This window comes from Punica granatum, chromosome 1 (assembly GCF_007655135.1).
Source record: "Punica granatum isolate Tunisia-2019 chromosome 1, ASM765513v2, whole genome shotgun sequence".
Lineage (NCBI taxonomy): Eukaryota > Viridiplantae > Streptophyta > Magnoliopsida > Myrtales > Lythraceae > Punica > Punica granatum.
Genome location: NC_045127.1, coordinates 50348432 through 50467461, shown reverse-complemented (window position 1 = coordinate 50467461; position 119030 = coordinate 50348432). Strand labels below are relative to the sequence as shown.

The 119030-nt window shown below is 38.6% G+C and overlaps 14 protein-coding genes, 2 long non-coding RNA genes and 1 other non-coding gene across 24 annotated transcripts; 8 read left to right on the top strand and 9 right to left on the bottom strand.

Annotated features, from left to right (window-relative positions):
- Positions 1–1048: 1048 nt before the first annotated feature.
- LOC116187522 (protein HLB1) lies at positions 1049–7883 on the top strand. Its single transcript, XM_031516268.1, has 14 exons — positions 1049–1529; positions 2270–2395; positions 2821–2890; positions 3434–3547; positions 3893–3976; positions 4290–4340; positions 4527–4556; positions 4688–4750; positions 4880–4945; positions 5325–5453; positions 6345–6380; positions 6499–6618; positions 7227–7415; positions 7618–7883. Exons 1-14 carry the CDS (start codon positions 1189–1191, stop codon positions 7726–7728), a joined length of 1530 nt encoding a protein of 509 aa, XP_031372128.1. The 5' UTR covers positions 1049–1188; the 3' UTR covers positions 7729–7883.
- LOC116187533 lies at positions 7752–9908 on the bottom strand. 2 transcript variants are annotated; one of them, XR_004152088.1, is made up of 3 exons: positions 9376–9908; positions 8390–9276; positions 7752–8278 (listed from the first exon to the last, which is right to left on the bottom strand). It is a non-coding gene; the product is annotated as an uncharacterized LOC116187533 (long non-coding RNA). The 2 variants fall into 2 exon arrangements; XR_004152087.1 differs by having other exon boundaries at positions 7752–9276; positions 9376–9906.
- A 1171-nt stretch (positions 9909–11079) lies between these two features.
- On the bottom strand, positions 11080–14541 carry LOC116215173 (metal-nicotianamine transporter YSL1-like). Its single transcript, XM_031550785.1, has 6 exons — positions 13932–14541; positions 13305–13477; positions 13111–13205; positions 12887–13024; positions 12354–12543; positions 11080–12251 (listed from the first exon to the last, which is right to left on the bottom strand). Exons 1-6 carry the CDS (start codon positions 14278–14280, stop codon positions 11208–11210), a joined length of 1989 nt encoding a protein of 662 aa, XP_031406645.1. The 5' UTR covers positions 14281–14541; the 3' UTR covers positions 11080–11207.
- LOC116215183 lies at positions 14227–15130 on the top strand. Its single transcript, XR_004158425.1, has 2 exons — positions 14227–14368; positions 14535–15130. It is a non-coding gene; the product is annotated as an uncharacterized LOC116215183 (long non-coding RNA).
- Positions 15131–23229: 8099 nt separating this feature from the next.
- LOC116214753 (serine/threonine-protein kinase BLUS1) lies at positions 23230–31595 on the top strand. Of its 3 annotated transcripts, XR_004158332.1 has the most exons (21): positions 23231–23591; positions 24190–24444; positions 24554–24678; positions 24783–24827; positions 25443–25524; positions 25601–25669; positions 25886–26122; positions 26914–26982; positions 27102–27173; positions 27342–27652; positions 28321–28457; positions 28562–28656; positions 28726–28761; positions 28846–28905; positions 29312–29413; positions 29504–29552; positions 29673–29728; positions 30229–30293; positions 30400–30451; positions 30645–30907; positions 31208–31595. XR_004158332.1 is itself a non-coding variant. In XM_031550201.1 (20 exons), the coding sequence occupies exons 1-20, from the start codon at positions 23418–23420 to the stop codon at positions 30711–30713; spliced, it is 2160 nt and encodes a 719-aa protein (XP_031406061.1). In that variant the 5' UTR covers positions 23231–23417; the 3' UTR covers positions 30714–31186. The 3 variants fall into 3 exon arrangements, 2 of the variants coding, with proteins under 2 accessions (XP_031406072.1, XP_031406061.1); XM_031550201.1 differs by lacking the exon at positions 31208–31595 and having other exon boundaries at positions 30645–31186; XM_031550212.1 differs by lacking the exons at positions 28726–28761; positions 31208–31595 and having other exon boundaries at positions 23230–23591; positions 30645–31186.
- Positions 31596–32574: 979 nt separating this feature from the next.
- On the top strand, positions 32575–35185 carry LOC116192720. The gene is made up of 6 exons (XM_031521339.1): positions 32575–32846; positions 32946–33152; positions 33510–33589; positions 34376–34451; positions 34554–34658; positions 34735–35185. The coding sequence occupies exons 1-6, from the start codon at positions 32727–32729 to the stop codon at positions 34882–34884; spliced, it is 738 nt and encodes a 245-aa protein (XP_031377199.1). The 5' UTR covers positions 32575–32726; the 3' UTR covers positions 34885–35185.
- A 4199-nt stretch (positions 35186–39384) lies between these two features.
- On the bottom strand, positions 39385–39469 carry TRNAM-CAU. Its single transcript is given in 2 exon segments — positions 39385–39420; positions 39432–39469. It is a non-coding gene; the product is annotated as a tRNA-Met (tRNA).
- Positions 39470–39544: 75 nt separating this feature from the next.
- LOC116207471 (UPF0160 protein) lies at positions 39545–42661 on the top strand. Its single transcript, XM_031540464.1, has 7 exons — positions 39545–39873; positions 40235–40381; positions 40506–40604; positions 40924–41115; positions 41280–41399; positions 41708–41779; positions 42174–42661. The coding sequence occupies exons 1-7, from the start codon at positions 39580–39582 to the stop codon at positions 42396–42398; spliced, it is 1149 nt and encodes a 382-aa protein (XP_031396324.1). The 5' UTR covers positions 39545–39579; the 3' UTR covers positions 42399–42661.
- Positions 42662–42847: 186 nt separating this feature from the next.
- LOC116207551 (2-keto-3-deoxy-L-rhamnonate aldolase) lies at positions 42848–44193 on the top strand. The gene is given in 2 exon segments (XM_031540585.1): positions 42848–43289; positions 43292–44193. Coding segments are annotated over 2 exon segments (1083 nt in total). The 5' UTR covers positions 42848–42925; the 3' UTR covers positions 44011–44193.
- A 195-nt stretch (positions 44194–44388) lies between these two features.
- On the bottom strand, positions 44389–49286 carry LOC116207394 (N6-adenosine-methyltransferase MT-A70-like). Its single transcript, XM_031540348.1, has 7 exons — positions 48011–49286; positions 47375–47473; positions 46780–46863; positions 46332–46681; positions 45663–45879; positions 45355–45434; positions 44389–45020 (listed from the first exon to the last, which is right to left on the bottom strand). Exons 1-7 carry the CDS (start codon positions 49166–49168, stop codon positions 44741–44743), a joined length of 2268 nt encoding a protein of 755 aa, XP_031396208.1. The 5' UTR covers positions 49169–49286; the 3' UTR covers positions 44389–44740.
- An 851-nt stretch (positions 49287–50137) lies between these two features.
- On the bottom strand, positions 50138–55241 carry LOC116215398 (oligopeptide transporter 7). The gene is made up of 7 exons (XM_031551101.1): positions 54999–55241; positions 54395–54906; positions 53997–54094; positions 51780–52349; positions 51431–51686; positions 51073–51255; positions 50138–50990 (listed from the first exon to the last, which is right to left on the bottom strand). Exons 1-7 carry the CDS (start codon positions 55033–55035, stop codon positions 50379–50381), a joined length of 2268 nt encoding a protein of 755 aa, XP_031406961.1. The 5' UTR covers positions 55036–55241; the 3' UTR covers positions 50138–50378.
- Positions 55242–63757: 8516 nt separating this feature from the next.
- On the bottom strand, positions 63758–67763 carry LOC116202285 (plant UBX domain-containing protein 10). Its single transcript, XM_031533790.1, has 4 exons — positions 66740–67763; positions 64777–64947; positions 64441–64644; positions 63758–64332 (listed from the first exon to the last, which is right to left on the bottom strand). Exons 1-4 carry the CDS (start codon positions 67544–67546, stop codon positions 64102–64104), a joined length of 1413 nt encoding a protein of 470 aa, XP_031389650.1. The 5' UTR covers positions 67547–67763; the 3' UTR covers positions 63758–64101.
- Positions 67764–67951: 188 nt separating this feature from the next.
- Positions 67952–71342, bottom strand: LOC116202294 (zinc finger HIT domain-containing protein 2). 4 transcript variants are annotated; one of them, XM_031533819.1, is made up of 6 exons: positions 71143–71342; positions 70411–70691; positions 70020–70092; positions 69622–69776; positions 69207–69251; positions 67952–69020 (listed from the first exon to the last, which is right to left on the bottom strand). In XM_031533819.1, the coding sequence occupies exons 2-6, from the start codon at positions 70412–70414 to the stop codon at positions 68140–68142; spliced, it is 1158 nt and encodes a 385-aa protein (XP_031389679.1). In that variant the 5' UTR covers positions 70415–70691; positions 71143–71342; the 3' UTR covers positions 67952–68139. The 4 variants fall into 4 exon arrangements, with proteins under 4 accessions (XP_031389679.1, XP_031389671.1, XP_031389661.1 ...); XM_031533811.1 differs by having other exon boundaries at positions 69622–69784; positions 71107–71341; XM_031533801.1 differs by having other exon boundaries at positions 69622–69784; positions 71143–71341.
- A 1688-nt stretch (positions 71343–73030) lies between these two features.
- On the bottom strand, positions 73031–77108 carry LOC116192572 (transcription factor EMB1444-like). Its single transcript, XM_031521155.1, has 10 exons — positions 76742–77108; positions 76442–76534; positions 76247–76316; positions 76121–76162; positions 75915–75974; positions 74485–75717; positions 74288–74389; positions 74022–74186; positions 73779–73904; positions 73031–73664 (listed from the first exon to the last, which is right to left on the bottom strand). Exons 1-10 carry the CDS (start codon positions 76843–76845, stop codon positions 73479–73481), a joined length of 2181 nt encoding a protein of 726 aa, XP_031377015.1. The 5' UTR covers positions 76846–77108; the 3' UTR covers positions 73031–73478.
- A 17448-nt stretch (positions 77109–94556) lies between these two features.
- Positions 94557–97163, top strand: LOC116192865 (BTB/POZ domain-containing protein At3g05675). 2 transcript variants are annotated; one of them, XM_031521551.1, is made up of 2 exons: positions 94557–94793; positions 95586–97163. In XM_031521551.1, the coding sequence occupies exon 2, from the start codon at positions 95792–95794 to the stop codon at positions 96665–96667; it is 876 nt and encodes a 291-aa protein (XP_031377411.1). In that variant the 5' UTR covers positions 94557–94793; positions 95586–95791; the 3' UTR covers positions 96668–97163. The 2 variants fall into 2 exon arrangements, with proteins under 2 accessions (XP_031377411.1, XP_031377410.1); XM_031521550.1 differs by having other exon boundaries at positions 94558–94793; positions 95590–97163.
- Positions 97164–100538: 3375 nt separating this feature from the next.
- Positions 100539–103672, top strand: LOC116192709 (ORM1-like protein 2). Its single transcript, XM_031521320.1, has 3 exons — positions 100539–100918; positions 101948–102096; positions 103242–103672. The coding sequence occupies exons 1-3, from the start codon at positions 100742–100744 to the stop codon at positions 103378–103380; spliced, it is 465 nt and encodes a 154-aa protein (XP_031377180.1). The 5' UTR covers positions 100539–100741; the 3' UTR covers positions 103381–103672.
- A 6567-nt stretch (positions 103673–110239) lies between these two features.
- Positions 110240–112214, bottom strand: LOC116192842 (dof zinc finger protein DOF4.6-like). Its single transcript, XM_031521513.1, has 2 exons — positions 111999–112214; positions 110240–111474 (listed from the first exon to the last, which is right to left on the bottom strand). The coding sequence occupies exons 1-2, from the start codon at positions 112020–112022 to the stop codon at positions 110548–110550; spliced, it is 951 nt and encodes a 316-aa protein (XP_031377373.1). The 5' UTR covers positions 112023–112214; the 3' UTR covers positions 110240–110547.
- Positions 112215–119030: the final 6816 nt, after the last annotated feature.

The following is a 119030-nucleotide window of genomic DNA, read 5'->3' as shown; positions in this document are numbered from 1 at the left end:
ATGACACTTAATGATAGCTGAGAGGCAATTTGTGATAAGTTGTTAGTTATCATAAAATATACTTAAGTTATTACTAATTACACTGAGATTATTACACCTAATGATAGGTTATCACTCAAAGTGATAACCTTAGTGTAATTAGCAATAACTTAGATATATTTTGTGATAAATTGCTAAATTATCACAAATTACTACTTAGTTATCATTATATGTCATAATCTCCATATATTTTGTGATAAATAGTGAAGTTATCACATAATACATTGAAGTTAATATTAATTAAACTGAGGTTATCACACTTAGTGGTAAGTTATCACCGAAGATGATAACTTCAATATATTTTGTAATAACTAGTGAAGTTTTTACAGAATATATTGAAGTTATTACTAATTAAATTGATGTTATTACACTAAGTGATAAGTTACATTGAAAATGATAACTTCAATATATTTTGTGATAACTTGCTTGATTATCAAAAAAATTATTGGGGTTACGATATCTAATTATAATTAAGAAGTAATTTGGGATAACTTGTTAGTTACAATAAAATAAACTTAAGTTATCACTAATTATAGTGTGTTTATTACTTTTAGGGATAACTTATCATTGGTTGTGATAACCTAAGTATAACGAGTGATAATCTCAGTATATTTTCTCATAACTTATCTAGTTATCACAAAATATACTATGATTATGATACCTAATGATAACTTAGGTATAATTTATGATAACTTGATAAGTTACCACAAAATACACTAAGATTATCACTACTTGTACAAAGGTTATCACCCCCTGTAACGAGTTATCACAAATTTGACGTTAGTTATCATATATAGTGATAACATGTTCATAATTTGTGATAACTCCACAATATTATTATAGTATTTGCTTATTTAATAATTAATACCGTTTACTATTTTTTTATTTTTTATCATTAAATATATTAATAATTTTTTCTTTCATAATTTTTTTTTTATATTTTCCAACTTATTATTAATAAGAAAGAAAAAATAAATAAAAAGATTGAGCGGGGGTTTTACGGTTGAAACCGGCAAAACCGGCTCCACTCACTCTCTCCTTCCGGGACCCGTCCAGGCCCTTTGGTCAGTCTCTGACTCTGAACATTCTCCATTAACAGATCTCTATCTCCCTCTCTCTCCCCCGTCGGTGGATCGGAGCTTGCCCGCAATGTCGACGCCACCGGATGAACCCGAATTGCAGAACGGAGTCGAGCACGAACCCGAGACGGAACCGAAACCGGAGCCAGTACCTGAGCATGAACGCCAACCAGAACCGACGCCGGCGCCTGAGGAGGAACCAGCCGCGACGGCCGATGCAGATCCCGCGCCGGGAGAAGTAGAATCGAATCTTCCACCTGAGATCCAATCCGGTGAACCAGAGAACCCTCCCCCGGCTGAAGAACCTGCGCGTCCTCAGCTTAAGAAGGACGAGGGCAGCCGAACGTTCACGATGAGAGAATTGCTGAACGGGTTGAAGACTGACGAGAACGAAGCGAGTTCTCCCTACAGGTTAGTGCTTTCATCTGCATCGAAGTTCTGGTTTCGAAATTTCTGCTGAGCTGATTAGTGGAGGTGGTATTAGTTCCCAATAGAGTTGATCGAGCCGTGCTGAAGCTGATCGAATGCTGATAGATTTTAGTCAAATCACATTGAAATCTGATTCCTTTTTGAAGGAGATGTTAATTGCTAGGGGTTTAAAGGGTTCTGGATGTTAAATTGAGCTGATTTAATGCTGTCGTCTGATCATCTTTGGGATGGGAACTTCCAATGCGGTTTCTCTTCCAAGAGAGGTTACTGAATTTCGACTCAATCAAAATTCGGCAACTTTTCCTCTATATGTAGAAACCTTTTCAGATAAGACCCCGATGAAGCAAATTTGAGCGAGAGCCAAGGTATTTGTTGATTATGTATCTTTTAGCGATGGAATTAAAAATGCATTACGGGATGCTGCTGTTTTTACTCTCCATTGATCATTTCCAATTCTGCATACATCACTCTCAGTTCTTCATTAGATGCTATGTAAGCAGTCATTCGCCCCAGGTTATCTGCTGAGAACTTTTCTGTCTTACATCTCATACGTAATGGTTGAGTAGATTTATCAATTTTCATTAACTCGAACTATTGATGTGGAGGATTTATGAAGTTTATGACTATCTGCTGGTTATATCTTAGAAATGCATGATTTAATTCAATACTTCTGTCTAGTTACAGTAACAAATTAAACTATACTGATGTAAAACTTGTTTCAGTCAAGAGAGCACACCACAGCACACAGCAGAGCAGGACATTGCTGCTATGGAATTGATTGATAGTGTGACTGGTGTTGATGAGGAGGGTAGATCCCGGCAACGAATTCTTACGTATGCTGCTAGGAGGTACCATTGTCTTTATCAAAGATCCATTTCTTTTGCTTGTATTAGAGATGCATCATCACGGATGAATCGTAGGTGAACTGGCTTAAACTTGTGTTTATTGGTATCCAAAAAAGAAAAAGAAAGGAAAAAAAAATTGTATTTGTGGGTAGCAGTTTATTTACTGTAATTTGTACAGTGCTTCATGATCATGAATTTTTGCCCATCCTCCTGTACAGATTTAAGTCAATTCTCTCTCTCTCTCTCTCTCTCTCTCTCTCTCTCTCTCTCTCTCTCTCTTCTGGAAACTGAAGTTTATAGCATTGCTACATAATAAAAATTTAGACTTTCCTTAATAATATTATTCCTTTGTTCCCTGAGTTCCATTCGAAGCTTAGATTTTTCTTCCCAGAATTTAATGAACTAGCTATTCCTCATGGTGTTTGTAGGTATGCTAGTGCGATTGCAAGAAATCCTGGGGATTATGATGCTCTATATAATTGGGCATTGGTTCTTCAGGTCTGGAATTCTGTTGCTTGTTTCAGCATTATCGGAGATTTCTGATCGACTTTTCTTAGTTTGCATAATAAAGAGTTAAAGTATGGACTGGTTACTTGTTATCCATAGGCATCTCTAGATTCTATGGCAGCATTTATTAAGTACGATATGATTTGGTGAATTATTAGTTTATGTACAAGTACAATATAAAACTCATGTTTTTGTTTTTTCTTTTGGTCATCTTGAAGCTTTCGATTGAACGAATAAAAGGAATTTCTGCCTTGTTTTAGGTTTGACTCAATCCCACTACTAAAAGTACATCCCTGGCCAATTGAACTTTGTTATTTCTGTGTTCTCTCACCAAGGCCCTTCTTTTTATTTATCATAATGCTAGAAAACCTTTTCCTGCTTGGCACATGAAAATCCTGACTTGCTAGAATTTTTAGCAAATGATACTGAATAAATGGTACTGTTGCAAATAATTTGCTGCTTACCCCACAACTATAATTGTTCCTTTGTCAGTTTCATCGTTAATAATACTTTGTCCAAAACTTTGGCATGCAGGAAAGTGCAGATAATGTTAATCCAGATTCTACGTCACCTTCTAAAGATGCTTTGCTTGAGGAGGCCTGTAAAAAATATGATGAGGCTACTCATCTCTGCCCAACGCTTCATGATGTACGTAAACTCGCTTATCTGCTAAATAAAGAGTTGATTGTCATGGGATGCGAGTGCAGTTATATGTTAACTAGATAGGGCGCTCGCATATGGAAGCTTGCGGTAAATCCATGCTAGATAAAACCATCAAACTAAAATAGGGATTCTGTACATTCCTTGATAAAACCTCCCAGCGTAATCTGCATAATCTGTGTATTAGTCGACCAGTGGAAGAAGTAAATTATAATATATTTAGCATTGCCCCTAAAACAGTACTTAAGGCATGGACCTGTATACTTGCTATGTCTTGGTTTTTGTATGAATATGTCTTGCATATAATAACAATATGATAATATAATCCAACAGGCTTTCTACAATTGGGCAATAGCTATTTCTGATAGGGCGAAAATGCGTGGCCGAACAAAGGAGGCTGAAGAGTTCTGGAAACAGGTTAGTATGTCATCACAATAAGTTTTGGCACAATGGTTAGACTTGAAATGTGCTGGGAGAATCAACTATGTTTGTAAATTTATCATCTATATCTGCAGTTGCTGCAATGTCTTCATAACAACTGCATACTTCTTGTTGCTTTATATGATTTACGTTGCTTTCTCTGTTTTTATACTTCAGAAGCCTCCTGTGATCCTAAAAAATGAACCTTGCCTTGACAATGGTTGGCTCTTTTCGTTGTACAAGGATGCATTTTAGAATATAACCTGAATTTGAATGGAATATTTTCTTATTTATTAATCTTGTTTGACAGGCAACGAAGAACTATGAAAAAGCTGTGCGACTTAACTGGAACAGTCCTCAGGTATGACCTCAGTGGTTGCATACCAAACATATAGCTTGAAATCTAGCTCAGTACTTCATCTATGAGTTTCCACTCCCACAGTTTTATTGCCTTTTGACTATGACGATACCTCTGTTTTCATTTTATACCCTTCTAAGAAGCAAGTCTGTAACAGTCTGATAAGCCCTTAGTGCAAAATGTTTGCAGGCACTGAACAACTGGGGACTTGCGCTACAGGTAACATGGGTTTAGTGTAGTGAATGTAATGATGTTTATCCGTGGAAACTTTTTTGCTAATATAATTCATTATTTGATTTGGAAGTATGACAGTTCCATTTTCTTACTTAGTTGTTTTATATGTTCTGTAGGAACTTAGTGCTATTGTTCCGGCACGAGAGAAACAAACAATTGTAAAAACTGCAATTAGTAAGGTACCACAGTTTTTCATGAAAACATGCTGAGCCAATGTTCTGTCACAACTTTGTATAAGTCGGTATATCTTTCCTCCACATACTCCCTATCATATCTATTGTTATTATACCTTAATCTGTCCAATGCAGTTCCGTGCAGCTATACAGTTGCAATTTGATTTCCACAGGGCCATCTACAACCTTGGGACTGTCCTGGTAAGTTGATTTATAATTCAATTCAGTTTGGTCTAGTAGTATTTACAACATATATTTTTAAAATATTCATAGTTTTCGGAACTAGACTGGGACATCAAAATACTATGGATTCATGGTTTGGTTCAACTAAGGTTCAACAGGAAAAAGGGCTGATTATACACAAGGAATTTTTTTAGAATCAACGCGAGCTGTTTGATTCAATTGGTCATTTCTTGTTTCTAGGACTGGAAAGGTCCAGTTCTTAGTTGATTTAATTCAGCCATCCGGGTCCTGTGCGGTTATAAAAACCATGAACACATGATAAGTTTCATACGATGACATGTTATATCTTGATTTGTACATGTTCTGTTTCCATCTATTAACTCCTTTCATCACACAGTATGGCTTAGCAGAGGATACGCTAAGAACTGGGGGATCAACTGGCGCAAAAGAGGTCTCTCCGAATGAGCTGTACAGCCAATCTGCTATCTACATTGCAGCTGCTCATGCTCTGAAGCCAAGTTACTCGGTATCCAGTTTTATTTCTATACAGTTATTTTGCTACTCTCATATAAGTTGTTCGTTGGATCTTGTGCGGTAATCAGATCCCTAAACAATTTATTCATTCTGGTTTAGTTTAGATGAGAGCCCTTTGTGATGTGATATCCTTAAACTTAATCAGTTCAGTAAGATTTTGTTGTTTCAAATGGGAAAGGAAAATCACGGAGATGTTTTAGAACCCTCCACAGGTCTATGAAGAAGCTTGAATTATTAAATATTAGTATGATCGAAGCTATAGAGTCATCATTTGCTGGCACTTAGTCATTTATGTTCTACTGAAAGTTCTTCTATTTGATACTGTTAAAACGAGAAATTCTATTTAAAAATGTCTCTTTTACTTGACGCGTCATTTTCTTGAATTGATTTATTGGACTAGATTGGTTAATAGGATTTATGGTATAGAGCTGATGATCTGCATCTTAGAAGTAGTTCTAGTGCCCATGCTTCTATAATATAAGATTATTTTCACATATTATCTTAGCAAATGCATTTTGTTTGCCATAAAACTGCTGGCATCATAATTTTAAGCTTGACTAGCTTTTTAATTCTATTTCTAAAATCTAGAGCACTTCTCGAGAATTTTTTGGCCCTCCCTATATTTACCAATGCATTTGCTTCTTAGTTCTTAATTCTGCTTCTGCTGCCCAGTAAATACCTGTCATATTTCTGTTCACAGGTTTAAAGCAGTGCTTTCTTAGTTCTTGAAAAGCTTGACTAGCTTTTTAATTCTATTTCTAAAATCTAGAGCACTTCTCAAGAACTTTTTGGCCCTCCCTATTATTTACCGATGCATTTGCTTTATTAGTTCGTATGTCTGCTTCTGCTGGCCAGTAAATCCCTGTCATATTTCTGTTCACAGGTTTACAGCAGTGCCCTGAGACTCGTAAGATCCATGGTAAGTTATATCTTTGGAATTCTTAGATTTAGAATGCCTCCATCTTCTTAATATACACTTGCCTATGTGGTCTTATCATTGTCCGCTTGGAAGATCATTTGTGGCAATATTGCTGCAGCTGCCACTACCCTATCTCAAGGTTGGATATCTAACTGCACCTCCAGTGGGAACTCCAGTTGCCCCGCATAATGATTGGAAAAGGTCGCAGTTCATCTTAAATCATGAAGGTCTACAGCAGGTATGTTGCACATACATGTGCACATCACACACATTACTGGTGACAGATGATTTTGAAAATTGACGGGTAAATGCCTGAAATATGGCTTTGAATGCTTCTGGGAGACAGAAACTTTCAACTTTTCCATGAACTTCTAGCAAAAACTAAAAACAGATGGCAAAAGAAAATAAATTTGGATTACAAAACATCCACCGCAGTCCAATCCTGTCTTTCACTATACTTTCTTTGCATGTCAAAATGAGTCAAATGAAAAACTGGAAATTCTACTGAGAGTTTCTTGATAATTGGAAGATTTTCTGAGAATAAGAGTGACCATGCACCTCTACATATTGCACTCACAAATGAAAAAGGGGAAATGTTTTGTTCACCAAGTGGATTGATCTCAAGGTAAGCTCACTTTCTGAATCCCATATATACACATGCCTATGTGGACGGTGTTGCAACTCATTAGTTAAATATATCACGTGAGCTTCTTACTTAACCAGGTTTAGCAGTAATCCTTTACATTGATCAATGGCAACATTCTGTCTGGCGTGCAATGCCGCTGCAATTTGTCTAAATCGGTCCACTGATTTCTGACTGGTGGTTTCGCTGGCCTTTCTCATCAGCTCAGCACAGGTGACGAAAGGCAGATTCCGCTGAGCCTTTCTAGCAGATCAGGAGATATGGTCAACTCTGATGGAAGAATTGTTAAAGTCAACATTCCTGATATTGTGTCAGTATCAATAAGCGCTGATCTGACTTTACCACCCGGCCCTGCCCTCTGCATTGACACAATTTACGGGCCAGTATTCTTGGTAAGCATTTCTGGATTTTTTTTCAGCTTTTTGTTTATTTTGCATTGAACAATTTTGGATCATATCCTTTTCTGTAGTGTACTAAACTTTGACATTCATGTCGGTCTGTTGTGAAACCCTATCTGTCTTTTAGGAGCTTAGGTTCTGAAAGTCCGATGCTATTAAAGAGCACGTTTTCATAACTAGCTTATTAATGTTTCAGATTGCTGACTCCTGGGAGTCGTTAGACGGGTGGCTGGATGCAATTCGTCTGGTTTATACTATCTACGCACGAGGGAAGAGCGACGTACTGGCAGGCATCATAACAGGGTGATTCTTTTTTCTTTTTTTTTGTTCTTTTTTCTTTTTCTGTTTGTTCCCGGCTATTGTTGGCCGGTGTATCACAGTTGATGTCTGTATTAAGGAGTTGGACAGTTTTATAAGCATTTTGGTATCTTGAGTTAATTCAAATTTTGATCTCGCACAACAGCCTGCTATTCGATAAGTGCGTTTGTTGTTTTATCGATGATTTTTTTCTTTCTTTATCGAGTATAGTGTTGTTCCTTTTCCTTTCTAATGGAAACGTATGCAGACCTAGGAAGGCAAAAATTTCATACAAATTGGAGACTGAAGCAGGGAGGATCCACAGCCCCTCTCTGTAGATCAACCCAGATGCAACCGCAGGGGCCATCAGCTCTTGCCTTCTAGGGTTAATCTCGAGAACATCTCATTCTGTCTCTTATCATCGACATGCTTGCTTGCTGTGCCGAAATTCCGGTTTTTGACTCTGCTGTGGTCCTGGGAATGTTCATCGCAGTGACCGATAATATCTTCTCGAAATTGTAGAGCCCATCCCCAAAGATGAGAGCCACCAATATAAATGCCTGCAATGAACACCAAGAATGGAAATTAGGGCTTCAACTGTGGGTTTTGCCGACGACATCACGGACGGTAATTAGTATACTTATTTGATGATTCGGATCGGTCAATAAGACCTTGTAGCCATACAGGCTCCTCATGCTGCTTTCTTCCAAGTCGTCAAGGAACTAGTCTCCCTTCATCCAAACGGTTGATGATCGAGGGGCCACATTAGTCCATAGGGGAGCACAGAACCGAGGAGCAGTGATAAGTTCACCAGGTGGGAACAGATCATTACTGCATACTCCCACAAATGTCTTGCTGAAGTCAAAGTAGAATCTGCGAATTTCTAGTCGCAAAAATTGTCAAGAACAGGTTGAAGGGCGCAATGTTCGTCATAATTGATACGTTGTTCTGCATTAGTCGATAACCAATCGATGGCATCACGCTAGAGACATAAGGGTTTCATTGCACCTAATATTGGCTAAATCCATGGGTGCAACCGGTGGACTCACACAATAACTACCATAGTATGCGATAAAAACTGCAGAGACATGTATTGTTTTTGTTTTCCATTCGACCCGAATAGAAAATAATAGATCAGTCGGATATGCTGATGATACCGATGTGGATACTACAGTCCGAGGGGGCAGAACATGAACTTCTAATGCAGAATCAGAAAAGGAAAGATGGGAGAAGGTACGTTTGCTTCCAAGCTTGCAAACCGAAAGTAAGGAAGTGGGCGAACCCGGAACCTTCATTTCCGGTATAGAACCACTGGAAGAATCCCTACAGGGAACTGAACGAGAATAGCTTCATGAATTCTCGGACCTGCTTCCTGAGGAAACACTGGAGTGTACCGTTAAGTACCCGCCAGGAAAGTGTGGCTAATCGAGTTCGTTGCGATTGTGAATGATGATGTTTAGTACCGTCCCATCTTGTCTACCTGCGAGTGGAAACCATTGATGAGCACTGCAGAGGCCAAGCCGCTCGGGTAAGTCAGTTTGAGGTCGACTATCATTATCTGCAAGCACCCAAAAAAGCCAATTCCATCAGTGAACTTTCAATAAATGCCAAGCATCGAAAGAAGTTGAATCCATCGATCTATTTCTAATTAGTTTACCGTTTTGAGAGGAATTAATACGTAGAGACCGACAAAGCAGACAATATAGAGGAAACCAGTCATCCAACCAAATCCTGGCTCCTTATTAATCGCCTCAGGTTAGTTCCCTTCTGTGCCCACTCCTGCTAGCTCGTACGTCTTTCGTGGTTCAATCCCAGTAGATACGATGCGAACTCACCTGCTTAAGAGTGAGACTGTCGAGCCCAGCAACTCAGCCAGAAGAAGATATATCTGGCGAGTCCGTTGGGAGAGCTTGCCTAGTCTTGTCTTTTCATGGATGGAACCGGCCGATTTTATGTTGCATTCATTATTAGTTTCCTGTAATGTTCGTTTTGCTAAGCTTTGCTGTATCTCCACGTTTAAGTTCTTCCATCTAATGACCTGAAACCTTGTACCATTTCAAAAGCCGAATTATGCAACCGAACTCGTCGTCTTGCCATCCTTTCTACTTTCTTGAAGACTAAAGACAGAACATGAGGATTAGAAGAACGTGGAATCCAAGTACAACGTCAATCCCATTGAAACGAAAGGCAAAGCAAGATGTCTGAGATTATTGTCTTAATTTCCAGCGGGGCATTCCCGGGATTAGCTAAAGCAGAAACTACGAGAAGATCATCGCTTTCAATCCAAATCTTCGCCCAACCTTCGTTCACGGCTAATGAGACCACAAGTAGTACCGCCTGGGCTTCGGCTTGCAAGGGTGTCGATGTAGAGATTGAAGCGCACCAAGAGCGAGATATATTTAAAGATATACATAGATTTGTAGATTTACTGGACCACAGTCATTATTTTCTTTTTTAACTTTCTTTAAAAAAGTTTTTTTAAATTTTTTTTATTTTTCAATATTTTTAAAACAAATATCTCGATACTCCAATAAAAATTAATCATATTCAATATGTTAGTTTAATTTTGCGTTTCACTCTAAAAATAAGGACATTTCTAATGCTATAAATTAAAAGAGACCACTTACATTAGTTTTTATCGATCCGTACTGATTTTTGGTGAGTCAATATTTTTTATTCTTATACGAGGTAAATTTGAGTTTTATGACGGTAGAAAATGCATGATCGAGATTTATGGACGTTGCTCGAAGTTAGGTTAATTGGACCTAGAGTTGTTAAAGTCAACATTCCCGATATCCTGTCAGTATCAATAAGCGCTGATCTGACTTCACCGCCAGGGCCTGCTCTCTGCATCGTCACAATTCACAGGCCAGTGTTCTTGGTAACTACTGCCTGGCTTTTTTTCAGCTTTTTGCAGAGAACAGTTTTGGATCACATTCTTTTTTTTCTAGTCTGTACTGTAGTGTACTAAACTTCCACATTCAAGTCGGTCTATTGTGAAACCCTATTCATTTGTAGGAGCTTAGGTTCCAAAAGTCTGATGCTCTCAGTAAGCATGTTTTCATGTACATATTAAAATTCCAGATTGCTGACTCCTGGGAGTCGTTAGACGGGTGGCTTGATGCGATTCGTTTGGTTTATACGGTCTACGCACGAGGGAAGAGCGGCGTACTGGCAGGCATCATAACGGGTTTTGTTTTTTCTTTTTCCGTTTGTTCCCGGCTATTCTGTTGGCCGGTGTATCACGGTTGATGTCTGTTTTGAGGGGACGGACAGTTTTATAGGCATTTTGGTGTTTGCACTAAGACTGGTATATCAAAAGCTTGTTTAATGCCATAATGTTACCTTCAGTCAATTCGAATTTTGATCTCACAACACAGCTTGCTCTTTGATAACTGCAGATTCTACTGTTTCATCGATGCTTGTTTTTCTTACAGATCGAGTATAGTATTTGTTCTCTTTTCCTTTCTAATGGAAGCGTATGAAGAACTAGGAACGTAAAAATTTCATACAAATCGGAGGCCGAATTTTGGCCAAAGCAAGAACAGAAGCAGGGAGGATCCACAGACCCTCTCCGCAGATCAACCCGGACGCAACCGCAGGGACCATCAGCTCAGCCTTTTTAGGGTTAATCTTGTTCCAGACGAAGACAATCAAGCTCCCCAAGCACATGTCAACGGTGAAGTAAGCCCCCACAAGGAAAGGTGGGGCCATGGCCATGGGAAGGGGCATCCACTTGCCGATCTTTTCGGGTGAGAGATCCCTGATGAGGTTCACCAGAACTGCAAACCCGAAGAACCCGTAGCAAAGCTGGAGGCAGTGGTTTGGCAGGGCAGAGAAGCCCTCGACTCCTAGAATGGCCATGTTTCGGTAGATCAGAGCATAGGGTGCCTTGAACTCCCCGTTGGGATTTCCCACATCGAATGCCTTGTAGAAGAGGAAGAAGCTGAGGGGCGCTGTGAGGCACCCAATGGCGGTCCCAATGACCTGGCTGAGGAACATGGCTCGCGGGGATGTGAGTGTGCAGTGGGCCGTCTTGAAGTCCTGCATAAGGATGCAGGCCACGGAGACCACCGACTTTATGAGCCCACAGCCTGCCAGTCCTGCCACGAGCCCGTTCTGCTTCCCGGATAGGGCTGCCAGGATGAACAGGGCGACCTTCCCATAATTGTAGGCCATGTTCATGTCGGTGAGGCCAGCTCCGTAGGCATTACAGAAGGCAAGCGATGGAGCAAGGACGTAGGCAACAAGAACAAAGTACCATTTGAGCTGGGGGAACATGGTCGGGATCACGATGATGGAGATCACGGAGCATATGATGTACCCGAGGATCCCTATCCATATCGGGATGTTCTCTCTCAAGAACACGTCATTCTGTCTCTGATCATTGACATGCTTGCTCCCATCTTCCTCGCCTGTCTTGCCGAGGTTCCGGTTCTTGACTCTGCTGTGGACGTTCATCAGAGTGACTATTAGTATCTTCGTGAAATTGTAGAGCCCATCCCCAAGGATGAGAGCCACCGATATGAATGCCTGCAATGAACACCATGATTGGAAATTAGGGCTTGGACTACGGGTTTCTCGACAACAACACGGACGGTAATTAGTATATCTATTCGTGTCTATTGGTATGACCTTGTAGCCATACAAGCTCCTCATGTTACTTTCTTCCAAGCTGTCAGGGAACCAATCTCCCCTCAGGCGGTTGATAAGGGGCCACATTATTCCATAGGAGACCACAGAACCGAGGAGCAGTGATAAGTTCACCAGGTGGGAACAGATCATTCCGGCTCCCACATATGTCATGCTGAAGTCGAAGTAGAATCTGCGAATTTAGTCACAAAAATTATCAAGAACAGGTTTAGGGGACGATGTTCGACATAACCGATACTTAGTTCTGCATTAATCTATAACCGCCTTGGCATTGGGCGAGAGCCATGATAGTAGGGCTTTGGAGCACCTAATAATGGCTATCCATGGTGCAACAGGTGGACCCGCCTTATAAATGCCATAGTATGTGATAAAAACTGCCGAGAGACGCGTTGTTTTCGTTTTTTTATGCGATAAGAAGAGAAAATAATTGATTCGGTCGGATATGCGAATGGTCTGAGGAGGCAGAACATGAACTTCTAATGCAGAATCAGAAATGGAAAGGTGGGAGATCGTACGTTTGCTTCCAAGCTTGCAACCCGAAAGTAGGGAACTGGGCGAACCCGCAGTGGTCTCCTTTCCCGGTATAGAACCACTGGAAGAATCCCCACAAGAAGCTGAACGAAAAGAGCTTCATGAATCCTCGGACCTGCTTTCTGAGGAAACACCAGCATGTCCCGTTAATTGTAGGCCGGGAAATGTGTGAATCGAGTTTCTTGTGATTATGAATGATGTATAGTACCGTGCCATCTTGTCTCCCTGCGAATGGAAGCCATTGATGAGCACTGCAGTGGCCAGTCCGCTTGGGTAAGTCAGCTTGAGGTCGACTATCATTATCTGCGAGAATCAAAACGGCAATTTCATGGTGAATTTTCAAATAATGCAATCATAAAAATGTTGAAATCTAATGTATGAATCTATTTATAATTACTTCACCTTTCTGAGGGGAATTAATACGAAGAGACCCACAAAGCAGACAACAAAGAGGAAGCCAGTCATCCAACCAAATCCTGGTTCCTTAATTGCCTCAGGCGAGTTGCCTTCTGTGCCAACTCCGGATAGCTCGTACGTGTACCTGTTCAATCCCAATAGGTACGATGCAAACCCACCTGCTCGGAAGAAAAGTACAATTTCTCACGTAAAAAACGAGACTTCCAATCCTGGCAACTCCGCCAGAAGAAGATGCATCTGGCATACATGTCACGTAGAGCTTCCATAGATTGATGTTTTTACGGATGGAATCGGTTTTATGTTACATCCATTAGTTCCTATAAAGTTATTTTACAAAGCTTCTGCAATATCATACTAAGTTCTTCCATCCTATGACCCTCAACCTCCAGCTTATTGCAGAATCTTAGAGCTATCAACGGTGCAACCAAACTCGTCGTTTTACCGAACTCTCTGTTTTCTTGAAGAAAAAAGATAGAATACCGGAGTCGGTTTTAGTAATTAAACAGAACACTTTTTTTTCCAAATTTAAGATAAGAGCCATTAAATTGGACTTATAAAGGAAAGAAGTAGCTTAGTACCAAGAAAACGGGGCATCTTTCTAATAAACATTACCTCCAACGGCTATGCTGTAACATGCCACGGCGCACGTCTGAATCATCGTATTCTCCTGTCGGGTGAACGGTTTTGTTACAAAACCACTCTTCTGGAGCATCTTTGTCCACGTCCTAATGAATATAAATGCCAGAAGAGCTGCCGAGACGTTGAGGTTTGGGACGAGCCCTGTTGTGAGGTTGAGCTTCATCGCGATTATGCTGTAAATAGTCCCGATCAGGATGCTCACTACAACTCCTCGGAGCGTGAGCTGCTTTGTCCAAGGTTGCATTCTCACTGGTCCGACCAGGTCCTCCTCGGGCAGTGATTCTTCTCGGACAATCTCTCTCTTTTCCTTCGGTTCTTCCATGCTCGAGATTATAAGCCCCGAAAAGAAAACGGGAAAAAGAGAGGGAACTCTCAGATGTGGGAAGACACAGTTTGTGAGGATTGCTGTGGTTCGTATTTATATCGCGTCGGGTGTTTCCTCGAAGAATTCCCGATGGTTAAAACATACAGTATCCAAAAAATCTATCAGTTCATTGTTGTTTAGCCTTACGTGCCCTATCAATCCTACATTATGCGGGCCACGCTTTTATATTCGGCAGTTTGGTTCTCCTTCAGGCACTCCAATCGGAATAAGACTCATTCTAAAGCCGCTCGTGCTGTCGATGATGAAGAAAACTGGACTGCTGGAATTAATCTGTGCATCTGGCTGCAACTGCAGAGATATCAGGGGCTATTCAAATCCGGTCTGGTGGTCGACAATATTTACCTCTTCTTAAATTATACACTACAACATTGAAGCGCGAATAAAGTTAAATGTAAAGACCATACGTCTCATTATATTTCGGAATCGGTTTAAAAATTTATCATGCCTTGACATGTTCTCCTCACTTTTTTCCGTGCCAACTGGTGTAGATATTTATGGACTGCCCAACTTATTGTTGGACTAATCGGTTTCGAAATTGCCTCGCGCATATTTGAAAAGTAAAAAGTGGAAATGCAGTTCGATTTGGGGAGTGTGGCCGTTCAAGACCATTAGATTTGTTCTTTTGTTCTTTCCCTTTTGCTAATTTTTCAAATGTCGGGCAGTGGAGGGCGTCCCCATCGAATGTGATTGGGATTGATGCGATGCTTCATACATTTTTCTACCGGACAATGTCGGCATCCGTTCATGTGTATCTCGACTGATATATTTCACCAAAGAGATTTTAATCTGATGAAGTGCTTCTCAGTTTCGTGTTCGAGCAGAGCGAGCAAGTATTCTATGCTTTGGTTTCCGTGTCTCGCGTATAATTAATCAGAGAAATAACGCTTAGTAATTCATCATTATCTTCGCATTAATACATCTGTTGAACATTATTCTTGTTAAGGATTCTACGGATCCTACATATAAAAAAAAATATAATATCAAAAAAGAAGAAACAGTGAGTTTATAAGAGGATCGAATATCTTTATCTAATAGCATCATTAATAGGTCGAGTAAAAATTCTTTCCGGTATGGGATATATTTTTACTTCTCAACATTTGTCATCACGTGTAACGTGAAGAACTGCTCTCAATAATGGGTCTGGCATAGTGTGAGCGCACGTGAGCAAGCGAAAGTGCTACCTACTCTAATATCATATTGAATTTCTGTTAAACATGGAACTTAGGGCTTGAAACTATTAAATAGTGTACCTAAATCTCATATAAATTCAATTCTTTCCCTTGATTTGTCCGATGTGTAATACATTTTTACTCCTCGACAGCGTTATCATATAGTACAACAGATCTCATGAAGACGAATGATGTATTCCTCTAATTAATTGGAGGTGATTTAGTCCATCACCTTTCTTTTTCTTTTTCTTTTTTTGGTTCCCTCAAAAATTAAGAGGATTTTATCATGAAATCTGCTTATTCCGTTTTTTTTTCTTTTTTCCATCTACTAATCATTATATATGGATAACATGAAATGATCTTATGTAAGGTCCATCCGAAGTAACAAAGACACACTTGGAATGCACAATTCATGGTGCATGGGAAAGTTAAAAACACCCTAATCAGTTCATTGACATTATTCAATCTATGCTAGAAAAAAAAAAGATATTTATTCAATCTATCATGTAAAGAAAATGGTTGTGTCACACATCAAGAAGCACCGGCCTGAAGTGATTATACAAACTTGCGTTGAACATAAAAAGCCTTCCATATACGATTGATAGATCCTGGTCTCAACCTGACACTTTACGAGTCACGGTCATATGACAGGGATCACGATTCCAATGATCTCTACCTAGAGCATAACTTTCATGGTCTCTACGAGAAGACAAAACCAAAGGTCAAATCAAAATTGAAGTACCATCAATGATAATGGGTGGTCGTGTCGACTGGAGCCTTATCCCTAATTTGGGATCAAAACTCTCTTTTGATTTCTCATCCGTTGATTGGTCAGAGAGAGGTTCGGTTCTTCCATCAGGCCGAGAGTTCACATACTGATTAGAAAGCAAATAGATGACGAAAAGATGTCGAGCCTTACTTATTCACTTTGAATGAATAATAATTAATTAAAATATTTACAAATTAAAATTTATGAGGTCGTCGCGAGGTCAATTTTTTAATTTTAAATATTTTAATTAGATATTATACAATCAAATGACATAGTAATATATACTCATCGAATATTGTCAATGGAACACTTTGAGCCGTAGGAATTGCGGGACAATCATTTATTCCTCAATGGCAGCTTTTTTTTTTTTTTTTGCTTTTCTTTTCTGAATGGTAACAGTCATCAGCCGTGAGATCTGACCACATAGAGATTCCGTTCTCATACATAGTGATTATTGTTTTCTTTCTATTTTCTGGTGGATGATATGTGTACTAGGATTGATCTTTGCTTGTGCTAGTGCTTTTGCACTCCCACTAAATTGTGAGCGGAAAATAATCATCTGCAGTGGCACCATGTGATTGCTCCCTATTGGATTCGCAATCCAATATTCAAAACGGGACCGCATATGAAACACACCCCGTATCGGTCCTTGGATGTTCGGCTGGTGAAATATATAATCACTAATTTCAAAAGTTGACTTTCGGTTTGGAAGAGAATTAAAATGAAGCAGTTTTTACGCCATATAACCAATTATTTATGAATTTATCATATGTTTTTTTCTGTCAAATATATTTCGTGATTTACATTTTGCTCGAAATCTATCCCGATATTATCTTATCTGTCAATGAAACGTTAGCAGTCTCCAAATCAATTCCATGATCTAAATTTTTTTTTCTAAATCTATCATATGGTTTTAATTATTTCCTTAAAATTATCTCATGATTTTAATTTTTTTTCAAATTTATCCCGGATAAAAGGGGTCGCAGTGACAAAACTGTTAAACGTTGACAAAGATATAACGGCGGGATAGATTTTGAGTAAAATGTAAATCGTGTGATATATCTGATAAAAAAAGTATAGAATAAATTTGATAAAACGCGTAAATCATGGATTATACAAGTAAAAATCCCTAAAATGAAAGAGAGCCACTGAGAGGTTCCATTCAACATTTCAAAACCAGCTAGGGTGGGCTATTGATTAGAGACCACCTCTCTTTATTGCTATCCTTTTTACTCTACTAGTCCCATAAATACGCCGTTGATTCTTTTGGAATCTAGGGAATGATTGGCTCATGGAGAGTTTAATTAGAACCCGCAAGAGACATTCTTCCATAGTTATATATATATTTATGTATATATCTGTCATCAATCGATCCCCTCCCAACTCCGAGTTGTCATTACGAGAGAGAGAGAGGGGGGCCTGCTATACCACGTGATTTGATTTTGGACAACCCTGCCCCATCATGATTCCGAATTAGGAAAACGATAAAGCCATTTGATGATCAAATTGCGGGACGCTTTGTTAAACTGATATATATATATATATATACACACACACAGATATAAATGGTATGGATATATGGACAACTTACCTTAGCAGAAAGAAGAAAACACTGGCAAGGGACAAAATACAAGCCAAAAAATTCCAACGTAATAATCGAAGATGACAAAATAAAAAGATGGGGGAGTCATTATTAGAAAATTATCATGATAGTCTCAATTTAATGCTTCTAATATGAGTTAAATTATATATGGTATAAGCAATTTTGGCCATAGAAAGTGAAATAAAAGGATTTTCAAGTCTTATAAATTAGAAAAGAGAAGATATATATAATAAAGAAGGATGTTTCTGTACAATTTGAGAGATTATTTAGAGCTCTATAGTTTTATTATTATTATTATTGAAAGATAATTATTTAGATCTCTAGTTGTTTTTCGGAACCTCCAAATTATTGCATGAAAAGTTACCTTCCATGTCATAGCGTGTAATTATGATTCAAAAGGAAGAAGATGAGAGAAGTTATTGTGTGATCCTACCTTGTCACATGACGCGAGGAAGCACCAATTAAATGCATGAAACTAAGAATTTAGTGTTAATCACTCGGATAATTATCATAATTATTCTTCATTAAAGTATTTTTATTGATTATTCCTCACTACATCATTTGAAGTAAGATCATCTAAAATTTTCTTACTAGACGAATTAAATTGCCAGACATTTTCTTTCTGTTATTCATAAATTTAATATATCCAAATTAAATTCAAGTTCAAGCCATTTCAGCCCACTAAATAAAGTAATAAAATTCTTTCCAATCTTGGATTTGCTCTATTCGTTAAAATCGAATCCAAGACTTCAATTAAAGAGAAAATATGTCAATCACTTGAACTAACTCACATATTGATTGATGTTCTTACTTAGTATACGCATTTAGGTGCAACTGGCACTTGGATTCTTTTTTTTTCCCCTCGAAGCAACTTGTACTTAGATAAATTAGAAGCATTATTGGGGTAGGCAAAAATCTATGATCATGACCTAAAGATTGCTTCTATATAGAGCCCCATGAATGGCCTAATTCTACCTTCTCTCCATACATGACTTCTCAAAACATTTATTTATGTATGACATATCCTAATGTTCAAAAGTTCAGTTAATCCTGACTTATTCAATTCAAGTTGAGTCAATGCATTAGGGAACAAAGTTATCTCGGCGTGAAGTTTTTTCATTCACAAGATTTTTCAAAAAATTTACTGGCTTAGAAGATCATTGGGGTCGCAACGGGTTGTAGCACTAGGGTAAAACCTACCCTCCTTATATTAAGATATTTATCATCATGTTGGTGACACTGTGACCGCCTAGCGATAATCGAATGGAGGCGAATTTGAAACATTTATTTATTTATATAAGGTAGGAGCATTGACGGAGATAATGATGTGTGTGTGTGTGTGTATGTATATATATATATATATATATATATATATTATTTTTAGATTCTTTGCTGTCTTTTCCAGCTAGCCCCTTCATTTGCTAAGTCGGGGAGGGCCAATTTCATTTTGAGACGGAGACATTCCAGGTGGGAAAAGAAGGATAATATCTACACCACTGTTTACATCGTTAAGTACTATATATGCCAGAAAAAAGGAGTTTGATGCAATAATATCATCTCTAATTAGAGATTAAAAAGTGTCGGATTTGAATTTGATTCTCACTTGTGGGATTTTCATGTTCTTTTCTTTTCCTTTCCTAATCTATCCCCTGAAGCCTCATTTGTTACCAAGAAAAAAAAATTACTGTATATGTTCAGCAAGTTGCTTCTAAAAGCACATCAACTAGGTGATGCGGACTCGTGTATTATACATTAGGAATGGCACAGTTTGCTTCTCTATATGGAGTCTTGGTTTTAGACTTTTTAGGCGATTGTAAGAACCAATCAATGTAAATAGGAAAGATGTGATACATATAAAGTGCTTGATCTACTTATTAGAAGAAACTTACTGATACACAAGCCCTTGTCGAATTGCCAAACTATATGAAATGAGTTGGAAAATTGTTTTGAGTATCTTATTTTAAAGCGTAGATATTTTTTCTCCGATTATAAAGAATGCTCATGAATATGAGAAGGTATATTATGTGCAACGAATATACCACATGGCATTGTAATATTTCTAAAATTCTATTTTTATTAATAATAGATTTTTTGTGATATTTCTAAAATTCAATAAATATTGAAGAATTCTTATTAACTTGTAATATTATTACATGGTATACCCCATTACATGTAAGATTTCCCATGAATCTAATACAAGAATTTTAAAAGCTAATAAAGAATATGGGAATTTTATCGGCGGGAAATGAGCTCAAAACTTCTTCATTTTCAGGTAATCACTACTCTACGCTCTCCTTTTCACCACTAAGCTCTCTTTCTTGGTTTGAGACGTTTATTAATTTCTTTTCTTGGCAAGATTCTTATTAGTGTCAATGATTTGGTTGCCTACATACTTCTATATATATATATATATATATATATATAACTCTCAAAAGCATATGCCAAAAGTTAGCACGCTTGTGCTTCTTTGATGTCTTTGCGTAGCTGAAAATCAGTTACAAACTCGATGGATTACCTACACTATACATGCTCTTGTTATTTATAGAAAGTGAAAATATTTTACTTTAGCCGGTAAAGGGATTACATGTCTGACTCTCTTGTAAAAGTCTAGCTAGAGGCTAATAAATGTCGGTTCAAGCGGTTCGACGCTTATTTCCTTTAAGTAAGATCTCGAGTTTGAATATAAATGAAAAAAGTTCTTAATTATGAGAGTTTTTTACCACTTAATGAGACCATCCGATTCGAATTAAATTAGTTAGGGGGCAATTCATGATACACACCGATAAAAATTTAGCTAAGAACAGTAGGCGACTTTGAGCAACTTTATCCAACATGCATGCACATTGAACCCTTGAAAAAGGGCAGCTAGCAATAGTGGGAGAAGAGTTATGAATATATAAATACCATGAGGTCAACCGCTGTGGTTTGATTGGGTTGTTTAGTGCCTCACTTTCCTTTTGATAGGGGCTTCGAATTCAAGTTGTAAATATAGATAGAAAAAATTCACATATGAAAAGCTTCATAATTTACCGCTCTATAGATCTATTTAGTTTGACCCTACATCAGTGGAGACATATCGAATTTCCAAACACTAACTAACAAGTGCACACTTAAAAAAAAAAAAAAGGAAAAAGACCATCGGGTCGTATATATAAAATAATTATTCCAAAGATCTTCCACTACATCATGCCACAAAGTGCTCTTTGACAGCACAAAATGGACAGGTCTATCTGCCTAAAGTTTGTGATAAAAGTGCATGTCCTTTCTGACGAAGATATCCTCATTTCACTATACTACATTAATTTAACTACTTGAAAGAATATATCATCAAACATCTCGTTTAAATTTGTCCAAAAAAAACGAAATTTATGAATTTGTTGGCTTGCAATATTATTTTGACAGCCAGATAGCGTCGGGGACAGTCTTTCACCACAGGGATCGAAATGCTGCAAACTAGACGCAAAATCTCTAGTAAGATTGAGGGATCTAAATGACAGTTTACTTAAAAAGGAAAAGGGGAAAAAAAAAAGGGACAGGGATGACACAGAGAGAGGGATTAGAAATGTGGCTTAAAAACATTGAAAAATGGTTCGGTTCAAGTGTGTTGAACCGTTAAGGACTCCGAAATCATTGATTCCACTCGGAAAGCATATCTTATTTCTCGAGATCCAATAGTTTTAAAGGGACATCGAATGGTTCAACACTTGAACTCTAAAATTTCCTAAGAAAAATGATTCTAAACTTTTTTATCTGACTGCCAATTATGGATCGTAAATTCATAATTTCCTCTACGAAACGGGGGTGCTCATAGAAGGTTGATCAGCAAGTAAGACTATATTAATGCATAATTTCGTGTTTTTAATTTACACAAGTTTTCTTATTCACAATTAAGTTGGTAGTAATACTCGATGGTAGTACATCTAAGCAAGAAACAATTAATCGTTCAAAAGGATTGCCCTCGTGCAAGACTGGACTTTCATTGGGCCAGATTTATCAATGGGCTTTAACCATAAAGATATACCATTGGGCCTGACCATTCCTTCATTGTCAGTATTGGGCCGGTTTCACCGATGCACAGCTAAGAATTTCAGGCCCAGAGTGGCACTTCCGTTCTTCCTCACGCAAGACGAGACATCGAAATCGGATCGATTCCGGCTGTACCCTGTCACGTCGCAAGTCTGTGACTGATGTTTGTGAGGTTTTTGTCCCTCTCCCATCTGGAAAAATAGTTTGGTGATCGCTAGACAACGAAAGTGAGAGATGCGATATCGATCAATCGCGACAACGAGAAGGGGTGTGGAGGTGAGAACATGATTAGAGGGGTCCAAAAGTATAGAGCAAAGACAGAGAGCAAATCACATGCTTCAACAGTCGAGGGGTCTAATCATGCTATTGCATTGATAAGGCAAACCAACCTAGAGTTCCATAAACAATGTCAAGTGTTCCTTAATACTTATTGGATGTATATATCCGCACTACATTGGTCTTCATACGGTCGATATCTGTACTTCTTTTAATCAGCATAGTCCGTGAAAGTGGTGCATAACCTCACACGTCGATTCCGACATCACGTGTTGATTCAGGATCCACCTGCGCGATTAGTAAGTTCCGTCTATAATAGACAAATGAGATTGATAGGCGGTCAACTTTTTTTTGACGGTTGGATACTTATTATTAGAAGCTTTGAAGATATAGTCCACTAAAATCTGCTGACTGGTTAAACACTTGTTTCAAGTTCCAAGTTATGAATATACCTAAAAAAATCTCATTTGCCGGAATAGATGACGATTACTATGACTATTCCTTTGGAAAATTTACCAAAGCTGAAAATGATTTATTTGATATTATGAATTATGGATTACTCGTCATGTCATGACTTGGCTGATCGACTGCATAAGATTATTAAGAATTTAAGCATATTCTCTTTGCAAGAACTTGAGGTTAATATGTAGGGTTATTCTAAAAGCTTAACTTTATTTTTCATGAAATTCTTTGACGAACATGACTTCATGTTCTGAAAAATTAATCTTATTATATGACAATTTAATTTACCGTTTTACGGTTATTATTCAATACTCTGTCCAATTTTAATATCTTATCTTATCTTATTTTTTCGTTATTTCAGAAAATTTTTATCTGAGTGATTCAAAACCTACCAAAGATTAATCGCATCTCAGGCTAACTAAACCGATTCTTACAATGTCCCAAGAACCGTTGGCGACTGCGGGGCCCGTCCGCCACCGTACAATGCCTCATCCACGTGTCAAGATCCCAAACACAGACAACATCGGACACGTCAGCACCCTCACCTGCCTCTCCTCTCTCTCTCTTCCTCACCGAGCCAAACAGGCTTCTCTCTCTCTCGCCCTTTCTGTATCGCTTCCAATGGCAGTCAACGGATCCATTTCACTAACCCCAAAATAACTCCATCCCCCCACCCGACTCCCGCAGTCTTATCGCAGTCTCCGCTGCTTCGTCCCCTCCAGCTGCTCGCCCTGATCGGCGGACTCCGGGTTTGCTGCTTAGGGTTGTTATGGGAAGGATGGGAGGCAGTACGAAGACTTACTCCGCAAATCCCGGCGATTACAAGCTCCTGGAGGAGGTCGGGTATGGCGCCAGCGCCACCGTGTACAGAGCGATTTATATCCCTTTCAATGAAGTTGTTGCCGTCAAGTGCTTGGATCTCGATCGCTGCAACAGCCATCTGGTGAGTGCCCCACATGGTTTTCTGCTATGGTTTGATGTTCTGGAGCTGCTTTCAAGTAGGGCTGAGCTTTCTTTGTTTGGGGCTGGTGGGGTTTAGCTAGCTTGAGAATCTACCTTTGAGTGGTTGCAGGCTTTAATTTAGATGTTTCTTGTCCGTACAGCTATGGTCCGGTTATTTCGGGTTTGATTTCTTTTCATGAATTCACACATCTGTAGTTTGACTCGTGAGGACTGAGCTTGTGTTGTCCAGCTAAAATCGGGTACTTATAAATTTATGGGATTTTAGATTTTATATCGGATAGTGGGAGATGTTCTTGGAGTTTGGAGGGTGAACTCTTAAACAATGTCTCCGGCAGACGATTTTCTTTGCCTTTTCGGTGTTTGGTGATTCAATTTTAGAAGGATGCCAACTCTTCCTTCAAATTAAGTAAAACTATTGTTGTCCTGAATTTCCATTTCTTATTATGGTGTCTTTGAAATTTTTATACTTGATGAGGATATAAAGAAAAGGGGATCTTTTCTATGCATAAATAAATAGTTTTCATAAAATTCCGTTCATGCAGTAATTGTTTTTTGGTATTTGTCCCAATATATTGCAGGATGATATTCGTAGGGAGGCTCAAACAATGTCTCTAATAGATCATCCAAATGTTATAAGGGCATACTGCTCATTTGTGGTTGATCACAATTTATGGGTCATCATGCCATTTATGGCAGAGGGTTCTTGTTTACACCTTATGAAGATTGCGTACCCTGATGGGTTTGAGGAGCCTGCAATTTGTTCAATTCTTAAAGAAACTCTGAAGGCTCTAGAATATCTTCACCGGCAAGGGCATATTCATCGAGATGTCAAGGTTAGTTGTATATAAATTGAATATCGTTGAAGATGTTGGTAAGCTTCAATATATATCTTAAATCTCAGTGTACAAAAGTGACTTAGAGGTTTAACTTCTGAATTTGCAGGCTGGAAACATACTGCTTGATAGTAATGGGGTGGTAAAGCTGGCTGATTTTGGTGTTTCAGCCTGCATGTTTGATACGGGAGACCGCCAACGGTCTAGAAATACCTTTGTTGGTACTCCCTGCTGGTAGGCTATTCTTTTACTAGGCCTAAGTTTGTAAATTGTTCTGGACATGTTTTATCCCTTGTAATGTGCTTTTATAATTTATTATTTCTATGTACACATTGAAGGATGGCACCAGAGGTTTTGCAGCCTGGAAGTGGATATAATTCCAAGTGAGTTCTTTTTTAAGGGAAAAAAGAGATTTTTATTATTGTTTAGGCATAAGTATTATTTTCAGCAGGATGCAGTTTGTAGAATGATATATTTCTTCCTTGATGAGTAAAATTTTCTTCTTTTTTTATATGAAGTTTATTACACGTGCTTGTTGACTTTTTATGAGCTTGGCCTAATGTCTTGGCCTTTTAGGTGTTATTTTGTCCCTTCAGCCAAACATTTATTTCCCACCAAAACTGCCATCCTGTGCATAGAGTATGTAAAGTTTTTGTGGTACCCCAGGATGACACCTTTTGTGATCAATGAATGATGCTTTAGTGAAGTTAGATTTTATTGTCTACTCCACTTGGTTTTTCGTGACATGCGTCTTATGATGGTTGGGTATCATGTGGCAGTAATAAACTGGTGACAAACATGCTTTTGTTAGATTTTTGGTTGATTACTTTGAATGGTCCTTTTCTAAACTTAATTTTTTTTTATACTATTAATTTTAAGTATTTCAGCTGCCAACCTCATTTGGTCCAAAATTGCCAAGGGTCCCTTAATTGTAGAATTTAATTGGCTAGATTCGCCTTGCCTCTTATTTGATTACTTATTGCATTATGCCACTGCAGAGCTGATATTTGGTCGTTTGGTATTACGGCGCTGGAATTAGCACATGGTCATGCACCCTTTTCTAAATACCCCCCTATGAAGGTATGTGTGGCTGTGCATTTATATGAATGAAGAGTGTGGAGCGGTTTCTAACATGTGAATGTTTTGCTGCTTATAGGTTCTCCTGATGACCATACAAAATGCACCTCCTGGACTTGATTATGATCGAGACAAAAAGTTCTCAAAGGTATCGGTACTTCTTTCTGGCTGCTGCAGTTAAGGCACTGCAGCCTGCAATTTCTCTGGTTCCCTTATAGTTTAGAGTTCCTGTAATTAGAGTTCCTGTAATTTTACTCCATCTTGTATCCCATATCATCAAAGCTAGAAAATAATTGATGTTGCGATTGTATGTTTGATTGCGTTGAAGAAATATTCTAATTGGAGGTTTTCCAGTTGTCATCAGCTTTTCAAAGAAATGATAGCCATGTGCCTTGTGAAAGATCAGGCGAAGAGGCCAACTGTTGAGAAGTTGTTAAAACACTCCTTTTTCAAGAATGCGAAACCTCCAGAGCTTTCTGTGAAGAAATTATTTACCGACCTACCACCACTCTGGCAACGTGTGAAAGCCATCCAGCTTAAGGATGCTGCGCAGTTGGCCCTAAAGAAAATGCCATCTGCAGAGGAGGAAGCATTATCCCAGGTTGGAGCTTTACATGATTTTTATTCTTTTCTTGAAAAACTGTAGTCCCTTTACACCTTGAGTGTCAACATTTTTTGTCTTCCACAGTTTAAATTTATAGTCCTTTTACATTCTAGAAATCTAGATTGGTAGTTTCATTGAGAAAACAAAAAATTGATATTCTGAGAACCTTCCAATACATGAGCAAATCTGTTGCTTTTTATAGCTTCTGATCCCTGTTGCATCCCTGCAATGGATCTTTATGCATGCACATGAAGCTTATATTTGCCGATATCTTTGCTTGCAATCATAGGTTACCAGTTACCAACCTTGATGTAACATACTGCCCACTGATTCATCTTTTTTAGATAAATAAATAGGTGATGCACATCTATTGTCACTATACTATGATGCTGCTGGCCCAGGGTCCAAGAGATACTGTAATCTTTGCTGGTGAGGATTTTGAAAGATCAATAAGAAAAGAATAATCTTTTTGTAGGACATGACTTAGGCTTCCAACTGTAAATTTCTGATTTTAAACCAACTATGTGGTATGAGGTTATAACCAATTTTTCTTTATGTACTGAAAACATTTCCAGCACACTTCCTGTAGTATATCCTTTATCAGATTAAATAAGTCAGGTGTTGAATTGCTTGGCTAATTTATGAGTACCTATTATTTTTATTGAAATGTTAAAACAGTGATCAATAACATTATGCTGCAAGGTACTAGCCTCAAATTCTGAACATTTGTAACTCTACAATTCTAAGCGTAAATTTGACTGCTGTGCTCTTTGTACTACCTCTTTCAGAGTGAGTACCAGAGGGGAGTCAGTGCCTGGAATTTCGATATTGAGGATCTAAAAGCCCAAGCATTACTGGTATGCTTTGTTTCCTGTGACCCTCCACCTCTCTCCTGCTGTTAATAATTAGTCTTTTGATAGGATGTCTTAAATTGAATTCATTTGCTTCTTTCTTGCTTTGACCTCAAATTGGTTAGCTAAGAGATGATGATGATATTCAAGAGGGAAAGGAAGAAGATGAGTCCAACAAGGCATCTATCAGCAATAAGGTCATCGGATTCTCTATTCCTTCTATATTTATCCTAGAGAAATGTTTAATGCTGTAATGATGAAGCTAGGTATTGCCAGATTTTGTTTCTTGAAATTCTTGTCCTTAGCTTACATCTTGAAAACATCCCAAGTAAATTAGTTGATAAGTTATGTATCTAATTAAGCAGGATGCAGATCAATCAAGCACAGGTGATGATGACATACGTCCAGCTGAAAGCCAAGGCAATATAAGTGTAGATGAATTTCCTTCTTCTGGGAGCTCAAATAGGAAAGGAAAAATTCCAGAAAGTGAAATGGTGGAGTTCAGTGGCCAAGAAAAACTTAGTCGGAAAAAGAATGGTATAAGCAATGATATTGTGCCACCAGTACTAGAAAAAGACAGGCAACCCAAATTTAAACCTCAAACAACAAGTCGTCGCCAAAGTCAGAGTGGCCCACTCACGCCAAATGCTGTGCTCGGTCATTCACCATCTGAAAGGTAGTGAGCCTCTGATAGTTCCCACATACATTTATTAATATTATTTTACTAGGTGGCTGTATAAAGATGCAGAGCAATGCAATGATCTTATTATCATGTGCTTATTACCCTTATATGCATTATCTTGGTCTAAGATTTATGATAAGTATCTTTTATAATGAATCATCTAGATAAAGTTGCCTAGTGGCCATTTCTAGATATTATGCAGAGCTTGATTATGCTTTCAAGCATTTTGCTTGAGAGGATGGCGCCATCCTGTTCATGTTTTTAAAGGCTTTGTCATGGTCACCTTTAAGTCTCTATGGGCTGGCTCTGAGATTGTCCCTGATCTTTTACATTCCTTTTGGTTTTGGGTTGCCTATGGACCATGAGATATCAACTATCATTCCAAAACTGATTTTTGGTATGTTGAATATAAACCAAATGCCGATATAATTTTCCCCAGTTAAAAATTTACCCGATGAATGCCTGATAGCAATTTGTTTTTATTTAGACTTGCAGTTGTAACTTTAGAGCTATCACTTATAATTGTTTTTCTGTTCATGGGCACTCTCCAGAAGTATGAGTGGAAGTAAGATAAAAACCTTTTGTGCATTTTCATTTGCAGAATGTCTCCTTTTATTATTAAATATGAAAGATTTTCAACTGCTGTTATTCAATTTTCTCAGGGGGGAGATCGAAAATATGCCAACAAATGAAAAACTAAAATGTGACGCGCGGAGAGCACCAAGCTTTAGTGGTCCTTTGATGCTTCCAAATAGGGCTTCTGCAAATAGTTTATCTGCTCCTATAAAATCTTCTGGAGGTAATTGTGTTATGCTGATATGCCTCTTCAATTTTGCATTGATTGTGACTCACAACAAGCTTATTTTGATATGTCATCTGTGATCTACTTCTCACTTGTAATAGGATTTAGAGATTGCCTGGATGAAAAGTCAAAAACCAACCTGGTTCAGATCAAAGGGCGATTTTCCGTAACATCTGAAAATTTAGATCTTGTAAAGGTATTGCTTTATTGCAACAGTCCACTTACGAATTTTATCACTCTTTCTGATCGACTGTATGTGTCTTAGGATATCCCATTAAATTCAGTTCCACGGCATTCCCAGGTACTTGAGAAGTAATGATTAATTTATATCAACTTTCTATCTAGGAAAGTTTTCTAACTTGTCCATTTGTCCTGTCTTTTGCAGGGATCGCCTTTGAGAAAGTCCGCTAGTGTAGGGGAATGGGTATTCGAACCCAAGCAAATGGTTCGTTGACTCCTGTTCTTTTAGCTTGAACTATAGAAACTAGTCTATGTAACACAAAACTGCACTGTGACCTCAAGTGTTTGAGAATTTAATAAAGAAGTGCCTTTCACCACGAGACAAAGAGCTAAAATAAATGGCCTTATTTCTTAACTTAATCATCTTTAATTGGGTTTCATATACACCTATACTACATTTTTATGCTGTAGACTTGAAGCGTGGCATGTCCAGACTTTGAATACTCAGTCACTACGTCAAAGCAATGTCACACTATTTTGTTCGATTTCCATGTGAATGTGATTTTTTTGGGCTTAGAATATTCATATTTAATGGTTCACCACTGCACTGTTTGATTAGTCTACTTCTCTATCCTATAACAATGATAAAGACTACTTTCTCTCTTTAACAGCCTGCGAACCCCCCTATAAAGGAGTACAGCAATGCCAGTTTGCCTTCATCTGCTATAATGCCTCACCTTCAGAACCTTTTCCAGCAAACATCACTTCAGCAGGTACTTGGAACCTGCAAAGCAGCTTGTAAACGACTTCATTTGGAGCTGAAAGGTTCTCATAATTGCTTGGCATTGTGTTTTCCATGACAGGAACTAATTGCAACTCTGTTGAATAACTTGCAAACGAATGATGCAGATGGTGAGTGAACTTACTTTCTGCCTTCGATGTAAAGTGAACTCATATCATTTTCTTTTCTGCAGTTGGTTTCGTGACAACTATTGAACAAGTTGCTAAAATAATCGATGATTCTCGTTTCAGGCAGTCAAAATGGAAAATTACCGCCTCTGCCTCGCACTTTAGAGAACAATGGAATTGTATGTATATTTTCTCAGTCCCACCCTCTGCCCATTCCTTGTTTCATTACGAAGGACCAGTTTTGTTATGGGCAATCATACATGTTGATGTCACGGCTCTTCTTTGGGGCCAGTTATATATTGTTGATTTCACAGCTCTTTTTTTACCCAAAGAAATTTAATCCCATGTTTCATTTTGATATTCCTGACCTTCATGGATTTTTAGAAACGGTTAATTACTGCATGATTTTTTTTCTTTTTTAATGTTTCCATCAAAGGGAATTTTGCTGTGGTTTCAATCTTCCTTATCTCTTTCTTTCACTAAGGTTGATTCAAATGACTAAATATCACAACTATCCTTTGAGGAGAATACCCGAGGATGTCAAATGAAATTTTATGGGGGTCATATAATGTTGAATTATTTTTTATTGTAAGGGATGTAAGTTAGATCTCAGTTAATGAAGAGGTACTTGTAAAGTGAATAAATATCTATGACACGTAATATGGTGCTCATTCAACAGGCCGACTCAGCAGCTTCTCAGAGGGAGCGGTTACTGCTGATCAAAGTCTCTGAACTTCAAGCAAGGTCGGTCATCAGCATTATGGATCTGCTAGTCGATATGTCGAAACCTTCATAGCAGCAATAAAAATTGTCATTCTACTGATTCCCTCTCACCTTGGTATATTTACAGGATGATGAATTTGACGTATGAATTGAATGCAGAAAAATTGAAATACATGCAGGTCAGTTACTTTAGATTCTACCTCATCAGCTGTTACTTTGATTGTTTCTTGGAAATAAACTCTCATTTCCATTACCTGCTGCTCCCACGTACAATTGTACGTCTCCCTATTGACCTCACCTTATTTCTGGAATCAAATGAAATAAAATTGAATTTTGATGCTCTGCACTAATAAGAACCCGGAAATGTCACAGTTGCAACAACAGCTCAATACACTATCACGCCAGGAGGAAGACGGAGAACCAAGGGAAGGGGACGCTTGAAGAAGCTGATTATTTGTGTTGAGTGGATCCTGAAATTGGCAGCAATAGCGGATTCATCCTGCAGGAAGCACTCCTCTCAACGTTAAATTGTAGAAGGTCATTGGCTGATGAGTTTAGAAGACGAAGAAAAATGGAAGCCGTAGTATTCAGATTGTCAATATCACTTCTGCAACTACTCGGTTCTCGACCTGCAGGTATGAATAATATAAGCCACAGATCACATGTATATGCGGATATAAAAGCACCATTTATCTTATTCGATGAGCAAATGGAGCGCGTCTGCAGCATTTTTTTTTTCTTTTCCTCTTCATAGTAGCATTGCGAATGAAGCGCCAAATCTTGGCGTAATTATGTATTTTGTATAAATTATGTCTTTTCTTTTTGTGCTTCGCAATTCCTTAGATGTTTCTTCCAGATGCAATGTAAGAGTACATTTTATATTTGGGTGTAGAATGTAAAATGTTGTTCCTGCATCTTCCTTTTGATTCGTGCAGATCGTGACGTATTCCCTGTTCGGGTTTACTGAACATCTAAGCAAATCGCAAGAATCATTGCTGGTCGGGTCTTCTGGATAACATACGGGATAATCTGAGCTGTCTGTCTTTGATCGAAAAATGAAGGTTGAAGGCCGAGAATAGCAACGACTTCTGCGTCCAATGCCACCATGGAGGCACAGATCGATATGTGATTTTCAAATTAGTAAATCACGGCAATCCGTATGGATGCATTTATGGCTACAGACTATTCGAATTGCGTTTAGATTATAAACTAATAATAGAGAAAATCAAACTCTGTGTGAGGGAATACAATTACTTTTGATGTAATTACACTTTAGACCTTTCTGAAGTAAGTCTTACACGAAAGAAAAACTTGCCATAGGAAGGACTATATCGACTTCCAAATGAAGATTACCTTTTATTATTATTAAGTATAAGATTCAAAAAGTTTTAATAATGTATTATGTTGGTCTAAAAATTGTTTTTTGTTACTTGATGGTATAAAATGTTTTAAAGTTGTAACATGATAATACAAACCGTTATCTCACCATTGACGCCGTCAAACGAAGCTGACGTGGCCCAAACGTGGCCAACACGTGGCTCTGATATGTTTTTAGGAGTTGGTGGAACATTACATGATGGTTCAAACTCTTTTGAAGTTGTCACTTAATGGTCCAAAATATTTTACAAATGTAACATAATGGTATAAAATGTTTCTTTAATTAACTTAAAGGTCCATCCATGTTAATGGCGAGATGACGACATCAATGGCAAGATAACGGTTTGTACTATCATGTTACAACTTTGAAACATTTTGTACCATCAAGTAGCAAAAAAAAAAATTTTGAACCAACCTAATACATTATTAAAACTTTTTGGACCACCAGTATAATTTACCCTATTATTAATGAATAAATGAAGATTACTCTTTTTTGTAAATACAAATAGTGTGTTTGGTTTTAGAGTTGAGTTGAGTTAAGTTCTGATTTTAATTGGGTTGTAATGATTGTATTATTGAATTATGAAAAAAAAATGTGAAAAAGTAATGAATAGCTGAAAGAATTTAGTATTAAAAATTGAATTGAGTATAATAGAGTTGTATGTGAGTTTATGTATGAGGCTCACATTTTTAATTTTGAAGAGTTGATTTTTGTTGTGTAATGAATAAAGTTAAAGTTAGAGTTAAAATTTTAAAATTTAATTGTGAAATCAAACTGAACGTGATGATGACATTTTCGTAATATTAAGAAAAAGAGAGAATTAAAAAAAAATACATATACTAAAAGGATTTTTTTTTCTGAATTAAAATTAAAACAAAATGGAAATGGAAAAATAGGCGCCAACCGGGGGTCGCTGTCACCGTCGACGCTGCCTCACTCATAGTCTCAGACAGGCTGCCGTCACCTTTCCCAAGACTTGAGCAGCTCGAGAACGAGATAGGGAGGCAGCTCATCTTCCGATTTCCACCTTCAGGTCGCCGGCGAATGTTCGGAGGTCTGGTCTCTTTGACGCGGCGATGATCTCTCTCACTTGCGCTCAACTCTCCTCGTCCTCGCTCAGGCCTCCGCTCCCCCGCTTCACCCTTTCCCTCCCCGACCTCAAACCCTTGCGGGCCCGCCCCAGAATCCCTAACAAGGTGCCACACCATGCGACTCCCCCTTCTCCCTCGATTGGCTCTCTTTCGATTTGTATTCGAGCTCCCCGACCTCAAACCCTTTTCGTGCTTTGGTTGCAGAGGAGGGTCAGGAATGGGGGGCCGTGCAGGGCGGAGCTCTCTCACGACGCGCCATTTGCTGCTGCCATCGGTGCGTGCATGCTCAGCTCCGTGATCCTCCCGGTCGCTACTAGCTCAGAGGAGGATGGTGACGCGGCAATGGACTCGACCGATGCAAGGTTCGCGGTGATGGGGATCATTAGTTTCATCCCTTACTTCAATTGGCTGGTCAGTCTCATAAAAACACGATATTGACCTCCTTAGACTTCGCCACTCACTCAACAATGCCGAAATTTAATGTACTTGTCGTCCGAGATTGATTTTTTGGTAATTTGCATACTGTATTCTCATCGACCGCTAAAATTTGTAGATGAAAGGTACCAAATGCATTATACTGCGGAGTTGAAGAGGTGGAAGTATTGGTTTTTTAGGAGATTCAGAATTTCACAGTTGCATTCTGCCATTATTTGATCTGATCCGTGTGGATTTTAGGTTCTTAAGTAAATTTGCTATTGATGAATTCGGTAGAAAGTTATATTAGTTTTTGGCTTGTCATGAAGTGACTGTTGCATTTATTTTTTGTAGAGTTGGGTGTTTGCATGGCTTGACACGGGGAGACGACGATATGCAGTTTATGCACTTGTTTATCTCGCTCCATATATAAGGTCCGATTCTCGAATGCCTGATTTCTGCATATTGAATTTGTCCGTTCATTCTGTTTTTAATATGTGTGGATTCTATTGAAATCACTATAGAAGACTTATCCTATAGACTGATCCAGGATCACATTCATACCGGGTCTTGTACAACAATGCCATAGGGATCTCTTGTTCCCCCAGCTTTTCAGGCGTGCTTCCTTTTGCGCGGGAGTTATACTGAATTTGGGTATTCCATTATGCATACGAGAGAATCTTATAACTGGAAAACTCCATGCTTGATTTTTCATCTCTATATAAGTGTGAATAATTCCTTTCCTGCAGGTAGCTGAAAGTGCAGAAATAGTTGCCACTGTTTAAAAATAACTCACATTTTCTGGCTGTGCTGAAATTTCTTTTAATAGACACCTGTACTGAAATTTCACTTACATTATTAAAAGCTTGAAACACTTCAAGCAAGTTTAGGGGCTCTGCTGTGTTATTTTTCTATACATCTAATGTTTCACAAGTTAGATCGCCAGTGCAGCCGCTTTTAGTTTCCCTGGGCCAAAAACAAAATTTGTCCAGCCAAGAGTCTTCTCTATCGTTTCTTTACCTTATGCATACTTCATGAAATTGATACCAGGTGGTAAACCACTGTACTGGAGTTTCTGAATAAACATTGATGTTATTCCTGTCATTTCGGTTGTTTATTGATTACGTGTTCCAGACGATACCCTACATAATATAGATTCAAAATTTTGATTCTATGCTCGAGTATTCATTGATGCCCTGCCCCGTGTGATCTGATGACAGGTCAAACTTGTCTCTGTCTCCTGAAGAGAGCTGGTTGCCCATCGCCAGTATAGTCTTTTGCATCATTCATGTTCAGGTAAGAACTCTACAAGGATTTAGTCCTGATGAAGTTCAACTACAGACAGAAAAGATAGTCTGTCTTCAAATGAACTTATTTCGATGCCCCATACCTCTGCAGCTAGAGGCGAGCATAAGAAATGGGGATGTTCAAGGCTTCCAATTATTTAGTGAGGCTGCAAGAAAGAGAGATACCCATTCCAAAGGCCATCGAGAACTATCGGAGGTATGACCTGCTTGTCTTCTGTGAAAATCCATAATGTGAAATTGTCTGTTTCTTTTTACTTCATGGACGATTACAGGAAGAGAGACAACGCATGAACCTTCCATCTGCTGATAAGAGGTCCACGAATGAGATCCGACAGCGGGATATTCCTAGGAAGCCAGTGCGGGATCAGGAAAGTTTAAGAGAGGATTGGGATGATGATGATGATCACAGAAGGGAGCCATAGAGATATGGTTTGGCTGGGATAGTAAAAGATCATGGTTAAACGAAAATTGAAATTTTGAGTCGCTCTTTTCGATCGGTGTCTCGTAAACATATGATGTACTGGAGCTCTCAAGGAGATGATGAAATTTTTTATCTTCTATGGACTGCTGCTGAAGATGCTGCTGCAAGAGTTATATGGGAGACAAGGATTTTGCTTTTTCCGTTTACGGCTTTACGCACCCTAAGGAACATGATTGTCAATGCTTCCCCTTTGCTTAAAAGCATAGCATCTAAATGATTTAAAAGGTTTGGACTGTTGGCAATCTTCCTTGGTTTTGAGATTAGCTAGCATCCGAGAGTCGGGAAGGATAAGTGTGCATTACTTTCCGAGGGCAAGATTAGCTGTCTGGATCAATTGTTGATGATCGAAATACGGATGTGAACAGAGATTGATGTTAGACAGCTTATTCGTCATAATTGTTGAAACCGAGTGCATTGCTGGACCGACGATAGATCAGTAGATCCGTCATAGATTTTTAATAATATCGTGAGTTCATTTTATGCGCGAAGTTCTCTCCTTTTTTGTTTTTGTCCTGACGAGATTGAGAGATTCGATTTAGCATGAAATCAGTCTGATTTAGCATGTTGGGCCAGATATAACAAATCGGTAATGAAAATCGATGGAGGATCTAATATGATAATTATTCTGATATTATCTCCTAATAAATAATATATTCCGTTATAATTTATTAAATATTTTTATCAATATCTCTAACTATATATTTGATAAGTAGAGTTACTTATTATTTGTAATTAAATATGCTATAAATATAAATAAATATTCCAATCTCCCAGCAGAAAGATTTCGTATCCTACTATAAATGCCTATGCTAAATTTACGAGTTCAAACTCTCGTAAATGCAACGTGGTCTACTCGCAAGCAAGCGATCACGCCACATCAAACGTTGTAATTGGAGGGAAATGTGCATGTTTACTCAAATGCAAGCGATCACGCCACATCGAACGTTGCTTCTTTCTCACGCACTATAAATGCCTATGCTAAATTTACGAGTTCAAACTCTCGTAAATGCAACGTGGTCTACTCGCAAGCAAGCGATCATGCCACATCAAACGTTGTAATTGGAGGGAAATGTGCATGTTTACTCAAATGCAAGCGATCACGCCACATCGAACGTTGCTTCTTTCTCACGCACGCGCAAACGAGGCTGTGATAAAATCAAGGGGAGGATGGCCGCAGGAAGTAAAAGACGCGTACTTAGGGGGAGGAAGGATGATGGAAGAAGAATCCAAAGAATGTATGAGGAAGACTATGGAGAATATAAAGATAGAAGAATTCAAGAAGAATAAGAACAATATGAAGAAGATTTGCTGCGTGCCTCTATCCCTAATATATTATTCTAAGCCTTTATTTAATTTTTGCCTGATTGGCTTCTTGCGTAAAAAGAAATTATTAGACTTTTTTTTTTCAACACTAGTCAAAAGGCCACCTACGTAGCACGCGGTATGTATTTCTATGAGTGGTCAATCTCAATAACTGAAAGAGAACGAACATATAATTTTACTAAATTAAATGCAATGAAGTTTTGATGCTAAAATACGTCTAAGCGAATGCATTGTCGCAATACAAACAAGTATTTATATATATATATATATATATATATATAAAACACACACATATAAAAAGAAATTATTAGACTTTTTTTTTTCAACGCTAGTCAAGAGAGCACCTGCGTTGCACGTGGTATGTATTTATATGAGAAGTCAATATCTAAACTGGAAGAGAATGAATATATAATTTTACTAAATTAAATGCAATGAAGTTTTGAGGCTAAAATACGTCTAAGCAAATGCATAGTCGCAATACTAACAAGTATTATATATATAAACACACACACATATATATAGCGTTCTGCGATGTTATATTTCACAACAAAATACTTCGAATATAAGCAATTATTTCATGGAAAAGATTACTCTTCTTCAAGAAACCCGGGATAGCCATGATCTAATATATAAGTTGGAATAAAAATGTAGCCAGATAATCTACCTAAAATAAAAATATAGCCAGATACCTAATGGAGCATATAAAGGACCGAGATTATTCTTGGTGGAAAGATAAGTATCTTATTACCTTGCAGAAGTCTCCATGCATGCAAAACACTTTAGATACCAAGTATCTTCAGATAATCACGATATAGTTTCCATCATGTCAAAGTAATTGAGGACATATCCACCGAAAAAAACAGTAACTGAGGACATAGCAGAAGTCCATAGACAAACTTACTTCAGAAGCACAATGTCTTTAAATAGGACTTCTTTCCACAATTGCATACTGATATTCGGCAAAGAAGATATGGCTGCACGATTTTTCTTAGCAGCACATAATTGATATTCCTTTGAAATAATCATCTCCTATCACATACGTTAGTCGTCGGTTCACACTTAGCCTATTCGAATATTAAGACAATTAACAAAGAAGACTAATAAGGATCCGGATACTCAATTTTTTTCACGATATCCGGACCTTATCCTATAAGGGACAAGTTTTAATATTTTGGAACTGGACCCTACTCTGTTGAGTCATAAAACCGGAACCTATCCGGAACTTGTATTATACCATAGATTTCGGGTATTTTGTTGGAATCTGTAAAAAAAAATTTTTTGTCTCGCTAACTAAAACCGAAAATGTCTCATTCATAATCAGTAATTATACAAAATAGAATGTCGACATAGATTTAGATTTCTTTTTTAAAGTAGTGAACTATATTTTTTAAATATATGAATATCTGAATATAACTATATATATATATAATGAGAAAAATTATTATCCGAGATCTAGATATCGATTGCAAGAATCAGAACTGAAATCGATTTTCACTGGTTCCTTATTTTAATACCCGGATCCTATCTTATTGTTGATGAGTAAAAATGGGATAAATCCCACATCGGAAAAGAAAAAAAATATCCATGGGTTTATATGAGACTTGGGTACCACCACTTATCAGCTTGAGCTTTTAAGTGGATATGGGCCTGAGCCCGTATAAGCCTAATGGAAATTTAATATGGTATTAGAGCCCAGGTTACGCGTAGCGCGCCCACGCGCGTGTGCGCACCCACACCGCGTCAGGCCCAATATGTCCGAGTGCAGCCAAAGTGTGCGCCTCGTGTTAGTCCTCCCTTGCCCGAGCACGGAAGAAGAGCTCGGCTCGAGGTCAATTGTTGAGGGCGGGTGTTTAAGGGCACGTGACAACGTGTAGGCAGAAATAGACCACACGTTACACGTGAGGGCGGACCTACCCTAAGAAGTAGGTTCCAATCGGTTCCGATTATACTGGATATCCGTGCACACCTATAAAAGCTATATTAAGTTGTCAATGAAAGCAGAGACCTGTTAGGCCTAAAATTCTATCCTCCCATAAGCTGGTAACATTTTCGCTTCAGTTGTGCCCATGCCATAACGTTGAGCCCATTCAATATAGAAGAATCTCATTATAGAGAAAGTGAGTGTAGTGCAGTGGCTAACACTCTCACCTGATAATCTAGAGGTTTTAAGTTCGATTATCATCAGTGGGACTACCCATGCCCGTTTATTTAGATTTAATTTCAATTTATTTATATTAGACCATTAACCTCCTATTGTAATTGAAAAAAAAAAAAATTCTCACTCCGTGCATTTTTATCAAAGTGAATGTGCCTCACCAGTTTTTATCCTGTCTTAAGTCAAACTCCAAATTCCACTTTTCCCGATCCGAACAATAAGAGAAGAGAGGCCCCCAACAATATGCTAATCATAATGCTAGCAAGATATTTTCTTAATCAAACGCCATGAGCTTAATTTATATGTTCAATAATCTCTCTTTGACTTAGCAGCTTGTTGTAATCTCCATGAACTATTATCCTGAGGACTAAGAAATTTAGAGAATTTGATTTTCAATATGATATATCAGGATCCAAGCCACAATAAGAACCCGTATAAAGCAAAGAGAAGCCACACATATATTCCTAAGAGTCTAAACTTTACTCTAGAATTTCCAGTTATTAATACCAAAATCAACCTCCTTTTTTTCTTTGGATGGGAATCACCCTCCCTTTTTTCGATAATAAAGGAGCACATACGCCTAGTACAAGAAAATAAAATAAAGCTAAATAAAGGGCACATGAGTCTCACTGGTGATGATCGAATCCATGACCTTTTGGTTCCGACCGACGCCTTGATGATGTACATTCCAAAAATAAATATACATATAATGATGTACTATTGGTTGCAACTGAGCATACATCAATCTTTGAACTCTATCAAGTGATAGAAAAATCGGACGTCAAACATGATAAATTAATGAATCACCCACATATTAACACACCGGAACAAAGAGATTTCATGATCGATTTTCGTCAGTTTATTGCCATTTATTTTCCAAAAATGTAAAATAACGTATAATAATACTAGCATTTATTTTCCAAAAATGTAAAATAACGTATAGTAATGAAAGAAGAAAAAGTTTGGGGTGAGAGAGGCTCGAACTCTCGACCTCAGGATAACTCAGAAGCTATGAGACCTACGCGCTAGCCAACTGCGCCACCACCCCGCTGTTTTTTTCTTCTTCTGTTAAACTATAAACCAAACTAGAACTATTAACCATATATAAAAAAGAATTAGAGCTCTGTGATTTGAGAGTGATTTGGTTTGAAGGGCGGCATGTTAGCAGGGTGCAGAGGCCTTTGGAAGCACAAGCAGCCTCTGTCCCTGTCGTTCAGCTTCGACCTCTCCAATCTTCCTCCTCGTCGTCTCCATCCCATGGCGTCCTCCAGCCCTAGCCCAAGGGTTTCTTCTCCTCCTTACTCCACCGGCTCCCCCAACCACGTCCCTGCTCTGAAGCGCGTGGGCACCCACAATGGGAGCTTCCACTGCGACGAGGCCCTCGGCTGCTTCATGATTCGCCTCTCCTCCAAGTTCTCCGGCGCCGAAATCGTCCGCACCCGCGACCCCCAGGTCAATCCCCCATCTCCTATCTACTCTCCCTGGTCTTCTTCTATCATTCAGCTGTTCAGGACATATGGAAACGGAGGTTTTAGTGGGGTTTTAACTATTTGATCTATGTATGTCGGCCAAAGTTGTTTCCTTTTCGTTGTAGAGCAACAGGCCACTTGGCTTTGTTCTTGTGGCTGATTTATTTAGCTCTAAAAGGAAAAATTATATTATTCAATATGCCTTTGCACTTGAATGTCGTAATTACACCCAAAAGCATCCCTGAACTCTCTTTTGCATCTTTATATATGGACGGGACCACTGATGTTTTGAGTGATAAGTGTGTAATCCGGACGGGGTCTTTTGTTTTGGTTTGAGGTTTCAGGTCTTGGAAGGCCTTGATGCTGTGCTTGATGTTGGGGGCGTATATGACCCATCCCGGGATCGGTACGATCATCACCAGAAAGGGTTCGAGGAGGTGTTTGGTCATGGTTTTTCTACCAAGCTCAGCAGTGCTGGGTTGGTTTACAAGGTAATTCTTTTTGGATATGTTAATCCTTGTCTGTTTGGATCTAGTTTCTCTTTCTGTAGTTCCCAGCGCGGTTGAGTTTCAAGGCACTTACTTTTTTGTTATATGTCTGATTTTCCATCTCTAGCATTTTGGGAAGGAAATTATCGCAAAGGAGCTTCAAGTTGATGAGGAACATCCGGACGTGCACCGCCTATACTTGGCCCTCTACAAAAGCTTCATGGAGGTATATTATTTGCATTTGCTTCTTAGTTATTTGTATGCACATGTCTTATTTCTGCAAATTTTGTTTTGCACAATGATCTTGGCTTTGTTAACTGCTTGCATTTTGTGAAATATTTTCTGATTGAATATCATGTTTGGTTCATGGCATGAAAGTTTGGGAGCAGTGTTCTGTAAGATTACTATATCATGTCCACTTGCTAGTTGATATCGTTTGACCTTGGCCTAAATGCCTCTGGTTATAGAATGTGTGCAGGCTTTTGCCTTGAGATGCATGTTTTACCATTTAATCAACTCTTGGCACATTTGATGAACTGTATTAGGCAATCGATGCCATCGACAATGGAATCAATCAGTATGACACAGATCAGCCGCCAAGATATGTTAACAACACTCATCTGTCTTCGAGAGTCGGAAGACTAAATCTGGACTGGACAGAGCCTGACCAGTCTCCTGAGAAAGAAAATGAAGCATTTCAAAGAGCAATGGCCCTCGCTGGCACAGAATTTCTGGATGTAAGGTTCACGCAAGTATTTGTTGTTAGAGAATGAGATAATTTTTTTCTTAACTGAACAACATTAGTCTGCTTTCCAAAAGTTTCATGACCAATAAGATTTGTTGGTTTTTCGTATGCAATATTCATACTAATATCAGCATTCTTTATATGTTTAATTTCCAGAGTGTCCGATTTCATGTAAGGTCATGGTTACCAGCGAGGTCAATTGTGATGGAGTGTCTTGGAGCTAGATATGATGCTGATCCGAGAGGAGAGATTATGGTGCTAAACAGATTTTGTCCTGTGAGTAGCCAAGATTTTTGTCTCTAAGTTTCTCCACTCATCACCTCACCTATTGTTGGTATTATCCAACAATAGGAAGGAGGCTGGTCAATATAAAAAACAATAGGAAGGACTGATATTTGTCTCTTGTGGATACTCGATATTTATTTATTTTAAAGGAGAAAAAAAGGTGACTGGAAATCTTTGGTCAACTTGAACGAAGAATTACCATAATTTGGTGCAAACGTTTTTGGACTCATCAATTGATTTAATTGGGTAAACGTCAACCTTTTCTGGTGTTCTGAGTTGGGCTTTTATTTTGCAAACAGTGGAAGCTTCACCTATTTGAGCTTGAGGAGGAGATGAAAATTGATCCTCTAATCAAATACGTTCTCTATCAGGTGATCTGTCTGGTCCTTATGTATTATGTAGCTATATTTTAACCTGTAAATTACCCTAGCTTATAGGGAATAGGGAGAACTATCTTGTCAATTGTGCCGCTGCTGCATTAATCTGAATTGGTGCTTCTGAACAATGTCATATACAAATTACAGGCATGGCATGCCATGTGCTTGAAAATTGAGCTTCACCCCTCTATGTTAAAATTCTCGTCAAGTTTTTGATATGTACTTTGAGTTTTCAATCAAATGGAATAGTTTAGATATGACTCAACGGAGTGATCATATTGTTATTTGATGATATGATGATTGTGATTTTATTCGTCTAAATAATAGCTCATACACTTTTGGCCTTTGGGGAAGATCCTCATATATGGTATGATCTCAAACATCGCAGGACGACAGGAGCAAAAGTTGGCGGATCCAGGCAGTCGGAGTGTCTCCGGATAGGTTTGAAAGCAGGAAGGCTCTCCCGGCTCAGTGGAGGGGATTGAGGGACCACGATCTCTCTAAAGAGACGGGGATTCCTGGATGTGTATTCGTGCACATGAGCGGATTCATCGGGGGCAACCAAACCTTCGAGGGTGCTCTAGCGATGGCTCGGGGCGCTCTGAAGCTCTAAGCACAAGACGAGACAGTTACTTCAATTGGTTTTTTATCAGTAAAACGGAATAAATTCTTCATTGAGAGAGGATTTAAGCTGAACATTGCCTAGTACTTACTGCTCGGTTGGTTCCTCATTTAGGAGAGAAAAAGATGTACTCTAATTATTTCACTTCTGCAATTCGACGCTCATAGATTATATTATTGGGAACAATTTGTGCAAGAATCATCTTTATTTCACGAACAGATTTTCTATAGCTAAGCTGCTATCCGTTCTTTCGATCACGATCCTGTATGAATTTTACAGTATAGTCAATCTGTGTTTCATTTTTCCTGATGAAAAAAATATATATATATAGATGTCCTGCCTAATTCCGGCCCAAAGGTACACGTTTCGGACCGGACATAGACCGGTAAATCGGTCGGAATCTGTCAAATCCGCACGTGGCTTTCACTCACTCGCCCATCTCTCTCTCTCTCTCTCTCTCTCTATCGCCCTTTTCAACTCGATACTGTCCCGCCTACTGAGCTCCGTGAACCCTGAAAATGGCCGCCTCCGCCGTCTCCTCCATCGCCGCCCAAAATTCATCCCTCTCGACCCTCAAAAAGCCAAAGCCCTTCCCCTCCATCCCTCCCAAATCCTGCATCGTCCGATCTTCTTTCAAACCCATAACCACTCACAGTCATGGCCCACCCTTCAAGAACCTGGCCCCACTCCGATCCTCCTCCTCCGCCGACCCCTCCGACCTCTCTCCTGTCGTGGCCACCTCAGCCACCAACGCATCCCTCAAGTCCCGCCTCCAGAACGGCGAGACCCTGTACGGTATCTTCCTCCTCTCCTTCTCCCCCACGATCGCCGAGATCGCGGGCCTCGCGGGCTACGACTTCGCCGTCGTCGACATGGAGCACGGCCCGGCGGCATATCCGACGCCCTCCACTGCCTCCGTGCGCTCGGCGCCACTCGCACCCCCGCCATCCTCCGCCTCCCGGACAGCTGCCCGACCTGGGCCAAGAAAGCCCTAGATCTCGGCCCGCAGGGAATCATGTTCCCGATGATCGAGTCAGCGAAGTCAGCCAGGAAGGCCGTGTCCTACTGCCGGTTCCCGCCGCAGGGCATCCGCGGGTCAGCCCACACGGTGGTCCGGGCATCGGATTACGGGATCGACGACGGGTACCTGACCAATTACGGGGAGGAGCTTCTGATCATGTGCCAGGTTGAGAGCGAGGAGGGGGTGAAGAAGGTGGAGGAGATCGCGGCTGTCGACGGGGTCGACTGCATTCAGATGGGGCCGTTGGATCTGAGCGCGAGCTTGGGGTACCTGTGGGACCCGGGGAACAAGAAGGTGAGGCAGATGATGAGGGAGGCGGAGAAGGGAGTGCTAGGCTCGATGAAGAAAGACGGCGGCGGGGCATATTTGGCAGGGTTCGCAATGCCGTTCGACCCGCCGGAGGAGCTGGGACACCGTGGATACCACATGGTGTCGGGGGCAGTGGACGTGGGTATGTTCAGGAGCGCTGCGGTGGAGGATGTGCGGCGGTTCAAGTTGAGCCTGGTGGCCGGGAGCAGCGACGACGAGGAGGGAGAGCGGCGGAGGGATGCGGATGGTGATGAGAAGTACTGGAGCGAATGACCCGAGTGGAATTTTGATTTTGATTTTTCTTATTTTAATTTCCTTTGCAATTTTATGTTTCTCATCACCTGTAAATTATGTTTTTTGAGTTATCCAAGCTCTTATCGAGCAAAAAAAGGAGCTATCCTAGCTCTTAAGATTAATAAGAGCAGTTCAATTATAAATCAGGGCAATGTGACTAAATGCTACTACGATTCGGCATTACAAGACATCGAGCCACTTGATTGAGATATTCACTGCTTGTTTAAGGCGAATGACCAACCGAAAGTTCGTCGGTTTGCTCCATCACTGGTGGAGCATGTGATATGAGAACTAGTCCACAGTTTTGCAGCTCTATCGGGGAAAGGTCGATGAACAAAATACAGAGAGTCAAGATGATGGAACTCGAAAAAACAGACACCTGACTTCGACAACTCCATAATGTTTACCTCTAAGACCTCAGATTACAAAATTCTTTCCCTTTTTGCCGTGGAAAAATGTGGGAAATTTCTCCTATGTGCAAACGGCATGAAGATAAATACACCGCCAAACCATCATCGGCATGAAAAATCAAATACACTGGCTGAAATAAAATGAAAAAAATGGAACGGATGGTACTATCCTCGAACTCGATGGCTGGGGAGGAAAGCAGAGACTTGGCGCATGTGAAAAGTCCAGGAGGCTGTCAAGAGAACTTCCATATCGAAACAGTCAGCAGCTTATCTTTAAAAAAAAAATGTTACGTTGTTCTTCACCCGACAATATCAATATCTGCAGCCCCTGGCTTCTCTGCAGAGGCATATGCACCTCCTGATACTGCAGGCTCGGGAATCTGCGCAGACGTGGACTTCGCTTCAGGCCCCGCATATGGGCTCCTCATTTGAGTAGACCTTGGGTCAATTTCCATTGCTGAAGCCCTAGGAGGAGATGGAGGCTGCACCTCCACATCAGGATAAGCTGCCTTGAAACGTGCTCGGAGTCCCTCATCCACTAACCTCACTCCATTCAGCTGATTCCCAAGGGATATCCATCTGGCATTGTTTAAATAATTGTATAAGTATAGAATGAAGCCACCAATGTCTTGGAACAAGAACAGGCAGATGATTCTAAGTGAGATGCAACTGAATCCAAGTCAAACATGAAAGCCTATTGTCCATGTAATAACGGCCCAAACGTTATAATATTAAAAGTTTCATGCGAGGAAAAACTAACTACTAGCTTATTGTCATCATAATTATAACTCCTTATTGTCATGAGTCTGCATGCGTGTGCCTCCTAGAGCCACACAGGCTCAGTCAGTTTCACTTTCATTGTAGCGAAACCCAAACAATGAACAACCCAACCCTACAAGTGAGAGAAGAGTACCCAGCGTGAGTGTTGTGCATACGAGCAAATAACTCCAACTTTCTTGTCCTTGGACTTATTCTCTCGAGCAAAGGGTACATCTGCCAGACAATAACTGTGTTAATGGAAGACCCCAACTGAAAAGTAAAAACTGCAAATATTTCCAACCACTCTGTGGAAGTACATCAGAAAGGACAGAATGGCAATGAACAGTCAAGTAAATTAGCACTGCAGCTAGAAATTATATAGTCTAACTCAATGCAGCAAAAAACATGATTAGAATAAAGCATACTCAATCATAGAAGAACTAATGAACGCATTCCACTGACCTCATCTGGTTTACGGCTAGTCTCTCGAACCTCGGCAACAATGACATCAGTATCTATGTTTCTATTAACTTCGGGATTCCCCTTAATTCCGACAAGACAGTGCTCCTTACTATGGTTGAGCCAGTGCCCTGTTCGTCCTGTTCTGATTATCCGCTGAAGTTGATTTGTCTTCACCCAAATGATTTCCTCAACGCGCTTATATCCCCAGAGTTCCAAACTGTGAGGCATGCGGGATTCTATCAGGAAACAGCTAAACTGAAAAAGTTTGGCTATTCTAACATGATAAGTTCATTTCTTTAAGGAGAGGGTGGGGTGGGGGATGGGGTTGAAGAAGCTTTCCAGGGGTGAAGTAGTATAAAAATGCCTAATTTTAACCAAGCAAGCTTTCCAAGCGTTTCAGTGAATGTATGCACTCTTATACGATCGCATACAAATATTATCATTCTAATATACTTTTGACCAATTTGGACTATTTAACAGCCAAATCATAACCACAGACATTGTATACGAAAGCTTTTAACATGAAATCCAAGATTTGGCTAAGGTTGTACTAGAAAATCATATATTGCAAGCTGTTATTTTAAGTATTTGTGCGGAAATTATCCAAAAAACCAAACCCCTGAGAACATTAAAACTTCTTTCAGAATAATGAAAGATAAGCAGAAATACCATTCACGTCCAAGCTCCATTGCACGTCCTGTGACCCAGAGAAAAATTAGGCCATCTGTTTGCAGTGCAGGAACATTGAGATTGCGCATCTCATCATCTGACATTGTTCCATAAGGCAACTCCATGTGAATGTCCCATGGGGGATCTGCCATTATAACTCCAAACTGCCCTATGATGTCCATTCTAAATGATCGAATATCACAATTTATCCATTGCGGTTCACCAAGTTCAACCTCTGAGCAGTATTCCGCACGTTGTGGCTTTAACGGCTTTGGAGGTGGTGCAGTTCCCATCATCATTGGTGGCACATCTGGCGTTGGGTCAAGTTCGTAGTGAACATACTTACAGGTCTATATGTGAGGAGATTTATATCAGTCAAGGAACAAAATTATTAATGTTCATTACAAATTAAAGAGTTAAAGGGAAAAAAAAATGATATGAGAAATACCTTCATGTGTCGACAAGTATCAAGGAAAGAACAATCCCCTAAATTGATGTCAGTATGAGGAGCAATTATTCGCCGAAAATGAACCTGAAAAGAAGAAAAGCTAGTAGTATAAGTTAAAAACATTTGGATATGTGAAGTATAGTGGATCAACCAAAGGGGAGAAGGCCAAGTCAAAGTTTCTACTGAAGATGGTTTTCTGTTAAAATAAACTGCCATGTTCATAAATTATAATAGTATTCAATTAAGTCAAAGTAAGGATCAGTTCATATTTGCCCAGAAGACTAGTTTTCTTCCAGAATTAAATCTTATCCTGCCGGAAAAAAAAAAGAAAAAGAAAAAGAAAATCTTCCAAAATCATAAAGCAAGAGGATGTTTTGTACATTTCGTATCATTTGTACGTATGTAGCAGTTGGAAGGGCAACAACCAAATGGGAGTCCATTTGCCTACTTCAGAGCTAATCGGATTTTGAAATAACAAAGGCATCAATGGGATGAGTTAACAAAAAACGTAGAACCCTATAGAATCTATACGAATATAGCCAAAAATACATACATATATATATATATATATATATATATATATATTTCTACTGACCTTCTCACAAGCCATGAAAGAACCAGATTGACGCCTACAATCTTCTTTTGTCAGAGCTGAGCAGTACTCCTTTAATTGAGATCCGCCTTTAGTTTTGAACTGCAGAAGTGCAAAACAAGTGAATCAGATCTTCGTGACACAAGAAAAAAACAAACAGCAGAAAGAAAACCTTCCTCTCCTACCGCCACAGTGATCCACATGAACCAAATCAAAACTATTTTCATTTCCACCGATTAATATTTTGTGGTTTTGAGGATGAAACTGATCCATCGGCTAAGAACACAAACAGTACATGTGTCATAAAGAAAGGTAAACATTCTCAAGTGATTCCACTTTTTTTCAACTATAAGAGATATATATATAAAATAGTTGATCAGAAAACACATAAAAGCTATCAGATGAGATGCTTTCATCCAAGCCGATCACATTTATTCTATGAACTGATAGCAAACTCTACCCAATTAACCAAGGTCTACCAATACTATAGCCAGAGGATTGTATCCAGCAGGCGAACATAAAATATCACAAAAAACAGCAGGAAAGACCAAAACAAATTCATCCAGTCCATGATATGAAATTCTAAGATAAAAGTTTCATTACTTGCATTCACAAAAAGCCATTTGAATTCTGATATACCTTAGCAGCCACAGCAGTTTCCTTTGCAGTGGGCCTGTGAATTAAATCCAGAAGCTCTTCCCCAGTCTTCGATTTCTGCATCTCCATAAACGACTTCTTGTTCAACAAAGCCTCAAGATCCTTCAGCTCATCCTCCTCCGACTTCTGCTTCTGGGGCATCACATTCGAGCCACCCCCTGGTGAGTTTGGTCCCAGTGGAGGCCTATGGAATGGAGAAGGGACACCCACTCCTCTCGGTGGCATCCCCATCATACCCATTACCCCTCTAGGCCCACCTCTTGGCCCCATCATTGGCCCACCTCCCTGATACATCCACATGTCAGAAATAGGTCTCGGGACAGCCCCGGGTCCTCCCATTCCGAATATCCCATTCACGTCAACCCCACCAGTACTACTGCTATTCACCGCCAGCAAAGCCTGATTTTGACTCGAATTCCCATCACCGGAGCCCGACTCCTGCTGCCTTTGGGAGCTTTCAGGCAGTTCCTTCAAAAGCCGAGTTCGATCAATGCCCAGGACCATGACTCGGGACTTCCCGCTCACCACAAACTCCTCCAATTCAACCCCACCGTTATCCTCGGCCATCGATCGAAGGGCCATCTCCACAGCCAGGATCGCCCCGGACTCCCCACCAACCTCCCTCAGAGCTGCCTTCTCTGCAGCGGTTGCATTCTGGTCGTTCTCCAACTTCCGAAGCACAGTCGAGGAGTCAATTGCCGTGAAAGGAACGCGCTCCAACAGGCAGACTGCCACCATGGACCTCACTACGGATAAGGGGCTATCGGTCTCGTCGAGCAAAAACTTATGGCTATCGGATTGGGGAATCAAACTGGGAGAAGACTTCGAAGTGTATGATTTAGGGATTGTGGGGGCACTATGAGGGCTCAGTTGGCGAGGGTTAGAATCAGAGTGCTTATGGGGGACAGGGTTAGGGTTTGGTAGAGGGGGGGTGGGAGTGAAAGGGCGGTTGTTGAAGGTGGAGATTACCTGGAGGGAGAGATCGACGGAGGACACGGCATCGGGGACGAGGGATTGGAGAGAGGCGAGGAGTTGGAGCTGAGTGCTGCGATGGGACTCCATGCGAGACTCGAGCTGAGCTCGCATGGACTTGATTGCCGAGATTGTGATGTCTTCTCTGCCATCCGACTGAGCCTCCATTGCTCCGACACGGCGGAACTGCTCAGGTCTCGGTTCGTTGAATTGACAATGAAGGAGGAGGAGGAATAGGGGCTTTTGTGGGGTTTAAGGTTTCTCTGTCTGGAACCCAGATTTGGGATGAGGGCTTCAAACGATCAACTGCAACGACAACCTTGGTCTTTTCCATAATTGCATAAAAGTCCAGTGTTTGACCTCAATTAAACTTTCATCCCCATGTTTAAATTTTTATAAATAAATGCATGTCATTCTAAATTTTTGCTAAAATGATTTGTGTTAATCCTCAGCTAATTTTTGTCATATTCTCAATATCTTTGCACCATGGAATCATGAATTTTTTTTAAATATTGTGAAAATTGCTCGTACCTATAAAAATTAGTTTACAAGATACCGCTTTATGCGACAACGAAAATAATCAATTACTGACATATAAGATTTAGGAAAATGAATATGAAAGTAGCATACCTTAAAAAAAAATTTCACAAAGATTTACGTAATAGAAGGTGACCCCCGAATACTTTTTTTTTCCCGGTGAAAACCTTCCTCGAATATGTAAATATCCACAATTTATAGATAAGAGTAGATAAAAACGAATAACATATGAGAATCTTATTTTAGCAAAATTTTGAATCATAATTTTTTTTTTTGACAGTTGAATTGAAACACTATATAAGTTTTTTTTATAGGTAAAATTATAGAAGATTTTTATTTTGTTGAAAATATTGCTGACTCTTTTTGCAATTATTTCAAACTCGGCCGCAAGCATATTTAAGGGAAATTGAGTTTGGACCCTTTGATATCGCATAAAAATTATATTTCCTCCCTAAAGTTTCTCCACTTTTCAGTTTGTACCCTCGGTTGGGGTTCCATTTTTGCGTTTTTCACTGGGATTAATTCTTTGGTTCTGGTCCCGAATCCTCAAGGTTCCTGGACACTGCCAACAGGATGTTATCGACTATGCGACCATGCTTCTATTCGTAAACCTTGGATGATTTATGAGCATAAATCCTTTGACATGGTGGCAGAAAGTTCACACATGTAACAATTTTGGGACCAAACATATCCATCATCCTAGAAAAGAGCTAAAAGAAAATACATTATGCCTCTCGTCAATTTCATATGTACAAATATTGTGAGAGGAAATTGAATCTATCCTGAGAAAATGAATATGATCTTCCATCTTTTTGCCTTCTTTCTTGATATGCCTCCTATTCTATGTGAAAACAGGGCATCCTTCAACCGCCACTCCTTTGGCTGTAGGGCAAGTAGCCAAGGAGCAGCCATCAAGGTCATTCCCCCACCAATCAAAGTCCACACCTTCCAATCCCAGGCAGAGGTATATGAGCACCCCCATGAAGGCAAGCCCCGCGTCGAGGGCTCCCGAGAGAACGTAGTTGTATCGTTTCCATAGCTCCGGCTTGTATCGATACATCACGAACCCCGAAAAGAACCCCACTATGATCCAGGTCGTGTAGTTCACAGCGGTCGCAGGGGGCATCATCCCTGTGGCCCCAATCAGGACCGGCATGTTGATGAGGCCGATCCACTCTTGGTTGGGCCAAGCCTTGTGGGCCAGCCAGACCAGGAGCGGGGCGATTGCTCCCCCTAGGAAGAACCAGTTGATGGCCTCGTACGTGCCCTCGTCCCCAAAGATCCTGCGGGGCCCTATCAGCCCCCAGATCACGGATGCATCGTAGAAGACTGTGTCGGCCGGGCACGTCCACGGGCTGTCTGATGAGGTCGTCTCGCAGATGTCGGGGATCGTCTCCATAAGCCACCAAGCAGTGCCCAGGTACACGAACCCAGCTATGAGAGTCCCCACCACCTAAGGCACATCTAAAACAGTTCAGCACTTATGAAGACTTCAGAATTCTCGGATCAATTCGATTTGGGCCCTTGATAATTACCTGTGCCATGAACATAGTTCTAGGAGGAATTTTCATGTAATGGCCAAGCTTGAAGTCTTGCAAGAAGGTGATAGCCTGCGTCATGCTAATGTACCCGTACACCTTGAAGCACATGTTCGCTACAGGATATCCCGGATAGAGGTACCCGATGATGTACTCCGTGATGATGTTTAGACCTGGTGTCTGTCATTACACGAACAAGCAGCTCCAAACATCATATAACATGATGGAAGATCACTTTGTTCTCCTATGACAGTACTAAAGGAGATGCGATATGGTCAGGGAATCGTGCAAAGGAAATTAACAAAAGGCATACCAGGAATTGCTTAATTTCGAGTGTTTATGAAAATTACATTACCTGGTTGGTGATGGCGGTGATGATGCCGATTGGGAGAGTGAAGAAAATGGCGATGGTGCAGGCGAGGATGACACCCCACCAGGGAAGTTGAAGCTGACTGTTGTAGTACTGGCAGGAGAATATGGTGGCCGCTATGTTGACGACGAGGATCAGCCAAAACCACCACTCCGGCACTTGCTTGTACCTCCTCATTAGCCTCGTATGTATGTCCGCCGTCTTCTCAGTGAAGCTCGCCTTGCTCTGCTCCCATATTTCTCTGCATTTAGTATCATTTGATTAGTTTTCTTACATATATAGTAATGCAGATGATAGCCATGCTAAAAGAATTTTGTGCAGTCACATTACATACCGTCCATGGAAGAGGAGAACATGGACGACGGTGGCAGTCAGAGAGGCAAAGCCGACCCCGTAGGTCATGGCGAAGAAGGTGCTGAGATAGAGTGGCCCTTCCTTCTCATAAGCCACCACGTCCAGGGTGAAGTCGGAAGTGACGATCTTGGATATGTTGTACTCTTGTCCTGAGGCAGTGAACAGATCGTCGGAGAAGATGGGGAAGGTCTTGGCCTTGTAGACATTGAGCCAGTAGAAGATTGGGGTGAGGATGTACATGACAAGGACGAAGCCCGCTGCGACATTGGCAGTGGCAAACCAGGGGCTGGCCAGAGGGCTGCCGAGGTAGGCTGAGATGGTGGACCAGTCGATGCCCACCACTGCTATGCCGAGGCCATATAGGCCAGAGCCGAGCTGTTGGGCCAGGACAGACTTAGAGAAGATCCAACATATCCAGGAGAGCGAGGTCAGCATCTCGAAGAGGTATCCCGGGAAGACGTAGTATGCAAAGCTACATGTTAATGCGATCAGAAAGAACTGGGTGCGCGTCACCCCGCCCTTGGGCCGTTCCTCCTTTTCGTGCAGCGCCCTGTCATGCCATCGAATTATTTCGATCAACCTTTCGAGATTGTACCATAGACCTTTCCGATTTCTAACAATGTCAGTACGCCACGGGCGGAAGTGGATTTATGTTGCATGGCCTACTGTCATGTTGCTAAACGGAAAAGGCAGGCAGGCTCTTTGAAATTCGTTGGTGGCCTCTTGAGCCCAATAACGTATATACGGAGTCAAATTTTATGCAAGTAGTACATGGTAAGAATAAAGGATAACCGTCTAGACTACGAATACGACCCGTTAACACAAGTTAATTATCTATCAATAATGTGGAGGAACTAGTTACGGCAACATCAAATCTTATGATGAACTAGAAAGTATTAACACACAGGAAGTCTACTCTTCTTCATTTTCGGTAGTTATTATTGTCAAAGAATTGCATTTATTTTCTTTTTTTTTTCTTCCCAAAAATAGAAGAAATTTTTTTATATGTAACGGTAATACCATGTTGCAGTATCACAAACTAATAAGGGTTTGTCATTTTGATTTTTAGTATGTAAATAAAAATAGAAAAAAATTATTATAAATAAAAATAATTTATTATTAATAAAAATAATATTTTTATGTGTCTTGCGACATCATTTATATAGTACCACCATGGTATATAACACCTTTCTCCAAAAGTAGGCAAGCCAAGCTCTTTTGACTATTGGTTTAGGCAGCCGTCCGATTAGTGATCATACGTCCCCAATTAAAGAAGTATCAATTTGGGCAATTAATCATTGTGTCACAGTCTCCTTTCTAATCATATAATTCGTTCCCATTCATGCATTGAAATTCAGAGAAGAATCGTTTTCGCACAAGAACATTTTTGTTCAGCTTATACACACACACACACACAAATTAGGCTTGGAAGATGGAAATCCCTAAATACCCTCAAATCTCTTTTTCTTTTCTGAAATAAGAATACCCTCAAATCTCGGATCTCTATTTTTCAATTATTTTCCCTCTTTATAAAAAAAATGAGTTTCCTTTTTAAGAAAATAAAAAATAAAGAGATAAAAAATTCTCACTAACAAAGATTGAAACTAATATCTCTTTCCTTCACTTCCCAAGTCGGAGTGAATTAGTTCAACACAACGCATTTGTGTTTTGCATGCTCCCTACATAGATACTCATGATTTGGGTGGTGGTTTGGTTCACTTCTTTTCCTTCTTCTTTTTTTTGTATATTTTGTTTTTGGTCTGTCGATAATAATATTAATGTGTCAACTTGAGCCGAAAACTTCCGAGCATGACAGCTCGAAGAGGACACAGATCCAACAACTGGTCCCTTCTGATGAAAACATCAGCTCCAACTGTCCTAATTACTGAAAACAAATGCATTCATAAATTTTCTCATACATCTTTATCAGGACAAGAAGAAATTATGAAATTCCTCACAAGATTCACCAGCAAACGTTGCAAGATTCACGCCCAATTATATTAATCAAGCTCTCGCCTGTCCCTCTTTAATTTTCCTTTTATATAATTTTAGCCGTCACTAAGCTTCCTTTAAATGTTTGAACGTGCTAAATCTCATGACAACTACACGCTTCTTGTATCACTTATCAAACTTGATGATTACTTACCCCGAAAAGTGCGTAAAAATTTCGATAAGATGAAGATGGAGATTAATATACCTGAAAAGTGAAACCTGAACGAGGTTCGCCGGCCACCACATAGCTGCCGGCTCCACCAGGTACCTTCTGAATATACCTGCCCATCCGAACCCCAGCACCTACCATTCAAACCCCCATACATATTGATCAAAACCTTCGCAACTAACCGGCATCAACGAGTTTAATTCAGCTTCGTGGGTAGAGACTAATGAGAAAAATCACAATATAAAATTAAGCTTCAACAAATAGATGCATATTAGTCTATAATTAAGCAGTCGCTCCCGAACCATAAAAATGTTGCAAGAAAGATGAAGAAAATCATTTCCAAAGCGAATGCTTTCTAAAGGAATTCTTCAATGAAAGAGCTAGTGATGATTAATTAGGTGGAAGGTAGCCAGGTTTCATTAATTAACAATAACCTGAGTGGTGATGACGACAATCAAGGAGACGAAGAAGGTGATGTGCTTCTTGTAGAAGACCTTGACGACCGTCACGACGTGAATGGCGTAGACGGTGCCCGCGCCGGAGTTGGCAAATATGGTGATGAGGACGTGCTCCTTCACGTTGAAGGGCCCTGGGTTGAGGGTGAACTCCCAGCGGGTCCCTTTGAAGAAGACCCGGTCTGTGATGTGCGCAGCCATGAGCCGACCCAGTGGCACCACCGCAATCTGGGCCGATATGGCCGTTATAGTCATCGGCTCCGTCCGGTACCAGAAGAACTGGTTCAGGAACGACAGCACCACGCACGACACCGTCCCCAGCACCCACATCCGAAACGTCAGCACGGGCAGAGTGGGGTCGTCCGTCGTAGGCACCGTCAGCGCCACTTGCCTCACAGGCGAGTTCTCCTCCTCCTCCTCCTCTGGTAGCTCGGTGACCTCCGACGAGCCGGGGTTGGTGTTCTCTGTTCTCTCATGTTCCCTGCTGCTCACTGCAAGGAAACATCCATTAACACGAGAGGATTACGACTAACGAGCAATAATGTGAATGCTAATGGAGTGAAGGGCAGTTCCGGCTGCTTACAGAGAGGAGCTCGGATCTCTTCCGATGATTCCGCCATTGCTCAGGGTCCTCTCCTCCTACGGCGAAGATAGAAGGAAGCTGAGGATTCTTCTTTATCTATTTCAATACAGAATCTGGCCCAGAAAGCAAAACATTGAAATGATTCTCCTTTCTTTTTTTAGTTTTTGCTTTTTATTTTTAATAATAAGGGGAAAATGTGGAGAGGGAGAGTGAGTTGAGTTGTAGTTTTGACTGTTGTACCGTAAGTAGGGAGATTCTTGAGGTTTGGTTTGCTCGCCTTAAAGATATTTAGGGCAATTACACATGCCCGTCTATTGACTTAGAAATCGTAAATTCGATACGTAATGAGACTATATGTATCACTTTATTAGTTATTTATGATTTTTTTCATCGTAACCTTATTTGTAATCGAAAAAAAGATATCTCTCTTTGATAAAGGGGTCCTAGTATAGTGGCACATAGCGCTACCTGAAATAAAGAGATACTAAGTTCGATTCTTACTAATGAGAAAAATATAACCCTTTAATTTCATTTTATTTCTTTGTATTAGGTTGATGTATCTCCTTATTAAAAAAAATGGTATCTCTCTTTCTTAATTTATTATTGTTTGATGGGTTGTTGAGCACAGGAAGCTGATCCCACGTGCGTTGACCCTTTTGTTCTTCTTTTTTTTTTTTTTTGGTGTTCCATGTATTCGAAAATCCAATTGACATGGGTAAAGTTATCTCGATTAAAGATTTTATTTATTAATAAGATTCGAACTCGAAATTTTATTTAAAAAAAATAAGTGTTGAACCGTTTAAATCAACTCATCTTTTGTTCTAATCTTTGCTTAGCGTCAGAAGTTAGCTTGGCCACTGCACATAATTTTATAGTACTTACTATAAATTCAACAAATCGTGTAACTGTGAGCCGTTATCAATGCGATTGAGATTTTGGATTATTAGCCAAGGGAAGTTATGGATACAAATTACGTTATGTGCGCTGATGGAATCGAATATGATTCCGAGCTTCTTCCGAATATCTTCGGGACCGGAATCACCACGAAATAGCAAGGAAGGGGATGCTGATATGTAGCTGGGGGGAGTAACGGTGAGGGAGGATGGCATCAACGAACTCCCATGAGATTGGATTGGTTTGCCTTTTTGGATCTGTCTAACTTTACAGGTTTCACCGGTTGGTCAAGAGTCTATTCAACGAACCTTCTGTTCCAATTATTCATTAGCCAAAAACAAGCAGTACCTCTGCCATGCTCATTTCATACTTTTATCTTTTATATTTTTGTCCATGAATATTTTTGATACGCTTGATAGCATTTGAGAATGAGTCGATCTCGATTCGCATTATTTTCCGGACGGAAACTGGCTGATTCAATATATATAGCAGAAAAACTGATTTTTCCATGTGTAAGCTAAGGATCTCCCCTTATACCGTACTATTCGAATAGCATATATCAAAATTTTGTGAAAATTAGAAGAGTACGTTGATTCTTATGTTAGTCCATGTCCATGAACCCATTTTTCTTTTTTCTTTTTTTTTTTAATTGCTCCCAGGAAATGCTGAATTTGGCAGCCAAATACAACGAGGTGTGCAAGAGAAGACGAGCTGCCTCCCGAGAACTACATTTTATGATTCTTATATCTAAATGTGCATTGGATTGGACATCTCCCGAAGGCCAAGGGGGAAACAGTCGGCACGTCCAAAGTTAGATTGAATATCATTTCATTCTGCAATTGATTTACGTATGTTATCTATAGTTCCGGACTGAAAGCACTCAGCAAAATGAAGTTATCGGTAATCTTGCATGATCATCGGGGTGATCGGTGCTCCAGAGCTTACATCAGCTATAGTAATTCTCTTTCAAAATTATATGTTTTGCCTACCATATGAACAAATGGTTGATCATATTTCTGATACGATTTTCACAACATCGGCTCCGTTTTCAAGTTGGCACTGCAGTCCTACCGGTCATAAATCGTCGCATTCTCTCTAAGAAAGCTCTTACTCAACAATGGACCATCCGATTTGTGCCCAATGAATGAACCTCAACTGCTAGCTACACACAAGCACGTGCATCATGGCTCATTACAGACAATTGAAAGGAGGCTGAGTGCGACGACAGAAAGCGACTGATAGAAAGCAATGACTAATTCAGTTACCCAATTGTCATACCATCTTCAATGTCTCATAAACACGAGATCCGAATCATCCATTTGGATTTAGCAACTGAATTATTTTTAAATATCAAAGGGGGCATGTAATGCGATGCAAAAGCCATGCAGTCAAGGGAAGAGAACATCCATATCGATGGTGTACCATCAAATTGTTCCTAAGTCCTGATCATCGTATTAAAAAACACGCAAGCAAGCAGGCTGCTTCATCACGAGCTTCAGGGTTGGCCTATTGATTTTCTTCTCAGCTCCACGAAGAGGCATGCCTGAAGGTGAAACCCGCTTTCAACGATAGGGACAGCTTAACCAACACATACACGACGCGAGGAAAGCTCGATACAAGGTTGTAGTTCCCTATTCCCAAGCATCCCGAGAACTGTGTTCATCACCTCCCAATTTTTGATACTGGTATCTAATTGTGCATTGAACATATCTCGAAGGCCACCGAGTTAGGAAATTGGTCAGCACATACTTCTACCTGAATCAATAATTATAGTATGAGAATCTGAATCCAATTGCAATTGTTAGAATACCCACTTAATCATTAGTTATAGCTTAATCAATAATTATAGGATCCGGTTCAATAATTATAACATCCGGGTCAATAATTATGACATCCGGGCTTGATTTTCGTCTCCATAGGGAATGTACACCTACATGGGTCTGAGTATCATGAGTGTATCAAAATTCACGACCTAATTTTCTCACGTAAATTTGAAAAGGAATTTAACATTAAATATTTACCAGTGAAGTTCAGAAATCGAATAAGCAAAACAACTCAACAAAGATAGTAATTTAATGTGAATACCTCTTTAACATGACTAGTATCTCTGATGAGATATGCATTAATCCAAGGCTCGAAGAATTTGGTAATATCTTGGTAAGTAAAAGCCCTCGATGGTTGGAGTGCAGCTGGCAAGAATAATTTAGTGAAGCCTTTATTTTGTGCGTCAAGGTTCATAAAGTTGCTGAAGATGTTAATAACCTGTGATAAAATCTATACAGTTTTATTAATTAAGCTGCATGATTAAAAAAAATCAATAGAAAAACGGGAGTTTACATACCGAGTCTGCCACCCCTCCGAGTATCCGATTGCATGTTATCGACGGTAACATGCAGGTTATGTTTTTTCGAATCCACAAACAATTTTATCTTGTGTATACGTGTATAAATCCAAACATATTTTTCTTTTGGCCCTCAAAATTATTTACATTTCACTTTTATCCTAATCCTTTTTTGTTCTGAATTATTTTCATTTTCAACGATACAAATTTTATAAACTTTGATCTTACTATCTAAATTTTGATAAACCTATTAATGTGCAATATTTGTAAGAATAACAAAATTTTGGAAATAGAAAAGAAAAGAAAACAACTTGTCCACAACCATTGAGGCTCTCAATGGTCTAGAGTGAGGGTGTTTGTTGGCTAGACTCCACTCCCAAGATCGATATTCAAAACTGCTACATTTGATACAAAGAGATCATGTCTACAATCTAACAATATTTTTGTGATAAATTTATGAAATGGGCCTACACCGTAGGGAGCTTGCCTCATGTTGACGACTACAGTTGTCATTTGAAGTCCTCGGTCTTAGGGGGTTGATTGCCCCTCTACCCCGCCCTAAGTCCCCATCCCTCTGCACTCGCATCCCCTATTACTTTTAGCTAGTGGCCCCATGATGCGTCGAAGTGGTGCCCCATCCCGTTCTCACTCCTTGTTGATGTTTCTTTTTTTTTAATTAACTTTTCAAAATATTTATTATTCATGAATTTTATATGAAAATCTTGTTACATGGTACCACTCCAATGAAATTACAAACAACTATTTTCACGATTTACAAGCTTGGATGGTAGATGATTACCAACAAAGTCTCCATCCACCATAAAGAGAATTACAAGCTTGGATGGTAGAGGTTATTGATCATCTTGAACATATGTAGTAGCTAGGGGTAATTACACTGGTGGTCCAAAAAGTTTCACTAATGTATTAAGTTGGTCCAAAAAGTTTTTTTTGCTACTTGAGGTACAAAATGTTTCAAAGTTGTAACATGATAGTACAAACCGTTATCTCACCATTGATGTCGTCATCTTGCCATTGACATGGGTGGACCTTTAAGTTAATTAAAGAAATATTTTGAACCATTATGTTACATCTGTAAAACATTTTGGACCATTAAGTGACAAATTCAAAAGAGTTTGAATTATCATGTAACGTTCTACCAACTCCTAAAAACATATCAGAGCCACATGTCGACCACGTTTCTGCCACGTCAGCTTCGCTTGACGGTGTCAATGGTGAGATAACGGTTTGTACTATCATGTTACACTTTTGAAACATTTTGTACCATCAAGTAGCAAAAAAAACTTTTTGGACCAACTTGATACATTAGTGAAACTTTTTGGACCACCAGTGTAATTACTCCTAGTAGCTATATAATGTTAAGGGTAGGGCCTCGTCTACTAAAAATAACCCCACCGTAGATAACCTAAATCTTAATGGTCATTGACCATCTCAAACATATATAGTAGCTACAAGATTCTTTTAAATTTTTCCTATTTTCAATCATATTTGACCAAAAAATTATTATTCTTTATTTTTCATGTTGACATTAAACAAAAAGATTAATTAGGACGAAATTGAAAAATAAATAAAGATTAAGGACCAAAAGAATATTTTCTTATGAGGCCAACATGATTCACAGGGTGGATTATGAAATTTTCTATTAAGAATGGGGTGTAGTATCTATTTCGGTCAAATATGGGGTGGACTGTCATTAAGGAAAACCTCAAGGGATGATAGTGTATTTTACCCAAGAATAAAAGAAAAAGTTACAGGTTCCAACTGTAGTATAATTCAGGTTTCAGTTAAGTTTCAATTCCAAGTCCCAACAGGGTAGCGTCCGATTCTAAAATCTTGAATTTGTCTCTTACAATGTAGGGTTCGGGTCCAGTGAAATAAAAGGATACCCAGACCTGCACACTCTTAACCATCAGGCCATAGTGGTCAAGTAATTGCGATTTTACATATAACATTGAGGGTGGGAGAAATTTTGCATTGTTACTTAAAATTTTCTTTCTGAGTTTGTTAATATTATATTTTCCTGATCTTGATAGATCTCAAGTGCATATTTACTTACCTAATTTCGTTAATTAAAAGTCTTTTTTTCTTTGGTTAAAATAGCAAATTGGAAAAAAAAATCATAACTATTTACGTAATTAAAAAATGAAACGCAATTTTAAGAGAATGTTGCATGTTTCCCTTTCCGATATTTTTTTCAATTTTTTTAAATTATGGTAAGTTAAAAACTGATTATATTCGTAGAACGACATGCAAGGGCGCATCGATGAGAAGCAAAAGCCTAGTAGTAAGCTATCAAGAAAGTTATTATACCACCGTACCACACATAGCAAGGTTTCTAACCCGTTTGATTTCGCAATCTGATTTTAAAAATTTAATTCTAACTTTAAGTCTACACACTACACAACAAAAATCAATAACATAATTATTACTTTTTCATTTTTCTTCAATTTTTTTAACAATTCAATTCAATTTTTAATAATAAATTCTTCCAACTATTCGTTACTTTTTCCACAATTCAACAATACAATCATTACTTTTTTTAACTATTCATTACTTTTTTATACTTTTTTTCATAATTCAACATCATAATAATTACAAACCAATTAAAATCAAAACTCAACTCAACTTAACTCTAAAACTGAACACATTATAAGCTTTCCTTTTGTATTTTTATCACAAAGTCTTTGATAGAGATAAGAGAATTTAGAAAGTCAGAAAATGTACTGAGATAAAGAAGTAGTCTTTTTAATCAGAAATAGAGTAGCGCACGTTTTCACCTGATAACCAAAATGTTTCAGATTTGATATTCGGAGGGAATGATACCCATGGCCATTTATTAGCCATTATGATTGTTATTTCATTATATTAGGCTATGAGCTTTCCTTATAACTGTAAAATAAGTATTTTTAGCACTTTGAAATGCAAATATTACAATAAATATTGATTGATTAACAATCATCACATTTCATACATATTCAATGAAGAAGAGAAGCAACACCAAGGGGTTTGGCCAACCCGATCCCAGGTTCGAAACCCCTTGGAGTCACCAGAGCGTCTTAGGTATGATTATTCGCTCTTTGCGCTGCCGGGGGTTCGTGAAGCACCGAGAATTAATCGGGCAAAGTCCGAAAAACCCGAGTCAGGGGGGAAAAAAAAAGAAAAAGATGAAGAGACTCTCGCTCGAGCAATTTCTTCCCTATACTATGCCATCAATTGAATTAAGAGTCATGACGATCGATGTTATCTTAACATACCTTAGATAATAATTATTTTGAGTCCAGTACAAAATTGAGAACACTCGAGCGCACTTTATTAGTAATATAATGTTTGAGATTACTAGCTAGCTTCAAGTTCCAAACGGAATACAAACCGGCGTAGCTTCACCGAACCTCCACATCTGAATGCGAAAACTCATCCAATCCCGCATGCAACCACATGGAAATCGGACTAAGATCAGACATTTGATCGATCAAGAAGTGACATGCCAATGAAAATTAGTAAATCCGCTGCTGGGTTATGTCATAATTACAACAAAGTAATTTATTAGCAATTAATTAATCAATTTTAGTTGCTAAAAAAAGTCGCTTTTAACGACTAAAATATCTTCCAATCATACATATATTTAGTTGCCGTGAACTTAAACTATTGAGTTGTGGCAACTAATGTGCAATTAAGTTTTTTTTAGTTGTTATAGGCTATAGCAACTACATATTACCTATTAGTAAAGTGAAAAATGTAGTTGTGAAAGAATTCATTTAGCAACTAATAAACTCTTTAGAAACTACAATTTTAGTTGTTAAAGAACGAAATATAGTGGTTAAAGTTTATACCAACTAAAATAATTAGTTGTATTTTAGTTGTAATAACGTAGTAGCTAGAGGAATAATAATCATGCCACATTCTGCAATATGGCAGCATGGAAATTGGAGTAATCACGCTCAGATATCTCATCGATCAAGAAGTGACCTGAAGCCAATGAAAATTAGCAATGCGCTGCTGGGATATGTCGTCATAAATCCATCTCATCATAATAATTCATTCATCGCTACTAGACATGGGCCCGGTGTCATCATACAATAGTTAATCTCAGTCGTCCGGTTCTGATCAATCATTAAATTAGTTAGATGAAATCAATTAATTCTAGGTAATCAGCAGTGCAACAAGAAAAGGTTGTGGATGGGTGGATTTTCCAGCATGGCGTGTTCGACTCATGTAGTCATACGGATAAAGGGGGGTCTCCTCGGCTCACCGGAGGCGGGAGTTGCGGCCGGTGTAGGTGTAGGAGACGCTTTCTCAGTTTTGACCCTCACAGATGACTCCGACCCTCCATTGTTCCCGGCCATGATCAGGCTAGAACCAAACTAATTTAGACAGGATTTACCTGTAAGTCTGCTCTGTCCTATCCTGCCGTAGAACTGAGTTGTCGGGGTTTCGTAATTGACAATGGGAGAAGTTTTTTTACATTGTTACTTAAAGAAGTCTCTTCTTGATTTTTTGTTAATGTATAAATTGGTGATCTTGGGAAATCTCGAGGGCATATTTATTTACAGAATTTCATTTGTTGAAAGATTTTTTTTCTTTGAACTAGCAAATTGGAAAAATAAAACCATATCTATATTCACGAGGTTGAAAGATGGAACGACATATTAAAGAGGATCCTGCATTTTTACTCGCCGAAAATTTTTCATCGATTATATTATGGGGTAAATTATCGATAATCATGCATGAGGGGCGATCGGTGCTCCTGAGCTTACAGTGGCCATGGCCCGCTCCTTTCCAAATCATACGTTCTGGCCACCATATGAACAAATTCGGAAGCTCTTATTCAAACAAATGAACCATCAGATTTGTGCCAAACGAAAGAACCTCAAGTGCTGCCTGCTGGCTTAACACTGAGTAGGGATGATCGGTTTCGAGTACCTTATATTTTTCACAATACCCTGACCCTACCCTGTAAGAGACAAGTTCCAAGATTTTAAAATCGAACCCTACCCTATTGAATCCTGGAACCGGAACCTGTATTATATCACAAGTTTAGGTACCCTGTTGGAATCTGCAAATTTTTTTCTCTAGCTAAATATAATCAAAAATTTCACATACATAATCAGTAATCACGCCAAATAGAATATCAACAAAGATTTAAATTAATCCACACAAAAAAAATGTATTATCAATCTATCGATAAAATTAAACATCCATAATACGATTTCACATAACAAAGTGCTTCTGTTCTGATTCATTAGAAAAGACAATAACTTTACTCATTTCTCTTTTTTTTTATAAATAATCAGTTCCGAATACCCTGTAGGCAGGAATCAAAATCAAAACCGATTTTCACCGATTCTTGATTTTAATACTCGAAACCTGCTTTATTTTCAATACGAACTACCCGGATCCTACTCTGACGGGTAGGTTCCGACCGGTTCCGGATAAACTCGGTACCCGTGCACACCCCTAACACTGAGCACGAACCCAATGACTCACTACCGACAATCAAAAAGGAGGCTGAGAGCAACGACAGAAAGCGACTGACTAATCCATTTGCCCAATTGTCATACAATCTTCAATCTATCCTAAACATGATATCTGAATCATTCTTTTGGATTTAACAACTGAATTATTATCAACCAAGGGAGGAATGTAATGTGATGATGCACCGAGCCATGTAGTCAAAGGAATAGAACATCCACACAGAGTGTGAGCTAGAGATCTATATCGTTGGTGTACCGCCACATTGTTCCTGAATCCTGATCGTCAGCATCAAAAAGGACGAGCAAGCAGAAGTACTATATTCCATTTCCCAACTGTTTCATCACGAGCTTCATCAACAGCCTACTGATTTTCTTCTCCTCACGAGTTCAGCTCCACGAAGAGGCTTGCCTGAGGGTGCAATCCTGCCTCTTTCAGTGATAGAGACAACTTTTCCGAACCATACACGACTCGGGGAAAGTTTGACACGAGGCTGTAGTTCCCTATTTCCAAGCATCCCAGAGAATCAACGTAGTCATACAGCACTTGGATAGTCGTGTTGCTGTGGAATCTCCTCTCTTTGCGTTCTCCTGTCGGGAAGCGCACCAAAACCTAACCCACAAGAACAAAAATTGATTAGTCTAAAAACAAAGGCAAAGACACCAAAAGACGGTAGAAGGAAATAAATGTTTCCTTCTTGAAGGATAAGTAGGAAATTACTCTAGTAACGTCGGGGCCCTTTTCAGGTTCAGCGCCAACAGATGAGGCTTTCTCCTCCCTTAGTTTTGCTAGAGCAGCTGCTCTCTCTGCTGCTTCCCGCTCTGCTCTCAGACGAGCCTCTTCTTCTTCTTTACGTTTCCTTTCAGCTTCAGCAGCCTCCCTCTCTAGCCGCTCCTGCTCCTCTTTTCTCTGGCGCTCCCTAGCCTGATAGGATGGAGAAACAACATTAATTAATAAAAAAAGGCGAATGCATACTGTGAAAAATGTATAAAGAACGAAGCACACAGATCAAACAAGAACGATTGCTGACGCATGAGATGGTCTCCCAATTATTACCTGATCAGCTTCAAGAGCTGCTCTGTAAGCAGCATCTTGCTCCTCTCTCAATCGCATATTATTTCTTCTCTCTTCTGCATCAAGTCTTGCTGCAACAAGAACAGGGGCACTTTCTTCGAGCACTCTCTGGAGTACCATGAGCATTTCCTCCGGTGTTTTTGGGCCCTCAACCTGTATTAGATTATAAGGATGCATCTGTGAGTACACATGCCACAAGCATGTACATGCATGCAAAATGATAGTCATAGAATGACATGCAAGGGTGCATCAATGAGAACAAAAAGCCTAGAAGTGAGCTATAAAGAAAGTTATACCATATACCACACATCGCAAGGTTTCTAAGCTTTCCTTTTGTATTCATCAACAAAGTCTTAGATAGAGATTTTATAAAGTTAGAAAACGTACTGAGATAAACAAGTAGTTTTAGCACTTAGAAATCCAGATATTACAATAGATACTGATTGATTACAATCATCACATAAGAAGCTCAAGCAGGTTATACCCTATACTATGGCCATCAACTGAATTTTGATTCATGAGAGGTCCTCTTGTACATGCAATTCAATAGGAAATCGTGTCTTAGACAACGATTATTTTAAGTCCAATACTAAATTGAGAAAACTCAAGTACTACTAACCTCAACTACAATACAGACAAGTCCAAACGGAAAGTAAATACCTACTATAAACCCAGTGATCAACACTGGCTTTCTGCATCCATATACGAAAGATATGCTTGGGGGAGGAGATTCACCTCTTACACTAATAGAAAATAACCATCTAGAGCCAAACATTATCAGGATATGAATAATACCTCTTAACCTGATATAAGGTAACCATCTACAGCTAGGGTAAGTTATCCTGATCAAACCCACCTCCTAACCTAATAGAATGTAATCATCTAGAGATAAGTAAGTTATCAGGATCAGCCATTAAACTTAACAGAAGAGGGAATTACGCAACAAGGCGCTGGTTACGCTGCAATAGAATAATCTAAAGCAAGCCACGTGTATATAAATGGAACATTATCAACTAACTCTCCGCCATAATTATATCCAAACATGTAAGAGATCACTAACACTCATGTCAGACATTAATATCACTAAGTAAATTGGCCCAGCCTATAAATGCAAGAAAAGCTTATCCATCATTCTTCTCTATAATTAATGAAACAACGTTCAAGGGTTTAATGACAAAAAGAAAAATGGCAGTAATTATAGAATAATTTGCAAGGTACTCCCTTTATCTTTTCGGTAATCAAATTGTCCTCGAGGACCAAAGTTTGCAGAATCCTAGTCCACATTTCAAGGAAACGGGTGCCACACATAGGAAGAACCGAATCAACCTCCAAGTCCTTGTCATAACCAACTCGAATGATATTGCATGAGAAAATCAGCAAGCAATGCTCACCTCAAATTTCTTAACCAAATTCCCTATTCGACCAAATATTAACGGTGCGTTTGGTTTCAGAGTTAAAGTAACTTTGATTTTGATTGTGGAAAAGGACAAATATTGTGTAGTGTGTTGAGTTAAAGTTAAAATTTTTGACTTGAAAAATGTGTATTTTTGTTGTGTTGTGTGTTGAGTTAAAGTTAAAGTTAAAATTTTTTATTTTACTCTGAAAACAAAAGGCCATAAAAATCTTGTTCATCCTGAGAGTTGACCTCACGGTGTGTGCATGTCCATCTTAAGACACTCCTCACGCCGTAAGTACATGAGGGACACAATCAAGACCCCTTCAATCCTCAACCTCATGTAATAACCATTCACCAACTTAAGTACAATCTTACCCTCCACTACTTCCCCTATAGCAAGCAATATATCAGTGTTCAGCTACAAGTCCTACAGAGTTGCCATACAGGTGCCGTCCATAGCTAGCTTCAATCTACACATTTCTATGAGCATATATCAAACTGCGATCTCCAATAGAATGCAAGACAAATAGAGGGAAGACGAATAATGACCTGCTGAAGCAATGCGATCCGCTGGTTAGTTGCAGCCATAACTACTGCACAGAATGGAAATCTTGAAGCCTTCAAGCTATTGCTCATCTTAAACCCTTCGCTAGCCCTGATGCTCCCTCCCCAAGCCACAAAGTTCTCGTTCACAAAAGCCGCCAAGACATCGTTACAGAGCGTCCTCTCACAGAACACAGGCGTGTCAGGGTGGTCAGGCGAGTGCAAGTATACGAACAGCAACTTGTAGGTGTTCCTCGACCTCTGAAGAGCATCCATGAAACCCTCGGAGACGAAATTCGGCCTGGTAGGACATGAGCCATACTCCCTCTCGAATGCAGCCACAAAGTCCATTGCCTCCGATGCGGCGGCCGAGACAGAGACTAATCTGGCGGAGGAGTCGTCCGACCGACCCGTACGGGACCCAATCCCTATCATCCCGAGGGAGTACGACAGAACGCCGCCAGCAACCCACATCCCGAGCCCGATCGCTCCAGAAACTAACCCTAGGCCGCCGGAGATGACTGAAATAGGCAAGGTGATCAGCTTCCACGTCAAGCTCGGCCCCGGGGCGACGGCACCAGCGGTCAACAGAGGCTCCTCGACTCGGCGAGAGCCAGAGCTTGAGGGTCCGGAATCAAGCGGCGGCTCGGTAGGCGAAGCGGGGGAACTATCAGAGGGATTGGTGGCGGTGAAGGACGCGACCGCGAGCTCCAGATCCCAGCCATGCGCTTGTAGGATCTCGGTGCAAAGGTCAAGATCGTCAACGCCGGTGATCGCTTGGAAGTAGGCTACCTTATCAGCAACATCAACCATGTCTGTATGGACACGAAATCGACCAACGGAGATGATTGGCGACGAACGGAGAGCTTCCTTCTCCTTCTTCTTCGTCTTCAACCTCTCGCTCGGCCTCCCCCAGTGACTGGAATGTTCTCTCAACGACTGTCGAATGGCCGAGGGAGGTTTGCTTTGTCTGTTGATTATCGCTCAGAAAATGATACTATGCAGGAGATGGGCAGCATCGCGCGGTGAAATGTCGAGAATGCCACTCCCTATTTAATGAGAGAGACAGCAACTCAGTCGTTTTCGCCCTTGCGCGCCCCGTCTCAATTTATTCACCACCAAAAGAAAGAAATAGAAATCTAAGTAGATATCATGGGAAGGCAGACTTGGATTCGAACCGACACCGGGAGCAACGGTATTATACTAAACAGAGAGTGCTGTGAAGAACGCGATAGACGTGTTACGGGACCTCACAGCATTATCAAACTTTATATGATTAGACATCGGGCTAAACATAGTGTCCAATACATTCATGTGTTAGCCAAAATTTAATTACATGGTTATACTGTTCTGACGCCTTCCGCAGTTTCAGTCTTTTCCTAGAAGGCCAAAAAGGAGCATATATGTCACTGAATCTCCTCTATCAAAACCTTCCCCGTCCCCTCGGGTTTCTCTGCCGACTTTGCGTACCTCTTACTCTCTCCATGGGCCACAGCGATGTCCTTCTCAGCCCTGACGAGGGCCGCCAAGGAAGACCAAACTTCATCCGGCTGTTCATGGGCCCAACACATCATAAAATAGACTTTCCTCCGAGCAAGCTTGAGTTGGCTCTTGATTTCCGCCCTTCTCGGCATTCTCCCCTTCTCCAATCTCATCTCCTTTTCTGCGCCCTGAAGAAGCCTCTGAAGATCGCAGAGCAAGCAGATCAAAGCATCTGTCCCAAGGGAGAGTATGCTCACTGTATCATCCACAAGGGCTATCCCAAATCGCAAGCCTCCAGCGTGCTTATAAGCAGGAGAACAGGTCTGCTCGAGGCAATGGGATAAGGCTTCAAGGACAGTCTCGGGCTGCCCTCCATGGCCCAAAACCAAGGAGATGCTCAGCACCACCATTGATGACCCTATGGGGTCTGACCTCCAATCACCGTTGTAGAGACGAAGGGTGAAGCAGTAACTATATATGATGTCGACCAAATGAACAGGTAGGAGAGGGGAGGGCTCTGTTGAGCTAAGCTTTCTGATTGGGGGTAATGGAGCTTCAGGTCCGGGAGGAATTTCATTTGAGCTGCTACTCTCTTCACCATCTTCGAGCGATTGCGACGATGATTCTTCATTAATTGGTTGGACCAGCTGATTTCCTTCTTGGCCAAGACGGATTTTCCTTGCAGAAGGTTTAAACCACCACGGATCCCATGGCTCAATCATCTTGCTCAGCTCTCCCGAAGCCAAGGCTCGTTGGAAACGCTTCCTCTCTTCAGCAGATAGATCATCGAAACTAATTTGGTCGCCTGCAAAGTATGTCAAGCAAATGTATAAGCTGCAATACGAACCATCCGACCTTTGATTGCCACCAATAAAAAGAAAAGATGCTCATTCATAAGTACAATCTCAAAATACATTCAGGTATGCAGATGCATAATCACATCATCAATGAATAAAAAGAAAAGATGCCATTATCCTGAAGCTCATTATACCTGACAGAATCTTCCGAATAGTCTCCTCAGACAACGAATCTACACCTGAAATCAAAATGAGATATGCAAGTTAGATGACGGCTCTCTGCAGATCAAAATAGATAAACTTCCACTTTATTACTTATTTAGGTCCACAAAGATCAGTATTAAGCAATTGCCTCTTTTCCCAATCAGAATATCAATCAAAGTGTATCTGACATTCATTCATTTGTATAAAGAATAAACGTGAAATCATTACTAGCTCTTTAGCTTTCTTTCAGCTCAAAGCCGAACAGTGTGGCTCGAGCTAACATCTAAAAATTCTAAAAGAAGCATATTTCTGGACTAACGGACAGGCAAACAATCAATCAATAGCAACCTGACAGATCAATGTTAAAGCCCGTTATCAACCAAAGCAGAAGAAATAAGTACATACCATCCTCATCCATGGAATCTTCCTCTTCCTCTTCCTCTTCTGAATGGAGCCTTTTAAGTATATCCAACATTTTCCTTTTAGTCTTGTCATGAGGCTGGACATGCTGCAGCTCCTCGACTACATTTTCTCGCATAAAGGATTCTGTACATCGAACACTGTGCGACTGTCAAATGAACAGGCCAAATTAACACCTTGACATACTAACTGAATCATAGTCAGGCAAGCTAGTTAGAAACATTAATCAACATAATTGTCCAACTAGAACTTTCTTGTCTTGTATTGTATTTCTTACATAACATAGCTGATATTCGTTTCACAGTATTAACAGCATCGTGCAACTACATAAAAGAAAATGCTTCTGGTACCGGCAGACAGTCTCAGTGATATTTCGAGCCTACCTTATAGCACTGGAGTGAGCAGTAGCGAGAGTTACAACGAGGGCAAGTGTACTGGGAGAACTGCTTCTGGCACCTGAAAAAAATCGCAGTTGAACACTTCAGAAAGGGGACTTTCAGATAAAATCTGCCGGAAAATAAGACCTACGCTTCAAATAAATTGCTACCATAACCAAGCAAGGAAGACCAATTCAATTAACATCACCAGAATACTTATCCCTATCAAGTCTGCAATACAAGTCCATGAACGAAAATGGCCAAGAGCAATTAAACCACCAAAAAGAGTTATAAGTATTTCCATCAAACGCTAATCATTTTGGCTCAGAATATAAGTTCAGAGAACAGTTCACAATCCCACAAACACTCATGGAGCCAGGATTAGATAAAACCATACACATGGCAGATTGTGCGGGAGGCAGGATCCAGTGGAGCAGGATCGGAAGACCGATCGGATGTGAGGACTGGGTCCGCCATTACTCAAAGTAGGTCGCTCCACTTGCTTTGGACAAGGGAGAAGCCAAAATTCAGAGAACTCTCAATTTCGATACCAGTACCAAGAAAACTTCCAGCTGCAGAGGGAATAATCATGAGAATGATGAATGCATCAAACAATATTCATGTTCCTTGTGGCAGAAGAGATTCATCAAAATTCCGAAATCATGGAAGCAGTGAGACCTGCAAAGATTAACAGTACAAGAATCAAAACCTCGGAAACCGGGAAAATATAACCGGTAATTAGGAAGACGGATATAATTGAGCCAAGTCCAGCCCAAATATAGGCAAGCTCGAACCCGACTCAGTTTTACAGTTTGGAGCTCGAGCGAGTTTAAATATCTGAACTCGAGCTCGAGTTTTTGCTTTTTAATACGAGATAACTCGAGCTCAAGTGGACTTGTGATGAACCTTATACCCAGAATGTATTTCCCCCCATACACCAAAATAGAAGCAACCTCACTCGCCCAATCCCCATTTCCATTAACACCATAGCCCCTCACTGGCCCAATCCCAATCTTCATTGTTTGATTTCATGAAATGTAACCACATAATCAAAAGCAAAAGAATATAGCAATCTATAGCAGCGGCCACTAACATTTCATAGAGAGAAGCGCCTATCAGCAACACCTACCGTTCGGGAACGGAAGCACGGGTTTCAGTGACGGCACTTGGTATAACGAGCTTGGACGAGCTACGGCTACGAACCGACGGGCTCAGCCGGCGGAGGGACGGGAGGGAGAGCTGCGGCGGCGAGTTGACGAGGGACAATGGGTGCAAGGCGAGAAGAGGACCCCAGAGCGTTCTATATCGTTCTTTCGGCTGACAATGGAGGTTGGAGGAAAGTGTTCTGTTTTATTTTGGAAAAAGATCATTTTAGTCCTCAATCTTTATTTGTTTTCCATTTTAACTTTAAACGTTTATATGAGCTGCAATTGATCCTTAATCTTTCTAATAGGGTCATTTATAGTCTTACGGTCAACTTTCCCTCAAATTCTTTTTCGTCCAAAAATCATATTTTAAATTAAAAAATTATTTAAAAATGAAAAATTTTAAAAAAAAAAACTCCAAGATATTGAACTGGAATGGAATGGAAGGTGGCGACCTCAGTGGTTCTCGGAGATCCCACCATGTAACGGTGACTATTGACAATACACAACCGCGAATTAAAAAAAACAATTGATCGAGAAAAGGGTGACTCTTATTGTATCGTCTTGATCGTGCATTGCATTTGATGAGGAATAGCCCAGGAGACCAAGGTCTGCGACTAGTCCAAGGAATCTAACTGCACACGGCTCTGAATCTCCTACTTTGTAAACCAAAAAAAAAAAAAACCAAGGAAGGGGGAGGAGAGGTAAAGGGGCGGTGGGGCCTCGCCGATGGCTATCATTAGCCTAGCAGGGTCACCGACGACCACTCACTAAGATCGTCAGCAATCACTAAAGTCGTCAACAATCCCGATTGGGTTTAATACTGGCGAGTCCCACTTCTATCTTCCCTCTTTTCTCATTCTGTTCTTTTCAGAAATCAACTCATGGAAAGTTTGAGGATAAATTTCAACTCAAAGAAAATGTAGGACAAAGACGGAAAAAGAAGGTTGGGCTAAGACCTGATATTTTTCTTTTATTTTCTCTTAAATATATGCATAAAGATAATAAATGGGCTGAGAGAGGCCATCAGAATAGTATAATCAGTTATATCGGGCCGATATAATCATATGGGCTTGGGGCCAGTAAATGTATTTTATCTAGAATTAGCATAAAACTTGATTAAGCTCACTACTACTGCTCTGGCAAGCTCAAACTCGACTCACTGATCGAGAAGCTTGACAGGACCGAGTCGAATTCGAGTTTTCATCAGGTCGGCTTCCAGTAGCTTGCGAGTGGGCTGGCTCAGCAATACCCCAATTCATAGTTCAGATTACTCGGATGTCTTTCCTTTATTGTACACATGTGGAGTAATACCATGTTTCCTATGCTGCATCACATATGACATTAAGTATTATATGCAGCAGTGGTGGCGGTGGTGCTGCTGCTTTATGGATCAAATTAGGTCATGAATGGACAGCTCCTATCTCAGCTGCTTATAAAATTAGGGAAAAAACATTTAACATTGATTGATTGATTAAGTTAATGACTAAATGCTGATCTTCATCTGGGTTGGAATAGCACTTATCTCCTCCCCAAGATCAGCTCTGATCTGAAAGGCCAACTAAATTATCATAATGTAGCTTTCGTATACTTCGTTTTTATATTTTATCGCTGTCTCTTGCAATCGATATATCCATCTTTTATGCAGTAAGTCTTGTTATTTGTCAAGCACATTGTACCTACGCACACTTCTACTAATGAGGATTCTTTCCGAATGAAAATAGTGAGGCGGAAGAAAGAGTAGACTGTGAAAATCTTGAACATAATAAAGATGGGCGAACGGGGAGATTGACCTAGCATTGTTCGGGTTCTTGGACAAATCTAGTGTGAATCAACAACACATAATTCTCGATCATGGAACAGAAGCAAAAATTGAGACGAAGATGAACAAATCTATATCATTACATATATATATGTGTGTCACTTGCACAGCAAAACCGAAAAGCCGAGGCACGAGTCAAGATAAGAAGTTAGTCTACAACTAAGGGTGACTACAATCAGCTTCAAGGGGTATGAACAAGTTATGGCACAAACCGACCAGGCAAATGAATCTCAGACCAAAAAAAGAACACACTAACACATCTTCAATTTCGTTCTAGCACACTAGAAAAAAATCTAAACATGAACCTCTCTCTTTTTTTTGATGAATAAAGTCGCTCTATCCGGAATAAGGTATAGATTCCGAGCCCAAGATTGAAACTCTGCAGGTAAAACTTTGGCCTACTTGTGGTTTTCCTTTGTATGTCCAGACACGATAGGAAATCTGCATTCCTCTAAGAACTGGCTTGGTGTGACGATCAAGGTATTTCTCATATTCTGCTCAACGAGCCTTTGCTAGCTGATAGGGAGAGGCAACAGTCTGCTTGTAGCTGTTGCAAGGAAGAACTGCACCATCCATGAGGTGATTCTTTGGAGGATTGGCAAAATCAGGCCCCCTGGGAGCTGTTTGCTGTAGAAGCTGAACGAGGGACCAGAATACGTCCATCCTCGTAACGTGCCTTGTTGCCTGTAAAATAGTTTTGTTCTTTAGTTTTACTTGTTTTACTAAAGGAAAGAGAAACAGAAAATAGAGTTGTTCTAATCGGAGCCTTAACATCTACACCGACAAATATATCATTACCTCGACAATGAAGTGGGACCATATCTTGTTGTCTCGAACTTCCATCACTCCCTTCAATATGTTGAGGCCAAATCCGCGAACTATGTCTGCTATCTCAAGAAACAATCCCCTTTCTTCACAAAGCATCTGTTCACAATATATCAAGAAATTTATTAGCAAGACCAATAATAGATGGATACACACAGGGGAGGATTGACTGGCCACATCATAAGCAGAGTTATGGATTTGCGACCGAGGACATACCTCGATTAGCATTTGTCCAGGTGGGCTAAGGTCCTCAACTATGATCGGGCAAACCATGGACTGACTGCCCACTTCGAAGGCCCAAGTCGTGCCTCCACTACTTCCCGCTTCTCCGCCCCTTCTGCTCTCATCTTTCAAGACCACTCCATTCTCATGGGCAACGAGCTGCATAGTATAAGCCAAAAGGCGACAATATTAGTTTGAGAATTATGGACCAAATTAAATGGGCAGTCGGGTTGGTCCCACTACTGAGAGGGAGGACGCACCTTTGGCTCATCAGATCGCTTGAGCTTGTCTGCATATTTCGTCACGTTTTGCAAGAACAGCATGTGCTTAATGGTCCGATCCAACAAAGCATCGATGCTACACTGTAATATCAAAGTAAACATCTATCATTAGAAAACATATTGATATGACATCAACTTAGGTAGTTATTCACTGTCTTAGAGGATTTGTGAAGTACTTTTGCACCGTTGGGTATGATCCCTCGAAGCTCTTTGAGGCGGTCTTGGATCTGTTGACGGTCTTTAGGCCTTGGCCTTGTGCTCTCCCCAGGCCTAGCCCTCTTTCTGCTTGGCTTTGCTGGTTCTTCGGCTCTCTTCGGTGCACAAGTTGGAGCACCTCCAGCATTGATGCTATAGCTATCGTCGATCCACAAGCCTACCTGTGATTTATGTGCCAAATTGCTTGGACCATTCAACAGCAATCCTTCGGCACCTTTTCTTCTTGAGGCGGACAGAGGATCCTTAAAGCTCGATTTGGTGATGGTGCTGCCAATACCTTCCAAGAGCTCTTCAATCCCCAATTCTGAGAATAGCCCTTTCCGGGGCTCACTTGTGGAGGGAAATCCCGACATAGTGTTACAAGGAGCTTGGTTACTGCTGTTAAGTACGTCCCAACAGTTTCCATCCAATACGCAACCCAGATCCACACCAAAGCTATTGAAGAGTTCTCTTTCCATACTGTGAACATTACTCGCGTTATAATTACCTGAATTGACCAATATGGACTGTTCAATGCTGTTATCAAAACAGCCTCCAGTCCCTGCAATGCCGTGCTCAGGCGAACCGGCAAACCACTGTGAAAGATCGTCGATCAAGCACGAACTAGAAACATCAGCTGTGGGATCAGTCAAGTTAAACTCATCAAAAGATCTTTTCAAGTTGGTCGAAGCTTTTGGGAGTTGAACTTCAGCATCACCAAATGGCTGAAGATGATTGATCCCGAAATTACCCGCACCAGCGTTCAGTTTCACGCAATATGCATTAGATGAATCGGGGGCCAAAATGCTGGATGACATCGGAGGCTCGAGCGAGGTTGAGACTGAACCATCACTGCTCCAAGAACTAATGCACGAGCCCTCGGTGAAAGAGCTCTTTGCTCGGGGCACTGTAGGTATGCTTGCGAAGAGGTGAGATAAATCCTCTTCATTCTCAACTGTCAGCGACTGGACCGGGTTTGTAGTGGAGCAGCTGCTCCTTATGAGTTTTTCAAGGCCAATTCCGGAGTTGATGGGTCTGAGATTCATATTACAGGAAGTCCCATGGGAGAGTAACGAAGCAAACAGTGAGTTTATATCACTGGCTTCACTATTTGATGACGAAGGAACATTCCCCGCTCGAAAAATTCCATCGGCGTTGTCCATCTCATGAAACAATTTCTTAGTTTCATCCACAAACTCGGCACTCTCCATTATCTGTAATAGTACAGGCTAATCAATTACAAAGGAGGCCAACTATGCACAAATTCAGGTTTCTCAGACTTTTTTTGTTTAATATACTAATGAAACATTTATGCACGCAAGATCAAAAGATATGAATCTCGAAGACAGAATCAGGGACCTTCATCTCTAAAAAAAGAGGGGAAGGTTATCTAATTCCGCTCGAAACTAACCTTTTTCGTGGCTCCGAACTGCACCACACCATGGTGTTCAATAGGGATCACTAATAGTGTCTGCAGATCAAAACCAGTGTATGCATTAATCTACCGTCCGACCACGATAAAAACTCAGGACAGAAAAATTAGAACAAAGAAATATCAGAAAACTCGGCATTTTATAGGACAGAGCTTTCTTCACATAAGAAAAGACGAAAACCCACCTCAACTCCAGCCGAGAGCTGTTGAAGGACCTCCGAGTCAGCCTGAACAGGGAAAAGTTTCCGAATCATCAGCGCAACGAAACACAATTCATCTATAAGCAAACAAACTGAGGATTCGAGCTTTACTTCCTGACTTTCTCGGGCGCCCGCAAACATCCACCGGTGCTTTCCGGTGATAGCAGCTTGGCCTATAGCTCTGCACAGCACAGTGAACAGAAGATGAGTGAAAACGACAAAGATTTTGCAAAGAAGGACAGAGATTCTACGAAAAAGTTCAAAAATTGGAAAGGCTTAAATCGAGACGAGTGAACTGCTGCATACCCTTCCCCGAGCAAGTGGACCTGCAGGAGCATGTTTCCCATGACTTGCCCCATTTGGTCTTCTTCATAGAACGCATCTTCCATCGTCAACAACCTGATAACACCCAAGTTCCATAATTTCCAGTCAGTTCAGACCCATCAAGAACTCGTGTGCTTTCCAAGAAACATCAGCTGACAAGCAGAAGACAGAGGGGTTCGTCTGTCCGCCTAAAAACATGTCTTTCTCAGTGGAAAACACATGCCGGCCAGAGAAGTGTTTTTGTACGTTTTCTCGAGCATGCATAGATGTTTCTGAACTTACATGGAGTTTCGAGGATCAAATCGCCACAGGACACCATAAGACCACCCATTGTCACTGCACAGCCTCCGAAGCGCCGCCTTAGCCTTCCCTTCAGCTTCCCCCATTTCTTCTTCTTCTTCTTCTTCTTCTTCTTCTTCTTCTTCAGGAGGAAGAGCAAACCATTCAACTGTCTCGGTGTTCTGCTCTGTCTTCTTCCTTCCTTCTCTTTGGGCCGTGTCTGTGTTTATATGGGGGTGTATGTAGAGGAGGGTTTATCGGGGCTGTTTGTCTGGAGGTCAAGACAACGGCATATATCTAGGGAAGACTCCAAGCTTCAAGGTTAACACTGAGATGCGAATGCGATCCGCCATTAAACTGACCTTATATCTTTGTCCCTTCCCTTCGCCTCCCCTGCCCCCCTGCAACCCACCTTGTCCTGTCTTTCCCGGCGACCGGTTCCGTCATACGCTCTTTCACTGGCTACAACCGGTCACCTCATCTCCCGCTTGATTTTCTCTATATATCACGAGAAATTCATAACTCAAAGTCGTGACTCGTGAGCGGATATGAATTACGTTATAGTCGTCCATATTTTTTAGCATAATACTAATAATTATTTTTTAGGAAAAAAAGTGGTGCTTATCAAATATTAGATAAATTGCAATTGTGAGTTCTAATACCGCGCTTGGGAAAAACACAAACATTCCTTTCCCATCATATTTGATAAATACAGTAGATCTAGCATAAGCGCAACACAATATAATTAAACTTCTGACATTTAAAGTGACAGACCCACTCAACTTCAAATGTTCAATTCTTAACATGTTTGTGAACACCAAACCTGCTTAGAGCACTCTTCTAAAGAGCTTGAATAACTGGGCAGGTAAAGAACATATATCGAGATTCAAGTTCTAAACTATAGAATTCGCATCCTGGAGCTGCTGTTGTTAGCCCCCATCCCAATAGTCTCTCTTTTATAGCATTGTTTCCTCCATTCTATAGCAGATTACAAATTTTGTACAGTTTAGAGTCCAATCTATTCCGAATATAGAGTCTAAGCTTATATTCTCTTTCGTTGCTAAGAGTCTCAAATTTTAATCTTGATGTAAATAGTTTTATTTAATGGTTCTCTTTAGATAAATGTACTATGTACATTCTCTCTTTGGTTAATAGAATCCATTACTTATCCAAAAAAAAAAAAACCGCGCTTGGGATGCTTGGAATAGTATGATTGAGCCATAGCCCTTATTGTATTTCTAGAGAAATTCTAACATGACTTTGAGTTATGATGATATCAATTCAACTATTTAATATTTCAATTCAAGTGTCTAGTAATTTTACTATTTGTAATGAATTATATCAAATACTAGACACTTGAATTAAAGTACTAAACTCTTAAACTGAAAAGTAAAAGTAGTACTAAAAGTACTATACACTTAAATTGAAAGAACTAATATGTGTTATCGTTACTCAAAGTTATGCTAGGAAAAGCTCGTGTTTCTAATATCTCAATTTGGACCTTGACAAATCTCTGCCCCAAGGTCCACTCTATTAGATAGATTAATTATTTTAGCACAGTCCCGTTGCTTTTTTATGGTGTTCGAGAGAGACGATTGGTTATAAGTTACTATCTTATTTTTATTTTAATTCATAAAACTATATATATGAGGACGAAAGTATTTTATCTAATAGTTGTAGTTCCAAAAAATTACAAAACGATGAACATGTTTAGTGCAGTAGAATGAAATAATTGTGCGAATTCCATGACATTGTTACACATATGTCGATGCCAAATTGGATATATGAGATATTGTGTTTATTCCCATGAAATTGCCCATTAATATATAGGTGAGTTGAAAACAAATGAGTATGTTGATTGTTTCCAATCTTATCTAGTAGGCAGTGAAGGTGGTAGATTTATTGAATGATGTAATTTTTTCCAATACAATTTATACATGTAATTATTGCCGAATTACGTACAGATATATATGATTATGATTCGATATTATTGTGCTGATCTATGAAATTATATTTTATGGCTATTTAATGTTGAGTAAAAATAAATTCAGAACATACGTACGATTTGCAATCGATTCAATTTAATGGATGATCAAAGAAAACCATAAAGTATTCAGCACACCTTCTGGTCCCATTCATTTTTCTTTTAGGCAATATCACGAAGTATCCTTATCCTAGCTATTGGCTAAAATTAATCCCAATTTGAGCATTGACTTGTCTTAGCCATGGCATATGGTGTAGTCTCATTGATTTAGTTACGTAAACAAAGAGCACATAAAACCAAAATGTGAGTGGTTCGAATTGAAGCTAAATTTTTATATTTTGTGAGAAATTGCAAAGAGAATGCATAGGGGAGAAGGGTCACCATCCGAGGGGCCAAAGCACTCAGTAATCTCACGTCCCTTTCAATAGCCACCCCACAAGATTTTATGGGCATTCGATTAGTTAATATCATATATATGAAAAAAGAAAATTCTCATTATTTTGCTTCCCAGAGCCTTTCGAAATTTTTAACCAACAAAAAAAAAACTTTCAGAATAATTTAATCTCTATTTTGCCAGTCTCATATCGATAATATCCCTAGAAAACAATTAAAAGATTTTATTACTAATATGAGTTGGTTTAAACAATTCAATACTTGTTCCCTCTTATAAAATGTCTTGGATTCGAATCTGGTGAGCTGAGAGAATCCATTATTGGGGAGAATTTTACCTCTTGATAGGCCGATCCACAGATGAACGAAATTAATCGGAATCTATTGAGTTTCTGAGTATCATGTTACGCACCCAAAAAAACAAAATAGATCTTGTTAATAGATAAAGTTAGTATAATCTATTGAAAAATGGAAAGGAAAAAAAAAAGAAAAAAAGAAAAAAGAAAAGGAAAGAAGATTAAGAAAAAGAGGTTGGCCTCGAGACCCAAGTCAAGCCTCCGACCGGCCACTCGATGAACCCTAGCCCAATCTATACATATAATGGAGGCTGCGCAAGTTAGCAAAATAACAATATATAATGAGAGGGGCGGTGAAGCTTTTCCGACTCCGATGACGACTAAAGCTATTCTTCTGCATGATATGATCTATCCTAATTTTCTATATGGAATAGTTTAGTTCTCTCGTAGGGCAGACCAACATCCGGTCGAGATCTGAACCCGGCTGGACTTAAACCGAGAGGTCTAGACCTCCTTCATTTGCTGTGCTTATAGCTTGGGTTTGACAGTAGAAAGTCCATAAAGTCATCTGCAGTATCGCGGAGCCTCGGAGAGCTGTGTACATGTTCGAGGCATATCGGAGGTTTGCAATTCTTAGTTGCAGCAGTACTGGGTTCTGTGCCCGAACAATATTGTGAATGAGTCATAACCTCGCTATCTTAGGCAGCCGAAGTTGCCAATAAGTATGTGCATTGTGACAGCATCATGTTAATTGGACAAACACAAACAATGGCATGATGAGGATCGATATAGTAATAATATATTTAAGACTTTTTCGGAATTGGACCCCCCCTCAAGATTCAATAGTACATGTAAGCTATTCGTGGCTTGTCAAAAATATATGTACATTAATATAGGAAAGGATTGTACATGACAATAACAGTTATTTCAAAGGGTTTATGAATGTGGAAAATAAGTCATCCCATCGATGATGGGTATTCCATTTGGTCAATCCATATGATAGGTCAAGAAGGGACAAATTAAACGATCGATTAAATTAGATAGATTAATTTCTACTCAAGATTGGATTAGTTTGAACTGTTTTAAGTCAATCTCAAATATTAAACTTTTAATTGGAACCATCTTCAGAAAAAAAGAATTGAGAAACATCATGAATTTTCGAACGTCCAAAAAGACAAATTATTAGAAATTTTCCGGCATAATGCGTGTATTAACCGTTCCATATATTTCCATTTAAAGTGAAAAATGCACATGGATAATTAAACAAGGTGTTCCACTTTTCGATTACAAGGAAAGGCAATAGGTCAGTATATTGATATATAAATTCTAAATATCTAATAAAGGTGCTCGGATAGTCTCATTGAATATCAAACATGGGACATCTTGGTCACCAGGCGAAAGATACTCCACTGTACTATACCCTCTCTTAACCAAGTTCCACTTTCATATATCAAGTTCGACTTCTAGTATAATGAATAATTAAGTTAACATAATATATAATAAATACAATTTATTCATGATTTATTAAACATAATATATAACTGATAAAAGAAATCCAACAGAAATATAGGGAAGGGGGATAAGAATAAAGTTTTAGATATTGCCACCCTTAATTGGGACACTTACTAATTCTCTCCATATGAAATTTATTGGCTTTACAACTATTTATAAACTTATGAATAATCTACATAAGGAAGCTTATCGGCGCTAGCGAGGCCGGACAACACGGTTAGGAGTAACTTAAATCATCAGGACAAATTGACAATAGTATGACACAAATCATTTGCAAGAGGTAATTTTGCAATTTTATGGAAAAAAAAGAGTAGATATAATGCATTCTTGTTGAGGGAATAACCACATCTCTTTATTAATTATTTATGATTTTTATTTCATTATATTAATTAAGTCCATATGCCTTCATTATAATCATGAAAAAAAATGATAATAATACAGTGGCGTACACTTTGACCTGATAATCAAGTTGTTACGTATTCGATCTCGTCAATGAGACTAATTATACCCTTTTAATTAGGCTTTCGTTTTCTTGTATTACATCCAACTGTGTCTCTTGTAATAGATTTTTCTTTTCAACTTTATGTAAGCTTGTTAGATACGTACATCTAAGAACCGCGAGAAAGTGAAATAATTGTTCTGCCCTTTTCACATACTAAAGACAAATGCCCTACAACCACTCCGACATATACATATATATGTGACATGAATTTCCCACAATTTGGTCAGCAGTAAAGGCGAGTTTCTGTGTTCTTCTCTGAAAAAAGGGGAAAAAAAAAAGCCTTGCTTCATTTATAAGCATAAAGCCATTATTAATTGGACCGACTTTGGATGATATTAAATGATAAAAGGCTATTTCTATAAGAAGGAAGTTAATCAACAAATCTAGATAGGTATAATACTGTACATTTCGCTCCATGACGTTAGAAATTAATTAACGAGATAATTAATCCCATGGGACCCTTTTACCATCACATAGATACATCGTCGCCATTCCTTTCATTAAATCTCATAATTTTACAATATTTTATTCGGTAAATATCTTTTTGGGTAAATTTTTACAATATTTTATATAAATCGAACTGCTCTTATTCCTAACACATAATCATATTAATCCGATATTTATAATCATCTAAAACTAGTGTTCGATCACGATAAACACAGCGTACGTCACATCAAGCCTATCTTTGCTCGAGAAAGAAGCTATTCGTTTCGCAGACTTTTATCTCGCCTCTCTTTTCCTATTACTCGATCTTGTGATGGACGTTTGTGATGTATTGTTACCAATCCGAATACCTTCTCGGGCATTGTTTTAACGTTTGGATTTATTACTTTCACGAGCAGATGCTAATAGTGCCAACTGATTTCTCGAAGAATATAGATATATATCAACCGATCTAATTAAATTTCTCGAAGGAATATAGACAGATGAGGTACCTGGCAGCTTCCTTGACTGCTAGAGCTTGGCCAGCTTCCAACAAGCCGTGTTGATATCGTTCTTATTAATTTTTATGGTGCCGAAGGCTGTTGGAGCAGCTTTGCTTCTGCTTGCAGAGCTTTATCGCTTACACTACAAGTGAAAACGCAGAAAACTAGACGATCTATTTAAAATTACGACAAATTCCATCCAACTCCAGCAATCGATTCGAAGGTAAATTTTTGTTAATCCTTTGGTCCTCTAGGATATTGCAAATTCTCTTGATTCTATACATTCGCGGCCATTTATATGTCATATATATGTTATTAGGAGACACTGTTAAGTGCTCATACCTCTCATTTTTGCATGGTTTAATTCGTACCCTCAGCTTTGATCCTTTTTTTATCACCTGAAAAAAAAAAAGACATATTAGTATATATCTTACTTTAGATTAGGATATATCGATCTTTTTATTATGAATGAAGCTAAAATATCAGTAAACATATTCTGACAACGTTTTCACGGATCAATATGGAAAATTTTAAATATAGAAGGATGCCCTATGTATTGTGTCTTTTGATGATGGAAAATTGGATATCATCTTCTATTACAACGTATACAATTCATTGTACAAGATATTCAAAGATTATAGAAAAAGAAATTTGGAGAAGAATTGTCCTTCTAGAAAATGCATTTCAGAATTTTTAAGCAAGGAAAAAAGGAATAAATTAAGAAGAAAATTTAAAGAGGGAGACTTGGGAGAGGACCCTCTATGGGGAATGCAATGAAAGAATACTGTAGAGAGAGGGCAATAATGGGGTAGTGGTCCATACTTCAAGTTACTGTGTGGGCTTCAGGGATCATTTTCTGATCCCACCTTCTGCCAATGCCTGCCCTCATTTCTGACTAACCATACCCCCACCCAAAAAAAAGGTATTAATTAATCATAATATCCTATAAGAATAATTATTTATCTTGCCTCGTATAGTTATTTTGATTGCCCTAATTTTTTTTTGTATTATAATGTGTGAAAATTTTAATATGAAATTGAGTCACGAAATACATTTCAAACTTTCAATTTAAATATTTAGTATTTCAGTTCAGGTGTTTAATATTTCTTATATTCATGAATAAGAGTATTAAAATATTAAACACTTGAATTGAAAATCTCAATATTTCGCTAGCACGGTTATCCCGCAAGTACAATGATAAGACCCTATCACTCACCCACCAATCCATTCCCATAATAAACCTGACACGGTGAAAGTTAACGAAAGCTATTGCATTAGTAGATTGATGTAAAAGGTCAAGAATATTCTTATCAGGTTTTGAGAGAAAAAAAAATCGCATAGCTCAACTGTCACTCTTTTTAGTAGCTCGACTTGTTTAGCGAATGTGATTTACTCCGTGTAATTAGTAAGGATGTGCTTTTCGATATCGAAAACTAAATATCATTTACATGACTGAGTTATATATATATATATATATATATATATTTAAAGTAGTAACTTTGTTCTCCATACTTGTAAGAAGGTCATGAGAGGTTGGCTCTACATAAGCCAAAACCTCCATCCTCCAGTTGATATATGCTTTGCTACCTGCCCTGTATAATTTCATTTTATGCCTAAAACCAGTGGACAAATACACAACTCTTACGCAATTTGTCTGGTGCGTGTTGCACCAAAAGTAAACAGTGCAGCATCACAAACGTGAAAGTGAAGCTTCCTTGTCGTCGTAATTCTTTTTTCCACTTCTTCTTTTTTTTTTTTTTTGCTGAGGACCGTATAATATTCGCAAAGAAAGTTTGAGAAGATGAATTGAGGAAACAATCACACAGTGAACCATCATTTAAGTATAGCACAATAATCGTTGTCAAGCTCGATATGAATTGTGAATACGTGCAACGCGTCGAATTATCTCCATCAGAAAAGTCAAGCATAGAGATACAGTACTATACATTCATCACAAAGAGCAGCACTTATATTAGAAAATCTCTACTTTCGTTCATTTTGCCCCATTAATTTCTTGCCATCTTTACTTTCGTTAATCTTAAGCGGGGCCCATCTCCAATATTAATTTTTGCTCCTACTTACTTTTTTTTTCGATTACGAAGAAGGCACAAGTCCTAAGTACAATGAAAGTGAAATCATATAAAGGAATACGGATGGCTCCACTAGGTAATCTGCGATCTCAAGGTCGACAGATGAGGAAGTACGCCATAATGTTTCACCCCGTTTTGATAGTTCCTACTTAATTTGTTAATGAAGAAAATGCTTCCTTGGTATTGAAAAAAAAAAAAAAAAAAAGCGGGGCCTCCCCTAACATTTCTGGCAATTGGGTCAAGTTGATTAATTTGCGTGGATGGAATTTTATTGGGTAGAGTAAAGGCTAAGGTTTAAATTTAGCCATATATATATATATATGTCGAGGTCCATAATAATGTGGTCTTGCCCTAGAAACCTATGTAGGTCAGAAACCCCGCACCCCCACCCATTCCTTTGTATTTTTATTATTTTCTGCTCACACGGAAACCTATAACTCGGGCAACTCGAAATTCCTTCCTCTCAATTTTCTAGGGTTTCCCCTCCCTACATCATATGACAAAATGCAAGGAGTACACGAGGATCAATTCGAACACTTCAATATCATCCTTAGAATCCCGAGATACGTGATATAATTCGATATTATATATTCATGCAAAATAGGTTATATTGTTTTATAGATATGGTCAAATCGCATTGAAATATGAATTAATCTCAGCTAATAGATTGAGATATCTTATATAATCTTATTAAAAGATTAGTTTACATTTTGCTTGTGAAATGATTTGTTTCTAAGCAAGGAGAAAATAAATGATATAGCCAACTTTCATCATGATATCAATCCAATTACTAAAAGAAAAAATAAAATTACTATCTCCAATTTTAGGTGAAACTAGATATATATTATAATATGATAAGCTTTTAGAAAGGACGAGAAAACGAAGTTTTGTCCATTTTTATTAGATATTTCAATAATTTTCTAAAAGGTATTCACCCTAACAGAAAGAAAAAAACAAATCCTAAGGGCGGTTCAAGTTCAATGTATATGTATCCTTCCTCATACAATGATGAGATAACCTTTGCAGATAAAACTCTTGATCAGCCCATATTGGAATTCCAGCTAGCATAAAAAAATACATAATGATAATATCAAGTTGTATAATTATTAACGCGTAAATTACTCATGCTTAATCTTTTTATCCTTCTCATATCACACAGACAAAAATTCCTTATATATTTCATTCCAATATATATAGCTCGATAATTACCAACGAAGACCTCCTCCCCGGTAAACCTAGCGTTGACTTGACGTGCATGCAAAGACATAATATTTTTTTTAATTGATAATTCTCTATAGTGGTCATATCGAAGATGCTTACGCTAGCTGCGTACAATAAATTGCATCAGATCTCACATATTCTTCGACATTACCAAGCAAGCAGTTTCCATGGTTCCTAGAAATCGGCGCGATCGAGATGACAATTGACAATTTCTCTCCAACCCATGCAGCATTAGTCTATGTTGAGAGAATTAGTAGCGCAATATTACAAAAATGATAACACTTTGGGGACCCCGGCATGCATGATGGATAATCTGCCCTATCCTAAATTCTTTGTGTTATTATTTGACACAAGAGAGCACAAATCGCATCCTATGCACTGTGCACTTGATTAAACCAAAGTCTACGTCCTTTCTCTTAATGATCTGGTTTACTTTCTCCGAAAAGTCAAACTCTCTCTGACTTCAACTCCTCTACATGAACTCTCCTTTTTGGAGCATATTTAAAAAAAAAAAAGGAGATAAAAGATAAAGATTTCAGGTTCTAAACTTTACTCCACCAAACGTTATCGTCATAACCATACCAAAAAAGCTCTACGCTTTCATGCATCTCTCCCTCTTTCCATACATAATATAAATATATACATATATAATTCTTCTTCGATGTAATATGTCTGTCTAGGGTAGGGTATCCAAGGACCAAACAGGGAAAAAGCTTGGGGGGACATCCAATTATACTTCACGATGAATAATGAATTGAGAAAGCTAGGAATTTTTTTTCCCCTAATTATTTTGGGGGAAAAAAAAAGTAGAGATATGGGACCCCATTTCAAAATCTACATCTTTCCCATCTTCTAGTATGAGAATCTTGACTTAACATTGTTAATCCAATATACTCAATTAAAACCTTTTGCTTTTTCCATTGAATCCATTTCGTCCTCCTTTTGGATCTCTTTTCATGGGAGAATAAGAAGTAGACTCCCAAATTAAAATCTTCAGATGCCAATTGGCATGAGATGATAATTTTAGTTGTATTATAGCCCTTAAGGCCTACTCCGTTAAGGTCTTTAGCCAATTGGGGTTTAGGACCACCTCCCACCTTTATTAACGTACCATATCTTATATATTATGACCGATTTTTTTCTCAATTAGTTTTCTTTTTTTTTTTTGTTAATAAACAAAGGTTGAGGGAATACCATCCGCGTTTTCCTTCTTCATCATATCGAAAACTTGCCACTGCATGCTACAAATAGCTGCAATATTTGCACTAAAATTAGATCCAATAATTAGCGGCACTATTTGCAATTTGTATATTATTAGTCTCTCAATCTTGATTGAGGGATGGATCGAATGAAGAGGGGTGTGTGTGTGTATATTATATGTTTAAATCTTATTACATTCCATACTTTCGTCGAAGGTATGTGTGATCCATCCAATAATCTTGTTTATACACCTTTCCATATGTCACCAACTATATAGGGCATCCCTTAAATGCATATAGCTTTAACAAAAGCACATTGATTTATATGTTGTTTCTTCTGTTCATTAGCATGTTGGATATTGCATGCTTAGCTTTGGGATTGGGACGCCATACATGGGAGTCCACCTTCTTCTGCTAATGCGAGTGGGGTTTGGTTGTTTGTCAGAAGAGAGAAACCGACAACGTTAATGACAGACGCAAAGTTATCTCCATAACATTCATATTATATGACCAATTCTCTTATGAGACCTACCTGGCTACCCATAAAACAAAAAGAAAAACCTCCTTTTTTGTGTGTGCGAGGCTACGAGGCGTCCTGGACCTAGAAGTTGATTAATAATGCTCGATGAAGAGTCGGTTTGACTGTGATGATAGAATATTTTCAATGAATTTCAAATTTAACTGCATAAAATTCATTCGCGTATGAAGTACAATTTGTTAATTACATCACACTTCATAAAAAAAGGTAAAATTTATTTATTCAGGGTTTCTAATTAATCAGGATGAGAAAAAAAAAGAAGAAAAAAAGGATTATCATTTTGTCTCTTGGACATGGCACACGCTTCATCATAGCCGTTGAGAATGAAGTCAACGGCATCAAGAAAACCTTGCCTTCAACCTTTTCTCCTAAAGGAATGAAATTAAATCCAAGTGTAAGATTTAGCTTGCCTATGTGTTCCCTTTTATCAGCTTCTTGTAGCTTTTTCTCCATGAGCTTTTAATTAAATGAACATCCTCCTTTACTATCCCACTTTTTAAATCTCAAGGAATGTCACTTCGACGAGCTATAGGAGCTAATATTAACTCGAGACCTATGCCTCATGGAGTCAAAGTGACATCAAGACGATGTTACACTAAAACAACATTCATCCCTTGAATTGACAGTTCTCGAAAGAACTGATCGATCAATTTTTTATCAACTATAAGTAATGTCATTCAAGCTGGACTTGATAATATCAAATTTCTTATCATTTATACCACGTTGAGTTTTTGTTTGGAGTTTTCAATCATGTAATGGTTAGGGATTGAGATTCATATATTTACACTTGTACGCATGATCTTGAACAAAGAGATTTTTGAAGTGATAGGGTGCTCTCCTTTAGAGAAAATAATAAATAAGGAGTTCTCTTTTGATTCCTTTCTTCTTCCTCTTTTGCAATTGGCCAACTCAAATAGCAATCGACTATTTAAAATGGTGACATTAAGAATCGATTGAGAGGTCCCTACACATGATAATTGGATAAGTGAAGAAATAAAGAATAAAGCCAAAAAAAAATTAGCTACATTTTGGGATGAACATTTTAATAATGATGTAATTGATTTCAGCTTTATTTTCTTTTGGAGAAGAACATGCCTTGTCATGTAGGAATTGGGCAAGAAAGTGGGTCGCCTAATTAAGAGAACCGCGACAGAAATTATAATTGCGAGTTATTGTGTTATCAACTGGAGGGCAAAAAATGATTGCATATATTTTCCAAGTTTTGACCTTGTAATAAAACAGGGCGATGGTAATTAATGGAACTTATTTTTGCGGTCGCTTTTTGTATGCTTTGGGATAAAGTAATTGCAATTATTTTGACGATTAATTTTTAATTGGTGAATGGAAACATATACAGATATCTAGCAGTAACCGGGGTAGCCATGATTGCATCGTTTAATTTTGTATTAGTAAATTATGAGTACAAAAATATTGAACAGCCAAAACCTTATTAGAAATTTAAACTAACATAGCTCAAACAATGCTCTAACATCAAAGTTGAAACTCTCTTATAAGAGTATGCCAACATCCCGTAATTCAGATGATTCACTTGACGGTGCGCGCTAAAAGGATATATAGTTTCCTGCAATGAAGATCCACAGGAGAGCGCTAAGAGTGATCACAACTCGGGTTGGGTTGGTTTCTAGATAAAATTTTGGAGCACCACTTTCATCGGTTTGAGAATTTCAAAACCCGTCCCCAAGAACCGAAGCCGAAACTAACATAATAACCAACCCTTAAGGATACAGTTTTTCACGGTTCAGTTCTCGGGTTACCCGAGAAACACAGCAGGAAATTAAAACAAAAAATTACAGATTCATCGCACCACCATAATTTTGCAATATATTCAATTGATCAAAACATTTTGCAAGCGTCCATACCCATAACCACGAACCAGTAACATACCGCTCAACAAAAGACAAAAAGGGTCTTTAACTTCAGGTTCTACTAAAATAAAAATGGTCCATAACCATAAGCAATAAACTTGGCTCGGGTTGTGGTTTTCGAGGATGTAATTTCTAAACCTGACCCTGTAATCGAAACAAAAGAAAATTAAGAAACCACCCCTAGAACTGAACCGTGTTCTAGAAGATCAAAAAATTCAGGACAGTTTGAATAGTTCAAATCGGGTTTTTAGGGTAGCCGGTTATTTTGATCAGCCCTAGAGAGCGCTAGATGAACAATTGGCTCGAATAAATCAACATTTTCATATTGGCAGTTTTGAGATGGTGCAAAATTGAGAAATTAAAAAAATAAGGAAAAAAAATGATGAGAAGACAATAATAAGGATAAGTTTGTTTTAGTAAATTTCATGAAACAATTAAAAGTATAGGATCCCTCATCATTGGCTTAATTGGTTGGGGAGAAACTAAACAGAGATCTGACATCAAACTTGATTATGCCTCTAGGCAAAACAGTCAGGAGATAATTGGGGACCGAACAGCAATATAAATGTTTATGCTTTATCTTGACAACAATTTCCAATGTTTAGAAATCGTCTTTAGGGAGGTCAATTTTTTCTCTTTTAACTGAATCATAAGTTAATTCATGTACATATGCATCATTAGGGGGAATGTCTATGTATACATAGGGGTCGACTTTGCCTTTACGGTCTTTAATGGCCAGTTCATCGTACTCCTCAGGGCATGTAATTTGAGGATCGAAATAATTAATCAGATGCTTACATTAGTTAAGGAGATCTCCCAAAGATTGAAGATAGAAAGAGAGAAATTACGAGTAGGGAATTAGTTGCGATAATGAAATGTACTTCTAGTATATATATATTTTAGTAAGGCAAAAGGAAAAGAATCCGTAGGGTATGCAGTGAGAAGTAATAGAAAAGTTTCTCTTTCTTTTTTTTTTTTACAAATTTAATAAAACTATTCATTTATCTAGGATCTGATGTGTTTCGTCAATTCTTTGATGAACTAGGATCTGATGTGTTTCGTCAATTCTTTGATGAACTATGTTTCATCAATTTTCAACCTTAAAGGAAAAAATAATCAGTTCGGAATTAACCGTACGTGTTGAAATTTTATTTTCATTCTTCGATCCCTCACCATAAGGGTTCTCTTTTTAATCAAATGAATGGCAATACATATTAACCTTCCTTTCTATCATCTTCGGCATCCATAATTAGATCTAGATACAAATGTAAAAGGAAATCTAAACAAATTATAAGTTGAATCCTATATTCGATATTGAAGAATGATGATCTGACCTCTCGATATGTGGCTGAGGAATTCTAAACAAATTATTAGTTCAATCTTGTGTTCTACATAAATACAAAATTAAGGAATTCATTATAATTTTTTCACCACATGATATGAGAAAATATCAATTATATTACAATAAATAGAAGAATGAGTGTTGATCATTCGAATAATTATTATAATTGTTTTTTCATATAAAAATTCTATTGGCACTTTCTCATCGTTAACATATAAAATTTTATCATAATAAGTTGTTGATCGATTTTTTCGGGAAAAGAAAGAGTTTGATTTTGCCTCTCTTGAATAAAGTCAGTCCGTCCCTGCCACGAAATGAATAAACATATTCAAAGAAAGAAAAGAAGGAAAAAGGGAAAACAAGAAAAAGGATTTTGCTTCTTTTTTTTTAACTCCTAATAGAAAATAGAAATAGAACAGTGTGTGTTGGATTTTTCCGGGGAATCTCAGTCAGCTTTGCAGTGGTTAAAGCTGACAAGGCAATTGAGCTTCCACATCAGCATTTGACTGTCCAATAGAATTCCAGCTCAAACCCTGAGAACTCATGGGATTTCAATTAAGTTCATCATTCCCCTTTATACATCTATTTATATATATATATATATATACAAATATATTTCCCAAAAAAATTCAATATTGTTTTGTATATATTTTAATTATTACAAAATTATTTCAAAAATTCTATAATTGACTATCTAATTAAGGAAATTAGTTAATCACATTGTTGTGTAGTAACTGTAATCAAGGTAATATGCATCGTAAGTCATGGAGACCACATATACTTCAATACTGATTGCAGGCTTGTCGAATTTGAAATTTCAAGAGGAAATCGATATTAGACAGTGAAATGTGTTGTATAGGTGATGTCACAAAGTTCAAAGAAATTCAAATAATTTTGACAACTCGGGTATAAATCATATCGTGTAAACAGGTTCCAAGCCAACTCCTGAACGAAAAATTAGTAGTCAGTAAGCTGAGTAAAATCTCATGACGAACAAAAAAGGATTGTGATATATTCTCAGTTCACACCTTGGATGTTCTAGATAATCATGTCAACGCCATTGTAATAAATCATAAATTCGAATTAATTGGTAAAATCATTATAGACCCAGCAACCACGTATTTCGTTTTGCTTTACATTTTTCCGAACACCTTACGTATTTTGGACTGAATCGGAAGTTTGCAACCCATGCTTGTTTATTGTCTAATGAAGGGAACCTATGAAGAACAATTTTACATGTCCTCTCATTGTTGTTCTTCTTTTGTGATGTTCTTTTATTTTCCCATCGAGTACTTCTATTGCTGAACAGTGCTTTTTGTTTTCCCAGGGACATGAATCGAATTTTGCACTTTTCTTTTTCCTTTTTCCAGAATCTGCAAAAAATTGAAAACACAAACCCTAAAAGAAGAGCATGAAATGACAGAGGAGACGAGAAGATCAATTATCAAAAGAAGCAAAGGCTGATAAAAAAAATTAATGTCGAATGATTCGACACTTATTTTTCTTAAATAAAATTTTAAATTCAAGTATTATAAATATAGAAAATATATGCCGGGAGAATTTTACCTCTTACGACCAATCCTGCTTAAATTTAATTAGGCAAAGTCAATTGAATTTCAAATATCAGTTAAAAAGAAAATGTAAAAAAATATATAAAAAGAAAGCAGCAGCTGAACTAAAAATACAGTCAGACGGGGGAGAGCATTTATTAGCAAAAGCAAATTAAAGAAGCCATCAGCCCACTAATGATCCAATCATTATCCTCTGCTGTCTGGTCCACAACCCCAAGCCGCCCCACCGCGGGCCCCACCATTCAGCAGACACACATTCCCGACAAAATAATTTTTTTAGCCCATTCTTTTTTTTATTTACTAATTTTAATTTTACCCACTCATTTCCAATTTTTCCTCGGTTGGGGTAAAATAAAATTGTGGGCAGAGAATGTCTGCTCTATGTGGTACAGTGTCTGATTTCTACCAATAGGGTTATGCCCTCAAGGCCATGTCCCTCCTCGTCAATTCCGTTCCTCGCTAGTTCCGCTCGCTTATCATTGCCGTTCCGCGAATTCTTTAACCATTTTCCCGTGTTTTAAACCCGAAGAATCGGCTTGATGAATCACAATTAGTCACGCACTTATGGTTCGGATACAGGATCGCAAAATCGGTTTCAAAATGTCTTTTCGCTCGGGATTGAAAAGGAAAGGGCAAAAATTGTTCATCTGGTCCAGTCCGGGTCACGCAGGCCCATGGACCAGTTCTTTTTTTTTTTTTTTTTCTTTTTCCGGTGAGCCCCGAGAGAGGGATAGGACATAGGACCCTCCTAACCGGAGCTACGACGACACGTGGCGGGAGGGTCTGAGGTTGATTGACGCATCCGGTCCAGATCAGACGGCGAATATTTTGAGGAGCTGACGGTGTTGCCGGTGACAGAGGGGGCAAATGGCCGGACGGTTCAGATGCTTTTTCCTCCACTGTTGGGGGCGGGGCGGGGCGGGGGCTCGAGTGTGTGTGACGGGGACCAGAGAAGCTCCCGTGGTCCCCGCTCGTATGCTGCTGCCACGTCACCCCGTCATTCTGGGTGGAATGATGACTGTGTCAGGTGGTGGTGATGCTTGCTCACGTCATCCCCGACTTTTCCTGTTCCGGGCGGTTTGGTTTTTCGTCCGTATCTGCCCCCACATCCATTTCCCTTCCTCGTCATCGATGTCTTTAGGTCTTATGTTCTCGAAATTTCTTTCCTTTTTTATTTATCAATCACATACATTACAAGCCCCAGAATATAAGGGAAAATGATCTTCGATTTCGGATAGATCTTCATTTATTTTGCTCGTTATCGATGACTATGAAGAAATCTTTTGGTGATTAGGTCGTTACTAAGAGGGACTCAAAATTCATCTCACCTTACTGCAAAAATCCTTTGGAGGACACCCTGCACTATCGTGCACCGTACCATGGGCCGCTCAAAAATTTAAAATGTGTTATCAAAAAAAGGGAAAAAAAATTCCAGCTTTTTTGCAAAGTATATGATTGTATTAAGTTACGTTATGATTAATAAGGAAGTCATGCATTATTTTTTACTTATAAACCGAGATATTATCAGTTGTTACACGGCATTCTAGAGGTCTAGGAACGAGATACGAATTATCCTTTTTTAACGGTTGCATTCGATGAAATTGCTAGGAAAAGGCATTCATCTATGTCCTCGAAGTAGTTGGCGTAGTGGTCTTACTTGATGCTCATAATTTGTGCAGTACGAGGAAAATGTTGGGCTTCAGTGAAGCGCATCTCAACAATTCCTAATCTTAAAGAGCCGGAGGAGATACGAAAGGAGTGCAATTCATTGGGCCTTCTCTTGGGCCGAATGCAATAGTCCATAAAGATTTTTCCTTATTGGGCAAAACATGTCACTGAAGTGCCCTCTTGACCCACATTTCTCCACCTAGGCCAATCTGCATTTTCATGATCTCTCGTCTCAAAGAAATTCCTAGGTGATCCTACATCGTCAAAAGGCGCGAGAAAATACCAATTAAATTTTATGAAACACGAGAATTGATGCTAATTACTCGGATAGTTATCATTATTATGCTTCATTAAAGAGTGCTTATGGGTGATTCCTCACTACGTCAATGTGGGGCATGATTGTTTAAAATTTTCTCCTCATCTCGAGATTCTCGAGAAACCATGTGTTCCCCTTGTGATTACTAGATACACATAACACCCAAATTATCCTTCTCATGTCGATTTCCAGCTTGATTATGTAAATAAACAGCTATAATTTCCTAACATTTTTTTTTTCAATTACAATGGGTACTTGGACCTATCAATTCTTCTAACATTTTAGTAATTTCATGAATTTATAAAGATAGAAAAAAAGGGGAATACATGATTATTCATCTGCAATTTCTTATGGGAAAATAAAATAAAACATTAAAGGAAAAAAGAGGGAGGGAAAAAAAAAGGGTGTCCTGTATTGCCGCTCTCGACTGTGGCTTATTCCTTACTGGAGATGGCAGTTCTGCAGATGATTAGGTCATCTTCCCTGACACTCGCGCTCGCTGTGGAAGCTGAGAAGCTCAACAACAGTCTTCCCCTTCAAGCTAGCTGCTGTCATCACTGACCCAGCTGAGAGATTTCTCCCTTTTCATGAATTATCCCCAACTTCTTGATGAGGTGAGCCTTCTTCTCCCCAAAACCTCTGTTTCGATTCGAGCCCATCAACTGTTTCCGGGTCTGTCGTGGAGCTTGCAGATTGAGTTTGAGTATGCATTTGGTGCATTTTTTGCGGTTGATGATACGTTCAATCCACCAAGTTAGTTCCGCTTCTACATCTATGAATATGCATGCTATTTGGCAAGGTTTGATTTCGACTCTGTACTTAGGAATTTGGAAGTTTGAATCCGATGTAAAATGTTTGGATTGCTGAAGTTGCAAAGCTTATAAATAATTACCTTTTAATGAATGAATAATCAGATGTGCAATGTTCTAATCTGATGTTCAATCAACCTTCCAAGTTTTTCGGGGATGGTCCTCTCGTTGGTGATGGTTAACCGAGATGCTTTCCTGGTTGAATGTGATTAACTATCTCATGCTTGTGAAACTTGGTTACCTCTGATTGTAATGCAATAAATGGTCAAAGGGGTTTTGATGTTCTGCTCAACTCAGTTTGTTTCTGCTGTGTTTGGACTTTGTTATGTTTCCTCGGCACAATTCTTGCATCATTCAAATCAAGATGACTGCTATTTTGGCAAAATTTTGATGGATATTTTGATATGTTTTGAGTTCAAATGATCTTCATTCATAAATCTTTTAAAAGTCTTTCGTTACAAATACTGCAATACTTGAAGCCGCTCGACATGAGTGAATATGAAGGCTGGAGATGATGCCTCCCCATTTTGTTTAAGCGATACAGACTTCATGTTATCTACATATTTTGGAACTTTCACTTATTAATTCTTTGTCTAGCCAGGACTTACGCCAATTAGAAGATTGCTGTCTCAAGTCATGTTAGCATGAGAATTCTCAGAATGCTTTCATCATGGAAATGGGCACAGCGATGGAGCCAGGCGGATTTGGCAATGGGGACCCCTCCTATCACCGAGCAAGTACATGTCATCAAAGCTAATCAGTAGGACTTGCTGTTCACTGTGAAGAGAGGCTTTGTTCCAGTAATGCTGCCGATGATAGCTCGGAATAAACCTATCGATGCAGATGGTACAAAAAACGTATTTGTCTCTGCATTTTGCTTCGCCACATCAGTCCTCACACCCTGCCCTCCTTTTGGGCCAGAGCTGAAGATTTCAGCCCAAGAACAGATTGAATTCATGTTAGGCGAAGATTCTGACACTCTTTTAATCACCTCAGAGGAGGAAGTTAAGTCAGCGGTGAGAAAGGGTCTCTCAGAAATCCGTTCTTCATTTGAGACAACCTTGTCCACGTTACTGATTGGGATGGGCCAGGGCCCCGTAATCAAGGAATCGGAGGCCATTATTTTGCAGAGACTAAATGATCTTGAGTGGATATGTAATATTCTTCCAAAGATGGAGTTGATGAAGGACTTCGTCTTGATGTGGGTCGACATCTCGGGATATGTGTTGGGGGTAGTAGAAGATGAGAAGCTTGAATCACAAATGTGGGGTTTAAAGTTAAAGCTGATTGAGCTGACCGGGAAAGTATTGGACGCAGTTGGATACGGGACTGTAATTCTTCCGGCTCCTAGTAGGGTCAAATTGTTGAAGCTTTGGCTTCCTTACATAAGAAAGGTGAAGGCTTTGTTGGACTTGAAGAGTGAAGCAATCACAGGTTTTGCTTACAAGATGGACGAGGATCTGTGCCAGAGCATCGAGGGCACGATCGTCTCTTTTGTGTTGGCTCTGCCCTCAAACGACCAGGCAGACATTTTGGCTGACTGGATGAAGAATGAGGACTGTGTGAGCTTTCCTGATTTGACCGAGGCCTTCGAGATTTGGTGCTTCAGGGCCAAAACCGCAAAGAGGCGGTTGGTCGAGGGCTTGGAGAGGACACGAAATGACTCGGTCACACCTTGATTCACCACCTCAGTTCATCGCCTCTATGTCAATAATTTGGCTCGTGCGTGGATTTTCGTCTGTTTTTACTTTGGCTTCGGCTTCTTTGGGGTCTCACAGAGAAGTTGCCCATGGATGCCTTCAAAGGGGCAATGGGTACCTGAGGACAATATCATCTGCTTATCTGAGGCGTATTTCTTATGGCTCGGATCGAATTTGATCCTAACTTAGGAAGAAATCTGCTATTGGATTGGTTCAGATGAAAGATCAGTGCCATTGACAGCATAGTCTACGGTTTTTTTTTTTAATGAATTAACGGTCTACATTTGAATACTATGGTTGGCTTTTTTTTTCCTATCCCGGGATGTTCAGGCTTTGTCCGTCTAATCCCCGGGGCTCCGTGAACTCCCGGCGGCACACGGAACGGGTAATCACATCAAAGGCGCTCCGATAGCCCAAGGAGATTCGAACTTGGGATCGGGTGCAAATTTAGATACAGCTTAATTATTAGACCAAACCTCTTGGGATTTACTATGGTTGGCTTTTGGTGGAACGATATATGTTGCCAAACTATGGAATATCGTAGTTGAGAACTAAATGCGAACTAATGGATCAGGCATGGAATAACCCTATTAAGGTATCTTTGCACAGGAAGATATCTTTTTTTTTTCAACCTCTTTATCTAATGCAATAAGGAAAATCCTACGATTTTATTTTCTATAAAATAAACATATACAACCAGTATATGGCTGCCGTGCTTTACCATGCGTCTAAAACACTATTTTTTCACTTCACTTATGGGCTTTATAATCTCTATTTTTTATCTTTACTAATTTACTCTTGAATTTGTTGTTGTAGCATTTAAGAAGTTTTTAGAAATGTCATTTTTATCCGAGGATATGGAGAGAAAATAAAATATAATGTAAATTATTTAGAAATCATGAATTTTGTCTCAGATATATCGCATATTATTCGTTTTTATATTTTGATGAGGAAGGCAATAAGGGAATCAAGTATAAAAACAAAATGTAATTTTTTTACTAATTAAATAATATATAGTTTATTTTAAATCGTCTAATAAAATAATATGACATGCGGAGGTAATTTCTTTTATCTTTATTTTATAAATTAAGTGAAATATATGATATACTATAATATAATATAATAAATTATTAAATTAATTTAAAATTTAAAAAGTTTTAAGAGTATGAAAAATTTGTACAGTCCCTCGTGTTACTTAAAAGATGCAAGTTTATATGATTTTATAGATAAATTGTAGATTATAAGATATGACATAAATAGAACAAACGCGCACATATATCTATATCTATATATATCATTAACGAAATGACCAGCACCAGCATTTCTATTTGGCCACTATTTTTGCCTTGTGGAAATTGCCGAGGTAAATAAAAGACATAAATAAGATTAACACAGGGAAAAATAATAATAATAAACAGACACAATCTCTCTCTCTGTTTTTTTTTTTTTTTTTGCAGGGATTATTATTGCTGTTGCTTGCTTGTGAAGGCGTTAATAGAATGGATCGCCACCTATCTCCTCCCTCTCTCTCTGTGGCAATTCTTGCAGACTGCAATTCCATGGAGTGAAAGCGATTCGTTCAAGTCCGCCATTGGAATCGGTTCACTCGATCAATATGATCAGCTCTGTCCAGAGAGAGGCGAAAGGGGGAGATGTACGTGAAAGCGGCATTATATCGCCTGTGGATATCAACAAGAACACGGAGTGGTTCACTTATCCCGGCATGTCGGGCACCCATGAACTCATCTTGTTAATCTCTTGGCTCCTTGCCTTGTCCCTCCGCGGCTGCACCGCCGGCATGGCCTGGAGTCTGGACTGTCGTCCACCTCTAGTCACTTCCTTCCCAGTGGGTTGCTTCTCATCTCGTTCGGATTTTGTACTACATTATTACAAAATAAAAGAATTTTGTACTCGATTATTATTTTTATATTTTTCGATTACATAAGGAGTTTCATGAGTATAGTACAATAAAATAGAATTCTTAATAATTAATAAATGGCACGGATAGTCCTTTCAAATATCGAACATAGAACTTTTAGATTATCACGTAAGGGCATGTGCCACTGCGCTTTGATTCTATTATTATTTTTATGCCAAATCGTTACATCAGTAAAAAAAAAAAAAGCTTACATCAGCAGAAGGTTTTGTATCAAAATTGTACAGTTAATTGTTGCCAAATAGTCTTGCTATGGTTGGCTTTTGGTGGAACAATTTGTTGCCAAACTACGGAAATATCATAGCTTTTTCCTATTAGTTGAGAACTAAATATGAAATAATGGATCAGCCATCGAGTGGACTTATTAAGGTACGTTTGCACAAGACTGTATCATTAAGTTTTCTTTTAAAATTTTATATTTTTTTATCATCTAATGTAATAAAGAAAATTATTAATTTCAATAAAAAATACTCCATACTTTACTCTCTTTTTTTAATACAATGAAATGTGAAAATTATTAAAAATTAAAGCACGTCATTTCAAAATTGTCATGTTCATAGACATTTTTAACTTTCATTAACTTTTATGTTAGGGAAATAATTTTTAATTAAAAATGAAAATAATTTTAGAAATATAAAATTGGGGAAATTAAAAAGAAAAAATAAATAAATTTTAATATGCTAGAAAAGGAGTTAGGTATGGTGGTGTAGGCCTTGCTCAAAACCACAACGAGATTTGGTAATTTATTATGTGAGCAGAGGGAGATTTATTTTGGTGGGCCGACAACGAATCCCATCACTTAAGTTTGTGACGTCTTCAGTCTCGTGTCCCACTGGCCTATGCTTGCTCCCTCCATTATCATGAATTCTTTTTTCCTTTTTTATAATTTTTTATATTATTTAATTTTAAAATTTTCAAATAAATGAATGAATAGCTAATGAACAAGAATGGAAATGAAAATGTTTACAGGAAAACAAAAAAACTTAATATAAAATAACTATTGGTTATAACAAAAAAAAAGGGGCATCCGCTTTAATTTCTAAGCACTTTCATTATTAATGTGGAAAATTTTAAGATTTTCTTCTTTAGTATAACTAAAAAAAAAAAATATATATATATATATATATACACACACACGATAGAAATATATTTTGAGTTAATTCTAAAATAAAACCCAACTATACTCTCTTTCTTAAATATAACAAAAAAAATGAAACTTACAAATTTAAATACGCACTTTTAAAATTGTTTTATGTATAGTCACTTCCAACTTCCATTAACTTTTTCATTAGAAAAATAAATTTTTATCTTTAAAAAATAAAAATTAATTTTAGAGGACATGAAATTGAGATAGTTGAAAAGAAAAAAATAAATAAAAAGGGAGATGCTTGAAGAGGAGTTACAGGCAGTGGTAGATGGCCCTAATCTGCCATCACATTGGAATTTGCCAGTTTGTTCTAAGGAAGAAATGAATGATAAAATCTCGACAATGTCGGGCCGAAGGCTGTGGCCACCTTAGTAAGGTTATAGTAACATCGCACAGCGGCTAGCTTCTACTTGCTCTACTCTATTATTGTATATATTTTTCTTTCTATCATTTTCTTAATGTTATTTAAATTTTTATTTTTAAAAAAATTAATGGAAGCTTAATATAAACAAAAATTGATTTTGAAAGTTCTAAATTTAATTTGTAGCAACTTCGGTTTTTTATTATATTTAGGAAAAAAGGTAAAATATATGCTTCTTTTTTTAAAGTTAATCCTATAGATTTTGTGTCATTAACCAGATGACCACTATCAATATTTCTTTTTGGCTACTATTTTTGTTTTTTCGGAAATTGCCAAGGTAAAATGAAACATAAATTGTTTTTTTCCTCTTCTTGTTTTTTTTGTTTTTTTTTTGTTTTTTTGCGGGAATTGATTTTGCTTGCGAAGGAAGGGCGTGAACGATCGCCACCTACCTCCTCTCTATCTTACTCTCTGAGGCAATTATTCGAACAGTTGATTGGTTGCTTACTGCAATTCCGTCGAGTGGTAGGATTCGTTCAGGTCCGCCATTGGAATCGGTCCCCTTGATCAATCTGCTCGGTTTCTTAGTGAGAGGGACGGAAGGGGGAGATGTACGTGAAGGCGGTGCCGCCGGTGGATCTCAACAAGAACACGGAGTGGTTCACTTATCCCGGCGTGTGGATCACCTACATACTCATCCTCTTCATCTCCTGGCTCCTCGCCTTGTCCCTCCTCGGCTGCTCCGCCGGCATGGCCTGGACTTTCGTCCACCTCTCCCACTTCCTGGTATGCATTCACATCCCGTTTCTCCCACCTTGTGGGCTGGTTTTCATTACATGGGTGTGATAGCAATGGGATCGCTACTGTGAATGCCTCTTTTATCATGTTGATTGGTTATGCCAATTGGTAGTGCCTCTGCACTATCTGCACTATGATTGGCAATCGAAATTCGAAAAATTGGGACTTGAGGTGATGGTATGTTATTCAGGTGGCTATCTTGAGGAATCGGGAATGGATCTCCTAGGGCTGCTTTTTGGTAGCATAGTTAACAGAGCTATTTCATGGACTCGGTGTAGAAAGTTTATGTCGCACGAGATTATTGGAGACTTCTGTCGATCTCTGTTGCAATTGCTTTTACCCCTTTATTGGAGATGTTGCCTTTTCATCTGCTCTAGTTGCCTTTTTGTGCCATCCGCAGGATATGTACCAAATAATTTTGAACAATTTCAGCCATGCATTTGACGACTTTCACTCATTCTGTTCTTGGTGTAATCCTCTGTTTCCGTTCTTTGCATACGATTTACGTTCTATTTGGGGATGTAAGTCAAGTCGATTGCAGGTTGAGACAGTGTTGTTCCACGTGCGATGATTAAGCCTTGACGGCGTACAGCGTTTTAACTCTTGGAGAATTTCGATATAATTATTATAAATTTCTTTTTTGAATACTTGCTCTTTTATTTATCTCTTGGGTGCCCATATTGGTCTAGGATGCTAATATTTTTTTCAATAATTAATTTGAGCTTTTGTACTATCTAAGTTAATATGCTTTCACTCTGTCTCTTTTTCTTTCTCGTTGGAGAGGTGATGGAGAACATGAAATATGGTTCTTCTTAAAAGATGGTTCCTCTTCTAGTACATCTGCTGTTGCTTGCAACATGTGATGCCGGTCTGCTAACATCTTCACAGACTGTAACTAGTTATCAGATTGGTTCGTCATGCAATTATTTCTTTGTTTTCCCGGTGCATGCTTGTAATTTTTCAGCTCTATGCTTGAGCGGGTGACCCATGTATCTTGTCACTGCCTTGCATCTCCAGGTTACTTATCATTTCTTCCATTGGAAGAAAGGAACACCATTTTCTGATGATCAAGGCATCTACAACGGTTTGACTTGGTGGGAGCAGATTGACAACGGCAAGCAACTTACTCGAAATAGGAAGTTCTTGACAGTTGTACCTGTTGTGCTGTAAGTAGATTGGCTCTTTAACTATGGTTTAATTGTCTCAGTCTTAATTGTGATTTACAAGAGCAGAAAGAAATGGATGTTCTTTAAATCTGGTATGAAAAGTACTTGTCACCTACATCGATGCTGCCATACATTAACATCCGTCGAGTTGTTATCACTGTAGTTGCTGTCTATGTGAATGTGCCCACTAGATTTAAAGAAGTGTCCTTTTCTACAAGATAGTGCCTTAGCTCTACATGTCATGTCAATACCTTGCTTTCGCTAATTTCGGATAATTACCCTTTTAATGATGTGCCAACCCTTCCTTCCTGCATCAGGACGTCAAGTAAGTTGTTGTCACAATATCTATCTTTAGACACTTAATTCCTTAAATTCTGTGTACTGCAAGCTACATATTTGGTTGAATGAAACAGCGATTATCTAATTGCACAAATTTGGTTGTTAAAGTTGTTTACTGCTTATCCTGTCTTCTGGATCCACCTATTAGAGATAGAAATTTCATAATAGCAAATTCAGAACTTACTTTCCATTTTCCTCTTTCTTTAGTTTTCGTGATGGAGTTCATGCATCTTTCCACTTTCTGTTTTAATCCATGAACCATGCCCAACTATAAACTCATAATCTTCTCTGCGACATGAGTGGAGGCTTCGACATGATTGTTCCCTTTTAAAAGTTTATTTGATGTGCGAGCAAACTGTGAAGAACTATTTGGAAAATATTGATGTCCCGGTTGACAACAATGCAATGCTCCAAAGTCTTCTTTCCTTTTTTATAGAAATAAGTATAACCTTGAAGCTTACTTTTATGTTTTTATTCCAATAGTAGTTTTGGATTATTTTGGCCTTCTTTTGCACTGTGGAGTGTCTCTCCAACTTGATAGTTCACCGTGTTTGCCATTTTCTTTTCATTGGCTATTATAAAATACTGTATCATGCTTCTCAATGGAGGAATTGATAGACTCATAGGCAGAGCTTTTAACTCCTGTGACACTTTTAGCCCTAAGGATGATTGGTGTTATTTTCCGTTGATACCAATTGGGTTTACCTGGGTCTAGTCATGTTGGAATTAGATTGTTAAGAACTGCACATGCTTTTGCCTTCTTAGTGAAAAGAAAAGTTCATATCCTTCTCTCTTTCATGTTGCAGGTACTTGATAGCTTCCCACACAACAGATTACCAAAACCCGATGCTCTTCTTCAACACGCTGGCAGTATTAATCTTAGTGGTGGCGAAGTTCCCTAACATGCACAAGGTCCGTATATTTGGGATAAATGCCGATCACTGATTAGGAAAGAGATTAAAGTCCACTGAGTTTGCCCCATAGAAATGATAACTTCTAGGTATCGTTTAAGTAACAGGCGTCATCATGCGTGATCTTGTTGGGAAGGAGGTGTTATTTACTTTGATGAGAAGTGAACATCATGTTGGTGCCATTTTATGTTTTATGTACATGTGCAGATGGGTTGTATTCCCTCTCTGTACAATTGGGGGATTCATTCTTCGAATGATTATGCTCATTATAACTTTTGCTTCTACATCACAAGAAACGACCGTATAAGATTATTTTTCCTGATTAAGGGACTCTTCGTAGCTACAATTAACAAATATTTTGAATCCTCGGGACGGGTAGTTCAAGTTTTAAGTTTTATCATAAAGGACGAATGAAAGTCCAAGGCGGGGATTGCAATGCGAGTATTAATTTTCGTCCTTCTATGTATAGTTAGAATTGCCATAATAAGCACAAGTGGCAGGTAAAAATTTTTAACCTGTACTATCCGCACTTAATGGTATGGAAGGAACGAAAATGGATCCGAGTCAGTGATCTATATGTATATGCTACATCTTAAGTTCATACTTTAATCAATACAGATAGCCTATGAAAATGAGGAGGTCGTGAGTTTGGACTTGGACTTGTAATTACGCCGTCCTTGGACCCAATTTCATCTCAAGATGACTATATGTCCATGTCGCGATCAGCTGGCTATCACCAGCTAATTCATTAATAAGTTCGTGAGCTAAAACTATGACTCTTGAACGTATATCATGTATCGGTGGCATAAACATGCTAAGGGTATCACACCGGTTCATTTTGATTGAGACTATAATTCAGTAATTTTGTCGAATATGCGCAATTGGTAAAAACGAGTTGTCCTTGTACCCTAACTGCTTTTTTCCCCGCTTAATTTGGCTGAATTTACTTGTACCTAAAGTGGGGACTCGGAATGATAATTGAGAACATGCATGATCACAATTGAAAGGACAACAAAAGGGCAAATTATAGTATGTACACATCAACTAATGCACCCCTAAGTTTGTGTTTCCCGGCTTTGGTTCGGAGTAGATAGATGATATTAGCAACCTGGTGCAAAAATTTAATAAGTACAATTTCAGCTCTCTACATTTGGTCGAATGTTTAATTTCCTCATTATTATTTTTTTGTTCAATTTTTTCTATTGTTTCCATAATTTTCACTAAAATGATTATTATTTTGTATCATTATTGTTGTTGTTATTATTATTATTATTAAGAAAAATGAGATATATATATATATATAATTATTGGTCAACCAAATCTATATATTATATATAATTGATGCGGCGTTCACCATATACACTATTTGTTCAAAAATTCAAAATGAGGGCTTCTTATTTACCAACTGTTCGTATGCTTAATATTTCCATAACTCCACTAAAATGATTATTATTTGAATCATCATCATCATCATCATTATTGGTAAACCAAATAGGATAATTGCTGGGGAGATTATTATTGTTGTTGTTATTATTATTATTAATATTATATATTTTTATAATAAAATCTATATATCTAGAAATAATTATTATTAAGTCAAATGGGATAATTGCGAAGAAATTATTATTTTTAATTTAGGCATTAATTAAAAATTATTAACAAAGTAAGAATAAACAACTATTATAACCAGTTATGGATTGATATTTTTTTTTTATCATCACTAAAGTCAAATCTCGTGCAATGCGCCAGGACCTAGTTTACATTCTCCCATAATAAGGAATTGAGGTTGTTAATGAATGTTATTCCAGCCTAAGGGTGCAAAAATAGAAGTCGGAAGGTTCCGACTAATTTATTTCAAGTTGGATCTACCCATTATAATAAAGCTCTTTCATGGTAGATTTTTTTTTTATTCACAAGACCCGAATTCACGTCGATAATTTTTCACTTTCAATTGTCATGGATTGGAAACATAAATTTTCTTTTTTAAAGAAAGTTATACAAAAAATAAATGAATAACTAGCCACTTCATCCGCTCGTTGCGCGAAAGTGTTATTCGTGGCCGAAATTTTTATAATTTATTATAGAATCTTTAAAAATATTGATTAGTTTGTAAATATAGAATTAACTCTTTAATTATCCTAAAAAATGTTAAATTCATCATGTTAGATTTACTCTATTAAATACTTTATTTAAATAAAATTAATATTATTCACCTAAAAAGCATTAATTTATATATTTTATAAATAAGATTAGATCGTAGAAATAAAATTATTTTAGTCAAAGTAATTAATTAATACCTTTTAGTTTAAAAAATATTAATTTTTAATATCGAAATTGTAGAAAATATTTATATTTATATCCTTTATATAATAATAAGTTACTCATAAAACTTAAATGTTTTCAATTTTAAGTAAATTTAGTAAAAGCATAAGCTAAATTTATTCCATTCATTTAATGAATTTTTAGATATATAAAATCTTTTAACATCATTTTTAATTTCTCAGTATATTTAATATTAACATAGAGCTTGTGATAGTTTTTTAATATTCCAAACCTCCTTACAATTTCAATTATGTAACTAATTACTTGAGTGCAAAAATTTTAAAAAAAATATTTTCCTATCCTTTTTAAACTGAAAAAAATCATATTTGTAGTTTCAAGAATATAATTAACAATTTGTAGAATTGAAAATTAGAAAAGGAAATAATTTTAATTAAGCAAATTTCAAATATATATTTATCACTAAATTGTACAGACTCTTAGATCAATTCACTTATATTATTTTTCATATATTTTTAAGTGTATTTAATGTTGGTATAAAAATTTTTAAAAGTTCATAGATATTCTATGTTTACTCGTTGCATCGAGAATTGGAAAATGGTAATAATTTTATTAAATTGAATTGATATTAATATATTATCGTTATAAATCAATTTATATATTTGTGCATTAATTATTAAAGCATTAAAGAGGGTAGAGAAGATTAGCGAAATTGAGGTAATTAATAGAGAGCTAAGAGCTTAACATACGACACCACTTGTTAATCATAGGATGACACATGGCATAGCTTTATTAAACCCGTCTTTTCGTTTCGCTATTTAATATATATATATATATAATTGCATAAAAAAAATGAAAAAGGCGTGGAAGGAGGCCGTGATTAGGGGTGGCGCCACCCTGTATTCGATCCAAACATCCACCAGTTATTATGCCCTCTGAGTGGGTTACAGCAAAAGAAACGTAATCGAATAATCGAACCCTCTCTTCTCTTCCCTTCCTCCCTCAAAGCCAAAAAAGTAAACCAAAAAGAGAGCTGACCGCTCCATGAAATTATATTTGTTCATACGATAGGGATTGAATCAAAGGAGCTACCAAGAAGTGGGGCATTCGAATCATGACGAAAGGTCAGTCTCTTGAATAGTCAAATAATCCTACCTTCTATTCGATCGAGAGCTCTTGCCCCCAAAACATATACAACGTCGAGCTATTTGCTAAAGATGGTAGGAAAGTATTAGTGAAATCGTAAAAAAAAATGAGCAATCAAATGACGACTCTCGCGTGTATGAAAATTTATGTCCGATCTTAGGTGTACTAAGCCTCAGTACTGTTAGGGACTGATCCAACCGTTACGTTAAAAGGTCCCGGAACTATATAGGCGCAAGGCCAAAAGACCAGTCAAACGTAGGAGATGATTAAGATTGGTTTTAGATGAATCCTTTCAGTGCATTTAAGAAGTTTCATTGACTGAAAGACAGTGGGAATCATTACTGACCGACATGCAATTAATCCACTAACATTCGATATTGTTCATTTCCTTTTGTATGGTCAGTGGGGTTGGGACGCTGTCGCAGAGTGCCCTCATGAACAAACATGGAACTCAAAAGGAAAAAGTTAACTGAGGGTAATGTGGGCAAGTGTGGTCCAGCACTTGGATATATAGGATATAGGAGTAATTAGCGATCAAATCCATAATATTTGACTCAATAAGTTCAAGCTCGAGTTGATAAGCGAGCCGATTCCACTCCAACTCGAGCCTGACAATCAATTTTTGAGCTTTAGTTCCGGATTAGAGTATATACTCTTGCCAGTTGATAAGGGGAGAGAGAGAGAGAGAGAGAGAGTCTAAAAGACATCCGTTCGAGCTTCAAGCTGCGATCAAATATTACAAAAAGATATAATCAGTCGAGCTTAAGCCGGTTTTATATCGCGAGTCTGCAATGAGTTTGAGGTTCACATTGTAGTAATTGTGCTTGCAGCGACTATGTATCTACTAAACTAAATGCAATTATAACTGGAGTTAAGCTATCCTCTATTCTTCTACTTTTAATTTGTGCTCTTGCTCTGGGTTTTTTAGACTTCCAAATTCTACATTAATCAGGACATTTAATTTTAGAAGAAACCTTATTTGATGATTTCGATTCTCATGTGATAATTAAGTACTGAACCTTGAGTCGAGAAAGAAGACTTCTTTCTCATTTCTTGAATTCAAATGAAGCACGGAAATGTCTAAAGCTCTGTCGCAATAAATTAGTTGAAATACCAATCGAGAATGTAATGCCATGTCAAGAGCAAGAAGCATTTAATTCGTTAAGCTATCGTAGAGACCGTGAATTCGCATTATCATAAGTACACGAGACTTTCTCTCTCATTGCTTTTGACGGAAATTTTTCTTGTAGTGCATGTCCCATTCAAAAGTTAGAGCAGGAACACTTGCATTAAGATTGAACACTACATATATACATATATATACACCTTATATACATGCAGAGATATAAGCAGCCTTTTTTTTTTCCCAAGAAAAATGTAAATTTCTAAGGTAAAGTATAATAGTTTGGGAGGGGGGAGGATTGGGTCGCATGTGAACGAGGGGGGGTGAAAAAGTAAGGCGAAGGGACGACTTATTAAGATCCAGATGGATGGGAAGTTAGTGGGAAGTATAATGTCTCTCTCTCTCTCTTCGTCGCACACTTGCCGAGGGGAATGTTTTTGTGGGCCCCCCATAACAATACTCCCGACATAAAAAAAAAAAAATGGCACCTGGGAGGAAGGGTCTTTATACAGGGCGATAAGGCACCGTTCCAAACAAAAAGATATTAGGTTGGATCATAAGCTTATGTGTTGTTTTATTTTGATTTATTTCATTTCGTTATATTAAATTTATGTGTCTTTCTTATTGTCGAAATATAAAAAGAGGCGCCTGTGTCTGATTTTTCCCTCATAAGTCTCTTCTCAATTAATTTTTTTTTTTGGTTACAATAATTATTATTTTCCATTTATTAAAAAAAGGAAAACATGGTATGGAAGTAAAATAATTTTATTTTTCTCTGATTATAAAGAAGACATGTGACGTAATATTACGAATGAAATCAAATTTGAAATTTTTTTAGTGAAATAGGAGTCAAAACCTGAACAAATTCGAAATCTTTAAATTGCTAAACGATAGCGTATATCACTGTATTAATCATTTTCTTGAATTGAAGCAAAATGATTTCAATCAATTATTATCATCGAAGGTGAAGCGCAGTGATACATAACTTCAACTGATATTTGTGAAACTATTTGTCTTCCTTAATTAGTTATTAGTTATCAACGACTACACATAAGCATATACAATATGTTCTCTCTCCCCCCTCGAATTAAAGTATTTTCACTTCAGATACAGAACTCAGCAGGTGAGCTTTTGGTCGTGGCAGGTTCATTTTCCTTTTACTACTGCACAGCCCCTAAATCAACCTTCACGCAATGCGGCATCATCAATTTCTCAAATACGTCTGATCTACTTTCTCACAAGAATTAAGTGAGCATACAGAACGATACTCAGAATCGATCTTCTCACATGGGAGAAGCTCGGGTCATCCTTGGCTAGACCTAAAACAACCTAACTAGTTAAGGCAATTTTATGTATAAATGCTTAATCGTCTTGCAATCACGAAAGAAAGAGCTCCCCTTCATTGAAAGGCTGCCAATTAGTTTTTCCCTATGCCGATCATCAAATAACGAGCATGATTGTGGCAGACTAATTAACTTTTCCTTGATTAAACGGGATAATATATAATCGCGCGCCCATCATGAAGAGTCACGATTTGTATTATTAACAATAGATTACGAAATTTTCGGGCGGATCTCATTACGGGGGAAGCAAAATTCAATCATCAATGATTGGAGGTGAACTGGCTAATGTGAGAAAGATAGGGTTTCTGATCTTTTTACCTGGGCTTTCTTCTCTAAGCTACGTGCAGCTTCTTCACGAAAGTGTACTTCCATGTTGGCTTGTCATAACAAGTACTATAAACGAGACACCACCCCCACTTTAAAGGCAGCTTAAGAGAGGAATGGAAAGAGAGAGAAGTGATTCAAAATAAAGCCATACTGCAGGAGAAGCTTCACAAAATTATATAATATATGATATGTGTGTGTATGTGTGTGTATATGTCATTTGAACTTTCATATATATTTCCCAAATGTTGCACCCTCAATAATTCCCTTCACTGTCCAAAGCCCCTAATTGGAGTGCCCCAATAAATAAAACTGGGCTGCCCCTCTGCTCTAACTAGTTTCTAATGGAAGGGGAAAAAAAGAAGATGAAACTTCTTTATGGCCCCATAGAAAAAAGTTCATCATCACTTCCCTTTACTTTCTTGCGCTCCAATTTAAAATTGAGCTCAGTTGATAAACTAGCTAGCTGCCTTCTTTTATATATCCATCCATATGTTGAGATAACCATGATTTGAATCGAAACAGCGGGAAAAATATTCTTCCGGGGCAAAATTAATAAGGGAGGACTTCTGAATTTTAGGGTTAGAGATGGAACTTTAAGAATGGCAGCTCATCATATCCCTGAGCTAGCATTTCAATTCCTAACATGTTCCATTATGAATGACAAAGATGCAATATTGATAAACAAAATATACATATGCATATATATATAGACACAGAACCACATAGAGAGATCAGAAGAAACACATATTGAGCCTATCTGTTAGCATCCAACAAAATCCATCAACACCCATCAAAGAGGAAGGGAAGAAAAAGAACCTCGTGATCATATCAAAAAAGGGGGGAAAAAGTGAACTAAAAACCCAATAAAAAGTAAGAAAGGAAAAAAAAATAAATACCCAAATAATATTTAATTACTCTTTTCTTCTTCTTCTTCTTCTTCTTCTTCTTTTTTTTAAGTTTTATGAACTTAATTGACTGATCTTTACCATGATCCTCCACCCAAAATTCCACTCCAAAACCCATTAGGATGATGATGATGATCTGATGCTTGTTGTTGCTGCTGGTGTTGATGATTATCTCCTGATCTATTGTCCTGGTGATGCTCCACTGAATCATTGGTTTGTTTTAATTCCTCAAAGGGAAAGAGAAGCCTCCCACCTCCATTGTCCATATTACCAGCACTGTCCTGTAGGGCACTCCGGAACCCTCCTCCCATCCCGTCGAGCGAGAACCCAAGCCCAGAGGCAGGCTTCATGTCCTGAAATCCCGGGAACAGTCCGTGAGGTGGCGGCGGAGTGTAGACACCGCTGGGGTCATGAGAGACCGAGAGCGGCATAGACATGAACGAGCTCAGCAGCCCTTTCGAGTTCAAGAGCTCCAGGGACGACCCGAGGCTGAGATCTTGACCTTGACCCTTGCTAGGGTTTTGACCGTTACACATGGCGGCGGCGGTGGCAGCAGAGGAGGATGAAACCCTCATCTTAGAGGCTGACATCATGTGGTGGGGATCGAGGAGGGGGTTGATCATTGGTGGCGGGGCCGAGGAAGATGAGGTTGATGTGGACGTGGATGAGGTGGAGCAGGCAGAGGAGGAGGGGCGGCCCTTGTTCTTGCGGGAGCCTCCGCCAACGGGGATGTTGCGGAGGGAGCCGCCCTCGGTCCAGTAGCGGCGGCAGGTCTTGCAGAAGTAGCGGGGCTGAGTGAGGCTGTAGTTGTTATAGTAGCAGAACTTGGTGTTGGTGGAGTTACACCGAGGGCAATTTAGGGCTTGCTCCTTCTGCGGCCGGGGCTTCCTCTCCACGCCATTACTATTGCCAGTACTAGTGCTGCCGCTCTGTTTCGGAGCACATAAGGTTGTCGTGTTCGGGATCGGGACTACGATTTCCTCTAACGGCTTCACCACAATCTCCTGATGAGGACAGGGCAGAGAGGACAAGAGAAATGGCCAAACAAATGTGTCCATAACAATCATCAGGACTATCAAAAACATCATAGTGAAAACAAACAAGAGAACAAGAACAAAGGGTAGAATGAATTAGCTACTTTTTAGGATTCTCATGGCTTGCATCATCAAAGGGCAGTTGAATTTAAAGATTACATACATACATACACACACACCTACATATAAATATATATACATATATATTGAAATTTTTTCTGGGTTCTTTTGCTTTATTAGAAAATTATAAAAAGTAAAAGGTAAAGTTTGAAGAGATATATAGATCAGTTGGTATGCTTTGCAGTGCTGTGGACATCAACACACACATAAATTAAGGAAAAACATCATATGTATGCATTTCTTTTGTCTTTGGGGGAAAAAAAGTGCAATTAAACAAAATAAGACTCATGATTTCTCAAGATGGGGAAGCAATTGAAGTTACATACATAAGTTCATCAGATCAAGTACAGAACAAGGAAGGGAGAGATCTTCACCTGTGGCCACTGAGCTGTGTCCATGGATGGAGAAGACGAAGAAGAAGATGATCAGCTGAATTGGAACTTTGGAGCTCCTTAGCTTCACAAACACAGTGGAAGAGATGGAGAGAGAGAGAGACTGGGGAGACTTCTGAGAAAGATGAAGAGAGAGAGAGAGAGAGAGAGAGAGAGAGTTCTGCAGGAAAAGAGAATGTTGAAGACTGTGTAGACCTTCTTTTATGTGTGTGCATTATTTTGTCTGTGGGGATATAGAGAGAGAGAGAGAGAGAGAGAGAGGAAATTCTTGTTCTGCCCTAATATAATATAATTATAATTAATTCAAATTGAGAGAATGTTTTGTGCATTAAATCTTCCAGCTAGTGAGAAATTTAGATTAGATTAGATGTACCTACTGTGGGATTATTAATTGTTATAATTTTGAACACATTGGCCATGGACATGATCTACTTTACATATTCACCTTTGTCTTCACACTGTCGTCGATTATTTCGGCACCTCGTTCGCGGTTAAGGATAAAAGACATATAATATACCCTCGAACACACTATCGACATTCATAACAAGACTTGTTAAAGACATAATACTGCCAGCAGTCTAGATTACATATATTAATTGTTAGAACTAATTGTTTGGATGAATATTTTCAAGTATTTAAATAAAAAGAAATAATTTAATCAACGTGAGTTTTCAGCTGATTTGACATTTATTCTCGATCTTAAGTAAGATTTTAAATTTAAGCACTGTGTACGGAGAAAATTTATGATTACAAGACTTTTATCCTTTAGCGGATCCACCCTATTCAAACTTGAATTAATCATAGGATTTATATAGTTTCTAGGTATCATATGATGCAGAAAAAAAAAAGTGATTTTAAGCTTCCCAATTAACAATTATATGAATAGTCTGATGCATATATGTCCAAATAATTCGAGCGTTCATATAATTAACGCGTATTAATATACAAAGATCGTGTCGATGTATCATCGAGATATTAGATGTGCGACTGTAAAAGCCAGCCCTTGTTTATTAATAACTATTCATAATGCACAACTTCTGACTCCAAGATAAATCTAAGAGCTCCATTTACACCATCAGACATATTACTATGATGACCTGCTCCCCTTTTTTATACTTGACAAATAGACCTCAAGATCTATTGCGTAAGTATAACTGATAAACAAAATCAGACTTATTACATATAACTTATCAGCTTGTGCAATATGTATTCGATACATAATGCGTGGGGGGATACAGCAAGAACCTAACCGAAAATCAATATGATTGGAACTTTGTAGATCAATGGAGGTAGAATGTCATTACATCGAATCCTATTTCCCAAATTATTATATATAAGATATATATATATAAACTTCATCGACTTTATTTCTTTTTTTTTATCGACTTTATTTCTGATCGAACACATTTGTTTACTTTTTGTTTTTGTTAGTTTTGCTTTTTTAGTTAGGACACTTGCCAACTTTTACGATTAATATATCAATTTGCACTTTCTGTTACACTATCAATCAAGCTGCGCATTCATGAATCTCAAAGGTCCTCCATTGCTGTACTCTCTACGGTCCCTTTCCACTAAAATTGTTCTCTTTATTTCCTGAATAAATAAATAAATAAATGAAAGTCTATTTTCTCTTTTGATTTTCTAATTATTTAATTACCATCTGTGATAGAGCCAACCACATGGATATATATAGCATAATATATATATATATATAAGTCCATATATATTCGTAATATATAGATGCATACATACATCCATGTACGCAACATTTGATGAGTAACTAAAAAATATATATATATATATATATATACACACACACTCACATTTGTGTGTGTGTATTGGAAGCATGCACGATTGACATGTACGCCGCAGCCCCAGTGATCAGTACATACACTCTTCGCACTTAAGCTTCGACCCCATGATCCCGACCTAATTGGCTGATACGTGGCACGTTAGTGGGCCCGCCTCTGGTCTCCAGGATCACACGGCTGCCGGTGTCTTCATCACCCCGGTGGAGTCCACTCGGAGAGCTAAACCCATCAGCACGTGGCACGTGGACCTCTCCCTGTGAGAGGGGTTATTATATTATGCCCACATGATCTGGAACATTGTTCTACTCATCGTCATCATCATCGTGTATATGGCCTTCTTGCACCAGCTAGCCGGTGATCAAAATCAACGGTCCAATCTTGCTAGAGGGATTATACAGGCCGCATGCACACGTGGAGGAAATCCAGTGGCTTGAGTCCATCATGACACATCATTAAGCATGCACCAAACACTGGGACATATCGATGGCTCTTCTCTGCTTGTGAGAGCAGATGGACGGGAATGCCCTTGTATTTGTGTAAACTCTTCAGGTCAGTCCTTCTGCTTTTTGTTGTTTTGTGGCTACAATGCTAATAATTGTGCTTCCTCGTATTAAATCTGGAGAAATATATGTTCAGAAATGTCTACTAGCTAAACGCTACGTGCATGTGTGAGACGACTTGATCGGGAAAATATGTTCTCATCATTTTCCCGTACATGCAAGTACGTAGTTATACGATGATGATAATAAGAGCATCAATCTTGCAATCAACGTCCTGTAGAGTATATGCCGTTTTAAGTGTTGACACAAAGCTATTCGTCAAGATTGGAGCGATGACTACAAGATCGCAATTTTTCCAAGATGGAAGTTGGTGATTATTTTTCCGGAGGAGCCTTTAGAGGAGGGGGATGTGAGATTTTAATATAATCACTATCGTCTAATTTAAAAAGTTATTCCAGTATTTTGAATTTACACTTAGATGACATGAGAGTTTTTTTCGATAGAAATTTTTTTTTTGTGGCGGACATTACTTTCGCAATTCATGGAGATAAAATTTTAATTACATAAGAGTTTTCGATATAATATATACCATAATTTATGTTCTAAACTATTAATATTTTAGATATGCTGTGTTTTAATTACTTATTACTAAATACTACGCTCATGCAAGGATTGGATTATTTTTCAAGGCCCCAAAACGAATGGAATTTAATTAAATAGAGGATAAATGCATATGTTCGATATATCGAACATGCTTTCTGATATTATATGATATTCTGACATGAGTAATTGAGCACAACCATATAATTTTTTCCATGAAAGGAGGCCGAAGCCTATAAAGAAATTAAATTACACAAAACTGGATGTTGGCCCTAGTGATATTGCTAAAAAAAGGTTCTTAAGTACTAATTTTATGGGTCTCCCTTATAACCCAAGAAAGAAGAAGAAGAAGGAGGAGGAGGAGGAGGTTCTGAAGATACTGTAGTGGAGAATAAAAATGACGAATTTCTCAATAAAGATATGAAGGGACTTCTGTGCAAGTCATAACCATATCTAACTTAAAAGATACGAAATTTCATATTAAGTTCCTTTTTCTTTACGTACGTTTCTTAATGAAATCGTAAATGAGTAGATATATATGTATCTTTTTAAATGAATGTTTTTGAGAAGAATTGAAGGGAAATTAAAGAATTAGACATGTATTTGTTGTTAGAGGTCGTAGTCGTCGTAACAAAGTAGAAAGCACTACACAGAGGAAGTGACAAAATTCTATATATTAGTTAGCAGTAAAGCAGCAACGCTAGTGCGAAAGAGTTCATATATAAAATATATAACACATATATATGCATATGCGTTTAATGTAGCAAAATCAAACCAAACATATATATATATATATATATATAGCAGCAGCGAATGGACGCCGTCAGACGTGGGGGCAATTTCTTCGTTTTTCCTTTGGTTTGGTCCCATGCCCAACTCACCTGCCTTCTACGATTAGCTACCATTAGACCCCGTTACCAGGGCCTTCTCCAACGATCGATTGATGAAAACCATGAGATTGTTGAAACTCCCCGGTTGTATATATTAATCCATAGTCGAAAATCATCACACCTATTATACAAGTCCTAGGGTCGGGCCCATCGACTGAATTATAGGAGATAAATGAGGCCGAATGATACAATCACGGGTGAACCTTTGCTGATTCTTAACCCCACCTGCTTCGAGGACCGACCATATATCCGAATGTCGTTGCTCAGGTTTATGAAGTATTAATACTTGTTTGACTTTCATGACCGTTGTAAGCAAGCTATTTTTTTTTTTTTTTGCTAACTCGGGGTGTCCAGATTTCGCCCGACTAATTTTCGGGGCTCTATGAAGCCCCGGTGGCACAGAGCGGATAATCACGCAAAAAAGGTTCCAGTGGCCCCAAAGGGATTCGAACCCGAAATCATGTGCAAATTTAGACGCACCTTAACGACTAAGCTAAATTCCTTGGGGTTTGTAAGCAAGTTACCTAACATAAACCATTCCATGCAGATATATAGCGTTTGGCAAGTCGAATAGTAAAAGACTAAAATGCATATTATAGGATCAATGGAAGCTAGTTGATGTTTAGTACTACTTGAGTCAAATATATCCAGTGCTAATTAATCAAGATTATAAGCAAACCACATATGTCGTAATAAGGTGTATAGTGCTCTTCGATCTCTTTGTATGTCGACATGCTCGTATCAATCCCCAGCTTTTGGGACGTACTAAGCAAGAACTTATGAAACATGCACTAGCAAAAGAAAGACCTAATTGACGACCCATCCGGCTGGCAACTTGGATTTTGTAACAGTATTTTTTGGCAAGGAAGGTCCACTTCCTTAACTTTACAAAACATGTCCGAAAATTTTTTTAAAAAGAAAAACTTAATTAATGTTTTTTTTATTTACACACACTTGATATCATAAAGTTCAATAAATTTTTGACTAATTTAGACTCAAGTAGAGTCAGTTCACTGATAAGTAAAGTTCTTTTAATCGTAGTTTTTTTAACGTAATTCTAACTTAAAACCTTAATTAAATAAAAATATCGAACGACTTGAATCAATTCATGTTGAGATCATTAATGAATGTCTTAAAAGCACATCTTCTTGGAAAGACATTGGTTAATCGTCGGATAGTATATTATGTCTAATGAATGGTTTCGTTTTTATAATTTTCTAATTGTTCCAAGGTCTTATAACTTGAATTAATCAAATTCAACTTTTCTTGTTCTATGTCAGAGTACCCATTCACTCGAAACTATTATGTTTCGATTTCCACTTTCCATAAACGAGTCCGGGCTTTTTCCAGCTGTTCAATCGCCCCCCACGTAATTCTTCTGAATTTCGAATAGTATTCAAGATCCTTTGTTTTCGATCATCTAATATATCGCTTAATGAAAGTAGATTATCTTTTGATTCATTTCAAAACTTCTATAATCCCTTCCCGAATTACTTAATTAGGACCGCAAATATGGAATGTGAAGGAGAGAGAGAACTGAAGGAGAGATTAGAAATGGATGTGATAGGAAGAAGGGGGAATGGGCGGTGGGCGGTGGGTGGTGGGGGAGGTGGAAATACGCGACCCGGGCCCACTACACAAAGCATATTTGCGCATGCCTCCAATCCGAAAGATCCTGCCTATGCAAGTAAGGAATCGATCCACAGCCGTCTGATTTGGCAGATTCCCCTCTCCCTCTTCCCCCCCTTTTCCCGCCTACCCCGTGGGGATGACGTCACGTGATTGGCACCCACCCTTGACGTGGATCGCATGTGCCCTACCCTAGTGCGCCCCCCGTCAGCATTAAAACAATCACCCCCAACCCCCCTCCCCCCCCGGGCGTAATAACCCCCGACTTTGCCGATCAATCCATGTTACCCTCGCTCAACGCATGGTCGTCTCATAATATGCGAGTCGTGTTTGCTGTTCCTTATAGTGTAATACTTAAGTCGCGTAATTACTCTGCATATTCGTGCCATAGGCACTGTATTATCAAGAAAAGTCCCGAATCGACAATCGATGGTTCAGAGACTCTCCAACTAGTAATGTGGTGGTTCTTGACGATTGAGGCCCCTTGTGTTGCTTGAAGGGGTTGATTGGATGTAACGCAAACGACGATTAATATATAATATGTAATCATCGCTATATGGTATACCCATAATAAGTGCATATTTTTTTCTATTTGGGCGACTTGTGTCCGACAAAGTCAATGGGCAAGTCAAAGAATGAGTATTTTACGATGCTACAGTGTGGATTGGTTTAGTGATAAGATGGTTCCGAGCCTTCTGCCGTAGGATTGGTGGTGAGTGCTTTATGGACGCGGATGGGAAGATTTTAGTGGGACCCACTAAATCTCAGATGAGTTGCACTGTCCACCCAAAGTCCTATTTAACCATATTGAGCGGAGGAGCCCAAAGTACACAAATTTGGTGGTATTCCTTTCACTTTATTCATTTATTGTAATAATTTTGTTTCATCGTTAGTTATAAAATTCAAATAAAATAATATATATAAAAAAAAGGGCACGGTAATTGGGTGCGACATGTGGCTTAATTTGTGTGATTAATTTGTACTTGTATAGTTTCAATTAAGGCGGATTTCTAGATTAGAAATTTCTGAGAGGGTCGGTGGGCCCGTGGTCGCTTTAGGCCTAAAGCCTGTGGCCCACCTTCCGGGGAGATCACATCCGCCGCATGCCCCCCCCCCCCCCCACCCCACAAAGTCCTATTGCTGATATCCGAACTTGCTCTCCTTGCGGGACATATATCGATTTATTAGGTGATCGTAAAGAAGTTCTGTGCAATCCGAAAGTCCGATAATTATATATCACCAGAACATATAAAGTTGTGAGACACATGAATCTGAAGTTCGGTTGCTCGATGGTGCTCACGCCCAGAAGTCTCAACCGTGATGTGTGATAGTAAAGAGATCCGCGATGTCGAGTCCAGCAGGATGCTGACTGGTCCCTGTCCTCGTACTTGTTTTTGAGTGTCAATCGCTGTAGCATCTCCATCTGGATATTGGCACGTATCTTCCAATCCAAACCGACCCCCTGCATCCTCTATTGGGCCGTTGTGGCCCATACCTTTCATTCTGGGGGCCCAATCGAAGGTCCTAATAGACTCAAATTGCGGAAGTGGACTAAATGTGGGCCTTTGCTGGGCCAACCGTACA

Bases quoted from the DNA above. Each gene is read 5' to 3' on its own strand.
- LOC116215398 (XM_031551101.1), bottom strand. From the start codon at position 55,035: ATGGCGGAATCATCGGAAGAGATCCGAGCTCCTCTCT. The intron at 51,687-51,779 runs GTATGTAATGTG...TACTAAATGCAG, and splicing joins GTTCTCCTCTTCCATGGACG to AGAAATATGGGAGCAGAGCA. The intron at 51,256-51,430 runs GTAATGTAATTT...GTGTAATGACAG, and splicing joins TCACCGCCATCACCAACCAG to ACACCAGGTCTAAACATCAT.
- LOC116202285 (XM_031533790.1), bottom strand. From the start codon at position 67,546: ATGGTTGATGTTGCTGATAAGGTAGCCTACTTCCAAGCGATCACCGGC. The intron at 64,948-66,739 runs GTCATTATTCGT...AATCTAATACAG, and splicing joins GGATCGCATTGCTTCAGCAG to GTTGAGGGCCCAAAAACACC. The intron at 64,333-64,440 runs GTAATTTCCTAC...CTTGTGGGTTAG, and splicing joins AGGGCCCCGACGTTACTAGA to GTTTTGGTGCGCTTCCCGAC.
- LOC116214753 (XM_031550201.1), top strand. From the start codon at position 23,418: ATGGGAAGGATGGGAGGCAGTACGAAGACTTACTCCGCAAATCCCGGC. The intron at 28,458-28,561 runs GTAATTGTGTTA...CACTTGTAATAG, and splicing joins TCCTATAAAATCTTCTGGAG to GATTTAGAGATTGCCTGGAT. The intron at 28,762-28,845 runs GTACTTGAGAAG...TGTCTTTTGCAG, and splicing joins CAGTTCCACGGCATTCCCAG to GGATCGCCTTTGAGAAAGTC.
- LOC116192720 (XM_031521339.1), top strand. From the start codon at position 32,727: ATGATCTCTCTCACTTGCGCTCAACTCTCCTCGTCCTCGCTCAGGCCT. The intron at 32,847-32,945 runs GTGCCACACCAT...CTTTGGTTGCAG, and splicing joins GCCCCAGAATCCCTAACAAG to AGGAGGGTCAGGAATGGGGG. The intron at 34,452-34,553 runs GTAAGAACTCTA...ATACCTCTGCAG, and splicing joins TTTGCATCATTCATGTTCAG to CTAGAGGCGAGCATAAGAAA.
- LOC116192865 (XM_031521551.1), top strand. From the start codon at position 95,792: ATGCTGCCGATGATAGCTCGGAATAAACCTATCGATGCAGATGGTACA.
- LOC116192842 (XM_031521513.1), bottom strand. From the start codon at position 112,022: ATGGACACAGCTCAGTGGCCACAG. The intron at 111,475-111,998 runs GTGAAGATCTCT...TGTCCTCATCAG, and splicing joins ACACAGCTCAGTGGCCACAG to GAGATTGTGGTGAAGCCGTT.
- LOC116207394 (XM_031540348.1), bottom strand. From the start codon at position 49,168: ATGGAGGCTCAGTCGGATGGCAGAGAAGACATCACAATCTCGGCAATC. The intron at 47,474-48,010 runs GTATATCAGAAT...GCACTTCTGCAG, and splicing joins AAACTGCTGTGGCTGCTAAG to TTCAAAACTAAAGGCGGATC. The intron at 45,435-45,662 runs GTCAGTGGAATG...ATTGTCTGGCAG, and splicing joins CTAGCCGTAAACCAGATGAG to ATGTACCCTTTGCTCGAGAG.
- LOC116202294 (XM_031533811.1), bottom strand. From the start codon at position 70,490: ATGGCGGACCCAGTCCTCACATCCGATCGGTCTTCCGATCCTGCTCCA. The intron at 70,093-70,410 runs GTATGGTTTTAT...GATTTTTTTCAG, and splicing joins TCCCGCACAATCTGCCATGT to GTGCCAGAAGCAGTTCTCCC. The intron at 69,785-70,019 runs GTAGGCTCGAAA...TTCATTTGACAG, and splicing joins GCTCACTCCAGTGCTATAAG to TCGCACAGTGTTCGATGTAC.
- LOC116192709 (XM_031521320.1), top strand. From the start codon at position 100,742: ATGTACGTGAAGGCGGTGCCGCCGGTGGATCTCAACAAGAACACGGAG. The intron at 100,919-101,947 runs GTATGCATTCAC...TTGCATCTCCAG, and splicing joins TCCACCTCTCCCACTTCCTG to GTTACTTATCATTTCTTCCA. The intron at 102,097-103,241 runs GTAAGTAGATTG...TTCATGTTGCAG, and splicing joins ACAGTTGTACCTGTTGTGCT to GTACTTGATAGCTTCCCACA.
- LOC116207471 (XM_031540464.1), top strand. From the start codon at position 39,580: ATGTTAGCAGGGTGCAGAGGCCTTTGGAAGCACAAGCAGCCTCTGTCC. The intron at 40,382-40,505 runs GTAATTCTTTTT...TTCCATCTCTAG, and splicing joins GTGCTGGGTTGGTTTACAAG to CATTTTGGGAAGGAAATTAT. The intron at 41,116-41,279 runs GTAAGGTTCACG...TTTAATTTCCAG, and splicing joins CTGGCACAGAATTTCTGGAT to AGTGTCCGATTTCATGTAAG.
- LOC116215173 (XM_031550785.1), bottom strand. From the start codon at position 14,280: ATGGAAGAACCGAAGGAAAAGAGAGAGATTGTCCGAGAAGAATCACTG. The intron at 13,206-13,304 runs GTGAAGTAATTA...TGATTCTCGCAG, and splicing joins TATTAATTCCCCTCAGAAAG to ATAATGATAGTCGACCTCAA. The intron at 12,252-12,353 runs GTCATACCAATA...TGTTCATTGCAG, and splicing joins GGAGCTTGTATGGCTACAAG to GCATTCATATCGGTGGCTCT.
- LOC116192572 (XM_031521155.1), bottom strand. From the start codon at position 76,845: ATGGGGGAAGCTGAAGGGAAGGCTAAGGCGGCGCTTCGGAGGCTGTGC. The intron at 75,718-75,914 runs GTTAGTTTCGAG...GTACTATTACAG, and splicing joins AGTTCGGAGCCACGAAAAAG to ATAATGGAGAGTGCCGAGTT. The intron at 73,665-73,778 runs GTAATGATATAT...ACTATTTTACAG, and splicing joins GGTCCCACTTCATTGTCGAG to GCAACAAGGCACGTTACGAG.
- LOC116187522 (XM_031516268.1), top strand. From the start codon at position 1,189: ATGTCGACGCCACCGGATGAACCCGAATTGCAGAACGGAGTCGAGCAC. The intron at 2,396-2,820 runs GTACCATTGTCT...TGGTGTTTGTAG, and splicing joins CTTACGTATGCTGCTAGGAG to GTATGCTAGTGCGATTGCAA. The intron at 7,416-7,617 runs GTAAGCATTTCT...TTAATGTTTCAG, and splicing joins TTTACGGGCCAGTATTCTTG to ATTGCTGACTCCTGGGAGTC.